This window comes from Lycorma delicatula, chromosome 9 (assembly GCF_047948215.1).
Source record: "Lycorma delicatula isolate Av1 chromosome 9, ASM4794821v1, whole genome shotgun sequence".
NCBI classification, from domain to species: domain Eukaryota; kingdom Metazoa; phylum Arthropoda; class Insecta; order Hemiptera; family Fulgoridae; genus Lycorma; species Lycorma delicatula.
Window position 1 is genome coordinate 17449376 of NC_134463.1, and position 121896 is coordinate 17571271.

General features: G+C 31.0%; 2 protein-coding genes across 2 annotated transcripts; both read left to right on the forward strand.

The window, feature by feature from the left end:
• The first annotated feature begins 35462 nt into the window (after nt 1–35462).
• LOC142330410 (aminopeptidase Q-like) lies at nt 35463–61204 on the forward strand. The gene is made up of 6 exons (XM_075375640.1): nt 35463–35651; nt 40111–40394; nt 50383–50538; nt 52941–53249; nt 57770–57953; nt 61031–61204. Exons 1-6 carry the CDS (start codon nt 35484–35486, stop codon nt 61202–61204), a joined length of 1275 nt encoding a protein of 424 aa, XP_075231755.1. The 5' UTR covers nt 35463–35483.
• LOC142330075 (aminopeptidase N-like) lies at nt 61107–105285 on the forward strand. Its single transcript, XM_075375124.1, has 9 exons — nt 61107–61233; nt 68936–69198; nt 75708–75921; nt 79924–80201; nt 83833–84041; nt 95301–95471; nt 101220–101366; nt 102647–102728; nt 104759–105285. The coding sequence occupies exons 2-9, from the start codon at nt 68953–68955 to the stop codon at nt 104942–104944; spliced, it is 1533 nt and encodes a 510-aa protein (XP_075231239.1). The 5' UTR covers nt 61107–61233; nt 68936–68952; the 3' UTR covers nt 104945–105285.
• The last annotated feature ends 16611 nt before the right edge of the window (nt 105286–121896 follow it).

Sequence of the window (121896 nt, forward strand, 5' to 3'; positions counted from 1 at the left end):
TGGAAGCGTACATGATTTGCCAAGGAGTGGAGATGTAAAACTACTGCAAGTTAAAATAACTTGACAACCATTGCCGAATCAGTTTATTCAGTGCCTAAAGAAATCTATTTGCAAAAATACTTCTGAGCTGGATTTTGTTCGCATCGTATTTTGAAAATATTAATTTAATTTGACAACAAGATGGTGCTCTAAAAATATTACAGTTTATTTACGAGAGAATGTATTGGCAGCAACTTTGACAAGTGGATTAACTTCAACGCAGCAACAGCAAATTTAACGCCTCCAAGATCATGTGATCTTACACCGCTTAGAATTTTCAGTTGGGAGATTCTGAAAAATAATGTTTTCTCTCATAAATAACGTTTTTCTAGAGATTTTCAACAGCTAAATAATGGAAGATGAATTTGAAGCGTTAGACACAAAAACAAATTGTGTAAAATGTTGGTTACAAGTATAAAAAAAACCTCTGTGAAAAATGTATTGAAGTACATGGGCAGCATTTTGAATATCTAGTAAGGTTTTAAAAAACGCATAATAAATTTTATTATGTATAAAAAAATTTATTGTTGATTTAATAGCACAAGTATTGTTTTCTGCTTTTAAAATATTGTATTTCTTGAGACACCGGCTTTATAAGCGACTTTTGGGACACCGGAATATATATATATATTTGTGTTTCATTTACAATTATTACTGCCTAGTAACATTAAATAACCGGCCTCCGTGGCACAAGTGGTAGCGTCTCGGCCTTTCATCGGGAGGTCCAGGGTTCGAATCCCTGTCAGGTTTGGAATTTTCACACGCTAAAAAATTGTCATTTCACCTTATCCTTTGAAGCAATACCTAAGGGTAGTCCCAGAAACTAAAAAATACTATTTTTAGCCGTTAAAACAATTTTATAAGAAAAATGGCTCCCTGTAAAATTGATAAAATTGAATTAAACTCCTTATTTCCTCTAAACCTTTAATAATAAATTTAAGAAAAGGCAATAAAAACTGATTAAAAAATCATTGTAAAAAATAAAAATTTTAATTTTAACTTTTATAAGTCGTCAGGGTAAAAAATAAATGCCATCAATTTACCAATTGCTAATTCTGCGTTGATTTAAAATTTAAAGTCGATTGGCCTTTTTTTTATATGAAACGCTTTACTTAAAACAATCTTTTCGAAAAAAAGGTTTTGTCGGTAATTCAATTCATAATTAGTAGTTCACCTCTTTACAAGATTCTGCCATAAACTTGTCTCTTTTTCTGTTATTTTAAGACCTCTTCATTACGATTTTTATCAACCACCCAAAATACTCAGCCTCTTTCTCCTTGTAACAATACATTTTAAAGGTCTCTATTGTTTTTCTTTACCCTTTTTTTATTATCCATCTTCACTTCATTCAACATAATGGTATTTATTGATTCACCACCTTTCATTTACAAGAAGTAGTACAAACGTTGTCCCTTTTCCTGTTATAATCGTTGTCCGTTAAATCGCTAACATTTTTGCAACGATCAAAACATTGCATATAAAACAAAAAATATTACAGCTAACAGAGTATTATGTTTATAACATGAAAAGAAAAATACCAATTGTATTTATAAATTTTAGTAATGAAATTTTATTCCATTAAATGAAAACGTATGCATGTTACGTTTTTATCCACACATTAATGTTGTTCCTCATTTAAATAAATAATCGATTTTATCATTTTTACAAAGTTGAACACATTATAAGTGCTGGGCTGTAATATATATATATATATATTACAATTATTAAAATTGTTATTAAAACTTTTAATATGAGTTTATAAAACATTATTATAAAATGCTGCAGGATGTCACTGCCAAAATTGTTATCAAAAATTAAATTTTCTACATCTGTTTGCGTGTTGATTAACTTATACATTAATTACGATTCTGATTTTTAAACAGTATTTTTTGTTTTGCATTTTCAATCTACCAAACATAATAACTAAAAAATATTACACAAATAATCATCATAAATATATTTATATTTTCATTACATGCTAATTATTATTTAATCATTACGTTTTTGTATCCTTTTCCTGACACGTAAAACAATTTGTGTTGTACCAAAAGAAAAATAAATTACATTGTCATATAGGCTAATTTAGAAAATATAAGAAAATAAAACATATTGTGGGTATTCATGTGGATAAATGTATTATTACCCACATGTACAGCCCACCGGATTGGTCTAACGGTCTACTCGTCATCGCAAATCAGCTGATTTCGAAATCGAAAGTTCTAAGATTCAAAGGCAGTTACTTTTATACGGATTTGAATACATGATAGTAACCCACCGGGTTGGTCTAGTGGTTAACGCGTCTTCCCAAATCAGCTGATATGGAAGTCGAGAATTACAGCGTTCAAGTCCTAGTAAAGCCAGTTATTTTTACACGGACTTGAATACTAGATCGTGGATACCGGTGTTCTTTGGAGGTTGGGTTTCATTCAATTAACCACACATCTCAGGAACGATCGAACTGAGAATGTACAAGACTACACTTCATTTACACTCATATATATCATCTTCATTCATCCTCTGAAGAATTATCTAAACGGTAGTTACCGGAGGCTAAACAGGAAAAAGAAAGAAAGAAAAGAAAGAATACATGATAGTGGGTACCGGTGTTATTTGACGGTTGAGTTTCAATTAATCATACATCTCAGCAATCGTCAACCTTTCTTTTTCTGTTTAGCCTCCACTGTGGTTCCGGAGTCTCAGGTCTCCATTCTACAGTCTCAAATCGACCATTCCTGAGATGTGTGATTAATTGAAACTCAACCGTCAAAGAACACCGGTATCCATCTAGTATTCAAATAGAATGGTCGACCTGAGACTGTACAAGACTACACTTTATTTACATTCATAAATATAATCTTCATTCATCCTCTGAACTAATATCTTTCGGTGGTTCCGGAAGCTAAACGGAAAAAGAAAAAAAAATTAACCACAAATACAATCAATACATTTTGTTAACGCAATCAACAATCCATTTTCGTTACAAACCATAAAATGTAAAGAGATTTTATCTAGTTAGAATTGTGTGTGCTTGTAGTATATGTTTTTTTTTGTTTTTTTTAATACAGAAGTCTTATCAATATAGAACTTTTAATAAAAAATACGAAAAAGAATATAATTCCTTTTTAAAGTAATAATCTATTTGCATCGTTACAAGACTAGTTTTTTTTTTTTTTTTTTTTGCTTGTACACTAAAACAGCGTTCATCATTCTGTAACCTATATTAGTTAAGTTGCCTTGTTTTCGGATTTTTTTTAATTATACTAACTTGTTTACTAGTGACAACGATTTTACTACAAAAAATGAAAGTAAATAATGAATAAATCCTTTACCATTTTAATGTTATTTAAATTCATAAATTTAAAAAAAAATCAAGATGATGAATTTTAAAGATAAACAAATTTTAATACAGTATATGCTATTTTATACAATAATATGCGATCAAATAAATTCGATTCCCTCCTACGTAATGTAACATCAGAGGATTGGAATAATTGACGTACAAGTAGAACGGATTAATAATTTAAATGTTAGAACTTGTTAAATCCCTTACATTTAGTTATAATTCAAAACTGGATTTTCATATCACCTGTTAGCCGATTGGTAAAACCATATTATCTGGCTGAATGGTGAACATCCCATACGTCGTTATTATATTCCATTATTTTACATTGGTATTTTTATACATTGGTGTATAATTTATTATTCTATTGTCATTACTGATATATTTTTTTAATTTAGCAACTTTTTTTAATTAAAATACTAAATAGTATCAGTCTTTTATACAGGAATACCATATAATAAGTTACTTGTTCATCTTTTAGGGTGTACATGAATCGCTTGTCTAGATCGCAAATGAATATCTCAACGTGTTACCAACTAACTCTTCCTTGGTCTTTCCATGTCTTTCGATCTATACGTCTGTATATTCATACCTTCTTGGGTAACTTTTCATCCGGCATCCTATCCAGGTGAGCTAACCTATCCTTATTTTAAAGTGTAAAAAAGTATTTAAAGTGGCCGCCAGTACCGTCACACACGCGCGAATGAAATGCGGTATACGCGCGCGCTTTAGTTAGAATCATTGAATTAAATAAACAAAATATATTATATTTAAATAAAATGTTAAATATTTTAAATCAAGTCGCGCGCGCGCGTGTGTGAGAGCCATGAATAAAAAAAGTCGCGTGGCGGGGAAGTCAGAATGTGTTGTCAGCTTTTTTTTTTTTACTTCCTTGTACGAAGTAAAGGAAGTATTGAAATCGCGAAAAATTTCGGTTTTCAGATTTTAACAGAAATATAAGATAACGGAAAAAATCCATTTTGATCATCTCTGAATCCATTTTGACTTATTTCGGCGTAATATCTATACGTACGTACTCAAAAACGATTAGCCGTATAATGTTGAAATTTTGGATTTAGGACTGTTGTAACAAATAGTTTGGCACCTCTCCTTTTGATTGCAATCGACTTAACCAACAATGTCTAAAAAAGTCCAAAATCCAAAAATAAATTTGAATTTTGGACTTTTTTTTAACTGCAGTAATAAGCCCTCATTGAGAACTTTTCAACGGTATATCATAATTGGTACTTATTTTCGTCGGTTTCAAAGTTATAGCCAAATAAAATTTTAATTAATGTAACTTACAAGGGGAAGGCACATAGGTTCGAATCCGATTTCATTTCTTTTTTTTTAATTTAAATATATTAAAAGACATGATTATTGCTTTTTTTCTATGATGAAATACTACATATTTTATTAGAAGATCCTGATTGAAAATGGGACTATTGGAAAGTGTAAAGTGAGAGATGAGAACTTAGGGTGATAATATAAATTTAAAAAAGAAATAGTAAAAATAAAACAAAAGTTAACCAAAAAGAACACAGACAGTACGAAAATTTAAAAATATATTTAAAAATTGTATCCTTTTTTAAATATATTTTTCTATCAGAATAGTGATAGGTTATTTTTGTAATAATTTTCACATTTGGTTGGCGAGCCTCAAAAGACACCCACACCTTATTTTTATACTGCGGAAGGGGAACATTCGGTGTGGGCAACTGAATGCACTGTAATCAGAGTGCAATTTGCTTGTAAACATCGGTCATCGTCCATAGAATTCTATTATAACGGTAGAAACTAGCTAGCCTGTTAAAAACGTAGAAAAACGGGGTATGGTATGGCTCATTTCTTTGTTATGACGTAATATGTTTAAACTCACTATGAACCTACGCATTTAATACCTATAGCTATCGAGTCGCTATGGACATTTATCAACTTCTACGCATTTTGTATAATTCTATGAAATAAAATAAAAAAATAATTGTCTCATCAGAATGTTCACTCTTGCTTTTTTTCACAGTTTTTTTGCTCCATGGAACTCATTCAATATACAATCATTAATATATTATTTAACAATAAACAGCTATTAAGAAAGAAAAAAAAACACTGGCCAACTTGGATTTTCCAAGATATGACATATACTTTTCTCTACTCTTTACATATACAGTGTGGGCGAAAAGTCCCTTTACATGTTAATAGCATAGTGCAGTTAGATATATAGATAAACATTGTTATGAATACAAAACAATATAAAAAACTGTATATTTTTTGTATTTTTCTGTTTTTTTATTTTTTTATTTTTCTGTTGAGCAGATTGACTCTTTACTCTTTATTTCCCTCCATAAGCTGAATCCTGCGCATGTCACTTCGGTTAATGTGTGAAGGATGTGACAGTCTCGAGTTAAACCATGGCGAATACAAGTGCCTTCACTGTTGAGGAGCGTTCATCGACTTCTGTGTGGGTTCACGAACGTCAGAACACAAAGAAGACAATGACAGACATTTTGAGGGATTTCGCTGTGCGGTTTGGAAAATCAACGCCATCATGACCAACGTTATTTGCATGGAAGAAGAAACCTTTGTTTTTGGCAACGAGAAACATTCCTGTAGTTCCTCAACCACCTTATTTACCTGACTTGAGTCCCTACGACTTTTTCCTTTTCCCGACTTTAAAAAAAAACCTCAAAGGACACCATTTTGGAACAGTAGAAAACATTTTTAAAAATTTAACTGACCATCTGAAGAATATTCCGGTTTCTGAGTTCCAACTTTGTTATGAAGAGTGGGAAAACCGTTTGAAGCGTTGCGTGGCTTCCCAAGAAAAAATTATTCTGAAGGTGATAGAGTCCATGTATAATTGGATTGTAAATAAAGAGTTTTCTGAACCAGTCTCATTATTTTATTTACAGATCTCGTATATAATCATTTAAAATAGATTTATAATTTCACGACGAAATTACGGTTAAAAAACGGGAAATTATTTATACAAAATAAATGTTTAAATTTGAACTTCATCTACAGTTGAATTTATAGCTGATTATGTCTATAACTATATATTTATTCTCTAGTTTAATTTAAAAGAATCATAACTACAAAAAATATTAATAATTTGCGTTATTACAAAGTCAAATCCTGTTTTAGACTGGCACTAAACGCTATATGATAGCAAATCCATAAATCGTTAATATGAAGCTCCTATTCTAGATATTCGAGGTCTATTCAGAAAATAACCGAAAATTTTTAATTACGCGCATACAGAGATATTTAGTGACGTTTGGTTGGCAGCATTGTGTTCCACATAACCTTCTGTGTAACAACATGTTCTTGGATTGTTGATATCTTGTTTAGTCTTCGTGTTATTGTTATTTGAGCGCAACGTGTTTAAGTGTTAGTAGCGATTTTTGTAATGTGCAATTTTCAGGAACAACGATGCAACATAAATTTTTGTGTGAAACTGGAGAAAAATTTCCCAAAAACGTTTCTGAAACAAGCTTACGGAGATAATGCTCTGGGTTGTACGCAATGTTACGAATGGTTTTCACGATTTAAAAGTGGTCGTCAGTCACTGAAGATGACCCTCGACCAGGAAGGCGTTCAACTTCCCATACAGATGACCCATACTTTCAGAAAATCAAGGATCTAGTGCGTGTAAAAAGAAAATCCCCCAAAAAAATACCAGAGTTTTGTCGAGACAACTTATGTTTCCTTCACCACGACAATGCGTTCGTACACTCAGCTTTGTCAATTCATCAGTTTTGTGCCAAAAATGAGATGACTGTCCTCTCTCAGCCTCCCTACCGCCAGATCTTGCTCCTTGAGATTTTTTCTTATTTCCGAAATTAAAATCAGAGATGAAAGAAGAACGTTTTGAGACTATTGATGACATTATAGCAAATTCATCACAGACCTTAAAGGCCATTTCAGATGAAGTTATTCAGGACTACTTCGCGAAGTGGAAATGACCGCTGGGAAAAGTGTGTGAATAGGGGAAGAGAGTTACACAAAAAAAAGGGGAGGGAGCACTTTGAAGGGAACAAGGGCCAACAATCTGTAAAATTAATAACAAAGATTTAAAAAATAAAGTTCGTTTTGTTTCTGAACAGACCTCGTAAATATCTCGATCTCACGAGTGGTTGTAATAAATTTATCAGGAGTAAGCTTTGAAGCTATTATTTTTTTTTTTTTTTGTGAAATATCTAACTAGATGGTTATATTTTTTACCACCGGACAATCAATCTTTCATATTCTTGATTCCTTTTTTATTTTCAATCTAGTCCTTTGGATGTAGATCTAACTCCGCTAGAAATCTTAAAGAATTAGAAACCTATGAAGCCAGTACATGTTTGGCATAATCTGGTTGAAACATATCTCGGAAAAATCGGAACAATCCAGTCATTACGCTTAAATTTAATGACTGGATTATGCTACGATTACGCGTATGCTGAAATTTGTGACAAATACTACACATCAGGTTTGGGCATAGGCATTGGTGGGTGTTGGTGGGTGTTAGTGGGTGTTGCATATGTGAGACAGGTTTGACCACAGTCTCTAATTGAAATAAATATAATTAGATTTTGCTTTAAAAATATATTATTGTGTAAATAAACACTAAAATCTAAAACAAAAAAAAGTCCTGTATAGCCAGTAATTATAGTAAACGTTAATTTTCACTCAGCGCCAACTGACAAGATTCAAATAGTTGTAACTATTGGGTAAAACTTAGTCTTCAGTATTCCCTCCTAAAACATGAATATTAACTTAAGAAGTTAAACATTTGTTGTCCATAAAAAAAATCATATGTAACTCGTGTGTACATACCGGGTGGCTGAAAAGTAACTTACACCCCATCTAACTTGTTTTATAAATAAGATATATGGATGCGGTTTATGACATTCTTCCTTGTACCGGCGGGCTACTTCAATGAACGTATATTTCACATTTTTTTGTCGGCGGTGGGGGGACAACTAAAATATTTCAAGTGGGGCCAATGGTCATTTGATTCAAAGAAGGAAGAGTTCAATGAAGCGAGAAATATTATACGATTAAAAATAAATTTTGATCTCCCAATCCAAAATGGCGGCCAACAACGAATTTTTTCAGATTATCTAAAACTACGGTTGTACTTCCCCTGTAAATTTTTTGTTATTTAAGGTATCCCGCTTCTCTCTTTGGAAATCTTCTCCGATAAGAGAGGCTAACTCAGTAAGGTACAATTTATACTAGTCGTCCTTCAACGGAGAGCGGGGACAAAAAACTAAGGACGGCACAAAAAACTTTAAACGAGACATATGGCCATGTGATAGATTGTTTTAAAGGTCTTTGCGAGACAAACAAAACAGAAAAAAAAAATTAAACCAAAATGACCAATTTTTAAACCGTAAATATTATTACGCTAATTAAAAATAGAAAAAAATAATTATCAAAACGTTTCAAATATTTATTTTCATAAAGCTTATATTCTTTAATTTAAAAATGATTAAATAATAATTAATTTACACATTTTTTAATACGAAAATCTTATTTCGTAAGAAAATTAAAAGAAGGTAATTTTTATTTCGTAAGTTGGCAGTGTAAATAGCTAATAAACAATTAATCACAGGTAAGTTACATTTTAAAAATTTATTTTCGTTGTTGATTTTGGATAAGTAGCTAACAGATGAAGTGTAACTTCATGGATTAGTGTTATTTTTGGATAATTTTTGTGTTTTTAATTAGTAAACTTAAACATTTTTAAATTACAGAGATCAAAAAATAAAAAAAATTGTAAAAAAGATTAAAGAAATCAAAATTAAAAAAAAATTCTATTAGATTAAAAACGTTTAAACTGCCTTAGAAGCCTGGTTTTGTTTTTTAACTTAGTTAAAAACAACGACGAAAAAACTCTTGGATAAAAAATTATGTTTTTCTTAATTTCAAAAAAGAGTAGAAATAGTATTTTTATTTGAAAAAATAAAAATATAAAAAGACACAGCTAATGCAATTAATGCATGAGCATCCTAATCATACAATTTCCAGAAACGTAGTCACAAATCTAATAGAAAAATTTCAACATACTAGTAGCGTTTTAGATGATAAATAGCCTTGCCGACCCAGTACAGATGAAGTTATTGAAGAAGGGATATTAGCAGAGAATTTGTTAATAAATAACGATCGGTAAGATCAATTGCACCAAATAATAATTTATTTAGGTGGTCAGTGCAAACGTATTAAAAACATAAATACTAGCCATACAAGATTAAATTAGTACAAGAACTTACTGAAGATGATTTTGATAGGAGAGTTTAATTCCGTGAAATTTTGACATAGAGAATAATAGCAAGAACTATTTCTTGCCTCAACTTATTGTTTACTGACGAAGCCTCAATTACTTTCCATGTAGCTGTTAACAGACATAACAGCAGATACTGGTCCTAAGAAAACTCTCACTGGTATCGTGAAAGTCATACCCAGCATCCAGAGTAAAATGTATGGACTGGAATAGTAGGTGACACACTTCTCGGACCAATTATCATTAATGGTAACTTATATGGTGATATGTACTATGGTTTGCTAACCGAGCAGATAATTCCAGCTCTCAAGAATTTCATTGAGATAGCTCGTAGATCAAACGAGAGATTGTACCTTTATTCATGAGAGATGTGTTTTTTCCAGTCAGATGGTGCTCCTCCGTACTGTGCTCGGAACGTAAGAAATGTGTTGAACCAGCAGTTTCCAAATAGTCGGATAGGTCGAAGATTTCATCAGAAAATTTTCACAATATGAGAGAAGCCTTCCATTAGCGATTGTATTACTGCATGGAGGAATTGGGAGGGCAGTTTGAACATTTAATATGAATTGTGAAGCAAAAACATTTTTTAACTGAAATAATTTTATTAGGCGATATTTTTAACTCATGAGACAGTAGGCCTTTTTTTAAAATAAATAATAAAATTAATTATACATGGAAAATAATTAAATTACAAACTGTTATTTACTTTAATTAAATAAAATTCTTCAAAATTATAAGTTTATTTAAAAAAGTATTTAAAAATTTTAGTAGTTAGTTTTTTCAATTTTTAATTAACATAATTCTATTTGTGGTCCCCATTTTGGTTTAAAGAGTCAGATTTTATATTTTTTGTTATCAATTTGCTTGTCTCGCAAAGACCTTTAAAACAATTTATCACACGAATATATCCATTTAAAATTTTTGAGCCCTCTGCTCCCCGCTCATCATTGAAGCCGAGTACTCTAGATCAAGGCTTACTGAGTTAGCCTATCTTATCGGAGAATATTTCTAAACAGAGAATCTGAATACTTCAATAACAACAAAAATTAAAGTGGTGCATACAACCGTGGTTCTACTTGAAACACATTTTTGGGCGTCATTTTGGATTTGGCAATCAGGATTTAGTTTTAATTGTACCATTTTTTCTCATTTCATCAAACTCTTTAAAATGACATAAAAAATGACCATCGGACTTATTTGAATTTTTTGAGTTGCTCTCCGCCGCCCAAAAATGAGAAATCTTGAAATATATGTTCGTTGAAGTTGCCCCTCGGTACAAGCAAGAATGCTGCAAACCGCATCCAGTTATCTCATTTATAAAACAGGATATTATTGGATATAAATGACAGTAAATAAAAAAATAATAAATAATTAGTTTTAATAATCTGTAAGGAAAGTATAATTTAACTGCTGACCAATTAAAGAAGAAAATAAAAATTTACAAACAAGTTACCACAGAGAAAAAAAGGTTAACCACCAGGCAAGAAAATAAAATGGTGTGCTTATGAACACTTCACAATTTTACACAAGTTGATGAGCTTTCTTTCTTTTTCTGTTTAGCCTCTCACTGAAAAGTATTAAATTCAGAGGATGATATGTATGGATGTAAATGAAGTGTAGTCTTGAACGGTCTCAAGTAGACCATTCTTGTGATGCGTGGTTAATTGTAACCCAACCACCAAAGAACACCGGTATCCACGATCTAGTATTCAGATCCGTATAAAAGTAACTGCCCTTAGCAATTTGAACCTTAGAACTCTCGGCTTCGAAATCAACTGATTTGCGATACGAGTTCGCCACTAGACCAACCCGGATGAGTCTAGAAAGGGTTTTAGCCCTGATGCGAATTTGAAATTATCAGCTTGAGGAAAATCATCAATACCGCTCTAGAAAATGTTTAATCCATCGTCTTTCACTAATAACTTACAGAAAATAATTGTTAAAAGAATCACGAAAAAACTTTTTTTTTATTAAATTTACATTTTCTTATTAAACATCATTCATTTCCACAAAACGTCTCCTTTCTCTTCTTATTTTCAGAAGCAATTATAATGTTAATCTTTCTTTTTTTCTGTTTAGCCTCCGGAATCACCGTTAGGTATTACTTCAGAGGATGAATGAGGATGATGTGTATGATGTAACTGAAGTGTAGCTTGCACAGTCACAGGTCGGTCATCCCTGAGATATATGGTTAATTGAAACCCAGCCACCAAACACCACCGGTATCCACGATCTACGAGTAGTAATATTCAAATCCATATAAAAACCTTTACTATGATTTGAACGGTAGAACTCTCCACTTGGAAATTAGCTAATTTGCTATGACGAGTTCACCACTAGACCAACTCGGTGGGTTCACAATGTTAATCTGCTCAAACATTTGCAATTGTTGATAAGATTATTCTCGAGCAATCACAAAACGACTTCGTACACAGAATAATCAATAGAAATTATTTCAGAGCTCCGTTATATCTGTGTAAATATTTCAGGTAAGCAATTTGCAATAGTCATGTGGGAAAGGCACAAGTAGCTGCCGGTAAAACACATCGTTCGGCAACGCGCGCAACAAGATGCAATAATTGTTTGCTACAATTATTTCCGTGTAAAAGTATTTTAACAGTAGACCGAGATTTCTATTTCAAATATTCTTTTCATAATAATATTTTATATGATGTTTGTTATTTACGATACAAATTGCTGAAATTAAATCTAGAGGGAATTTGTTTAAATATATTAAGAAAAATACTAATGAAGAATAATTAAACAAAAATAACAGCTGCTCTGAAGAATTCTTAAACTGTATAAAGTTACCCGGTTTACGTGATAATATTTATTCCTAATTTTTAAACGTTTATTGTTGAAAGATTTAAAAACAGATGAACTTAAATAATTAAGTTTCTTACAGTAATTCTGTTTCAGGCGTAATAGTTTATTACGATGTCATTATTTCAGAGATAAAAATTATTAATATAACTTTAGGCTAATGGAAAAACGACCGCACTAATGTTGCTTGTTATTCATTATTAGACAGAAACGAAAAAAGTAGAAAAAGAACAGATGTGGGTGTATTGTAATATAAACAATAAGCATCACACAATGTAGTATAGCAGCTATTTTTTCTTCCTGTTTTTTCTTTTTTTTTCCTTTTCTCCTATCTTGAAGGAAAATCTTTTCTTTCTCTCTCCCACTATCTTCTATTCTTTCTTTCTTTCTTTCTTTACAACATTTATAAAGGACATCTGGAAATGCTACAAACCAGAGCTAAGAGCCATCTGATTTCATCAAGCATTTACATTTCACAACTGATTCATTATGTTACTTGAGAGATTTTATTTAAGCAACAGTACAACTAATGTAATGAAATGCTTAACAGGAATGTATAACGAAACCATAATCGTAATAACACGAGTAAAATATATCCAATCTTTTCAGTATTTCTTTTTCTACTGAAAAGCAATCAGGATCGGTCTAAGTAAACTATTTTTATAAAAATACTCAAAAAGAGAACAATTATTAATATACTTTTCTTTACGAGCTAAACTGATGATTACATTGTCGGTACGAATTTAAACCTTTTTCTATTTTTATTGCTATCCCGATATAAACAAAGAGACGTCAAACAAACGTTTTTTGATTGACTATTCAATATTAGCGAATAAATAAAAGGATACCCAAAGTGTATAGTATATTCTTCTTCCCTGAGGATGATATGTATGACATGTAAATTAGGTGTGTTCTTGAACAAACTCAGGCCGATAAGATTAATTGAATCCCAACCGGCAAATTATACCTGTATCAAATGTCTAGTATTCCAAATCCGTATAAAAGCAACTAACGTTTACAGGGATTTGAATCTCAGAACTTTCGACTTCGAAAATCAGCTGTTAAACGACTGATTTGCGACGATAAGTTAAGCACCACTAAACCAGTCCTGTTGTCTACCGGGCTGATCTAATGGTTAACTCGTCATCATAAATCAGCTGATTTCGAAGTCGAGAATTCTAAGGTTTAAATCCTAGTGAAGGCAGTTACATTTTTACGGATTTGAATATTAGATCGTGGACACCTGTGCTCTTTGGTGGTTGGGTTTCAATTAATCACACATCTCAGTAATGGTCGACCTGAGACTGTATAAGACTACACTTCATTTAAATTCATACGTATCATCCTCTGAAGTAATACCTTACGGTTGTTCCGTAAGTTAAAAACAGAAAAAAGAAGACCAGCCCGGTGGAATAAATAATATTAAAAATTTAATTTTATTTAATAAAAATTATTTAACTTAATTAAATTATTTAAATAATTAAAACTAATTACTAATACAATATAAAATAATAATTTATTTATTCCATTAAAAATTATTTATTATAATTATAATAACAGCCGACTTAAATTATTACTATCATTACCTATTATATAATTATTTACTTAATTGCCTGTAAGTATGCCTTAGCTTAAAAAAATCTTAATCGTGGAAATGGTAATAATTAAATAAAAAATAACCGGACAGTATAGAAAATTTGGTTAATAAGCGAAAGTGTAGCAGTTGTATCCTGCAGCGTGTGAAGCCAAGTCTCAACAGGAAACTGTAGCTAGAAAAATGAATATGTTTTATACCGCGCTAGTATGACCTTGCTATTGGTGCAGTGATTCTTTATATCGCTGCAATATAGAGCACGTGAAACCACTTCCATTACTAACGTTGTGTTGTATTTTCTCGCCGTAAATCATAGCGGGTAAACCAGAAAAATACAACTAGTGAGCCTCGGCCTAATTGATACTACTGTGAGAAATTAGATTGATAAAAATTAAACTGTATGAACTTTAGATTTTTATAATGTTTATCTTGTTGTTAATGAAATATTAGGTTTTAGCGGTCATTACAACGTTTTTAGTAAATTGAACTGTATTTTCGTCTTTGTAATTTAACTGTCATTAAACAAATCTTGTCGTTTTACATGAATTACTAATATACATATTGTCATTTTTATTATTGTAATTATTTTATTATTTATATACCTCTAGAGTAATAAATTGTATTTATAAGAAATTTTTAGTTTGTAAGTCTCTCAATATTCTGGTCGAACCGCGAACACGTGACGATGTAATAAAATATAAATAATATTTATATATTTAAAAGATTTTATTTGTAAATGTTCAAGATTATATAATTTAAACTATTATCAAAGAATTCAATGAATGGTGAAATAATTTAAAGCATTAGTAGACTACATGAATGCTCTTTAGTTTTCTATAAAACAAAACCGATTTGTTCGATCCACAAAATAACATTTAGGCTTTTTTTTCACCAAGCAGCCTTTATATGATTTATGATAACTATACGTTTTGTATTGTCACAGTATTTTTAGAAGAATTGAATAAACTGTTTAAATCATTTCTTATCATTTGGTAACAGCAACAAAAGTTTTTGTTTTGATATATCATTAAATGCAGAAAAATTATATCAGATTATTTTTTTCTTATTCTCCTTTGTATAATATTTATGTAGTACACTCACTAACCTTGATGACAATTTAATTGGATTGATTATATCTTGTCATATACTTGTTTTTTAATTTTAGTCTTTTAGAGTAGAAGCATTAGATTCAAAACATGAATATTGAGGCAAAATTTTCCTGTCGATGAGACCAGGTGGAAAAGGTTCATAAGCATCCCTCAATTAACATACTAAAAGTCGAGAGCCTCACTACCATTCCGACATTTGTTTATAAACAAAATAAATTTCTAACAATGTTTTTTTTTCACAATTTTGGCTGTAGGTCGTTAAATATTGATTTTACAAAAAAAAATTATTCTTATCAGAAATGTAAAGCGGAAACTTCTACATAAGAAAGTCTATAGACATAATCCGATTAGATAAAAAAAACCGAGCTAGTGTAATAAACATTAGCGTTCTATAAATTGCCTTTGAGGAGAAATATGAGATAGCCGGTGGCACCGTTTCAACAAGCGCAAGTGATAAACAAATACCTATAACTTTTCATCTACGATAGATAATGCAAAATTTCATCGATAAATGATATCTAAATTTACTAAACTTTTAGTAAATTTATAAGAGTTTGCTACATTTAGGAAAATAACATAGTATAATGTTGTCAGGGCGAAGAATTTTCAAATCTGTTTATCAAAGGATTGTAAATAAAAACCAAATTCAAAAAATCCAAAAACAACTATGCGAATATATTCTAAGGTTATTATTTATGAATGTTTTATAGCAAAATATATTTTCGGTTTTTAAATATTAGTCATTTTAAAATCATATTTAAAAAACGTATTTTGCGACTTGCACTAAGTATAATAAACCAATCATTACTTATTAAAATTTTAAGGGATTGAATATTAAAGAATAACAATAATTAGGGGAAAATATTTAATTTTAGGTGGTAATATCACTTTTACGTAAATTTTAATTTTTTACTGAATTTTGTGAGCGTAATATTTTTTGTAAAGTGCGCACCAAACGGTGAAAATAGCAATATAAATAAATGTTTGTAAAAAGTTAAAAAAAAACAAATTTTTACGTTAAACTTGCTAAAGCTACCCAGAAATATGTACTTTGTTAATTGTTAACCTTCGATTTCATTATTTGTAAAACATTTTCAAAAAATTGTATTGTTTAAGAAAAAAACGAGTTTTTTTGTGTTTTTGATATAACAGATTATTCTCACGTTTATTTATGATTTTATGATAATGTTACTCGAGATTTTTATGTAAAGTTTTCCGTTCTACATCTTTTGTTTGAAATATTTTTTTGATAAATTCAATATTTAACTAATTACAACCGAAAAACGGACTACGACCCCCCCCCCCCACGTTTTCATCGATATAGAGTGGGCAATTTTACTAAATCCACCGGGATATCTCAAAATTATTTGGTAATTTTTTTTCTTTCGACTTTTAGTATGCTAATCAAGGCAAGGTAGGGCCTTTTCCACATGTTGTGATCGACAGGAAAATTTTGCACTTATATTCATGTTTTGAATCTGATGTTGCTGCTACTCAATTGTGAAAATCTGAATATTACATGTCTAAACAAAGTAAATTACTTTCGGATTTTCTAATGCGTATTAGTTCTATTGCAGCATCCGTTCATTTAATTGTACAATTTCTACGTTAATTGTAATTTTAATATTTCTCTGACGCCATATTGGAAAAAAATATGATTTTTTTTCGTAAGTACACAACATTTATTATTAATATTTTTTTTTATGATAGGACCACATCAGGAGGTCACAGAACTATACGCATGCATAGCTGAACACACCTGGTTCGACTGTGTCAGGTGGGAGAACGAGAGACGTCAGATTCCGGTGGCCTTAACACCAGATAAAGTCGTCAGACACTTGCTCCAGAGTGAGAATGGATGGAGGGAGGTAGAGAGGGTGGCTCTCGTCTCATACTAAAAGCGAAGAGGCAGGAGGAACCCCCTTGACGTGGACACGGCCCTCGATGTCAAAAGAGGCATCGAAATGTGTTTTGTTTTTTGTAGTTGTTAATGTACTTTGCTAGGTTAGGAATTTATGATTGTATTCATGGAGTGGGGGGATATTGTGTGCGGTGCTCTACCGCTGACGGCGAGGGAGACATGGCGCAACAAGTAATGAGGGGTCATGGGAATGCGTGGGGGATGGAGGACAGGTACAAGTCCATCTTGATGCGTGTAGGGGCCAGGGAGGCAGCCTCTATACCTAGGTTGTACGGGCCTGCTCACGCGCAAGAGTGGGTGGGTCGGAGCTCCCCGATGATGGCATGGGGGACCCTCGAGGTGTGCACGGGGGGACGCGTAACTGTGAAGGGCAAACGAAATGTGTGTCTTGATCAGGTACAATAGGGACTGGAAGGGTGCTCTCCTGCGGAGAAAAATTCTGAAGAGGTGATTAGTATGTTTTCGAGGAGGCACGAGAAACCCCGATGGGATGTCCGAGTTAGGGAGGGCAGACTGCGCTGCCATGAAACCCTGAGGCGACTGTGTTAAGCTTTTTAGCGTGGGCTGGTCGTCTTGGGGGAGTTTAAAAAAAATAAAAATAAAAAAATAAAAACTTATATTTTCTTAACAGTTTGTGTTTACTTGTATTCATTAATTCATGTTCTGCATAGCCAGGAAATCTGGATTATAGTCTGGGATTCAGGACTATATGCATGCATAGTCCAGATGAAAGGAATTTCTTTTCCAAAATTCTTTTATTCTTTCCCTTAAATTTTCTCATCTTTTTCGATTCATCTACTGGATTTTCTTTTCTCTATCTCTGAAAATTTAGATTCATTGACTACATCGTCAAAAATTACTACTTTGGAAGTATATAATAGTCTTAGATCTTTTTCAATTTCTTTAAATGAACTTTGTATTTCATTTTTTTTTTAAATTAAATATTTGTTTTGTTAATCTAAGTCATCCATTCTGTATAAGTATACAGCCTTTTTTTCTAATTGTGTGGTATATTTTTCTAAATTTTGATAAATTTCTCCTGATTTTCATAATTTATAAATGTTATCCTCAAGTTTTGAGCCGTGGATTTTTCTTAAAAATTTTCTTTCTACTTTTATTAGATTTATTCTTCAGAGATTCCATAGGTCTGTTGTACTATTTAGTGCTTCCCGTAAAACTACAGCTTCATAGTGTCAATTTTGCGGTTTTTTTATAAGGATCTTTTATTGTAAATATTTCTTGTAAGATTATGAGTCACTCCCATTTTTTTGTGTTTTGGATTATTTATGGTTTAGTTATTTATTTATTTATTTTTTTTTTGGGAAGTTTTACGGTCATTGACTGCTGAGATCATTAGCCCCTTTCTACATCAAAAAATAAAATATTTCTTTCCCTCCCTGTTAAAAACACCAGCAACAGTCAGCAGACCAGTCGTGTTATAACAAATCATTCAAAAATAGACATGTCTTGGGACGTTAAAACTCCAAAAGAAATACAATATGAAAATGTTGTAAAGGGTCCTTGTCACCTAAAATCATTTAAAACTTACACACAAAAAACACTTCAAAAAACTTGTTAAAAGACACTTAAAACACACAAAAAGTTTACAGTGAAATTTCAAAACATTAAAATGCTCAATAATATCACATGAATATTAAGAAATATTATTTTCATTATAAAATTTTTTAAATGTTATAGAAACTATCTCTTTCTTTAATGTTATCATCTAGATTTTCCTAGGTCATCCCTTTTAGATTCTTTTTTCCATCTTCCTAAAGGCCTCGATGTTGCCTCGGAGATAGATTCCTCTGATCCTCCGCAGTAAATCACGGAGGATCAATCTCCTGCTACCAGCTTCAGATGATACTGGCTCTGACAGTGTGGTCAGCAGTTCATCAGAGTCTAGACTCAATGCACTCCTCACTGATGCTTGTGGGGTAGCTGAAGTGCTTGCCTCTCATTTAAAGTTCTCCAAACATTCAGAGGTTCCACTGATGGTTGTTCAAAGTTTTCTTTCTCTAGTAACTTTATTTTAGACTTCTGAATTCCCTTTGTGAGGATTTTCTGTATTTCAGCTTCTACCGTCGGTACAGTTTCTTGAGATTTCTTTGGCGGTTTAACTTCTATATCTTTCACCTTTTCATTGGTCAAAAGCTCATTCCTAGGTTGTGTTAGTCTTTGATTTAGAGACACCTTGTTTCTTTTGAATTGGTATAGAACTACATTTTCTAGATGGTTGACTCTTAAATTTTTCATTATTGATACGTTTGACCATACTAGCCAGAACTGGTGCCAGTTGTGAAACATGTTCTGGTTTAAAAGAGCAGCAACCTGTGCACAGAACTCAGTACTTGGTTTTCTGCCAAGTACAATTTTTGAAGATTCGTTGTAGCTGATTAATTGACACAGACAGGTGAATCGCCGCTCAGGTCATCATGGTGCAACTGTAAAGCCGTGTCACATACACAGATCTGCTTTACCAACTGGAAGAAGCAGATGGATTGTACTTAATAGTACATCTTGCCACTGTGTGTCTGAATCTCTGATATCCAAAACACCACATTGGTGATGGGATGAATCAACGAACATCTACCCTATGAAATCTAGTCTTTATTTTTTCAGGACATGTAGGTATGTTAGATATCAAGACATGTGATGCGGGGGATACAACTTCTCCATTTCATCGTGTATTAAGTCATCCATATGCTGCAATCCTGTCCACAGAGTTCTACAATTCTATCTTGCAAATCTTACAATTCTATCGTGCAGTTCAGCAAATCCCTGCACACTACCACTCCTTTGGAAGTATTTAATGTACTGTGAGGTACAACCTCAAAATCAATGAGTTCTATCTTCTTGTTTGACTGTATCAAACGACGGTCTCAATAAATAATCTCATGGCAGTCTTTCTTGTTTCCTTAACAGGTCTTCCTGCAGTTTCTGTGATCCTCAAATGATCACAAAAGGACTGATCTTTGAAAAATTCCCTTGGGTTTTTAATCGCCAAATATTTTGGCAACGCTTCATTACCTTCTGGTTGAAACTTAGTTTGATCTTTTTTTTCGATGGCGCTAAACTCAATGCTCTTCCCTCTCTTCACTTGCTCTCCAGGTCGAAGGTTTTTAATGCCATTGAAGTTGTGGATGTTGAACTCTATAAGCTATATTTTCGCCAGTCAATATGTCACAAGGTGCCGGCAGAGAGATGGTTGGGCGTACCCTGGGTCATTGATCCTACCTGGGTTTCCCCAGCCACCTCCCACAAATTTAACCCGGGCCTGGGAGTCAGGTACTGTCTGACCCAGGATATCGACATCACAGAACTTGCATGCAGCAGTAAGGGCTCCAATACCTTATTCATGGGAGAATCATCACCAAGGGCCAAAGTGACTGACTCACACTGGGCGGCGCAAGACTTCGGCAGAGCAAGCTCACAGCAACCCACCCTCAACCAGGAAAGGGGATGAGCACTTCCCGTTGGCACTCGGCCCAACATTGGTAAAAACAGATCACGGATTCAAAAACAAACACAATTATTGTTGTGCTGCTTCCGTCCCTGCCACAAGCAGTGGCGGAAGCAGCACAACCGCAACCAGCTCGGGATCGCCAGTCCCATACTCCTAAACTAAACCCCATCTCAACCCTGTAAACCCATCTCATCATCACTCCTCTTTCACCGTAATGTTATTACATGTACATGGTGTTGTGTTTTATACAGGATATTACTGTTATCATCACCCTCCATCACCCATCACCCATCACCCATTATATCTCAGAATCCATCCATCCATCATCATCACAAAAGAAAGTTAGATTTATTTCAGTCATCAAAATGTTTTCTTCAAGTTCTGAAAAATTATTGCTTTCATTCTTTTGTAACTTTAAAACTTTTCATCATTCTTGATGCTCTCTGCAGGATTAATTAGTTATATTAAATTTAAAGCATTAAAATTAAATTGTACATATTTATATAGTTGCATAATTTTTTTTTATATAGTATATTTGTATATTTTCATTAGTTATTGTATACTGCATATTGTTTAAAAGTTTAAAATACATGTTTTTTCTTCAGACTCCTCACATTTTTGTTCAAACCATATTGATTACTAGGGTAATAAACAGGCTACATTTGAAAGGTTAAATTAAACAAGAAGGAATGCAAAGATCTTTGTTAGTTGTTGAAGAAAGTTAGTGACAATTTTTGTAAAAAAGAAATGGATGGTGCTATGAAAAAATTAAGACACCCCTTCCGCGAGGAACACCTGATATTTAAGCTAATTATAAATATAGTGGTAAAAGAATCAATTATACTAGTTTACCAGTTCCTGAGTTTTAAGCAAAAATGTTTACAAACTAAAAAAAATTACACGAAGACATATATAAAGATAAGTAATATTCTTTTGTTAATAATTAATTGGTATAATTAATTAATAAGATTAATTATCTCCTATCAAATCAAGAAATTTTTTCCAATATAAATGTATGTAATATACATTTTACAATAACATAGTGTAAATAATTTAATTTACATTTTAGTTTAGTGTTACACATGTAAATCATCTGTGAAACAAGAAGTACCAGCTAAAAACTTCTTTTTTGTAATATTTATTTTATTGACAGTATTTTGGTGGAAAGAAAAAGAGAAAATTGAACATTATGTCTTTTTTAATAGATTTGGTTGCTTAAGTTTAACAATTTATTCACCTCACAAAAAAAATGCAATTAGAAACCCTTTGCTGTAAATGTAATATTTACTAGTAAGGTGATAAAAGATGTTTGTTGATCTTAAGAACAGATATGCTGTTATCGGAAGTAACTTATTTCTTGTTTAAGGTCACTTACAACATTTTGGTTGTGGTAGGCACCTAAAATAGACTGACATAGCTTTACTGGTAAAGTGTTTGTAATAATATATTAAATTATATTAATATCAACAGTAATAGTTCTGAGATACATCAATTCTTACTTTGTTTAATGTAAATTATCGGTTGATGTGTATATTTTAGTTGATTCATTCATACGAAAGTTATTTGAAGTTAAAACTATTTTACATGTGTTTTACTATTATATTGTACCATTAATGCAGATGAAGTTTGATAGCTTTAAAGTTTAGTGTTGTGAATAATAGACTAATCCAATCATAACCACATACACATACAGCAGCAACTCACCTAGAATTCACCCTTCCCCTATTCAATACCACCCCTTTTGTGTTCAAAACATATACATATACACAAGCACATTTTCAGTCAGATATATATATATAAATATATACACACACAATATATAGCCAACAGGTAAAGAGATAGTGAGAGAAAGAGAGTGTGATGTTTGAGTGAGAGAAGGAATGATTAAGAGTTTAGGCAGGAGGAAAGCATTATAATTTTCTCCCACTACATTCCCTCAGTTATCCTTCCAGTCAACATTGATTACTGGTATTTATTCTAGTACTAATAATACTAACATAAGTTTATTATTATGCATAAATCAACAGTTGATTGTTTAATTATTATTTGTTTAACATTTTCTGTTTATATTTGTTATAAAACATTAATAATAATCATTTAATTTAGTGGTAATTTTTATTAATGAATAATGCAGTATTTATGAATTTAAATATAGAAAATTCTTTAATATATTTCATTTTTAACTTATGATTCATTTTAAGAGAAACTGCATACTACAATTTTTTTTTAAATTATGATGAAGTCATTTAAATAGTCATGTTAACATTTTTTTTTATTTTTGATCAAGGATTTTTACCAACTTCTTCAGAAAATAATCATTTATGTAGTATGTATGTACTTACATAAATAAATAAATTATGTTACCCATATACATCATTGTATGTATGTATGTGTGCCAATTCTTCTCCTAAACCACAGGACTGATTTCAACCAAATCTTGGAACAATTATTACTACTAACTAATGGCAAAAAATACTGTGGGTGTTAAACAACCCTATCACAACAGCTGCAGGAGGGATGAGCAGTGAGAACCTTAAAACATAAAAGCTTAAAATTCTGGAACATTTGGAAAATAATCTTAATATTTTTAAATATTTGGAAATATTGTATAATATTTTTTAATTATTTGGAAATTTTCTAGAATATTTTTAATATTTTTGCCTAGCCACTTTTATAGATATTTTCTAAAATGTTCCTACCTTTCTATAGCATCTTTCTTGATCCTTAGAGCTGGATTAATTAATTAAATAAATTTAAAAAATTAATATTTAATCTAATTAAAAATTAAATTAAATTGTACATATTTGTATAGTTTTTTTTTATTTTTTTATGTGTACATTGCAATCTGTTCAACTAGTGAACAAAAATAAACCCCCTTCGATCCAATGAGAGGAGGATGATATGAATGACTTGTAAATGAGGTGCAGTCTTTTATTCAGACTGACCATTCCCCAGTCATGTTATTACTTGAACCCCTACTACCACAGTACGCTGGTATCCACTATCTAGAATCCAAATCCGTATAAATACAACTAAATTTTGCTAGTATTTGAACCTCAGAAACTTTGACTTTGAAAATCAGCCGTTAAACTGACAAGTCAACCATTAGACCAGTCCGGTGGATTTATGTAGTTGCATAAGTTATTTGTATATAGTATATTTGCACATATTTATATAGCTACATTAATTTATTGTACTGCATATTATTTGAAAATTTTAAATATATGTTGTTTCTTCAATTTCCTCGCATTTTCGTTCAAACCATTCTAATGTCGGATAATAAACAGGTTAAATTTAACAAGATAGAAATTCAAAGGAGATTTTTGTTGTTGTAGAAAGTTAGTGACAATTTTTGTAAAAATGAAATGGATCAGCCTATAAAGAAATTATGACTCCGAGCAACGACGGTTATATAAGCTAGTATAATTATAAATAATAGAATTCAAAATTACAAACCCTACAATTTACTTAAGAAAAACAACTTTGAACATCTATTACCTTGACAGTAAAATACAGTGAACTGATTTCAATATATCAAATACTTAACTATTTCAGACTTTTATGATAAAACTTCAAATAACCAAAACAACAATTGGTTATCACTGATTGAATTCGATTTATTTAGCTTTTCAAAAAACATAACAAATGATTTTGTAAAATAACATTCCTTGTAAGTATGAGATTTTCTGGGCGTTAATTTTTGTAGAATTCTTAATAATTTAACTGGTTATAAATTCAGGAAATTTCAGTATAAAGTCTGGTAAAAAAAAAAATAAGTTAAATCCGTGCAGCAGTACTAAATTTTTAAGTGAATATTTTTGTATACAGACTTACAAAAAAAAAAACATACAGCAGATATTCAGCATTGTATTTAATTATATGTAATGATTGTTTAATCAATAAAATGGTTTTACTAACTTGTACGAAGTAAAGGAGGTATTTTGATCGCGAAAAATTTCGGTTTCCAAATTTCAATGGAAATATCCATCTGGACTATCCCTGAATCCATTTTGACTAGTTTCGGCGTGACATCTGTGGTGTATGTGTACGTAGTACACATGTGTATGTATCTCGCATAACTCAAAAATGATTAGCGGTAGGATATTGAAATTTTGGATTTAGGACTGTTGTAACATCTAATTGTGCACCTCCCCTTTTGATTGCAATCAACCAAAAGTATCCAAAAAAGTCCAAAATCCAAAAAAAATTTGGATTTTGGACTTCTTCTTAACTGTATTAATAAGCCCTCATTGGGAACTTTACAGCAATGTATAAGTGGTACTTATTTTCATTGGTTCCAGAGTTATACCCAAATAAAATTGTAATTAATGAAATATTTAGATAGGGGAAGGCACATCGGTTCGAATCAGACTTCATCTCTTCTTTTTTAACTTTTTTTTTTAATTTAAATATATTGATTTATTAATAATTAATTATTAATCTCTCGTTGTAAAAAAAATTTACGATGAATAATTGCAAAAAATTAATAATTATCAGAAGTTTTTAATGAAATAAAATTTTATCTACTTTTCATTTTAAAAAATGTGTAACTAATTTAGTAGGTGTATAAGGAAGTCATGTGTTATCAACATCAGATTTTTTTTTTAAGAATTGCCTTTTTTAAGATTATTTTGATTTTTATTTTGTTATGAATATATCTTGTCCTACTAGATTAAATTTATTTTCTGATATTTGTTTAGTTATTCCTATTTTAAGATGAAGATTTGATCAATTTTTTTTGTTATTTTTTTTTTTTTTTTTTACTTTTTACAGAGTAATAAAAGATTTAAAGGAACTTTAGAATACTTTTATGATTTTAACTCATAAAACCATATTAACATAATTTCGATTTTCGTTTGAAAACCATACGCAGGATTAAATTTGTTGGCATATATTGTATAATCATAAACTATTGTATTATAGGTAATGTTATACAATGTACTATTTTGTTTCAGCTATAAGCTGACTATTAAAACAATAGACAAATTTTGCTTTTCCAGTTTCTGATATCTCTTTTATTAGTGCGATCTTTTTTTTTAAGATTACGTGAAATTTCATTACTTAGATTTATTCTTCGAACAGACGACTTTTTTACTGTATTCTACTTTATGTCTCGGAATTATATATATTTAGACCGGGAAACGTAAATTATAAATATGTAAAACCGTAACAATTTCCAGCAAAGATAAAGTTGAAATTGAAAAAAAATTTGTAGGGATTTGTGTTTAAAAATTATTTGTAATCAAAAAGTTATTTTACAGTTGTCTTAAATATCTGGTATTTTGGTAATTGTTTACAATTTCCCCCGTGTTATTAATCTCTTTGATATTGAGATATAATATTAATTTAAACGAATATGAATAATAGAAAATCACTTGTTTATTTTTATTGGAAATTCATAAAAACATAACTAACCTAAATCGTGTTCAAAAGATTCAAAATTTTTGTCGGAGGTTGTGTGTCTGACTGTTGAACTATTGCAAAGAATCATTGCTAAGATCTATTGTAAAGCTAAGCATTTGCTTTGAACACGGCATGAATTCCAGATTTGTAGTCCGGATTGATTCTTCGGAAAGCGAATTCGTCTAGATGGTCAATTTTTTTGGTTAACGTACAAAAAGCTAATAAAAACATCGTGGTGGTGATTATCGTACACATTTTTTTTCCGTTTAGCCTCCGGAACCACCATCAGGATTACTTAAGAGGATGAATGAGGTTGATATGTGTAGGAGTGTAAATGAAGTGTTGTCTTGAACAGTCTTAGGTCGACCATTTCTTAGATGTGTGGTTAATTGAAACCTAACCACCAAAGAACACCGGTATCTAGTATTCTAATCCGTATAAAAGTAACTGCCATTACTAGGACTTGAATCTTATACCTCTCGACTTCGAAATCAACTGATTTACGAAGACGCGTTCACCACTAGACCAACCCGGTGGGTTATCGTACACATTTGCCCGAACTTCACACCACGTTCGTTCTGTCGTTTGCGTATGATCCCCGGAATCCGGATCTACAAATTTTACCTAAGGTTAACTAAGTGGTTGTTAATTTCAAATTCTAAACAATTATAAGGCTTCCAGCAGTCACTAATGATAGAGTATCAGATAAAATGTATTGTTTGATTACTGCTAATAAAGTTTCACTTCCGTAAGTTGTAATTGGAACGCATAAACACTTTTTTCAGCCACGCTCAATATTTCAGAAGACCCAATTACCACCTGTCAGCCTACTTCTGTTATACTCGTGTTTTCTATAATCATATTTAAATTTTGCTTCGTCTATTTCTACAGTTACTCCTGCACCAACAACCACTGAAAACTCCTGTAGTACAGCGTGCAGATAAACTTCACACAGGTATGAACTCTATTCCACAAATATACTAGAAGATATACCAAGATTGGTATATCCTCAAGATTTCTTGTGCAACGAGATTGTTACACTAGAAATATTCACGCGGTCGTTTTACTGAATTAAAAACGTAATAAATTTAGATGGGAAAATCAAGTATTTGAAAAAGATTGTGATTTTATTGTAACTTTTTTCGAATGAAAATTAATTTTATTAATTTTTTTTGATAAGCAAATACTTCTTTTTCTTCATTTAACGTTATTTGATCTTCGCAATCCGGCTATTTCGTAGATTTTGGTAAAACACCGTCGTTATACAAAAAAACGTACTCAATGATTCACTATCTTCGATAAAACAATAAACTGGAATATTTGTAAACTAACATATTTGTAAACTAACTAACATGGAATATTTGTAAATGGAATATTAGGTAAAGCTCGATCACATAAACAAAACGAAGCCATAACTGTACTTATTTACACTACCATCGATCGTTGGCTTTCAGATTTGCTGTCATACCGTTACATCGTATTAGATGGTTCAGCTTTATCCATTCCATCTTATGTGCCAACAGATATCAGACAGATCTGTATGCAGAGCAACCCCATTGAATCAAACAAATACTCAAAACGTATTATCTCAAAGATGTCCATATATTCTTAAGGTAGAATATAATAGATATCTTCCAAAAACCCACAGAAAACTAGCAGGAAAGAAAGCATCAAAGTTACAGGAAAGAGAAGGATGATGATGAATTATCCCCCTCACTGAAGGAATAATAAATGAGGTACAGTTCCGCCTAGAATACCTCAGGCCTTTCATTAATTTGAAGGCAAGTTGTTTATGATTTTTAGTGAGTATTTTGACATATCTGTAGACAAGGGTGAGCTGTATCACACCTACAGAAGATACTTTTGAAAACCTCAAAGGTAAAAATCACATGCACTCAGATTGAATGACCGCAGTCAAGCTTTGTAATTAGGTCCATGTTGACTGATCCAGTGGTCAAGGAAAATGACATTCACTCAATCCTGTACAGAATTATGCCATTGAGGAGGTGTACCACCTGGTTGCCCAATAAATTTTTCTGGTCTATTTTGCAGTTGAGGGAAGAGCCATATACACAACATATTCAAAAAGCAACTCCTGTGAGCTTTTCAGTAGTAAAGAATGTTGACCGCAACAATGAGCAGGCCATTCTTGGCCTACTTATTGTTGCTGAAGTCTATATCATGTAAAATCTTTACTGAGATGATAAAATAAAAAAAAAAATCTGATGGTATGAGATTGGTACTGTAAGGTGTATATGGCAATACCTCCTAAACCAACTTTTGAATAGCTTATGGTGTCTTTTAAGTGGTATGTGGGAAGTCGTTATGGAGAAGAAATATACCTTTTGAGAAAGACCAAGACATTTCTTCCTTACTGCTGTTTTCACTTAATTTTCTAGCATTCACAGTTGTACTTGTTGATTATATGTTGCTCTTCCAAATAATCAAAATAAATTGGGCTTTTATAGTCTGAAAACACTGTTAACGCCACTTTACTGGCTGACCAGTAGTAGGTTTCAAAGTTTTTCATTGTAGGCATACTCAGATGTATCCATTCCAAACTCTGATATTTGACTTTTGGCACAAAACAATGAATCCTAGTTTGATACGATGTTATTATGTAATGTAATAAAAGTATTTCTTTTGGAATTGCGGTTTTGTATTTTATTTTTAAATAATTTTTGCTGCATTTATTTTAAAAATAAGTTACAATTAATAAGGTTCAAGGTTACAATTATTTCTAACATTTGAGGTGATGATTACCTTCTGATCCAAGTAAAAAGAAAATTTATAAGTTCAGAAAATATATTTTTGTTTACTCTTTAATTTTTTTTATTATAATGTTATAATTTGTTTATTTTAGTTTTTAAATATTTCTTAAAATAAATTTTAAAAATACTTTTATAATGAAAAATCTAAATATTATTGTATATATATATATATTATTAACTTACATTTTTATTATTTAATAGCTTAAGAGATAAAAAAGACCCTATTAATTTATAATTGGTTTTTAATGATTGCTCATTTATAAGATAACATAAATAAACACTGATTATCAGTGAGAATCAAATTGACTGAATTTTTTATCATAAGATGTACTTCTGTTTAAGTTAGATTATTATCTTACTACTTAGTGGTATTTTTTTTATTTTTGGTCTTATAGAATATTTGTAATTAATTATATTATAGTAATAAGTGCATTAGTTTAAATTTAATTTACTTGATAATGTGTAATTTACCAGTTAAATAATTATCGAAGTGTTTTTGAATTTAAAATATAAAATTTATGTGCTTATGCATTTTTTATATGTTTAAAGGTAAGTATTGTTTAAAATTATAATATGAGTATTTATCAGTTATATATAGAGATATTCATTAATGTTAACATTATATTATCATTATTATTCTGTTAACATATTTATTTGTTAACTGATAAATTAGCAGTTTCATTGATTTTAGAAAATGTAATTTTGGTTTTACTTCCAATAATTATATTTATCTGATTATTCGCTCACTTATTTTTTTGGATTTTTGTTTGGTTTTGGGGTGGTATTATTTAGAAAACAATTCTGTTTCTTTTCATTTTACAGTTTTCAATAACATATTTTTGTTGATGGATTTATAAATCAAAATCGTTATTAAATTTCATGAATTAAGAATTACTTTATTCAGATCTTAATTTAATTATAAGATATACAGACTACATCAGAAGTAGAAGATGACGTATTCTATAGATTAAAAAAGGAACCTTTCTAATATTTGTCTGAGGGAATTAATGAAAACTTACAAAAAAATTTTTATTAAAGAAATATTACACAACTGCAAATTAATGAACAAAAAATTGAAGTAGTTGAATCCATCCATATTAAAGTTTTAAATATTAATAAAAAATAATTATGATGCAGCAATGTGAAACTGCAAATAAAGTTGGTGTAGGATAAATTAACAATCATGAAGGCTTTGATAAATATTTAAGTATAGTTCAGTACATGTTTAATAAATTTACAAAAAATATAGGCTTATCAAATTAGTATGGTACTCATGACCAAGGGTAGCTACTCTGTAGGGCTGATAATCCCCGTCCGTTCCTAACTCTTACATTATCCTTAATTCCATCTTCCTTGGATGAATCTTATGGGAAATGGTTCAGCTGTTGCCCTCCTTTCATCACAATGTATTGTGCTGGCATCTTTTAGTAACAGTAGAGCACGATTCTTTATTGGTGTTAAGTGAGGTTACAATCTCCTACGCCTGTGGCACTCTTAAAGGACTCTGATTCTGATCTAAAGTCGAACAAAATAAACTAATAGTTAAGATGTTACTGATTAAAACCAGGCCTCCCATTCCTTATAAAATCTAATTCAATTTGTCTGTTTCATATTAAAAATTTCTCTGTTATTCTTTTATTGTTGTTTTTTAATGTAAAACAAATTGTTAGGGATATAGGATGTAGGGGGGTATACCGAAATGAAACGGCTACCACTAGATAGGGAATCTTGGAGAGCTGCATCAAACCAGTCAAATGACTGAAGATAAAAAAAAATTCCTTTATTTACCTGGTTATTCTGTTAATACTTTTGAAACTGTACTGTAATGTTTAGTAAACTGTATAGTTTACTAAACAGACAAGCAGTATTGCTTGTCTGATTTTCATCAGATTAATATGTAAAGATAGCCTCCTCACATTTTTAAGTCCTGAATCTTTTCAAATTATCATTAATTTTGATATATTCTGACAAATTTTGGTTCTTCTATTAACTCAGAGTCTAGATTTTGACACGTGTTGTCTAGTTACATAATTTATAACTTTCATAGTATTCTAATTTTTACAGACTATGCCATGAGAAAACAGTACTAATTTTCATGAAGTAAGTCAAATAATTTATATCCCGCAGATATGGCATGGACAATATAAAAGTTGACATTTGTATCGGTTGACAGTAGATGCATTTTTCAAAACCATAATTAGTTGAAACTCATAAAGTGAGGAATCGAAAAGAAATTATTAAAAAGAATTTTGAAAGAGTATTGAATTCCATAGTAAAATTACACATGTAAATCAGACAAGGCATTTAAAAACTTTTAAAACATTTAAACATTTTTAAACATTTAAAAAGTATTTTATAATTGACTACAGTATCCTTTAAGGTATAAAAATATATTTAAAATTAAATGTTATAAAAATAATTCTTAAATTTTAGATGAAATCTAATATATAAATGCAAAAGTTTGTCTGTTTGCAACAGTATCATGCAAGAACCAACCTACTGATTGCTTTAAAATTTTCAGACTATATTCACGTTATCCCAAGGAAGCTTTTAAGACATAAATTGAGGTTCTACTCACTTGGAGTTACGGTATTAAAGATATTCATTAAAGAAACAAAAATTAATTCTTTTACTTCATTAAATTTCTGTCACCATGGCAGTAGAAATATAATGAAGTAAAATAACTAATTCTTTTTTTTTATTGGATTCTGTTCTCATAACCATGAGGATAACAAACATGTGGGAGTCCAGGGGATATAGCCCCCTGGCTAGATGGTCGGGCTAAAGAAGCGAGCCATGACCAAAGTAGTTAGTAATAATATATAACACAAATGATATGATAAAAATAGTTGTTATAATAATAATATTCCTGTAGAAGTATTCACATAATTTCATCTGCTTCCTTTTATTTATTTTTTTTAATTTTCTTTATATATTTTTACATTTTCAACCTTTATTTTAATTTATGAGAATTATGAATTAGGTTATGCTAATTATGCTAACTGTATGAAAATTAGATCTCCATATTTTATTGTATTTACATGTTTTGAATATCCCTCAAACAAGGAAAAAGGTTTCAGTTTGTGCTTTTGAAATTTTTATGTTTCATTTAAATAAGATTTAATTTACACTCATGTGCACACATGCTCATGTGTATTTTATATATATATATATATATATATATATATATACATATATATATATATATATGCTCAAAATGTCCTGATACAACTAATCAGTAAAGTTATAAAATTATTGTAAACTAATCATACTTCTACATTTCAAAGAAACAATGTCTTTTAATTGGTATTCTAAAATTTTTTCATGTACTCATTGGGAACAAATTTCATATATTGCTTCCCTCATATTAACAAGATTTTTTTAACTAATTGAGTAAATATTGATTATATTTTTTAATCAGACAAATTTAGTCTAATACTTTTGTGTATTGTATCTTTTTTAATGATTTTCCAGATTTTATTGAATTTTCATTTAGTTTTGGGCTAACATTTATCATTATAAAATTTATCACCAATTGTTTTTTAAAGCTTATTTATTCTTTTATTTTTTTAATTCATATAAGTACCATGATTTATGTTAGGTTAATTTCAGTCCTAGGCAAGACTATGTGATCATCTCAGATGCAATCCATCTATGGTTTGATTGCTCCTTTCTTCTCTTGTCTTTTTTTCTGTAATCCGCCTCACTTGGCATTCTTCCTTGAATAATTACGATAGGAAATTTGCTGATTGCCTGCTGTCCTAGCATCATGGAACTCTCTGGAGACTGTTTCCTATTAGGGATCTAAAATAATTTAATGAACTGAATAAAATTAACTCATCACAAGTCCATTCTGGAACAGGGAGACACCAAATCTGATTACCAAAGTTATATTTGGACCAGTGATTTTGCTCATTAAATATCTTCTGTTTAATGTATAAGAGTGAAATGAATAATTTTGTAATTAGAATTTTCTTTCAAATTCCACGTTCTATGATTTTTCTAAATTTTTTTGTTTGTTTTATAAATACAGGTAAGAAGAAAATGTTTTAATTATGCTTTGTAAATGCTGGGTAGTATGTATTCTTAATTAATTCCTTTATTTCTATGGCAATAATTGGCAAAGGAAATGTGCATCTAGTTATAAATCTTCATTAGTTATAAAAGGTTATGGAGCATTTCTCTTGTTACATTATTTCAGTGATCATTTATTTAGTTGATTACATGTGTGTGTAATGAGCAAATCACACTGTGTAGATTTAAAAAAATAAATTAAGACATTCTTGGTGCGGCAAATTAGTAATGCTTTTAATTTTCACTCAGGAACATTGTATGCATACTACATATATGAGACCCACAGAACTGTTTACTTAAGGATCAACAACAAAGAACCAATGAATTTGTCAACCGTTAAAACTTATTGATTACATGGCATATTTGACTGTTATTTTCCTAGCATATACAATTAGACAATCTTGATAAGATCTTTAAAGACTTTAAATGAAACATTGTTATAAGATATTAATTATTTTTTGTTTATGTTTATGAATACGCAGTATTTGCTAAAAAAAACTCATTTAAAGAAAATAAAATGCCATCCACCTGTACCCAACAAACAACAGAAGTGTTTTTGTGTAACTCAGCACAATATTTTGGCTTATGAAAGAGTGTTTTACTATGTTTCTTTTGGCATCTTTAGCAAATTATCAAACCATTTAAAGATGGAGAATTTAAAAAAGTGTACAATAAACAATAATAATTTATGTTTTTTAATGTTGAATCATATGAGGTTTTTTTTTTGGCAGACGGAATTAAGCTTTCTTTTGTTAAACCTTTGTTTTCCTTTGTTAAAACCAAAAAAAAAAAAAACCATCAACTATTTTATTTTAACTCAGAAGCCCCATCATCATATTCCGATTAATGGAAGTAGATAATTGATTAACAGTTCCATTCCTGACTCAATTACAAATTATCATATCATTGGTTATAATTCACGCTTGAACAATTCCATCAATAGCAGTAAAAATAGATACAATTCCAAGATGACTAAATCAAATCAGAGTAATAATTAAAACTCAAGATTGAAAAAAAGGGTAAATAATTATTTAAACTTGCCTAAGAAACCAACATAAGCAAAAAAAAAAAAAAAAAAAAAACAATTAATTACAAAGCGTATGGATTTAGTTAAATATTAAATCATTAAAAAAAAGGATTAAGACACTGAGCAAGTAAAAATAAAATATTACTAGATTAAATTGAAATATTATTGAAATATTGGTAGATTTAAAGTAAAAAATAAAAAGGACCAAAAAAAAACAGTAAATTAAATGTAGTTAACTAATCAAAAAAATAATGATGGTTATTTGTTTTTAAATGTCTTTTATTTTTTGTTGCTGTGTATAACTGTGCAATCTATAATATTGTAGATATATGTCTACAACATTTATTAGATATTTTTTGCAATCTATTCTATTATTTGGTGGTTGTAGATGATTTCTATCATCTATTTATAGTTTTTGTTGCTTTTTTATTTGGGTATTATTTTTTTGTTTTTTTCTGAATAATTTATTTTAAATAAATCAAAAGATTTTCTTTTACAGAAATAATATTGCTCTGTTGATGAATTTTTATTAAATAACACTAAAAAAAGTCATCTCTGTTCAACAAATATGTAAATATGTGTTTAAATTATTTTCATTAATGCTTTTAATCGTAATCTATTTTGTAATTATATTATATACTTAGTATCTAATAAATTTAATTTAATATTTTTTCATGTGTTTGTTTTAAATAATTAATCAAGACTTTAACAACAGTTTTATAATCTTAATTTTAAATTATAACTTTAACTAACTGTCCAAGTTGTGATCCTTTTCTGATCAAGGTTTTATTATGATTTTCCTTGATCTATGCAAACAAATTCTGGGGCATTCCCTTTTTACATATTATTTTATTATGTAACAGTCATAATAATAAATTTATTTTTGTAGAATAATTTTAATCTTCTTTAAATGACCAGTTGATTATATTTTCAATTCTAGGATACTATCTGTAGTTTTGGCTTACTTGTATTATTATTATTATTATTACTGTCTTTTATGACTACATAGGATCACTTTAGTCAGTCCATTATCCAAGTCTCTTTGATGGGCTTAGAAGTCCTCCCAGTACTTTTTCATATGTTCCTATCATTGTGCCCTTTCTAGTGTTGAAAATGTTCATGTTGTGAGTTTTTTCTTATGAGTGTGAAATGAGTGTTTTCGTTCTTGATTTTCTTGTTTAATTTTTTCTTATCTGTGGTGTTCTGGTCTAAGGCCAATTTCCTTCAGATCCTCTCTTATTTCTTCAATTCATTCTGTATCCTGTCTTGGTGTTTTTGAGTCAAGATTGTACTGTACTAGTTGTTTCAGAAGTCTTAAATCTTGCATTCTCATAATATGTCCAAAGAATCCTAGTCTCCACTTATGTACGGTATCAGTGATGTGTTCTAACTCTTTGTACATGACTTTTTTGGGCAAAATCCATTACTGCCCGTCTTTCTGGTACTTTTTATTGATGCAGGTTCTTCCAATTCAGCTTCTGATTTTCTGCAGTCTGTCTGTCTTTGATTATTCATTCAGGAATAGATACTGTAGTGTCTTATCTCGGCATTTTCGTTAAGTAACAATTGAAATTTACTTTTATAATAACACTTTTAAAATTGGATTTTTTTTCAGATTAGGGAAAATAACAATTTTATGTAAATAATCATGAAATTATTAAATACAGTACTAATTGTGATGGCTTGTTGTGTTAATATAACCGTACAATATAATTATCGTCTTCCTAAAGATGTTAACCCAGAACATTACGAGTTACATATTGTGACTGATCTAGATAATGGACAACCTAATTTTCATGGGAGAGTCAGAATTAAGGTTAGAAATTTCTATTTATTATGTTATTTGCTTTTGGGATGTATTTTATGTGTTTTATTTAACGTATTATTTCAGCAATGTTCTAAATTATAAACTTGAATTATTAATTAACAGGCGTAATGTGAACCTGTGTGTATTAAATAATTTTTCATTGCAGTACTTACTGAAAATTAGTAAATATAAAAAATAATATTTTGACTAATTAATAATTTTACTAAAATTTAATTTTTAATTATGATTATTTTACATTATCAAGTGTTAACTTCCTGTTTTCTTTATCAGGTAGTAGGTAAGTTTGTTTGATTTGTTTAAGATTGTTAAATCTCTTGAGTACATATTAACCAGCTTCATAGAATTGTGTATTTGTAAATGAATATTTGTTTTTATGCAAGTATACACATGTGAATCTAAATTCAGATTGTTAAATTTAAGAATACTGTACAATCTGAATGAAGAATTATATCTACTGCAATACTTCTAATTTTTATTTATTGCTTTGCACTATTAGCCCTATTCATTTAATTAGGAGGTCAATTTAATGTTTGTGGTAAACATTAAAATCTGGTGCTTCAAAAGTCACTAGTAGCAGTTTCTTTCTCTCCAAATAAGATGTTGATTATTCTTTCTTACGTTATTCTTTGTATCCTTTGTAGAGCAGACAGTTCTGTGATAAACAGAAAGAATATCTTGCTTGTTTGATAGAATCTCACGTGTATTTTGTTCTGATCGGGATAGTAATGTGCAGCAGTACACTAGTTTATTTGGCTTGGAGAAGAAAATAGCACTAGTTTATTTGGCTTGGAGAAGAAAATAGGTAGGAAATGACTTCAGTCAATAATGTCTCTCATAGCTGGGAATACTTTTATTCATCAGAATGGGTAAGTCATTTTCAGAAGTGACTGATGTCTTATATCAGATTGACTAGTTGTGGCGATTACATATAGTTAAGAACCAGTCAGTACATTTGAATCAAATTCATAATGTACCATACTGTCCTGACAATAAGACAACTTTAGTTTCAGAAAAAAATATTTATAACTTCTTTCTGTTTTATTATGTAAATTATATGCTGAGTATTTTATAAGCACACATGATATTGTTGTTGTTGTTACAGGATATCTTGTAAGCTTTTGCCTCATCTAATAGTATCTGTTAGTCAAGCCAGATTCATTAATGCAAATAAAAAATTACATGGGATCTAAGATTAAATTCTTTATATGTATGTAAATCTAATTATTCTTGAAAAATATGTTAATTTTTCTTTTTACTTCAATATATGTTTCATGTATTAAGTAATTTACTTCATTAACTCGAGACGTTCTTTATTTTTCTTTCATATCAACATTTACACAGTCAGCTATTTAAATTTTTTTCCTCATTGTGTAAACCTTTAATTATCTTTTTTTATAAGAGATACCAATGCCTTCTTAATGAATCTCCATTTCTGAAATCATGCTGTACAATATTATGAAATTATATTTTATTTAAATGAAGATAATATTATTTAAATATATGGCATAATAATCTAACACAATCTTTTTAAAAACTGTAGAAAGAACTATAGAACAGTGTGACTGGTCTATAGTTTTTGAGTTTATACTTTTTACCCTTTATATAACACAACTGTAATACTGGTTACCTATGTCCTGTATGAGAATTTACCAATGTAAATCCTCATACAGTGGTAAATACTCATACAGAACGTACATACTGATGTCCTCTCTCCCCACCCTTGATTACCCTTCTGTGCAGTAGGTATATTTTTCATCTATGATCCTCATTTGTTTTTTATATTATACTGAATAATTCTAATGATTAAATTCTGATGTTTACGAACTAAATTCGTACTGGACCTAAGTGACCGGTACCGAACCATTTGAATGTAAAATTCACAAATAGTTCTATCAATTATCACAGCTAACATTAGAAGAGGAGAAAACTTACATAATATGGGTGTCCTGTTGCAAGACCCCATTAAGAACTAATAGCAAGAAAATTGCATGCATTAAAAAAATACTACAGCCAAATTGTTAAATTGATTTGGTGAGAATCTGGTCTCTGAAGTGATCTATTAGACAGGTAATCGCATGCTACTTTCATATGGCAGAGGAAAATATTGTATTACAAAAAGGTAACCTTAGATGGTGTGTAATAATCCTAAATCTTCTCCCCGAGTACAAAATTTGTTTTGTACAAATTTGTTTTAAACAGTCCCTGAGTAAAAATTTTTTGATGAATCTAAATTTGTTAATTCCTATTATAAAACTAAATGAACTGTCACTAGTCTATTACTTTTTATGTTTTTGATAATGTAATGGGGAGGGTTTGCTGTATATTTTGATGCCGTTTTGCCTTTTGTCAATTTTTCCCCATTTACTAAAATCTTGGCTACATATAAAATGTAATTGTGCTACTTCAGAACTTATATTTATAATTTTAATTTTATCTTAATCCATAAGTACGAGGTCTGTTCAGAAAATAAACGAACATTTTTAATTACGCGCCAACAGAAATATATAGTGACGTGCGATTAGCAGCATTGTGTTACACATAACCTCCTGTGTAACCACATGTTTATGGATTGTTGATATCTCGTTTAGTTTTCGTGTTATTGTTATTTGAGTGCAACGTGTTTAAGTGTTAGTAGCGACTTTTGTAATGTGCAATTTTCGGGAGCAAAGATATAACGTAAAATTATGCGTGAAACTGGGGAAAACTTTCACAGAAACGTTTCAACTTTTGAAACAAACTTACGTAGATGATGCTTTGCGTCTTGTGCAATGTTACTAATGGTTTTCACGATTTAAAAGTAGTGGTCAGTCAGTTGAAAATGACCCTCGATCAGGAAGACCTTCGATTTCAACTGACAGAGCCAGCCCTAGCATGTATGCCACCATTGGTAAACCCAAAAAATGCCGTCCCCAAGCTTCAGACCTTTAAAATTAAAAAAAAAAAAAAAACAGATTTATAAAAGAATCATGTTTAGAAAAATTACATATAATTGAAATAAGACGATAATACTAATACAAATTTACGGAAAATTGTTTTATTGAAAAACAAGATTTACATTTTTAACGAGCAAACGACAACTAACTTATAAACTCAAACTAGTACCTACTAATTTCAGAGATAATTTAAATATACTTTTAAAACAATAAACAAAACTAGTATAATAGTAATATTATTGTACTAATAAATAGAAAATAATATTATTTTCTAGATTGAAGTAATTGAAATATATTTTTGTGGGTTGTGTTTATTTTTTTTTGCGCTCTAGTTCAGGCGGTTTTGCCGCCGGAGGGAATCGCCTACCCTCTAGGGCCGGCCCCTGCAACTAATGACACCCACATTCAGAAAATCAACGATCTGTTGCGTACAAATCCCCGATTGACCGTCAGAGAGCTTGCAGAAGAAGTTAGTATCTCGACCGGATCATGCCATGACATTTTGACTGAAAAATTGAACACGCATCGAGTTGCAGCAAAGTTTGTTCCTCGTTTGATAACCGAACAGCAGAAAAAACATCGACTGGACGTTTGTCGGCAATTTCTTGAAAAAAACCGTTAACGAAGAAACATTCACGCAAAGGGTCATAATGAGAGACGAAAGCTGGGTTTACGGCTACGTCATTGAGACAAAAGTTCAATCATCACAATGGATTGGCAAACCCCCCCCCCCCCCCCACAAACCACAAGAAAGCACGACAGTCTCGATCCAATGTCAAAGATATGCTCTCTGTTTTGTTTTTTTTTAGATTTTAATGGAGTTGTACATTTTTAATTCTTGTCTCAAAGTGATAGTATTCCGCATACTATCAAGGCGTTTTACCACTATTACGTGAAAAAATCCTTAAAAACAGATAGTTGTGGTGATTTGTCTCAATGGTTGTCACAACTCATGGTGAGTTGTGGCGAGACAACTCATGGCTCCTTCATCATGGTAATGCGCTCGCATACTCAGGTTTATCAATTCTTCAGTTTTGTGTAAAAAATCAAAAGACTGTGCTCTATCAGCTTTCCTACTCGCCAGACCTGGTTCCTTGCAATTTTTTCTTATTTACGAAATTAAAATCAGCGATAAAAGGATGTCTTTTGAGACTATTGATGACATAAAAATAAATTTGACACGGACCTTAGGTCCGTGTCAAATAATAAGGCCCATAAAGGCCATTTCAAATGAAATTACCCAGGACTGCTTCGCGCAGTAGAAATGACCAATGGGAAAAGTGTGTGAATAGGGGAAGAGAGTACTTTGAAGGTAAAATTAATAATAAAGATTAAAAAAATAAGTTCGTTTATTTTCTGAACAGACCTCGTTATATCTGAAATTTTCATTTTAAAAGTGAATTAAAAAATATGTTGCGTTGTATGAATCCATGGGTAACCTTGAACGGGCTTATACTTGAATTCGTCTAACAGTAGCGTAAAATTGCCTAAAAATATTTACAATTTTGTTTTAGGCAAGGATAATACTCTCAACTGACAGAATAATTATGAATTGTAAAAGTTTGACTATTAAAAAAGATGATGTTCATGTTACTAAAGACAACAAAAATGCTGACGAGATCTTTGTATCAGATGTAGAAATTGATTCGTATTTTAATTTTCTAATTATCAAATTCAATGAAACACTTCAGGCTGGACAGGTGTTTTTCATTCAGATACCATTTTCAGCACAGCTGACCAATGAAACTAATGGATATTTTCGAAGAAGTTATATCGATAAAAAAACGGGTCATAGTTCGTGAGTATAATTTTTTTCTTTTACTTTGAACTGAAGTTTACATTAAGACATTTAAGTATAAAAAAAAGATGAAATAATAAAATTACCTATTTTTAAATGACGGTTTGAGAATGTAAACTAAAAAAATCCCTTTCGGCACGCCGGAAGACGGAGATAGATTTCACCGGTGCCAAGTAGGAGATAAAAAAGATTTCCACCTTACAGTTAAGAAAATCTTCAAATTTACTCAATACGACAATGGTTGTATGTGAAAAAAGTTTCACATGTTTAGCATACGAAAAGCCCCATCTTGCAATTCCTGCATCATTTTGGTCATCCCTTGCCGTAAGGGTTGGTCATATCAAAAACTGAGACAAAAGTTTAAGGTGATGTTTAGAGGACTAACGACCACTTTAAACCGATTCGATACTGTGCTTATCAAGGGAGGTATGATTTTTTTTTGTCTTCGAAACCCCATTTTTTCCACCCCCTAGGTCAATGGTTGGTAATATCAAAAACCTTTACTTAGATAAGTTTTAGACCCTTATCCAAAGAATAGTAGGAACTTTAAACGAATTCGATATTTTACTTAATAAGAGAGTTATATCAATAATTTTTTTTTGAAAAAGCCCCTCCATGGTACGATTTTACCCATTAATGAACTCGACCGAGATTTTCGGTCGTTGTATTTTATGTATCAACTTGAAAGTGATTGGCGCAAAATTACGGCAGTTATCGTGTCCAAAAAAAAAATGAAATATATATATATATATATATATATATATAAACATTTGAACTGATGGTGATTTTGGGGTCTGGAGGATATGACATGCGAAGATATGTCGTAATTTTCCGGAAGTCAAATCATGGTACCATTACAATAGGTAGCTTTCATGTGAAATCTACCTAATAAAGCTAAATGACATTTTTATGATTTACATGTGTTAAAAATATTTTATTTTATCCAAGAAAGCAGAAGTGTAAGTTTTGTCAAATATGTGAAATTCATTTTCATTGCAGATTATTTTTTGCTTATCAAATTCATCCTATAAAATATATTTTTTAAAAAGATTAAAGAATCTTTTATGTCTGAACGGAAATGTTCATCCAGTACGGTGCCCTATATAAAAATTGATATTTATGAAATGGATTTGGTGAGGGTAGGCAGTACTCACAAAAATGTAGAATACATAATTCAGTAACTTATTTTGTAACGTGTTAGTTGAGTTAAAGAATTTATTATTGAAATGGTATTGAAAAATGTTCCAAATCTTTTGCTTATGTTTCATATTTGTTTACGGCCAAAACACAATATTAAATTTGTGGGATAGAAACAAGCTTCTGCGTAGAAAATAAAGCTTCCAGGTGGAATTGTCCAGTCGTATAAATTGTAATTGTACTAATAGTGTGATAATTAGTACAGCTCTCTATCACACAGCGCTTCTCTTGGTATTGTGTTTCAAAAATTCGCGATCTTGCAAGGGTGTGCGTTTAAAATCATACTAGAATTGAGAAAGTGAGATTGTATTGTTAAAAGGAATTTCTGTAAACAATTTCTTTTACTGATTAACCAGGATGAAAATTAATGGAGAATACTTATCAATGATGAAACAGATTTTGACTTGCCAGATGTGGTCAAAAAGATAACATTTCACTACTGGGCAGATGAGAATTCTAAATTAAATTAAAGTAATATTACAAAAGTCTTTCAACATTTTTAAAAACTTTCTTTATACTTTATACTTTGCCAAACCAAGTGATCATCCAAGAGCTGTCCCTCAATATACTGCCCACAAATCATCTGTATATATATATATATATATAGATGTGTGATGACGAAATATTGTTAAATTCGAAACCACAAAAACTCGTACAAAGTGTTCGTCTTTTTTTTTATTTCTAATGGTTATCGGATTTGTTATTCGACCCCAAAAACTCCGCATAGCCGTTTGGCAAATTTTGCAATTTTTTACACCCGCACCCTTAATTTACCCTCGTACGGGGGAATGTTTGCTAAAGTAATGATGGAATATTGCATTGTCACCCGACCTTAGTAACTGTGCAAAATTTCATCAAATAGACAATGTAAGGAAGTATGTTAAATTAAGGATTTGAGGACAAACATGAAAAAAAAAAAACATTGTAAGTTCACATTGAAAAGCAAGTAAAAAGATCACTACTCAGCAAGAAAGTAATGGTTGAGTATTATTTCATTTTACATAGTTGTAGGTCTATCGTTTTTTAACATCACAAGCATATTGAAAATGTAGTTAAAATTGGAAATGTAGAGCGTATATCAAAATGCCTTTTTGAAACCCGGGTTCTGTCTTCAAAAAACTGATTGTCATACATTCAGCAGACTGTGTGACTGATGGATTCATAGTTTCAGGAAGATGAGAAATATTTTAAAGGTAAATATTCTTTTACCATTTAAGGACCTTTTTTTCCTGTTTAATCTCCGGAATCACCATAAGGTATTACTGCAGAGGTTGAATGAGGATGATATGTATGAGTATAAATCAAGTGTAGTCTTGTACAGTCTCAGGTCGACGATTTCTGAAATGTGTGAATAATTGAAACCCAACTGCCAAAGAACACCGGTATCCACGATCTAGTATTCAAACCCGTATAAAAGTAACTACTGCCTTTATTAAGATTTGAACCTTAAAACTCTCGACTTCAAAATCAGCTGATTTGCGAAGACGCGTTCATCACTAAACCAACCCGGTGGTTTACCATTTAAGGACCTGGTAAAGACCTACATTACAAGCCTTTTCTTGTAATGTTGAGTTTGAACATGATCTGCTCGTTATCATTCCCCAGATTTAAGAACATGTAACTTTTTCTGAGACTAAACGAAAAGTTTCCACCACAAAGCCTAGAAACACTGATGTACTAAAACTGACGATAATATATGAGATTGCAGCTATTCGTAAAGATATGTTGTAGAAATCATAAAGACTCTTCAGACTAAAGCTGAGCAGTGTTCAGAGATGGTGGCAGATAATTTTAGGATGAGATTTTATAGAAAGAAATTCAATTATGTATTTGTCATAATATTTATACACAGATTGCAGCTATTCGTAAAGATATGTTGTAGAAATCATAAAGACTCTTCAGACTAAAGCTGAGCAGTGTTCAGAGATGGTGGCAGATAATTTTAGGATGAGATTTTATAGAAAGAAATTCAATTATGTATTTGTCATAATATTTATACACATTCAAAAAAATTAAAACAGAACTTTTATTTTTGAAAAAAAGTTGTGATTTATATTTTTTAAATTATCTTTAGATATTTATGAGACTCTAGTACACTTCAATGCTGATTCTTGACATAAAATTATGGTTCGTATAAACAATAAACGTTAGGCGGTTAAGTTGTTTTTGACATAACTTGTGTTAAATATTTGATGGAGTCGAGTACGAGTCGCAGTGAGAGCAAGACGTTTTGCGTTGGGCACTACAAAGACAGTTGCTATACTGTGTTTTTTACTGGTGTTTTGGGGTGTGATTCCTATATGGCTGTTCGTTTTAATTTAACTGAAGTTCGTTATTAGTATTATGAATATAGAGTCTTTTTATTTTTAAAACTTGTCATTTAATGTTGATTAAGAGCCAAAAACTTGTGAAAGTTTTTCTGAGCACATGGCGACACAATTTTTTATGTGTGAACGGATTTTAATAAAATTTGCGTCGTCCATTAGAGAGTATTTCTATATATTGCAGTAAAATTTCATGATTTTAGGTCTGTTTTTAAGAGTAGTTTTTTTGGAGTAATTGGTCGGACCACGTGGTGACCAAAATGATTTTATTTTTTCTTCTTAAAAATGTACGTACAGGCGATTCAAACACAGGTGAATCGTCTTAGTTTTTAGAGAATATTTTAAGACTTTTTTTAATAGTAGTTTAAAAATTAACGTTCTGAGACGATTTATTTTTCTTGTATACTGGACAGATTTTTGTATTTTGAGAGTTTTAGTAGATGTACATTGATAATGAGTAGTATTAAATATTAATATGTTTTTCCATTTTTTCTGCTACTATACAGGTTAGTGTTTAATTATATTTTTTTACGAAATAGAAAAGGTAGATATAGAAGAGGTAATTAATGAGTTGGAGGGTTAGGTCCTGAAGCAAAGGGAACTCATAAAAACCAACACGAAAAAAGAAATTAAAGAATGCGCCCGTCGGATGGAGGAATGCATGAAATCCTTGAGTCAATCGGCAGCATCTGGCTAAGCGGTGACAGCACTTTAATCAGGACGGATGTTGAAGTCGCTACGCAGACTCCTTCGCAGGTACCGACGAGATATTAAAAGCCCTTCGGGAAGGAGTAGAACTAAACCGATTGGCCGAGCTGACAATGAAGAGGTGGCCTCAGAAATGTTTCAAGCATACCAAATAATTGAGAATCGGTATCCACAGTTGAAAATGTAAGCGTGGCAGTCGTCTACGACTTAACCGAAGGACCCACCACTCTAATTAGAAAGTCGATAAAAGGTCATTATGGGTGAAGCGACTTTCCCAGGAGGGCAAGCTCAGAACAGGGCCAATTGTAGTAGAGTCCCTTAACACCCGAGTCTTGGATGGTGACTCTCTGGGCATAGAAAGATGTTCATTGTATATAATGACGATTAACTCCAGCGAAGGAGATGATCAAGTGATGTAGACCCTAATAAATGCTTTGGGAAAGATTATAAAACAGGGAATAAATTTGCGTTTGGGGCTAGTATCAATAAGATAGCTCAGTCTTCGAAGCATAATAGAGTAGTTTGGATGGAAAACTTCCCGGAACTTTGAAGCATGTATTAACAATGAGGATATTGTAAAGCAGAAGAAAAATAAGCCAGCAAAGAAGCAAACCAACGGGTGAGCCCTCTACTACAGTAGTTGTGCGCGCAGAATAGAGTTCTTATGCCAATCTCCTAAGCAAATAAATACCGAGATGAGATGTATTGATGAAGTCATGTCCTCAAGGAAAGGCACGGGAGAAAATCTTCATATTAGGATTAAGACTGGAAACAACCGGACGGAAACTATGAGACTATAAAAGAGAAATTAAAAGGAGTCGACGTCGTTGTAGAAAGAAGACAAGAAAGGCTGGTAAATCTCACAATCAAGGATTTGGGTGAGTTAACCACTCAGGAAGAAGTTCATGGTGTCTTAAACAAGGATGCAGGCAATGGAATTGTCAAGGTTATCTTCATAACATCTGTCTATGGCAATTCCAAGCAGACCATTGTGACAACGACGGCGAGGCACGCAGCCTTCCTGATCGAGAAGGGAAGATAAAAACTTGATTGGGTTTCCTGCAACGTGGCTAAGAAAATATCGCAGGATCGGTGCTATAAGTACTGGTAGACAGGACATCGTGCAACGCGTTGCATCGGGTCTAACATAAGCAATCACTGTTTCAACTGCGAAACGGCCGGGCATAAGTGGAGCCAATGTCCAACGGGCGCGAAATGTGTGACATGTTGTAAGGAGAGCCGGAGGTCAGGAAGTCATAAATGCCCTAAATGGAGATTGTCCCGATCAACCTCAACAGGAACATGGCCGCGCACGACTTACTTTGGGCGACGGTTACTCGGAAGAAGATTGATCTAATAATGAGCGAACCCAGATGTTATTAAAGATCTTCGGGTGACTGACAATAATTGTGACACCGGTATTTGTGTGTCCTGAAGAAGGCTCACAATGAAGGGTCGGGCTGCGGCCCTGAATATATGTTGATGGATGTGGCCGGCTGTTGTTGAGTTTGAGGCGAAAGTGAAGGGTATGCTTGAAATCACGCTTTAGTTTGGTGGGCCCTTCACATTCACGGGCGACTTCTACGCGATATGTGTGGAATGGGGATGTTCACAGACCAGAAAGGTGCTCTTAGCCGAGTCGGCGGCATCAACAGGACTAGCATGTGTGTATTAGGAGGGCGTACCTACCTTTGGTAGTGGCAACAATTCCTCATTGCTTGACCTCAGGTTTATTAGTAAGAGGCAGGTGGATAATATAGCATAAATTCTGAATATAGCATAAAACTGAATCTGAGGAGGGTTCATAAGAAGAAAATTGAGGAAGCAAAAAGAATCAGGTAGACTGAACTATGCGAATAGATCAGTGATGATCCTTGGAGCAATGGTTATAAAATCTTGAGAAAGAGGTATGGACGGACACCATCTGCTTCATCGCTGACGTTTGTCGATGATACCTAGAACCCTTTCTCCCGTTGGTGAAGACTTGACCAGAGACGAAATTGCGGCGTACGAGATTTTCCAATTCACTCTGGATGAATTTAGACTGGCCTGCGAGAAGTTTAGGTCAAAGAAAGGGCCGGGGCTGGATGGGATCCCGGCTGAAGTGATTAAGTTGTCGTAGATGTGACACCTCTTAATGTTCGGTGCGCCTTAACCGTGCATTGACACAAGAGTAGGTACCGCAAATATGGAAGTGCGTCAGGTTCGTCTTGTTGAAGAAACCTGAGGAGGACGACCCATCAGACTGTAGGCCTCTTTGTCTCCTCAAGGCTTATGGAAAATTGTTCGAGGCCAGGATATTAAAAGATAAATAAAAAAAAGGGTTCTGAGGAGACTGCAGGAGGAGATGTTGGTTATCAGAGCTACAGTACGGGATCCGGCCTGGGAGATCCACTGTGGATGCACTGACCAAAGTCACCACTATGGTAGAGGAGGCGGCCCGTGGCACTAGGCACACAAGGACAACACCTGTGATTGTGTTCCTGGATTCTAAGAACGCCTTCAACAGCGTAAAACGGCCAGCTATTCTGCAGGAATTGAAGTGATCCTGGCTGCCTCGTAAACTTGTGGCCAAAACCAACAGGCCGGTCGAAATTGCGAGGACATTGTGGAAGACAAGGGGTTAATGTTGGCTGTCGATAAAACGAAGGTTCTTATTCCTGCTGGCAAAAGTAGGTTCTCCCATATAACTGTTCGAGAGTGCGATACAGATATACACCCAGTGGTCACAGTTAAGTACCTAGAAGTACGGCTGGACAGTAGTATGAAATTTACGACCATGTTTTCAAAACTTTGGAGAAGGCAGAAAAGATAACAATGGCGCTCTCTAAGCTCATGCAGAACGTGGGGGTACCAAGGTCATTTAGGAGGAGGCACTTGGCAAGAGTAATTGAGTCAGTGGTTGCATACGTAGCTCCAGTTTGGCAAGGAGCACTGAACGTCTCGCGAAACAAAAGAACTTTAAATAGAACTCAAAAGAGGATGGCGTTATGAGTTGCCTCAGCCTATATAGAAGTGCCCAGTGAGATGGTCTTCATGGTTGCAGGCTATCTCTGATGGATCGAAAAATACATGAGCGAGTAGAAAGATGGGTGGGCACCCAAAGAAGCAAGGCTGGGGGATACAATGCTGGAAAGGTGGCAAAACAGAAGGGCTGAAGCTACTGTGGCCACTGGACATACGGGTTCATCCCAGATGTACGTAGTTGGATCTGTTGGGGTATGAAGATATCAATTTTAGGCTCACCCAGCTGCTGACAGGCCATGGAGTGTTCAATGCCTACCTGACAAGCAGGAAAAGAAGAGAAGATGCTGGGTGTGTATATTGTGGCTTGGAGGATACAGTCTCACACACCTTCTTCAAGTGCAACAGGTGGGTAGAGGACAGACAGCGGTCACTGAGAGGTTGGCTGCTGACAATTTGGTTAATGTACTTCTTTGCTTAGAAAACTAGAACACTGTTACAGAATTGGGTAGGCCAATATGACAGCAGACGATGATTAATGAGAGAGAGGAAGAAAAAGATGGTAGAATATAAAATGTTCGAGAATGTGCAATTTTTTATTTTCTTTATAAATCTTCTTTTTTTCCTTTATAAAATTTTTCTTTTTTTATATTATAAAAATGTCTTGTTTGTAACAGAGAGGAATTATAAGAAAAAAAACGAGAGGCCTTGTAGCTTTGACTGCTACTGAGCTGAATGGGGAGAGGGCAGCCAGGGCAAAGAGGCAGTTGGAGGCCCTTATGGGTCATCACTGCTGCTGATATGTCCAGGACTCTTCAACCCACCCAAGGAGTCCCGCAAATGTACAGCATGCTCTGAGTATTGTCAGAAGGCAGGTATCAGGGCATATTATATAAGGCATAGGAGTTTTAGTCGGCGAGAGCCTGCCACTTTTCGTCTGTACAGGCAGACTCCAATGCTAACATTATAACTTAATAGAAGACATGGTCATAATAATTATTTACAATTTAAAAATAATTTCTTGTGCAATTCTGAGAAAGAAGCCAACTTTTCAGTTCCAATGGCCTCACTATTTCGCAGTCATAAATGCACCAAATTTCAGAGTTACAATGTATTACATTCGTTCGACTAAATACATTGGATTTTGTATAATTTTTTTTCACAAGATATAAACAAAACATAAATTTAGGAAAAAACTAAGAGGTACAAATTTTTTTTAAATTTAATATTGAAATATATTTTCTGTTTATAAGAAAATGAATGCTTAATAAAAATTAAATTAATTCTAAATTAATGAATTTTTATAAGAATAATTTGATAAAATAAATAAAAAAAAGAATAGACCCAAGCATCAAATTTAAACTCGCTCACCAGTGTGACTCCTGCATAAGCACCCTTAAAAAATACATTAAAGTCAAATGTTGTCAACATAACCTCAATTTCAGGTTATGTTTGTTGTTACCCTTAAATTAAGTGTAGCTGAAGAACGACTCAATCAATCTTCTTTGTAACTGCTACTTTAATGTTCTGTACAACCTGCATAATTAAAACTGACCTGTCAGGCATATTTCTAATCTAACACCAAAATTGTGTCGCAAAATTTTTATCTAACTTCTGAGTAACACTTTACGCTGGTGCTTCCTTTCAAATTTCTCCCTGAATTTTCATCACTACACGACATTAGATTTCATCTTTTATAAATAAGCTTCCATCATGAATACATATTCTTCAACAGTTAAATCACATTTTAACAAACAACACACAATTTATGCAACCTTGTTCAAAAGTCAATTCTCGATACAGACTGGCATTACTCAAATGTGCAGGTAATAAACAGTCTTCCCCAGTCCAGCTCCAGTTGTACCAACATCTTTCACATTTACCCATCTTGCACCAATATGTGCATTTTAACAAAAATATGCATTTAGTATAAAGCTATGAGTAATGGAGTCTCTCCTTTAAGTTGTTCATTCTATTTAAGGAAATTACATTTTAAGTGAATGATATTTTTGTTCTCCTCATATCTCAGAACGTAAAGAAAGTTCAATTTCTACCCCCAATCATAATGTGTGACTGAAAGTAATGTTGTACTTTCTTTAAAAAGTCAGTAAATAAATAGTGATATTGTTGAAATCACGTGACATTTATTTTAATTTTTATGTTAAATTTACAGTATGAAACCTGAAGATACAGAGAATACGAAATATGTTCTCCCTAATTAAATATTCCTTGTCCAGGATTAGAATCCAGAAACTTATAAGTGAAGATACAAACACCCTGCTACAATTGATATTTTAATTCAATGGGTAGTTAGTTATATTATTCTACTTGATGGATATTAAAATTAAATTAAAACTAATTGAATAATTTTTATTTATCTTTCTCAGAAACTAATGTGGTATTTATTTATAATTTTTGTTATAGAACTAGGTTATTTGGACTCGTATCATGCCAAGCACATTGATTTTCGATAGTACTTTCAAAAAGTACCTTGCAATTAAAATTTATTAGTTAAATGTAACTTTTAAAAGTTATTGAATGTTGCATTCTTAATCATTCTGATGGAATTCTTTTTCATTTTTATTATTTCATCTAATATAAATAAATAATGATTACTAGGCCACAAGCAACAAGATAAGATCTTTTAAGCAAGTTAAGAGGAATATTTAGCTTAGTGATCTATACATCATGGGGCTCCAGATACTAACCATAGTTAATTATGTTTAATCTAAAATAATATTGATTTGCTAATTTAAAGTTTATGATTGTATTAATTCAAGTTCTTTTTTTTTTAGATCATTTGCTGTGACTCGGTTTCATGCGTCTTTTGCCAGAAAAGCATTTCCTTGTTTTGATGAACCTAACTTCAAATCAGTTTTTAGCATAAATCTTGGTCATAGAGAAAAATTGAAATCTTTGAGTAATATGCCATCTGTTAAGATATTACCCATGTAAGTATTCCAATATTTACATTCGATGAAATAAATGAATAATGGAATATTTAAATAAAAAGATAATAATGGAATAAGTATTTAATGAAATAACCTAAATCACATATGAAAACAATTGACAATTTTGTCTTAACAGCAATATTTTGAGAAGTGTTAATTTTATCTGATTTTATTGAGTGAATTAATAAAAAACAAATATTTATCAAATTAAATTTACTATTGTTTACTATTATAAATATTCAGTTATTTAATAATGTCAAGAGTAATTTCTTAAATGCAATATATTTGCCAATATTTGGAGGTGCTTTAATTTCATCAATAGAGCAGTAGTGACATGCGGGGCACAAGTTGGGGAATACAGAAATACAACTGGAAAAATTCCAGTATTCTGTACTGAGAATTAGATTTTAAATTATACACTGAATTATCTAGTATACCTTGAGAATGGGGTTAGCTTGAATTAACTGTATGTTTTGAAATTATATTTTGATTATGTTTAAACGTCGTTTTTTTTTTTTTTTTTTTTTTGGTTAACTGGCATTTCTCCCGCCACCACCCCATTCGGTCGCCCTAGAGCATATGACCAAATGTCTGTGCCAAAAACAGCTACTGTGCCTCAAAAACAGTTGAGCAACCAATGATCTAATAGCTCCTAGTGAGCTTACCTAATAGCATGAGCAGACTAAGTGAGGTGCCACATACCACCTGTTTACGTGTCCCAACCGCTCACTTGTCATACAATAAAACTAAACTGGGGAGGCGCACCCCTTGTTATTATATTAAAAAGACAGTAATTTCCTGTCACTGTCCTGTTATGTTAATCTTTTAACAAGATTGTGACAGAGGATGGTCTTTTTATGGAAAAATTTGAACATATGAAAATTTTTAACAAAATTCATGAAGAAAATTCAGGAACATATGATTTAACAAAACAGCTGTTAAAGAGGGTGAGTTCAAACAGTATTTGAATGTTGAAAACTGGTTTATTTTAGTTATTTATATAAGAAGTGCAATACAATATAAAAGCCTCTAATTGATAATGATTTAAATTTTTTACTTTTATTTTCATCCATGTTCAATGAGACTTGTCCCCTTCAAAGTGGGCTGCTTCTGATGTAATACACTTACCTCAGTGATGTTTCTATCTTTAGAAGCACTTTTTAAAATCATTTTTAGTGAGCATCTAAATCCTCTTGTCGCATTTCTTTTGATATCTTCTCTTATTTTCAAAGCTCTTTCTTTTTAAGCAATTAAAAGTAGGATAGATCTAGAAATCACAGGGAGTAATGTCCGGTGATTCAGAAGCCTGATCCTGTGTTTTGCCAAGAATCTGGATAAGTTGTGATGCATTGGGTAGAGTGTTGTCATGATGAAATTTCCAACTGATAATTTTCCCAAAACTGTGGTCCTTGTATTGAACAGCCTCGCTTAGCCCATGAAGAACAGTTATTTGGTATTCTCTATTGACAGTTTGTCCTTGAAGAGCATACTTGCGATCAACCAAGCTTTGATAATCAAAAAAGATTGTCAGCATGACTTTCATGCTGTCATGAAGATTGTAGTGACTGGAAATGTAGTTGTATAAAAATCAAATCATGAGACTCCAAAGTTAATTTTCTAAAATAATAATAGAATCTAAATCAAATAAGAAAGAAAATGAATCTGAAAAAATTTAATGTTGTATCTGTAGTTTATTTTACAGCCTGAGGTATGCTCTTTTTTGCCCAATTTTGTAGTAAAACTGCAGAATTTTCAACTCAACATTGTCTGCAGGATAGTGAAAATTTTTGTAATAGTATTGTGTGATTGAATAAATAGAAAAAAATATGTTAAATTAGATAACTTTGTATTAATGGAAAAACTATATTTCAATGTTGATAATGCAGAAAATGTTTAAGTAAACAGAAATAGTTGATTGAAGATCACTGTCAAGATCAGTTGTATGATCAAGATGTGTCGAGATCAAATTTTAAACTGTTAAAAATAATAGATTTCCTCACAAAAAAGATATTTATTAAGTAATCTGGCTTATTTACATAAATGCTTTTATGCTCTTCAACATATATTTTAATCAAAAGATCTTCCAAAATAAAAAAGAATTAGGATTTATAAAATTAAAACCAGTTGTTTCATAAAGATCCAAAGTGCAAACACTGGCTGCCAGGAATGTGAATATTCTGTAGAGATGTGATGCAATGTAGAAATCTAATATTCTGCAATTAGATACAGAAGTGGTTGCTTTATTTATAAACTTTAAATTTTATTATTAAAAAAACTATGTTTATATTTTAACTTTTGCACTGCTGATTTATGTTGTATTTAGTTTTAATATAAATTGTATTATAATAATAAACAATAAAATTATATGGTAGTAAGATCTAGTATTGTCTGGATTTTTGCAGGAAAAATAAAAAAGGTTGGGTGTGGAATAAATTTATGGACACTCAACAAATTCCTGTACATATTCTTAATTTCATAGTTTTTGATTTAGAATGTGTCTGTGGGAAGTTAAGGCGTAATATCTCATTTTGTTTGTGGGCAAGAAAGGATAATCTAAAAAAATTTAAAACTGCTAAAGAGCTCAGCCCAGAAATATTTGGATATGTCGAAGATTACTTTGGTGTTAATTATCCACTTACAAAATATGACATGATTGCTCTTCCAAAATTGGATTTTGATTGTGTGGAAGGTCTTGGTATTTCTATTTTGAGGTAAGTTACATCCTTTTTAATCAGATTATAAATTATTAATATTATACCAATATTACCATAAACGTCTAAACATATTCTGAACATTAACATTTTTAACACTTTTTGATGAAATTAAATTAGAAAGCAGTGAATGTAAAATGATAAAATTTTACCTTTATTTTAAAGTTACCTTCAGCCGGTATTAAAATTATTTGAAATAGTTGTTTTTAATGTAAGCTAATATTTATTTTGTATTTCTCCTAATGCCTACACCTACCTAATCAAGTAATCAAGTAATTTTACATTTTTAAAGCCACTTTTTTTTTTTTTTTAATTTAAGCTTTCTTTATATATATATATATATATTTTTTTTTTATTTCTCTTAATAAATAAATAGTCATACACTATTTTATTTACTTTTAGCCATTACTAAGAAATTTTTTTGTAGTTATTTGTCATGTAATAGTTTTATGTCATTCTCCAGCATTCTCTGAAGTAATTCCCAGACTGGTTCTGGAGGCTAAACAGAAAAAAGAAAGGCCCTTCTATTGCGTGATGATATTTTAACCTCAGCATTATTGGCTTCATCCTACATTCTCAGTTTATCTGTTTTAAAAATTTCAATATACATGTTTTTTTCTGCAGTTTTGTCTTATAACACTCTCTAAATTTTTCACTAAGTTAATTAAACATTGATTTCATACACCCCTTAACAATCTAGTTTGTTTAGCGTAATTAAACTATGTTTGGACGGCCATATTCAAACTATTATTTTGGCATCAGGATCTGGCATAAATTTCTTTCCTCATCTGTTCTTGCTCTTCGTATCGTATTTTATCACCCAACCCCATCTATTTTTCATATTCTCTTGTATGATTCATATTCATTTTACAGGCTTCTGTTGTTTTCTTTTCTGATTTTCCTATTGCCCATTATCCATTGATGCACTATACTTCATGCAAATATTTTCAAAAATTTCTTTCACAGTTGTAGATCCATACAGTTGTGACAAAAACATACTTCATTTTTGGATAAAGATTGTCCATTTGCTTGTGCCAGTCTTCTTCTGTTGTCTATCTAACTTCATTCATCCATTGTAATTTTACTAATTAACAACATTCTTTTACTTATGTCAGGTTACATTTCCCTTGTTAATATGTAATTCTTTATTGTTCACCATTTTACTTAATTTCATAACCTTTGTTTCTCTCTTTATATTCATTTTTTTCCTAGCAGTGAATCTATGGCATTCATAATTTTGTTTCTGTCAAACTACAATGTCAGTATATCTTAATATTTTTATCCTTTCTTCTCGGATAGTTACTATATTTTCAAATATATATGCTTCTTCCTTAATTAAAAGCACCAGTGAGAGACACTATCCCTTATTCAACTTTGAATCAGAGCTTACCTTTTTTCATTTCCTACTTTTATCATTCTTACAGGACTCTTGTCTTAAGTATTGGCCTAAGCCTTTTTCCCTATTCTTCAGTCTAAATTTTATAACATTAATGGACATTTTATAACAAACCTAAATGGCATTTCTCTTCACTCTGCTTGAAAGATATATCCAACCCATAACATTTCATGTGTTTAACAAAAAGTTAATTAATTTTGCAATGTTTATTTTGAGTTTAGATTTTATTAGTTAGTCGTGACATTTAATTCTCCATTTTTGTTTTATGTTGTCACTTGCAGAGTCTTTAGGCAGTTTGTACCCAAACATTTATTGTATTGTGTTGTGTGTTTTAAACCAAAAATCCACCTTACAATTCTTTTCTTCCATGTTATGAACATGTAACAATATATAGAAGAAATATATTGTTTATATCGTTAAAGTCTTACAAAAAAAAAATTAATGGAAACTTTTTAAATGCTGTTTGATTTTAAAACCATCATTACTGTTTAATGATTAAATTTTCAAGATTTGTAATACAATTATCCCATATTCTTTTTTTTATTTTAAAAAATTTATTTATAACTAGCATACCCGGTAATGATTTGCTATTTGCTATTTGCTATTTGATAAAATATTAACAAAATGAACATTACGGAACTTCAAAAATTTAACCTTTTCCTTTCCCCCTTTCCCCCTTCCCTTCTACCTTTTCCATTTTCCCCCATTTTCCGTTGGTGTTTTCATATTTATATTTTTCCCTTTCCCCACTTTCCCCTTTCATCAGGGGGTATTTCCCTCTTCATCCCCTTTTATTTTTTCCTTACTTCCCCTTTTCCCCTTTTTTTCTCCTTTACCCTTTCTGTTTCCTTTTCCCATTTTTCATTTTCACTGCTTTCCTCTTTCCTTTTCTTTTTGCCTTTTTAGATTTTCCCCTTTCTGTTTTTTCCCTCTTTCCCTTTTTCAATTTTTTCCCTTTCTCCCATTTTTCTCATGTGCAAATCGATCCAGTAGTTTTTTAGGATATACCGGACACACATACTGCAAACGTTGAAATGAAATTGTAAAATATTTAGTATAGCGTGAGTTGCTTTTACACCAAACAGATAGTGTTGTTTTTCAAAAAAGCATGTTTTACCTGTCACAAGTGTGCTATCTATATAATAGTAGGTATATAAAAATATGGGCCATATTCAAATGCAACATTGTGTCAAAATTTCAAAGTAATCAGTGAAGAATTTTCGAAGATTTAAGATTTTGAACAAACTAACATTTATATTTTTATTTATATAGATATGCTTCCAAACTTCATAATGTAATAAAGATTATATTAGATATTTTTATGATAAAGTTTAAGCACTGCTATAAAGTCTAGAGATTATATATTCTTACTATAAAGACACAGATAAAATATTTCTATCTAAAAAAAATTAAAGAAATGACAGCATTTATTTTGACTAGTTTACGACCTAAAACCTTCCTAATTTTTATTTTTTTCATATTTAATTTGTTTTATATATTTTTACATCTTTTTGTAGATCATAATAAAAAAAAACCTTTATTTGTGTTTGTAAAATATTTATTCAAGTGTTTTATAACATTAAAATATTTATATTCAACATATGCGTAGTATACAAATATTCTTCAGCTGCTGTTTAGAGTTGAACAGGTTTGAACATGTTCATGAATTACTTACTATTCATTTAATTCGGTTATTAAATTCAAATATTGTTTCCAATTAAACTCAGATATTCAAAAATAAACTAAAACCTGTTGAAAAGTTTAATAAGAATTTTCCGATTAAACATTCTTATTACTATCATTATTTCTTTTCTCTCTATTATTAATTCATTTCTAACAAAATTATTATCTCTAACTTCTACTTATGCTACATAAGCTAATATAATTTATTTATCTCTTTTTTTTATGGTTTTATGGCATATTTTTTTCCAGTTATTAAAAAGCTAGTTTTTCACCATTGTGGGGACTTGCACTTGATATACATAATTGATATACATATATTTTATGCAGTTTAGTAAACCTTACGTTATGTGTTTGAACCAACTTGATAGTTTACACCGTTATTGTATAATGATTATTACAAAATTTTAATTTTAGCAGTTATTTTGAAATGATCCTGATGGCCGATTATAGCTATTCATATACCTTTATAATCCTCTAACGTTGCTCCATCTGAATCAAAATTCAAGACAAAAAGTGTTCACACATAAACAAACATATTGAATTCAATAACAAGCTATCCATTCATTGATAATTATTTATAATGTTTACGTTAAAGAACTTGTTTGCTGTAAACCATTGTGACAATAAAGAATTATTTACTTCAAACCAGGGTTATTGTGGCTGCATGTTCTTTGTCATCATGCGCTATGCAGAGGATGTGTTCCAAAGTAAATCAAAATGTTATTGTTAGCATTGGCTCATCATTTGAACCTCCTCAGAAAATAGTAAAAATGAGTTGTGAAATTAAATGACTTTATTAAAGATATTGTTTGGTATTCTGTTCAGTTATATGACTGGGTGGAGAATCCTATGATACAAATATTAAAGTGGTTTGAGAGATAAAATATACAATATAGCATAAAGAAGATTATCGTGAGGAGATGAACAACCAAGTATTTAGGAGGGGCTTATAAATCTGCTGCACAACTTGAAAGAGGGCTGTATAATTGTCATGATTGAACCAAAGTTAACATTCTGTGCTTTTGGAGAAGGTTCCAAAGAGAAATACCAAAGAAAAATAAATTTCACCTTCTTTCAATATGATAAATATAATCAATACAAAAGGAACTATATTAGAAAATTTGTGTCAAGGTTAAGTAGTATTCATTCATTTGATTATTGCCTTCATTTTTGTTCAGTTGAAATCAGTATGATGTGCAATACTAGAGTAATAATAAAAATAAATAATTAAAAAAAAAAAAAAAAAAAAAAAACAATTTGTTGGGATAACAAAAATGTCTTGTAGACTCATTTTTAAATCATAAGAATTTTTACTCAGATTTGGAATATCTACCACATATCTTTAATAATAATTATATCAATATGTATAACATTACATTAGAATATGTGATAACATTACATTATACTGCCATTTACTTATTTGTTTCTTTTTTTTTTATAGCGAGGAACTAATATTAAAAGAGGGTGATTTAGCAATTGATGTTTCTGTTATAGTAGCACGTGAGTTTATCAGTCAGTGGTTTGGAGGTTTAATTACTTTTAAATGGTGGTCAGATTTATGGGTTCATGAAGGGTTTTTAGGTTATTTTAGTAACGTAGTTGCTGCTAATGTAAGTAAATTATATGTGTTAATTTTAAATTTAAGTAAATAAATTTTCAAAGATTTGTTTGATTATTTTCCTGTTAACTGGTAAATATAATTTTTTAAAAATTCTTAATACCATTTTTGTAACAATTTAATGTATGAGGTCTGTTCAGAAAATAACCGAAAATTTTTAATTACATGCCAACGGAGATATTTAGTGATGTGTGATTGGCAGATTGTGTTCCCCATAACCTTCTCTGTAATGACATATTCTTGGATTGCTGATATCTCATTTAGTTTTCGTGTTATTGTTATTTGAGTGCAACATATTTAAGTATTAGTAGCGATTTTTGTAATATATAATTTTCAGGAGCAATGATCACAACATAAAAGTTTGTGTGAAACTGGAGAAAACTTTCACAGAAACATTTCAACTTTTGAAACAAGCTTACAGAGATGATGCTTTGGGTCATACACAATGTTATGAATGATTTTCATGATTTAAAAGTGGTTATCGGTCAGTTGAAGATGACCCTCGACCAGGAAAGCAGACCCTCGACCAGGAAGACTTCAACTGATAACACCCACGTTCAGAAAATCAATGATCTGATGCATGCAAAAAGAAAACTCACAAAGAGACCAGGGTTGTGGCGAGACAACTTATGGTTCCTTCACCACGACAATGTGTCTGCACACTCAGCTTTGTCAATTCATCAGTTTTGTGTCAAAAATTAGATGACTGTCCTCCCTCAGTTTCCCTACTCACGAGACCTGGCTCCTTGCGATTTTTTCTTATTTCCAAAATTAAAATGTTATGAAAGGACACCATTTAGGGACTATCGCTGACATTAAAGCAAATTCATCAGACCTTAAAGGCCATTTCATTTGAAACTATCCAAGACTGCTTCACAAAGTGGAAACATCGCTGGGAAAAGTGTGTGAATAGGGAAGGGAAGTGGGAAGTACTTTGAAGGAAACAAGGACCAAAATCTGTAAAATTAATAATAAAGATTAAAAAATTACGGTTCGGTTTTTCTGAACAGACCTTGTTCGTGTAAATGAAAAGAAATTAACTTATTATACCAAGCAACAGAAAAGTGCATCAGACAAGTCATATAACTGATCACGTGTGTGCACAATGTGTGTGTGTTTTTGAACATATATATATAATATGTTATTATTTACATATAACAGGGTCTGTAAAAAATAATATGGGGTTTAAAGCTATTTAACATCTCTTCACTTTGATTTACCCAAAATGAGTCTCAAATAAGTAACTCTTACAGTTTTTCCTGTAGGTGTTCAATGTGAGCACTTTTCATCAAGCAGCACATATCTAATTGATCAGAGAGTTTGTTCCTTACTTTAACCAGTTTGAAAAAATGGAAGCAACAGCTGTTTCAATCCTTTACCTTAAATCAGGAAAAACTATGGAGAGAATAAACTGAAACTGTCTGATTTTCAAGTTGGCCCCTTGTGTTGAAAATAAAGCTATTTGACAAAAATTGTCATCATTATAAATTAATTTGATTATTTAAAACAGTCAGCACCACTTGAAACTTCTGAAACTTCTTCCACTTGAAACTGTGTGCTATGATAAGATTTTTATTTTGTGAAGGTGTAAAACCAGCTGTAGTTCACTCGCCAATTTTATAAAAAGATATAGTAAAAACTGTATTAGTCATGTAAATTTTAAAACTGGATTGGACAGTTTAAATCTGATAGAATAGGTGTCACCGATTTTCATCATTGTGGAAGACAGACATTGTGATTTTCAGACATTGTGGAAGGAAGTTTTGACTGACACTTCTCAAAATTGTGTTAATGATTTTATTTGCAAGGACAGACATACGAAAAAGTAGGAAATTCCTGAAATTTTTTATGTGAGTTGGCACTGTCAATTCTAATAACCATGATAAGCTGAGTTTGTGTGAAATACGTTCATGGTGGGTGAAATGAAGGTTTAATCCAGACAGATATATATTCCACTTTAAAGGATTGCTCCTCTTCATTTTTGGTGATAAAAAAGTGGGCTACTGAATTTAAACGTAGCTGTACTTCCAGTCAAGATTGTAAATGCTCAGGATGCCCAAAACCGTGACAAAATCATCGCTAAAATCTACAATGCCACATTAAATGGTCGCTATGTGAAGGTGCTTGAGCTTACTTAAATCGCAAACTTAACAGTTTCTGCTGACTTTTCTTTGACATTTTATAACAGTAGATGAAACATGGATTCACCATTACATACCAAAGACCAAGCAGTGGTTGAAAGGAGATGAAATTATGCCAAAGAAAGAGAAAATGGTTTCATCTGAGGAAACGTTATGGCTATGCCTTTTTTGAATTCTCATGGCGTGATGCCCATAGAGTATCTGGAAAAAGACAGGACCATTCACTGAGGAGTATTACACTTCACTACCAAACTAAGGGTGCTATTCAGGGACAATATCCATGTCTGTACAAAAAAAAGTGCTCTTTCACCACAAAATTAAATTTAGAAATCTAATAAATTATAGATTTTCATTTATCACAGATGTGTGAGACTACAAACAAGTCTCAATTTGTTGTGAAAATCTCCATAATCTACGGTTTGAAGTGCTGGTGATTTGGTTCCTAACAATTACTTCTTCTCAGACCTGAAGAAGTGGCTTGTTGAACAAAGATTCATTTCAAATAAGGAAGTCAAAGCTGAGAAAGAGCATATTTTGCAGAGTTGGACAAATTGAATCTTGAATTACACTAAAGGTAATAAAATGTTGGAAAGGCATAACTCTAAATGTATTAAATTACTAACTGACTACATTGAAAATGGAAAAAATATTTCTGGAAAATCTTGTTTCTTTGTCAGGCTGAGAACTTTCCAAATAGCTCTTATAAAATTTTAGGCATTCTTTCAAGACACATAAATCACTATGAAAATGGCATTAGCTGTTAGTGTAACTCCAGAAGAACAAATGCTCTATAATATTAAGAATGAGTCATTACTAAATCCTTGTTATTAACATTGACTATAGCTTAAACTTTGTTTAAATCAATTTATTAGTGTATTCTTTGAATCATGTTATTTATCTGTGCATTTTTTGAAGGAAATTATATTTATTTCTTGTATTGCAGGTAACTAAAAGACCATATATTCAAAAATTAACATTTTTTGAACAGCTTTCTTCTGGAATGAAACATGATAACATCATTACAATGAATCCATTAGTAGAGCTAGTTGAGTCAGATAATATTACAGATATTTCTAAAGCAAACAGTTTGGTTGAATCATCATATAATAGAGGTTAGAAAAATCACCAGTTTTAATATATTTAATGGTAATCGTTATTTATTATGATTATTTTTCTGAAGTTGTAATTTTATATTGCATTTTAAGCATTCTTCAATTTTAAGTTATAGGTAGCTGCATGTTTTTTTACTTCCTTGTACGAAGTGCAAGTAAGTATTGTAATCGCAAAAAATTTCAGTTTTCAGAATTCAACAGAAATATCCATTTTGACCATCCCTGAATTCATTTTCACTATTTCAGCATGACATCTGTACGTATGTACGAGTATCTCGCATAACTCAAAAATTATTAGCTGTAGGATGTTGAAATTTTGGATTTAGGACTGTTTTATCATCTAGTTGTGCACTTCCCCATTTGATTGCAATAGACTGGACCAAAAGTCTCCAATAAAAGCCCAAAATCCAAAACATTTTTACTTTTTCTTAACTGTAGTAATAAGCTATAAGTAATATCATTGAGAACTTTTCAATGATATATTACAAGTGGTACTTATTTTCGTTAGTTCCAGAGTTATAGCCCAATAAAATTTTAATTAATGAACTATTTGGATCTTACAAGGGAAAGGCACATCAGTTTGAGTCAGACTTCATTTCCATTTTTGTTTTTTTTTTAATTTAAATATATTAATTTATTAATAATTATTAACCTTTGATTGTAAAAAAAATTTAAAATTAATAATTCAATAACAAAAAAAAATATGAAAAGAAAATTAAAAAAATTTGTTATAAAAAATATATGTAATTTAATAGGTGTAAAAGGAAGTCATGTAGTGTTCACATCAGATTTTTTCATTAAGTGACAGTATATATGACTTTGTTACACCCTACATTCCTACATTCACAATAAAGAATGTGTTACTGCCTATTACCCAGTAACAAAGTGGTACTGAGAGAGAATTGAGAAACTGATAGCAATAAAATTATTTGTTATAATTATATCAATCTTTTCATCAATCATTCATTTTCAATCTTTTCATTATCAATCATTCTTCTTGGAATGAAGCATTAATCTACATTATTCCCACACCACTTAAGTAAATCTTCATAACTTTAAGTATGGCTAAAATTCATTATAAATATCACTATTGTGCTTATTAATTTATTCATAACCTTTGTTCAGGGGTTTGGAGAAAAGAAGGTTGGCTGTTCATCTTAACTGATTTTATTCTTTACTGAACCTGATTTTTTTTATTTGATTCTTTATTACCTAAGTAATTTTATCTTTTGTTTGTTATTTTGCAACACCTAAATAAACCACTTGAAATGTTTTGAATGACAATAAGAATGATGAATGATCTAGTGATTAAATATGAGCTAACGTCTTAAATAAGCAATAGAGGTTTGAGTGACATTTATCAACTGTCAGTGTATTGACTGCCAAAAATAATCAATGGATGATCAGAAATTGGTAAAGGGTTATGAGAACTACAAGGCAAATTCTATAAGATAATTGAGAAAACTCTTAACGAAGACCACATCAATCATTGAAGTTAGTAAAGGTGAATGAATGGTGTTGAAGCATTTAAGTATTGCCATAGAAATTTTGTAGAAATGGGCAAAGCTTATTAGTCATTAAATTGTTTGGTGGTTTCATAATCAAATAGTCTTAGCTATTCCAGTCATGTTGTTGAATCATATTCAACATACAAAATTTTGTTTGGTGTGCTGCTGTCAAAGCATAGTCAATATCTATAAAGCAAGCCTCTCACTGTTCCTAATTTCTGACAGAAAAATTTTGGATTAGTTTGACTGCCTGACACACCATCAGAATTGTACATTTGTAGTATCGTTTAAGTTAAAATTTGTTTGTTCTCAGTACAGTTGATTTCCTTTCAAGGTGATTTTTTTTTAACATTTTACAGTTCCAGTATTTCTTTTTTTATTTTAATTCAATTTTCAAATTATAATATAGTTAAATAACTTAAATTGCTTCACATATTCAAAATAGTAAATTAAAAAAAACTCAATTTGTAAAAATTCAATATAAAAAAAATCTTTTTGTATCCTTAGAAAAATATTTCCATCCTTAATATTACACAGTTATTTACATTTATTTTGCATAAGAAATTTTACATGATGTTTCATTTTATTTTTTGGTTTTCAGTAAAAAATATTCTTTATCAGTAGTTTACTTTAAAAAAAATCGCAGAAACATGACACTCTTTTTTTCTGCAAACTTACTGAAATGGTATGAAACGGACCGTGTAATTGTAGTAATAAAAGATTCATCAAGAATAAATTGCATTATACATTCAATTTTTTATTTACAGATGAAAAATAAAAGTATTATAACTGCATCTAACTACTAAGAACTGCCAGCCTATGTGGTGTGATTGGTAGCATCTCAGACTTTCATCTGGAGGTCCCGAGTTGAGTCCCTGTCAGGCGTGGAATTTTCATACGCTAAAAAAAATTGTCATTCATTTCATCCTCTAAAGCAGTACCTAACAATGGTCCCAGGGGTTAAAATAAAATTTAAAAAACTACTAAGAGATAAATCATTTTAAGAGTTACAATTTTTTTCTTCTTTATTTTTATTTCTTATATATAATGGACAGAATATATAATTTTAGTTTTATAATTTGTTATAAAATGAAATTTTAGTTTGTTTTTATTGTTTTATTTTTATCCTTATGACTTAATTCTGTTTTATAAAAATTTATTTATTATAACAATCCTAATGTCTACAAGTAAGGCAGTTAATTAATTTGTTTTTTATCAATTTGTTATATCACATTTAATTTATTTGTCACATTTCTTTAGATAATAATTAAATTTTCTTTATCTTCTTTGTTTCAATTTTTACAAGCTGTTAATAGTACCACTGATGATGATTTAAAGGAGGTTTGTTTTCTCAACCATAAGCCCCATATTTCAAAACAAATTCAACCCCAGAATTTTTGGAGAGTCTTTAGAGATAGTTGCTATGTTATATTTTAGCCTGTGTTGCAGTTAATTGATGTTTCTGGGATTTGTGATGAAAAAAATATGTATATGTTTCCTTATGCCTAGTAGTTACAGAAATTAGTGACATCCTGACCCCTGTAGGGGAAGACACTCTCCGTTCCTAGCTTTTATGGGCTTTACCGGAGGTCATCTTCGAAACCTCAGCTTTTGACATATTCCAGTCCGCCTCACCCAGGATGCCACTGATGTAACTGCCACGAATGACATTTCCAACAGTGTACTACTATTTAATGAACTCAAAACAAAGCACATCTTACTGAGTCTTAAGTAAGACTGAAAGAATTGAACTAAACAAAGGAACTGAACTACCTACTGTAAAAGGTAAAAGTGATTTCAACACACAACACAAAACATAAAATATTACACATAACTATAATAACACAGTAACATAAAACAAAACAAAGAACAAAAATATAATTAATAAAATGAAACATCAACAAAAACAGAATACAAGAGAAATCCAAGCAAAGTTCTAGATATCCTCAGCAATTCTTTCCTTTGCTAACTACACTATATAAAACTCTCCACTATCGCCTATTCGGCCAGGCTCCAGTTTACACAGAGAGATCCAACACCGACCCGATAAGATCAAGCCAACAGATGGTCTCTGTGCATATTAACTCGTACTTCGAGCACTCATAAAAAATGTGGTAGGTTTCATCCAATTGTCCACACTGAGGACACATCCCAGAATCTAACTGGCCAAATTTCTGCATTCTGTCCCTAAAAGCCCGATGCCTGGAAAGAAATTGCGTCACATATTTATTAGGGTGTATGCAAGAGGTGTCTCATAAACCAACATTTGGAAAGAGATCATGCACGTAACGCCCACCCTCTGCCTCATCCTATATAGCCTGCCACAAACTTCTCTTCAAACGCCCATACTAACAGGACTGAATCTCCAGCCCTCCCATTACCTTTAGAAAACTTCTTAATCATTAATTGATCTTTATTCTTTCCAGCCTGTGAAGAACTGGACGCACCTGCTCGTGACCCCTCATTCCCAGAAGAGGATGAACAGTCGTCGAGCCTAATTTCATTCATTCCCGTAATCTCCTCGCTAGGTTTAACCTGCTTGGACTTACCATTTTTTCCTTTATGATTTCTGAAATCATAAACACAACAAAATCAGTATCCTAAACAGTGTTAACTAATTAAAATTAAACAAAAACAATGTTTACAAACTATAAACATAAACACATAAAAACAATTGGCCAGTAACAATCACATACACTGATGACTTTTTTTTTGTTCTATTCTCCTTCATTTACCCCGCCTCCTGGAGCCAGATTAAGCAACTAAGCATAACTCAGCTCATCTCAGGGAGGGGGTCTTCGCCTCAAACTACCTCAGCAGAACACAAGGTCCCGCTCAGGTAGCCAGGACTCAGCCTTACAGTATATACCACACCTCTAATGAGAGGACTCCAGTGGGGTCCCCTCACTAGGACTCCAGTCTTAATGCACTGCCTCTAATGGGAACCCCCAAGGGGATCCCCCACCGAGACTAAGGTCTTAGATTCCCTCCTCCAGAGGCGCTGTGAAGGAGCCCTCATCCAATCATTGATGATGGATGCCAGAGCCTCCCACTCCTGGACGGGGCTGTCCCCCAGAGACACCCATCAGCACCGAGCAGGCACCCCTTCTTCACGTCGCAGATGAAGCCTTGCTCTACCTCTGGGTTCATGTCCATGCAACCGACAGGAAGGATACCAGCCTCTTGCTGGCAGTCCTTCCAAAGATGACCAGCCTCACCAGAGGTGAAACAGTGGCCACTATAGTCTGGCCCAGTACATGAATTGACCCTGTGGCCCGGCTTCCAACAGCAAAAACAAAGGTCATCAAATGAACGTCTCATAATCCTACAACCCACCTATCCAATACGGATACGTCCATCAGCCAATAATTTATCCCCAGGATAAACGTTTGCCACATTTTTTTTTAGTGACCACCTGCGTTGCACATAGGCCGGTCGCATGGACATAACTTCGATCGACACTGACTCCCCCATGATTTTCCAAAACTCTGTAATGAATTCATTCTGATTGGTGAGTACATCCACATCCTTAATAAGGATGTGGACCTTCCTACCATTCCTTCCTGTCACAGCCATAGTGGTGCCCTCGACTTTCACAGAAATATCCTTGCTTATCTGTTCAGTATCACTGCTATTGGCCTGCACCCGGATGTGGAGGTCCTCACCCGAACCCCTACGCATGGAGAAAACCCCGACTTCAAGTAGATGTGTGGTGTAAGTGAGAATGTGACGGATCCGTAATCATGCACACACTGATGACATTGACCAATAGCAAACTACATACAAATAAAGATTGTTGCTATCAACAATAGCTGTTAAAAAAAAATAACGTCTACTTAATAAAAAATAAATGTCAGAAACTGAAGTAACATAAACAATAAAAGAAACAAATATACAACAAAACACAGTAGAACGTAGAAATATTGGTTTCAACCCCGTGTGTGCCGTTCAAAGGGAATTTGAACTAATTCAAATTCCCTTTGAACTAGCCTAGATGCCCTGTCAGGCTATCTACGCAAATTAATATTAAATAAGACTAATAAAATATTTCAGAATCCCTAAAACAATTACAAAACAATAAACCAAATCATAGTGAACTACCAGGTTGTAAAACATTATTGTATTAGAACACGACATGACTTGAGAACATTTCCTTTAACACACCCATTGTTGTCAGTTCAGTGTGAGCATTACCTTATATGACAATTATTTTTATGATGATGATGCTGTTGTTTTATAAATGCCCACAAACTTTGATATAACACTCTGTAACTACAATTTTATCATGGTCTTCAAAGATATGTGGGTCTATGATTCTGTGATAAAAATTGTTGTTGAATTATTATTAGGATTATTACTGGACTATATAGAACTGATTATTTAAAATGTATTTATGACAGTGGAGTATATAATAGCATAGCCCACAAACTAAACTTTCAATTGACATAGTGTATTATAGGACATTTCATATCAGTTGTAGAAGCTTTCCTTAAAAGCGTAGGAATACCATTGATATAACTCAGCATGTCTATTCATATTTCAGCATTCATCCCCATGGATCCCACAACTAGTAGAAAAACAACATATCTGTTGATTAAATAAATATTTCTCTTAACAATTAGATCAATAGCACTCAATTTTTCATGGATTAAATTACTGATTCTGCTACAACATACTATGAACTGTCATTTTAAGATATTGCACCAAGAGAACCTGCATGTTTTCTCAGTGAACACTATGAGATGGGTTCCCTAATTGTTTCAAAATTTTCTTCAGTTCTGGTGGAGTGATTTGAACCAAAAGATTTTATTGTTAATACAGAATCATGCTGATAGAAATTTTTAAACAGCATTTCTGTTATCTTTCTACTGGTTGTGTATCCATAGGGATGAGTGCTGAAATGTGAATAAAAGACATGCTGGGTTCTATCAATAAATAGTATTGCCACATTTTTAAAGAAAGCTTCTACAACCAATGTAAAATATCCTTTAATAAAATATGTCATTTGAAATTTTACTCTCTGGGAACAGTTTACTCCCCCCCCCCCACAATTCATATGGATACTGGCTTATTCTCATAGATGTTTTTAATAATCAGTTCTAAATATATAGAACACTCATAATGGTAATCTTTCAATTTTATTTAAAATCTTAAACTGTTAGATTTTATTTAAAATCTTAAATTGTTAGATATTATTTAAAATGTAAACTTTAAGATTTTACTTAAAATCTAAAATGTTAACTTATTTAGCTATTATAGTTTCAAAAGTGCTGTTTATTAGACAATATCTGCTTCTTTTTTCTTCTTTTCATTTATTTATTTCATCTATTTACTTATCTTCTTGCATTTATATATTTTTTTCCTCAGAGTCCACTGATTATGACTGTTTAACCATCAAAGCGGCCATTTACTTTTCAGTCAGTCAACATAATTAAACTTTGTATTCCTTTCAGAATTTATAACAATAAAAATTCCACAAAATGCATGGTATATAAATATTTACTTGATATAAAATATAATTTTTTATATATTTATTTTAATATATAAAATATAATTAGATTAGTAAAACTTACGATATTAATTTCCAGTAACTAGTTTTTGCAGTATCCTACATCATCAGTTTTATTAAAATCAATATATATTACATTAAACCATAATATTTAAATTGTTTGTCAATTTATTCAAAATTGTTTTATATTTTTGAAATTTTGAATAATATTATGAACTTCATGTAAATTTTGCTGTCTAGTATTGAAAAAATATTTATTTGTATAATTTATATATACTATAGCAATAAGGTATAGAATTGTGATTTCAAAATGTGAAAGGTATATTTACTTCAACTATACCAAACGAAGTCATTTAAGTTTCATAACTTTCTCTGCTTAAAAATCTTCACTCTTTGAAAAAAATCTTTATCATTAAGGAGTGTCACATGTGAGCATGTGATTTACATTCTTACATATTATTTTGAGAGTTGACAAGTGTTTTGTTAAGTTGCTTATAACTATTACGAATATGATGTCCAACTTTCATACGATGAATGTTATGATCATATGAATGGTAATTTAAACGTAGATGATCATTATTTTTCATTTTGTCACATAAAATATTTGTTTATAAAATTTTCAGGTAGCTTAAAAAGTATAATCTCAAAATATTCATTTTAGCTTTGTGATTTGTAATTTTACTGTGTAATACATTTATGCTAAATTAATTGTTTTGCAGGTGCCTTGTTGTTTCGAATGATATCTCTTATTTTGGGTGAAAATCTATTTCAACAAGGTATAAGTAGTTTTTTTGCAACTAATAACGATGGATTCATCAATAGTGATCTTTGGAAACTACTTACAATTGCAGGACATAGATCAGGTGCTCTATCTATAAATGTACGATTTCAGGATGTTGTAGATTCATGGGTTGTACTTCCTGGATTTCCAGTTCTAGTTGTTGATTATAATAACAATGAGGAAAAAGTTGCTTTACATCAGGTATGCAGCTTATTTGACTTTATTAAATGTTTCTTGTTTTGCATAAATGTGCTTAGTCAAAAAAGTTGCTTTTCATTTTTTTGGATTTCCTAATGTTTCATCCTTTTTTTAGTAGTTATCACTGAAAATGAAAGTTATTTTAAGTAAATGAAAGTTTACTATTCTGTTGTTATTTATAAGATTTTTAACCACTAACCACATTGATACAGGTTGTATCAATAAAACTGAAATAATTTATTATAAGCTTCTTTCTCTGATGATATAAAAGGCAAAACAGATCTAACTAAAAATTTGATGAAACATATCTCTGTGTACAATATTTTCTTTTCAGGAGAAATGAAAGTAAGTAGAAATTGTTTATACATCTTTTTCATTTATCCACCTTGTGACTTTTGATGAAATATGTATTTCGATACGCATTTTGTAATATACATTTTGTTATGAGGCGTATTATGGAGGTTGTCTGAATTATTGTATCATGGAGTTCACATATTAACCTTAGATACACTAAAATAAATAAAAATATATTCCTCATTGCATATTTAAGTATTTCAGATCGTACTGGCAATATTATAATAATGTATCTTAAAAATGCTAAGAATATACTGACATGGCTATATTGTAATTTGAATTTTTTACAACTTAACCTCTATTGTTTAATAGTCTATATTATCTCATTAGTATTCTACATTATCATTAAATAATAATAGATGTTGATTGTTTTTGTCCTTACTAGTTTTTAAAGTTTCAAATTCTTCAAATGCATTGATGTAGAAGCTTTTACATATCATATCTTAATATAAATAAACTCATTGTTTGTGTATATGTGATCGTGTGGATGGGTATTTATGTACAAAGCCATCTATGAAGTAAAAGGCATTTTTGTTTTATAACAACTCTATTGTATTTAACTTTTTAAATGCATCATAATCTACATTTTTTAAGCTATTTCTCCCCACACTTAACTCATAAGTTCAAACATTACAGGAAATTTAACACCTGAACATTACATTTCATGTACTTACAGGAAATTTATCACTAAGTTCTAATGGGAAATACTGGTTCTCTTTAGAATGTCTGTCAATCTGCTTTTTCAGCTGTTTGTTAATGAGAGTACGACATTCTGAGCATTGCTCATCATGAACAGATGTCCTCCGTGTTATAAATCAACAATACCCTTAAATCAACATTTCTTTATGTTTCTTTCATTCATTACACTGTCACCATATACAGAAGTATTTTGACAATGCATTTTCACAGGATGAACAATTTATGCATTCAAAGAATATAAATATGACTGATCGTACCTCACAGTCGGCAGGATTTTCAATTTTTTTATTCATTATAAACACATACAAGGTCACTCTTTGACGCAGTACACCTACAAAATTTCATAAATTGCTAACAGAACAACTTAGACTAGCTGGCCTTGATCTATTGTTGTGACTGAAACTGCTATGTGAAAATGGTTCTTACTTTCTGAACAACTTACGTTTATTTGTTCCATATTTTCTCCTAAACCACAGGATCAATTACTGACAAACTTGGGACAATTATTATTTATTAACTGAGCAAAATACTGTGGGTGTTAGACACTCCTATCAAAACTACTGCAGGACGGATGGGGGGGTGAGAACCTTAAAACATTATAATAGGTTAAACATTATAAGAGATTATCATTCTGGAAATTTTTTAACTAGAACCTCTAGCTAGACCAGTCTGGATTCTTTTGAATGTTTGTAGAACGTTTTGGAGCATACTTCCAATAGAGAAGATCTCGAAAGTTCTTTAACAATATAAAAGGTGTGAGATATCAGTTGCTTCAGTTTGAACATAAAAGTGAATAAGTTAAGATTGAAATGCAATGTATAAAACTTAGTTTCTTGATGGTGAGGGAATTCAGATCATAGTGTTCAGTAAAATTTCAGATAATATTATCATTGACAAGTGTATAAACTTGAACATAGTGATTTGTATGTCTAAAAAAAATGTAGGTCCATGGTCAAATTTAACCAAAAACGAAGAAAACAAAGCTTTCTTAAGCAGATGAAACAGATGATCATTGACAGCAATGGCTTCAGATTATGTAAGAACATGCCAGAACACTGCAGGTGGCTGAATCTGAGGACTTACAAGAACGTCATCTTCAAGAAACGGGCACATGCTAGCACATTGAAGGTAACTGAATCTGAATCTGAGGGATCAATATGAATGTAATATTCAAGAAATTTAGGCAAACACTAGCACATTGCGGGTGGTTGAATCTGAAAACCAACATGAATGTCATCTTCAAGCAAAGCAGAAAAAGCTAGCACATTGGGGGTGGCTAATCTAAGGACCTAAGGACCAACGAGAATGTCGGTCATCATATGCAAAGGAGATTTTGCTCTGGAAAGTTGGTGACAATTTTTTAAAAAAGAAATGGATGCGCCTATGAAGAAATTATGACTTTAACAACTTGGATATAAAGGTAGTGTATAAATGTATATAATACAGACATGAATAGCTTTACATATATATGCAAAAGTATAAAATTAGTTTTGAAATTTGCATAATTACATGATATTTTTATAATTAATTGGCGGGTATAATTTGATTTTGTATCGTCTGTTATGTTTAATTATTAGAAATTTTCATATTAAATTTGAATGAATAATCCTTGAAATGTTTTATAAAGATTTATTTAGACTGGGAGAGATGAAGTATGTATCTTTTTGAAATTAAATTTGTAGGTGGGATATTTTGTAGTAACCATAGCTGATTGACAGGCACAAAAGAATGTTGATATTATCAATGAGATTCCTATTGCTCAGGCTTCATGCATAGACAGTTGAATAAGTTGACGGATAATAATGTATCGGAGTCCTTTTCTTGGTCTCTCAGTAACAGTACTGAATAATAGTGTAAAAGATTAGAATGACTTAATTGAAAATATTTACTCGTTTAAAATTGGGTAAAGAATGGGCAATTATATTTTGGGAAACATGGTTGTAATGATAATTAGAGAGGATTTGATGTTTATGAACCTGGGGTTGTTTAGTTACTGTGAATTTCCTACTGATGGCTCCAGTACATATTATTATAGTCTTTATTTATTGATCTCTAACCAACTAATAATAATGAATGTTTTAAAATATTTACAAGTAAAAATTAATTTTACTTGTTATTAACGCGTATCAGATGCAGAAATCTCATCTTACATTGTAGATGCTGAGGATTTTAGTATCAATCTGTTGAAGTTTACAGTGCTCCCGGGATATATCGTGAATAAATTAAATTTTCCTCACCATATTTTTAATGAAAAGTTATTTCTTTTATTGGAAAATTTTTTCTTATTATTAAATTTAATCTGTAAAATTGGATAGAAAATTGTAAACAAGTCGTAATTCAAAATGTTGGAGTATTGAAAAAGTTTTGCTCCCTAGACAGAAACATACAGAAACAGAAAACAAATTAAATTATCAACGTGATACAACTTGAATAAGTTTAATCAATTTTACATTCGGAAACCCGTAAGTTAAACATCTCTCTTCTGGTACTGTAAGTAGATTTAGATGAAATGTCTTGCTCATTCACATATCTACATATGATTACATATATTAATGAACCTTCAAAATATTACTTAAAACAATTATTTTTTTTGTTAATGGGCTGATGAGATTTGTTTCATATAATGCCTTATTGGGAAACATAAAATTTTTTTTCAGTTACATTTCCTTTGTTCCTCTGTGTGTGTGTGTGTGTGTGTGTGTGTGTGTGTGTGTGTGTGTGTGTGTGTGTGTGTGTGTGTGTGTGTGTGTGTGCGTGCATGCGTGCGTGCGTGCGTGTGTGTGTGTGTGTGTGTGTGTGCGTGTGTGCACACATGTGTGTAATATAAATGTGGTACATATATGTTTGAATAAATTTAAAAAAATATTCTATACCTGCAGATCTTTAATTAATTATCCTATATTAAAGAGCAGTGTTTATTAACCCCATGCCTAACACGCTCAGAATGTACTTATTTGAAAGTCAAATGTGAATTTCAAAAACCGTGCCCAGAAGTTTCCTATTTTAATTGTTTGGTGGTGAACTCTAATTTTTTTTTTGGCACTTGCATATTTTAATAAATTTAAAACTTGTTTTTTCATTACTGGTCTTAAATGCTGCTTTTTTGGCTGAGCAGAGAGTTTTTCATCCAGCTTCAGGCAATCAGTATTGAATATTTGTCCTTTGTATATTTGTTCCACTGGCTGTTAGTTATTAATTTAAGTGCCTCATAAAAAATGTAAACATGTAATAAAGTATGAAATTTGTATGTATATGAAATATGAAAGAACGCTCACATTCTGTTTAAGTATGATATTTACCTACATATAGCTTTACTTGATTATATATGTTTATTTGACTTAAGATTTTTTTTTATTTTCATTGTTAAAAAAGTTAATTTCATTCTACACAGCATGGAAATAATTATTAGTAATAAAGTTATCATTCAGTGAAGCCATTAGTTTTATTATCTCAATATAAAGGTGTAACTGATTGGTTGTTCACATATAAATGTGTAAAAAATTAATTTATTAAATTTTTAAAGATATTAATTTGTTATTTATTATCTTCACAAAGTAAAATTCCATGTCACATTATTTCTTGTACATAACTAACTACAAATTTATTGTATTACAATTTTCTTAACTTTAATATATATTTTATTATGGCTTTCTCATTGTATAAAGAGCATAAGGAAAGTTTTGCAGTATGAACATCAGAGTAAGATCATCATAATCAGTTACAAGTTAGCACATTTAGACAAGACCTACATTATAGCAGCTCTAGTTACTGTCTCACTGTCATGCTTTTTATCTGTCAGTAAAAAGAGGTAATGACGTTGACAAGGTCAAAAACTAAATAGCAATTCTATGCTACAATTTTACATGTGGGTTAAGAGTTGGTCAGTGTTTAGAGGAAATGACTCTGTGCTTGGAGAGGATTATCCTGATTGTACAACAATATTTAGGTTGTACCAAAGGTTTGAAAGAGGAAATTTTGGTTTAGACACTCTAAACTCAGGTCAACCATCTTAGCGACTGAGGGAAAAATTGTTGCAGTATGAAAAATGCTTTAGACAGACAGGTGTGTGACCTACCACCAAATAGTGATGTCCTTGGGCATTAATGCATCAGCAGTTGGTGCTATTCTGCAAAATGACCTTCAAATTAGAAAACTTTGTACTCTTTGGTCTATATAACTTGACAAGCAGATAGTATGTCATGTTTCATGGTGCAATGAAATGCTGAAAAAGTTTGAAAACGGAAAATTTTCCAGTGTGAACAGTATTGTGACAGGTGACAAAACTTGACCATACAGTTATGACGTTCCAACCAAGAATCAGAACCAAGTGTCAGTGTTTGTAGATGAGGAGACCCCTGAGGGTGTTAGAAAATCCAGATCAGTGAAGAAGAGAATAGTGGCCGTATTTTTTAGTATGAAAAAGGTTTTAGAGCAAATTGTGTTAGAAACTCAGAATACAGTTACAGAAAATTAGTATACCAAGGAATGCCTGTGTAAAGTTGTCGAAGCTCTGAAGAAGCTGCACCCAAACTCAAGGATGGACACATGATTTCTTCACCTCAATGATGCTCCAGCATACCGCTCCAAAGTTTGCTATGATTATTTGGCCAACAATGGAATAAAATTGTTAGAGCATCCTCCCTACAATCCTGACCTCACATGTGACTTTGCGCTGTTCCCTCAGGTGAACAACAGACTGAAAGGAAGGCATTTTATGAGCAATAATGACCTCTTAAGGGCTTGGGATGTTGTATTGCCCAGATTAATGACAAAACATGTCACAGTTTCTTTGACGACTGGTTGCAAAGGATGGTGAAGTGTATAATGTATATTGGAAATTATTTTGAAAAATATTAAAAAATAAAGTTGTATTTTGAAATTTTCCTATTGCCCTTTGTTTTTTCAATTAAAAGATTAATGTTTAGAAACTGCTACTCTGAATCTAATTGTAAATCTAATGTGTAAAAGCATCATATAATAGTACTTTATACAGATAGGACTATTCAACATCAGTGATTAGAAAAAAATTAAATAATGATTTTCTTCTACTGAATAATGAACCCAGTAGAAATTTAATGGTATAGAGATTTCCAGTGATTCTCATATAGTTTAAAGATATATTTTACAGACTAGATTGATTATTAGAGTTAAATTAATATTTTCAAGTAAAATTTGTTTAAGATTCTGCATAAACCACCCCAAATTCCTTCATGTCAAAGTTATATTTTTTCCTTGGGATGGAAATTTTTGGGTACCTTGAGTTAAAAGCTACTATTTTTTAAATATTACCTAAAGAAGATTGACTGGTTATTGATTATTCTTAAATTATGAACTAGTTAAATTACTATCAAAAGTTGACAAATATAGGATTATAGAGGTTTTCTTATTTTATTTCTGTTTTACATAATTCATTTATTATTACTGTTGTTATTAGTATGGATATTTTTTTCTTTTTACAGAAACATTTCAAGTATTCTTCTTCTTTAAATTGGAATAGTATATCATCATTGAACGACTCAAACTTTTTTATTCCTATTACATACACAACTAGTAAAGTAAAAAATTTTAAAGATGTACGTGTTGATAACTGGTTAACAGACAACGTAATAATTTTTAAGCTAAAGGATTTAGGGAATAAAGATGATTGGATAATATTTAATACTAATATATTAGGCAAGTTATATATATTCTTTATACTCTGTGATTATTCTGTAGTGAATCAGCATACTTTGATAATTTCCAGTAAATTATCTCCCTATATTGTTTTCTTGAAAAGTTATTTCTTCAACATGAAAGCTTTTTTATTACAAAAGGAAATTAATAATTGTTAAAAATTGTAATTGTTGTATAGTTGAAATATAAAAATTAATTTACTTATAAAAATAAATAATTTTTAACTTTCTGTTTTGTAGCAGACTGTAGATTTGTTTCAGATTTGTATAATTAGGTATAATTCATATATTTAAAGCTTACTAACGAGATGAGTCAATGTTGAAATAGTATTCACCTACCGTGAATAAAGTTAAATTTTCTATTTAAAAAAAAAATATAATAATAAATTGGAATTGTACAGTGAAATGTAAAAAAAAAAGGATGCAATTCAAAACTAAACTCTAAACAAAGACTAATATTTCAGTGCTTTAGTTTTAAATTTAAAATCATATAATTTATATTTACTAGATCTAGAGAATACATTTTTGGTCAACTTTGAATCTTTTAATTGGTAATTAATTAAAGCATATTTATTTTAAAATGCTCGTTATTCATTATATTGTATGTAATACAGAGTGAACAAAAAATTATCCACATGTATGAGGAAAAAATACATGGAAACCAATATATGATAAACTTTATTAAACTTTAAAAAAGAAATAAATATTAAATACTTTATAACCTAGAGTAATGAACAATTAATTACGTACATTGCTAATTTTAATAAAAGTTTGAAATGTCCTCCATTTGTAGCTGCACAGCCATCAACACATTTATTCATGGTTGCCCTTACTTTTTTAACAGATACAGTACTAATATTGAGTATTTCGATTTTACTGTTCTGTTTGAATCAGTCAGTTGTGCAAGGATTATTTCTGAACCCTTTTTCTTATTAAAAAATCCAGCTTTTTTATTAAAAAATCCAATATTTCCTGTAGTCTATGGCTAGCTATAGACTACAGGAAATGACATCCCTAAAGAATTCTTTTAGCAGCAAAATTTTGTTATTTTCTGGGTGGGCTGCCCATCATCTTACTGCAACCTACAGTTGTATTCATCTTTATCTAGCAGCCCTATGAAGTCGGTTTTAATCTGTTGGTAGCACAGATGTTACTGTTTCCAAGAAAAATATTGGACACACTATTATCTTCTCAGAAACTGAAAATCATCTTTTTAAATGTAAATCCATGGAAAACATAAGGTTTCTCTACAGTCTGTTATCAGTTGTATTGGGTGTTTACATAGCTATTTAGATGAATGCACACCATGTCACTAATGAAAATGTTTTCCACGAATCAAATATTGAAGCAAACAATTATAAATACATCATAAAAAATAAATAAAATATATTAAATTGTTTTTGTGAATCATCTGGATACATGTCCAGAAATTAAAATTAAAGATGAATGTATTGAAAACAATCAAACTATAAGAAAATACAGTAATATCACTGGAAAAAGCCAAGTTAAATAAATATTAGGAGTATATACAGATGTAAGCTTAAAAACGGGAAAGTAGTAAGTGTGTTTTTATTATTGATAATAATCAAGTGGTTTAATACAGAAGACAAGCTAAAGGTGGTGGTGTAATGCAGCAAAATCACAAAAGTGATAGATAAACAATGAAAACAATGTTTTTAGTAGATAAGTTTTAGATGTAAGTTTCTAGTACCAACTCACTTTCTTGTGTTTTAAGGCCTGCATACAAGACCATTTGGGCCTCTGCAGTAATTTGGATGTTTACACTGATTCTGTACTTTTCTGTATACAGCCTAAATAAATAAGAGAAATAAATAGGAAAAACAAAATGCATGATCCATTTCCAGTGACAGAATCATTTTCTGTGATCAGATTCTGGCAATTCCTACACATCATGAATGTGGTATGGACATAATTTTAATTTCTTCATGGCTCTGTGGATAACTCCTATATGACATTCCAATTCACTGAGATATTCTTCTTATTGTTTTTTTGAGATGATCATTCAAAGGATATACAATCATGTTCTAAAGATTTGTCATTTAAATCTGTTGTCAGCCAGATCATTTTCATTCATCTACACTACCAGTTTATCTAAAAAGAGTAGCTATGTGTGAAATTGACTTATTAAGTAAATTTGATTGAAGAAAATCTACAGCAAAGCGCTTTAAAAATTATTGTGATTTTAAAAAACTCTTAAAAATAATTGCATTTTGAGATTATGTTAATGCATGATAGTCTTTTTATAGAACACCTGCCATTGACAAATAAAGTAGGGAGAGATTACTTAATTGTTGTAAAGATATTATTGCTACAAGTGAAAAGTGTAACTTTTCACCTACATATAACCCTAATTTTGTTTATTACTGAACCTTTTTATTTTAAACATATTTTTATTTTATTTTAAATAAACAACAGTTTTATTTTAAACAGATTATCAGATCTCATGCTATACAATTAACATACGTCTATTATTATACTAAATTGTAATAAAATTTCACACATAAAAACATTTTGGAGTTAAGAATGGTATTTTTTGGTGTAGTAAACAGCCTATATTTATTACAAGATGAGAAACATCAATTTATATAGCAGGAAACTTTATTCCCTGTTAAATTGTAGGTATGGCTATTACATAGATCTTGCCACATCTCATTTTAGGCACTGCTTAGATGAATCTACTATAACGTTATTTGCTCATGGTTGATGTAGTTTTAGAATTTTTGATTAAGTTCACTTTAATTTTTTTAAATGTACAATAATGTGGTCATAACGGAATTGTGAATATTTTTCCCTGCGTAGACTTAGTCTACTTCAGACCTAACCTGGCAAATCCACCGGGTTGGTCTAGTGGTGAACGCGTCTTCCCAAATCGGTTGATTTGGAAGTCGAGAGTTCCAGCGTTCAAGTCCTAGTAAAGTCAGTTATTTTTTTACAGATTTGAATACTAGATCATGGATACCGGTTTTCTTTGGTGGTTAGGTTTCAATTAACCACACATCTCAGGAATGGTCGAATTGAGACTGTACAAGAATATACTTCATTTACATTCATATCTATCATCCTCTGAAGTAATATATAAATTGTAATTACCAGAGGCTAAACAGGAAAAAGAAAGAAAAGAGCCTAGCCTGGCAGAATCACCAGGTTGGTCTGGTGTTGAACTAATCGCAAATCAGCTGATTTTGAAGTCGAGAATTCTGAGGTTGAAATCCTAGTAGACAGTTACTTTTATATGGATTTGAATACTAGATTGTGGATACCGGTTTTCTTTGGTGGTTGGTTTTCAATTAACCACACATCTCAGGAACAGTCGACCTGAGACTGTACAAGACTAGACTTCATTTACATTCATACATATCATCCTCATTCATCATCTGAAGTAATACCTTACTGTGGTTTCAGAAGCTAAACAGAAAAACAAAAAAGAAAAACCTAGCCTGGCATCCAGGAACTATAATTCTGGAAGTGCATTGTTCACCCTTCTCTTTAACTTTACATGAAGTCAGTGGAGAACTATTAGCTCCCATTGTTGGTAATATCCAGTTGACTATTTTCTGTTCTTGAAAACGTTTCCATGGCTTTTACTGTGAATTAACATTCAGTGAGTGGCTTCCCATAGTGCTCTGAGTGCAAAAATAAAATTAATATATTGAAATTACAAAGTTATCCTTTAAAATCATAGTAGCACTATTATAAAATTTCTTTCTCACCTCTTTTTTCATATTCCAGTATTTCAATTTTAAAAAACTTGATAAAACAGTCTTTTTTCACTAATTTACTGGTCTAAAAGTAGATTACTTCTTTCTAATTGCCAACAGTTATTATATTCATTATCTACTAATTAAATTTATGGAAAGAAAAAAATTATATTAATTGATTATAATAATAAAATTTGTAGATAATTATAGGTTTTGTATTAACATGAATTATTTGCATTTAAAAAAATATTATATATAATAATAAAAATGTATTTCTTTTACAGGTCTATATAAAGTTCAGTATTCAAATAGTAATTGGAATAACATTATTAGAGGTTTAGATAGTGATAAACATGATGGCATACATTTATTTAATAGGTATCAATTAGTAACTGATATTATGGATTTTGCACAGTCTGGTGATGTTAGTTATGAATTAATGTTTAATTTGTTATCATATTTACGTAATGAAGAAAAATTTGAACCATGGAAGGCTTCTGCATTTGGTTTTCAACGTTTAATTAAAATTATACATAGAACTCCTTTAATGGATGTATTTAAGGTAAATTTTTAAATATTTAATTTGATTTGTACCTTTATTCCTTAAGTTCATAAACTTCTATTTAGATTTTGTGGTCAATCTTCTAGGTAGTAGACAGATCATCCTAGGTTTCTTCACCAATTCCATCAATAAAGCACCTGTTGAAGCCAGTTTTTCAGAGAAAAAAAAAATTTGTTTAACTTATGGTGATGCACGTGTATTAATATTTATTACTTATACAACTTGAAGCAAAGGAAAGAACAGCTAATTTAAGCTGTTCTAATCAGTTAAATTATATATAGATTGTAAAATGATTAACTTAATGTTAAGAATGTTTCTTAGATTTTATATGACAGCTAATAGAATGATCGATAAAGATTATTCTAAAGATTTATTCACCGATAAAGATAATGATTATTATCTAAAATAAGTTTCATGTATTTATTATAAACCTTTTTGAAAAGAACCTGTTCACCTTCAAAGCTGAATTTTAATTTTTATAGTGATGGTGTAGATTGAGAAATTAAGTTTACAATATTTTTCACTAATATTTTTATGATTGTTATTTTTCACTTGGATAATTTTTTTACCAATCCAAACAAAAACAAACAAATTTCTTCAAAGCATGTGTGATAATTTTATCAATTAATTTGAAATTAATAACAAATAAGTTTGATTTTTTAATGTTTTACGTTAATTTTGTAAGGCTGCATAATTATCTGAACTGTCATTTATTTTTGTAATATTGTTTTTATTCTTTTACATGGAACGCTCTAACTTCCATCTTCCCATCTGAATTTGTACTATATCTGAATATATTTATTTTAAATAAATATTTTTATTCAAAATTAATATATTATTATTATTATTATTTCTGATTATTTCCCTTTAGGAGAGCACATGAACTTGAGCCAATCATGGATTTACTTCCTTCTTTAATTTCTTTTCTTCCCAAAACCTCTTCATCCATTCACCATGTTTCATCTTCCTCTCCTCTGTCCATCTTCTTCGTATCGTTTCTCTTTTTTGCTCTTGTTCAGTTTTCTTTACAATATTTTTCACTAATATTTTTATGATTGTTAGATTTCATTTGAATAATTTCATTACTAATCCAAACAAAAATATTATAATATTCAATATATTATTTATTTTTTGAATAAATATAATTATTTGAATACATATTTTATTTAAATTTGACTATATTTTCAGACTATATGTATTTATTGTTTTGATTATTTCATAACTGTCAAATATGAACCAGCAACAACCCTAATAAATTTTTGCACCACATTCATGATAGCCCTAAGGTCTTAAGCAATATAGGTTTTGATAGGTTTTGTGTCTTAAGCAAGCAAAGACTGTACAGCCTGTTTTTCTTCCAGGAGGCAACCGAATATGGTATCGTTTATCTCGACTTGCTTCAAAATTTTTAATTCCTCAGTTAGACAATGATGACAAAGAAGGACACCAGTACTATCAGCAAGACAGGGCTTTGGAATTTTGTGGTGCATTATGTTCTTTCAGCATTAAGTTGGTTGCCCTGTAGGTTTGTTGGGCATTGCTCAGTAATAAACCAAGATGCCACTTGTTGAGTTATGATTGAATGGGCTTTGTTTTGTTATGTATTGTTTTGTTTATTAGACTCAATAGTTGCAAGAAACATAATGGTTCTTTCAGTAGAAGAATGCATTTTTCTTGTTGAATTCATCTATAATGAAGGTGATAGATATACTGATTTAGTGAAGCACAAGTTTACTGAAAACTTTCCAAATACTTCTGTTTCTCACTGTTTACAGTTTGAATTCTTATCTAAAAATTTCAGGCAACGGACTCTGTTGAAGTCATCAAAGTAGAATACCACCTAAACTAAACAAACAAAATGAAACTATGAAATATGCTTGATATTTTGGATGCTATGGCCGAAAGTCAATGCACAAATTAGCACAGTAACAAGACATCAGACTTCCTACCACACATAAAGTTGTAAGAAAAGAACTAAAACTTTTCCCCTACATTATGTTTTTTTACAGATGAAGCATGATTTCATCTAGGAAGCTATATTAATTCACAAAATACACTATTGTGGTCGACAACTAACCACCCATGAATTACACGAACAATCTTTACACGAATCGAAAATTTGAGTCTGAGTTGGTGTGAGTAGAACGCACATTGTGGGTCCAATCATTTTTAAAAATACAGTTGATAGTGATCATTATTGTGTTATTTTAAGAAAGCTTATTACACAATTAACAGAAGTAGAAATCAATCACTGTTGGTTCCAACAAGATGGCGCGACAGTGCACACAACTAACAGGTCAGTGACTTTTACAAAATGTCTTTGATGAACGAATCATTTCAAGAGGTTTGTGACCTGCATGATCACCCCATCTGACTTCCCCAGATTACTTTTTATGGGGTCAGTGAAATAGCAGTGTATCACAACAGACCACACACAATTGAAGAACTAAAGACCCCAATAATGGCATACATATGATACATTACAATACATCAGCTGGTTAAAGTTTTGAAAATAAATTGAAATGTGTGCAGTGTTTATTGATGTTGCAGGAGGTAATTTTCAACACCTTTTATAAACTATCCAGTTATTGTAATATCTGTTTTTATAAAATAATGAAATAAAAATACAAAGTAATAATTAAGAAAGTTTCATCATTACACTTCCATAACTCCTGTGCACAGCAACTTTCTGAATGCATTGTATTATAAACCAAAACTTTGAAATCTCATGTAATGTATTCCTATGTTAGAGATATTATTTTGCACTTGTGAGTTCATAAATAGAATTAAAATAAATTTTATACATGAAGGAAAGTATATATTTTAAAAAATTGTTTTGTACAAAACATTAATATTTTTATGTAAACCATTCATACACACATATATATTCAGTGCAGTTTTAACATAATTTATTTACATGTTGAGGAGTACACACAGCTAGTTAGTTACACACAGTTTCTTCAAATAAAAGTTATATATGCATTTACCTAATAAATGAATAACCAAGCACATGTATATAGTTTACATAAGATTAAAACAATTATTTCCACAAAAATAACTTCAACAAAAAAGTAGAAATTTTGATATTTATTTGTACATAAAATCATTATTTATTTTGTTTATGCACAAAGTAATTATTTATCTATCACTTACATGTAAAATTTAAAATAATGGATGGGATTATGAAAAAGGAAAAATATGCTGAAACAAAAAGGTTAGTACAGGGTAGAAGAAGGTGGAGAGCAGCACCCATGCAGTACCTGCCCTACGGTGGCTGAACACTACGAATGAATGATTGTAAAAGCAGATAAATACAATGAATAAACAGATATTTCACCATATGCCAAAGTATTAATCTAGAATGAAAAACTGAGCTACATTTCAAAGTGCTGTGCTATCAAACTCTGCCATGTATTACTGTTTTTTTCTACTAACAGCAATTTTATGCATTAAAAAATATTTTATTGTACTCAAAAGATATTTCTGAAAGAAATAATAAAATTAAATTTTTTTAACAGAGGCTAAAGTAGAAGATAAGCAATAAATTTTTTTAATTGTATTCACAAAACTAATTTAAAAAAAAATATTTTTCAAGTTATATGATACTGTTTCTTGATATTTTTTGTTACAGGAATATTACAGTGAACTAATTCAACCTTTGTATGCTAAACACAATTATTTTACCAAGTTTCCAGAATTCAGTCAGACACAAGATTTGTTTAAACTTACAGTGTTTGCATTGAATTGGGCATGTTCAAATGATTTAGATGATTGTATTGATGATACTAAGAAACTCTTTCAAAAATGGAGACTTGGGAAAGATCTGGATATTTCTCTGAAGTTTGTGTTTATTAAAATTAATTTAACTTTTTCTGATATACAATTACAAATAAAATGATCTTGCTCTCTTACTGTGGCTTTACATAATGAATAAATAAATAAATAAATAAAAATATATATATACACAGTGAATCATGAAGTTCTACCTGGACTTTCATACTCTATTCTGTTCATAAAAAACTGACAACACTGTTGTAGGACTTTCCTGTCATGCGGTTTCCTGATGCACGGCTTACACAAACAATTTAAATTATTTATTACTTTATTTAAATAAAATATTTTTTGTTTATTTAATTCAATGGATCTAACTAAAGGCCTCACACATACCATATCTCATTTACGCGGCTGTGGCGGTACTAGCGGCCACTTTAAATAAATTTTTATTCTTTAAATATTATTCATTTATTTAATTCTACTGCTCATCTTTGGTGTCACAACAAAGCAGACGACTACAGCAGTATAGTCCGGCTGCTAAGTGGGATGTGGGGTCTATAAGGGGGTGGCTGGGTTAAGACCCCACTTTGATGGAAAACAAATTTTTGGATCCAACAAATTGCTAATAGAAAGAACTGCCACAAAAAAGACCCACTGTTACTGACTTCTACAACATTTCAAAATTATTACTATTTTTTTTGGAGTGGGGGTGCAATTTAGCAAATACGTTTTACACAAAAGATGTTTTTTTTATAATTGTTCACAAAAATATTTTTTAAAATGGAACAAAAATCACCCCTTGTACTGCCTTCTAAATTCTTCAAAATTAAAACCTTTTTTAGGGGTAGGGGTGAAATTTAGAAAAAATTTTTTTTTACAAAAGTTTTTTATGTTATTAATATTCTCAAAATTATAAAAAAAAATATATAACCTTAATTATGCAAAATTTGGATACGATTTCGTTTTCTCCTTGTATATCCATCCCCTGACCATCTGAATTGAAAATTTAATAACATCAATGTCCCTGTACTACACTATACTATTTTTATACTTGGCTATACTATTTCTATAATATAGAAATGTAGCCAAGTTTGATGAAAATCGGTCAAGTAGTTCTGGAAATATAAGGCGATTTACGCGCCAACATACGTACATACGTATGCACAGTTTTTTGTGGAAATTTTGATGCCATTTTTTGGTTTTCTGGGGTCATTAGGGGTGAATTCGTCAAGATTCCGCGAAAACCGAGTATGCCCAATTTTGACCGATCACCATACTTTCCCTTTATAGCTGCTATAGCTGCTATGTAGACAGGAAAGTAAAAATATTCGTACTAATTCACGTAAACATATGTCCTAAAATGTTTTGCTAGTTAGGACTAGTGAAAAATTTCGCTCTGATTTCATCTGCCCTAGTGAAATGAATTCATACTGAAATTTTTAGAATGTTAATTAAGGAGCACAATTAGTGATTGGTTGTGGTTTTTGACTTAAAAAATCGAATAAAGTATGTTTCAAAACCGTACCTGCAGTAGTTTTTGAGAAATTGGGGTGAAAACCAATAAATTGGAATAAAAACCCCTGTTTTTTATGTGCAGTATCTTTGTTAAGTGGGTAATAAATACATAAAACGTCCAGATTCCAAAACAATAAACGTGAGTCTTTCGCAGTCTTCAGGAAACAGGTTCACTATCTAGTATTTGTTCTAGCTTAAAACGATCTGTCCAACTCGATGCTGTTGATGAAATTATTATCAATGCTGTTCAGCGCAGTCCAGGCAACAGTATGATGTCCTTTCTAAGCAGATCGGAGTTCGCATTCGATGGTTTGGAGGACACTTAAACAGAACAAGTTTTATCCTTATCACAAACTGCCAGATCACCATCTACACCCAGGAGACGGTCCGCTTCGCTTGGAGTTCTATAACTAGTGGAATACAAATTGACAACTCTACAAATATGTTGTGTTTTACTGACAAGAAAAATTTCACTCGAGATGGCGCCAAGAACTTACGCAGTGAGCATACATAGGCTGAAGTAAACCCTCCTGAAACGGTGGATGGCAGTTTTCAACACTGAATAGCCTCAATATAATGCGGTCTTTTTCACAATCAACTGTTTGGACCGTTCACATTACCTGGCCACTTAAATACTAAGGTCTACTTGCACTTTCTTCATGAATTGTTGTACCAGCTGCTTGAAGATGTTCCTCTAGCAATGAAACACAAAGTATATTTCAGCACAATGGCGCGCCTCCCCACTTCTCTTGTGCTGTTTCCACCCTCTTAAATCATCATTTCCCTCAGAAATGATGATTCAGACAGACTGTTCATGATGAACAGACAGTGATGTCTGTTTAACATTCCTGACCACCAAGATTGCCTGATCTAACACCTTAAGACTTTTGCGTCTGGGGATGGGTGAATATTATTGTATATAAAACGAAAATACATTCTCATGAGAAATTAAGTATCTGCAATATGGATGCACCTGAGCAACTTACGTGCAGTCCTGAAGAACTAAAAAGAGCAACAATAACAGTACAGAAGCATGCCAAGAAATGTGTTGAAAATGGCGGGTTCATTTTTGAACATTTTTATAAAGTGGTACATATGCACTTTGGTCTAGTGTACTGTTAATAAATGAAATTATAATTGTTCTAACTTTTCTTTGTTTTATTCCAATTAACTTACACCATTTTGTTCAGAATTAAATTCTGTACAAGTTTTGTTTTAAAGTTTTATTTGTTTATTACCCATTTAACAAAGTTATTGTATGTCAAACATAAAAAAATAGGGGTTTTTACCCCAATTTGTTGGTTTCATCCCAAATTTCTCAAAAACTACTGCAGATACTGTTTTGAGACCTTTTTTATTCGATTTTTCAGGTCAAAAATCATAAGGGGCAGAATTCACTAATTCTGCCCCTTAATTAATGTTCTAAAATTTTCATTACGATTTCATTTCACTGGGTAACTAAAATCCGAGCAAGATCTGTCACTAGCTGTAACTTGCAAACGGAGCATTTTAGGATATATGTTTTTGTGAATGTTTTACATTATTTTTACAAGTAGAGTAGGTTATAAAAGTCCTGGCAGAACTTCGTGTTGCGTTCTATATATATATATATATTGGAAATTAACATGGTAGTTAACTTATCTAATTACTGTGCTTTGGTGGTTTATATATTATTAAATTTTATTAAGACAGCAGTCAATATGGTAATAAATTATTTGAATTTATAAAACAAAAGTATATATATATATATATACATAAATACATACATATACCTTTTGTACATTGTTGTTGAAAATTTAAGTTCAATATAATTTTTTTACATTTTATTAGATCATGCAGGTGATAATTATTATTATGCCTTTAGATAATAAGTGTTGCGTATTTATTTTCATTTAATTCTGAGCCAATGACTTTCATGATATCCTAAAATTTTAAGAGTATTAACAATTTGATTAGTCCCCAAAAATATAAGTTTGCTGCATTAACCATGATTAGGAAGCGATAACAGTAATAATATATATTAGGATGTAGACATAATGCTTTATAATATAGCAATTATAATTTTACTTCTTTTGACTTTTTTGTAGGTTTGGTCACAAATACATAAGCCTTTGTGCAGTTGATTCCCCACTTACCTCTTCATTTTGTTTTTCAATTTCCACACACTTGCTCAAATTTCTAATTTTTGGCTTTGAGGTTCTGAAATTCATTATTCTCACAATTGAAAGCCACCGATTTTGTCTTATCATTAATTTTCAGCCCAACGACCCATGTTTCTCTAATCAGTACTTTTGTTATTTCCTCTACACTCTGTGAGTATCACTACATCATTTACAAAAGCAAGTACAACTGTTTTGGAACTATTTTTATTCCAAAATTTGTCTTTTGGACTTCGTTAAGAGTTCTCTCCAGTGCAGTGATAAAAAGCAATAGTGAGAGGCCATTTCCCTGCTTTTACTCTCGCATTTACTTTAAAGGTCTGTGAATATTGATTTTCCACTTTTATTTATACTTGGCATTACTCACACTTAAAGCTGCTAGCCTGATTAGCTTTCTTGATATTACAAAACCACCATTTTTCCCATAAACTATCTTTCTGGTGGCTAACATAAGCTGTATGAAAATCAACAAACAGGCCATATAATCCTTTGTTAAATTTTCAATACTTATAGAATGAATATTTGGTCTGTTGTATATCTGCCTTTCTGAAATCCAGCTTGATGATTTTCTATAATGTTTCCTGTGTAGATTTCAAGTCTTCTTTGAAATATTCTTGATAAAAATTTGTGTTTAGAAGTGATAGCCACTGAAAGTTGTTAGGGTCCTGCTTGTCCTCTTTTTTGAGCAGAACTACAATTATAGTCTCTCTCCATTCCTTGGGTGTCTCCTCCTTTTCCCAAACCTGAAGTATCAACAGTTGTATTTGTGTTGATTATTCTTTTTTCTTTCAGCCTTTAAAATTCTGCACTGATGCCATTTTCTCCTGGAATCTTATTTTTTATGTATCTGATTGCTTCTTCTACTTCTTCCAAACTTGGTTCTTCTACTTTTGGGTGGTCAGACAGCTGTCTTCTGCTTTGCAGAAACAGAAGCAGATTGTATGGAAAACCCAAAAGAGTTCTACAGAAGTGTAAGATTTTTTTAGAAAGGGATTTTCACCTAGCAAGTTTTGTGTTAAAGAAAGTGGGCAGATTGTCACACAAAAATTTCACATTCTGGAAGTATGGAGAAATTACTTTTAGCAACTGTTGAATGGAGAATCTAATGCTGTAGCAGGACAAGATGCTCAATTATACCAGAATGTCCACCCAAATGTAGAAGAACCAAGTTCTTATCTGCCTGATTTTCTCTACCACAAAGTGGTGGTAGAGAAAATCAGGCAGAGGATAGCTGTAATGAAGAGAAAAGACATGAAACTCCAAGAAAAATATGGAGTTGAGAAGTTGGAAACTGGAGTGGTTGCAGACCAATTTAGGTTGAACTGAAAAAAAACGTTTTTAGATGCTAAATATTAGTAAGATAAACCAAGCAAAACTTACCATAAATGAGAAATTATGCCTGTTAAAGATAGTAGTGCTGCAGTCAACATGGAAGGTTTATCACAAAGATAAAAAGATGCAGGGGAAATCATGGTTGGATGAAAATTGTGAAGAAAAACTAAAAGAAAGAAGACTGTCAAAAGAAAGATATTTGAATTAGAATTCTGAAGACAGTGGAGGAAAATATAACTGGCTGTCGACTCCAGCACTATTATCTTTAACAGGTTCAATCTCTTATTTATGGTAAATTTTGCTTGGTTTATCTTATTATATTTAGCATTTGAAAATGTTTTTTCAGTTCCAGCCTAAACTGATCTGCAACCACTCCAGTTTCAACTTCTCCACTCCATATTTTTCTTGGGGTTTCCGGTCTTTTCTCTTCATTATGGCTATCCTCTCCCTGATTTTCTCTACCATTAACTAGTGGACTGATCCATATTCTGCTTCTCCATTCTGGTGTATTACACCCAGCATGCTGTTTTGTGTCTATTGTCCACCAACATGTGGTCGATTTGGTTCACTTGCAATCTTGCAGACTCTCAAAAACTGAGCATCTTATTCCATTGTTCTTTGCTATAACATGTAGGGATTCTTTACCAACTACCATCCTTCATATCTCTTCTTTTCCTACTTTTTTATTTGCATATCTTATGATAACTCTTAAATCATACTTTGATAACTTATCAACTAATTTTTTCCAAAAATCCATAGAACTGATCTTTCAGTTTCTCTGTGTCATGTCATGTAGAGTATTGAGAAGATCCTTTTTCCTGTGGAATGTAATAGGATACATTTGGTTGATCATCTTTGATTGGTCATATCAACTCTTTACAATCAGATACAACTAATACGTCACACTTCCCAAACATAATTCAGTGATATTTTTTTCTATCTTTGACTTGGTTATTTTTACATTTGCAATCAGGCTTGTGTATTCTTCCTGGAACAAAGTGAAATTATTATTGTGGCATTTTGCATTGATGAGATCATGAAGTTTATCTTCGAACCTCTGCTTCACATCTGTTTTATTTTTGAATTCCATTGTTTACTAATTAACAAAAAAAATGTATCCAAATATAAATCAATTGTTTTCATAACACAGTTATTAAAATATAAAAATGAGTATTGTATAACAATAAGTAATAATAAGCATAAAGATGAATATAACATTTTTTATAGTAATATATTAGAATAAATATTATGAAACAGGAATCAAAATTGTACTATGAAAAGTGATATATGAATTGAATCAAAATTTATAAATTGCTAACTTGATAAGAAATTCTGGAATATTATCACAAAATCTTTTGCCAATCTGTAGTTGAAGAAGGTTTTCAGAGTGAACTGTAGAAAACTAAACTATTGCCAACATGTATTGCTTCTGCTATTTTATGCTATGTTATCTGTTGCTATTGGTCACTTCATGGTGGGGATGAATGAATGTTGTGTCATACACAGTAGTATCGTATAGTATGTGAGCTATCTCTGCGCATGATGCACAAAACTCATTTGTCCCCACTATGAAGGAAGAAGACCTTTTAATTATAGTCCTCACTAACCAGGCCTTAACTGTATACATGTATTTGGCAATCAAAGGCTATTTATATTTTTAATTTTTATATTATTAATCTCTTTTGCGTTATTATTGTTGAATTTTTTTTAATTATTAGGTAATCACATGTATTCAACATTATTAGTACAAATATGAAAAAATAACAAGGGGAAAAATTTAGCACATTCATGTTATTCATTTTAATAATTGTAATATTTAACACTTGTTACATTAGTTGGTTCCATTGTACATGTATGCCCATATGTGACATTAAATAATTTACATTCATGAGAACAATGTATGACTGTCTAGACAGCTGAAATCAGAATTTTACTTTGACTTTTTCCTCAGTGTAGTCATTGCCTGAATACCATTAGGTATTGTCGATATTGCCTAGGCAAAGGCTGAATGTTATGTGTGACTATGGACATTGGCTAAATTTTCTTGGTATTGTCGACGTTGACGAGGCAATGATGACATTGCCTAAATCCATAAGGCAATGTTGACATTGTCTTGGCCATGTCAACAATGCCTACAATTCGGTCACTGCTGGTTACATACATAAATGGTAGGAAATTTAGTTTAGGGAAATTAGTTGGAGGGGGAATAGATTAGTCGAATTTTTCCGAATGAAGAAATTGTTTATAACCAACACTTGGTTCAAAAATCATAAAATGAGAAGATCCCACGGGAACAAAGTTAGGTATCAAATAGACCATATCTTAGTAAATGAAAGATGTAGAAATTCTGTTAAGAAGTCAATGGATTACCAGGTGTACACACCAGTAGTGATCATATAGTACTTATGATGAAACAAAAATATCTTTAAAGAAAGTACAGAAAGCAAAGGTAGTTAAGAAATGGAACTTAAAAAAGTTGAATGAGGAAACTGTAGGAGAAAAACTAGAAAAACAATTAAAGAAAAAAAGGGAAAATGAGAACAATGATCAGACCTTAATGAGAATAAAAAAATCGAGTAGTAAAAACAGCAGAGGAAGAAGTAGGCTATTATGAACGAAATAGAAGAAAAAAAAACCATGAATAACAACAGAAATGCTAAGAAATTAGAAGAATGAAGACTGTAAAAGAATAAGACAGGAGAAAGTGAAAGTGTAAAACCTAGGAAAAGTGGTTGAAGGAAGAATGCAATGATATTGAGGATCTAGGAAAGAAAGGGCAGTACGATATGATGTTTAGCAGATGAAGAGCATTACAGGGGATAAATGGAAAGGGAATAATAAAATGAGAGAAATGAGGATAAGGATGGTAGAATTCTACATGAGGAGAAAGAAGTTAGAAAAAGTTGGAAAGGATATATGGGAGACCTGTATATGCAAGAACTTAGTTCTTCAAACCTATGAAACTAAACATAGAAAAGGAATGAGAAGTAGCTGAAGAGAATAAAGAACCATTGGTATTAAAATCTGAAGTGCAGAAAGCAATTACAGAAATAAAGAATAGAAAATCAGTTGGAGTAGATAAACTTTACATAAAACTTAAAATGCATAAATTAGGAGGGAGTGGAAGAAATAGTTGAACTTTGTAATAGGATTTACTTTTTGGGTTATGCCAGTATTATGTTATATTAAAGAATTGTACATGAAACAAACAGCAGCAATGAAAATATATGAGAGTATAACTGATGGTGTGGGGAGGGGGTCTAGGTCAAGATATTAGACAAGGATTCTGCCTCATACTAAAGAGGTGATAAAGTATATATTAGAAGAAATAAAGAAGAAGGATCTTCTTCATTTAAATAGAGAAGGATGAAAAATAAAGTGCTTAAGATTAGCTGATATAATGGTAATTCTAGCTAATGGCCTATATATGTTATAATGCACTGAGGTTTGTTAACAGCCTTGGAGGAATGAATAACAGAGTATGAATGAAAATATATATATATATATATATATATATATATATATAAAAACTTTATATTTAATGATTAAACTTTAGTGATAAGGACTTAGTGGAAGAAATGTGTTATATCTGTACCTATAAAGCAACTTGCCCTGACTGACTGACTGATTCATCAATGTTCAGAAAAAACTACTGAAGTTAAAAATTAAATTTATGAAAATTTATTTTAATTTATCAGAAACAAATGATGATACAACTTGATTTTTGTGTGTAAAATCCTCATGTAAATATCTAAAAATCATTTTCTAGTTTTTTCTAAATTCGACCTTGAAAGGGATGAAGAAATGTAAAAAAATTTGAATAATAATTGCAAATTTTCCCAATTTTCAACTATACTAAACAAAATACTAGATTTACTAGATTGGAGATTGTAAATACTCTTCAGATAAATATCTAAAAACCATTTTCGGGTTTTTTTTAATTTTGATTTTTTTAAGGGATGCGATGGTGTATAGCACAGCGGCTCAACCAATAGAGCCATTGCCACAGTTACTGTTTGTGCAAGGCAACTGGCTGCATCTGCCTCCAGTTACTTGATTCTTTTTTTTGTCTTCAGTCATTTTACTGGTTTGATGCAGCTCTCCAAGATTCCCTATCTAGTGCCATCGTTTCATTTCAGTGTACCCCCTACATCCTACATCCCTAACAACTTGTTTTACATATTCCAAATGTTGCCTGCCTGCTCAATTTTTCCCTTCTACCTGTCCATCCAATATCAAAGCAACTATTCCAGAATGCCTTAATATGTGGCCTATAAGTCTGTCTTTTCTTTTAACTTTATTTTCCCAAATGCTTCTTTCTTCATTATTTTACCACAACACCTCTTCATTTGTCAATTTATCCACCCATCCGATTTTTAACATTATCCCATAGCACCACATTAATTTGGACACTTTTGGTCCAGTCGATTGCAAGCAAAATGGGAGGTGCCCAACTAGATGTTACAACAGTCCTAAATCCAAAATTTCAACATTCTACGGCTAATTGTTTTTGAGTAATGCGAGATACATATGTATGTACGTACAGACATCACACCGGAACTAGTCAAAATGGATTCAGGGATGATCAAAATGGATATTTCCGTTGAAATCTGAAAACCAAAATTTTTCGTGATTACAATACTACCTTGTACCATACAAGGAAGTAAAAAAAAGTTTAAAAAATATATGCAAATGAAGTTGGATTCGAATCTATGTGTGCATGGTTACAGATGCGACATGACATGTTCTCACTTACACCACATAACTGCTTGAGTGACATGAAAGAAAATTAATATATAAACCAATATAAAATGCTAATTTGGGCACTACAAAAAAATGTGATACAATATGCTGTCCACCACAATGCAATTGTGTAACTGTCCACTTTATTAAACAATTGGAGGATCTTATCATACTTTCAAATGAAATAAGTTTAAATGAAGTGCAGCAAAAAATGTATATATGTAATTTAATAGGCGTACAAAGAAGTCATATGATGTCCATATCAGATTTTTTTTATGGGATGAATTTTTGTGATGCAGTTTATTTCTGAAAGTTGTTTTTTACTATCACCCAAAGAATTTAATTGAGTTTAAGTGTGGGGAGTTGCCTGGCCACGGAAGCACTTTAATGTTTCACTCTTTAAAAACTTTTCCACTTTTTTGGCAGTGTAGCATAATGCCATATGTTGGAACACTCGTTGCCTTGTGGGAATTAGTTTTGAAGTTGTGTCACTACCCTTTCCTTCAGAATTCTGATATATGCATTACTTTTCAACATACAATCTACTGGAAGTAAAGAACAAAGTCCTTCAAATATGAAACAACCTGAAAACATTTTTTTCTAAGGATGTTTAACTGATTGTTGGGTATGAGCCAGTGTTATATTTTCATCTGACGCTTTTCTACTATATGAAACCCTTTGCCCCTGAACAGAAAAATGTGACTTATTAGAAAAAATTAAGTTTTTCCAGTATTCTTTGGTCCAGTTAGCATGTTCTTTGGCCCATAAGAGCCTTTTTTTATACGTTGCTGGTAATTAAAGTTGCATTTTAGCTGGCTGAGCTGGCTGACAACCTTTCCATCCAACTACAAGAAGTTGGCAATTAACAGTTATTATGTTTAAATCTGTTCCACTGGCTACTAATTCTCAATTTAAGTCCACAGCAGATAATTTTGGACCAAGTTTACTTTTTGTCACTAATAACCAATCCTATGTTGGAGTGGTTTTTCTTTTATGTCCACATTTGCCTTTCCTTTGAGGTGAAAAGGAACCAGTTTCTTTAAATTACTTTAAAATAGCATTTGCTCTCCCTAGTCCAACATCACATTCAGAAACTATTTGTCATTGTGTCACACTGGTATGCTCAGAAAAAGTGACTATTTTTAAAAGCTCTTTTGTAGTTATGTCCATTATTATATTCAAGACACACAGAACAGAAAATACAAAAATATGATTTTGTAATAAAAAATTAAATAAACTTTCACAAAACACTATTTATAACCTGAAAATTGCCAAATAACCAAAGAACAATAACCTCACATTATATAGACAGCTAAAATAATGTCAAGCAATTTAACCAGAAATAAATAACAGATTCCCTATGTTTGGATTAATTTGCACACAACTGTGTGAACAACCGATTTTTATTTTAACTTAATTTAAACTGTTTTCATGGAAGTAATGTTGTATTTGCTCTCTCTCTCTCTCTCTGAACTTATCTTATATAATCTGATACTTCAGATTTTATCATGTTTATTTTATTTGTGATATTTATTTTTATTTATATTATTGCTCAGTAATGTTTCTTATTTTCTAGGTTTACTCCAGAAGTTACATATATATTCCTTTGTAATGCCATAAGACATGGAAATATGGGAGATTGGAATTATTTGATCACAGAGGGAAACAATTTCACATTTAGTAAGATAGCTCCAGAAATTATATTTAATGCTCTCTCTTGTTCTAGGGATACTCTTATCCTCTCAAGGTATTCTGTCTTTATTTTTATTTTTGTAAGATTGTCTAGATTTTATTGTTTTATAAGATTTTGAAAATTAAATATGGATATTTAAAATCATTGTAATTTTTTAGGGTGATCCTGGGTATTGGGTAATACAAGGGTTAATCAAATATAAGCCAGCCTTTTGTTTTTAACATTATTATCATAGAATAAAAATATAAAACATATTTATTGCTTTTCTACATAGACTTTATGAAGTTTTACTCATTTTTTCCAATTAATGGAAAGCCTTGCATAAAAAGTATGAGTACGTGTCCTAAGCCAATTGTTTATGAACTCATCTACTTCATTGTCTCTCTAAAATCCATGTTCTCCCAATGCCTCCATCAGTGGGCCAAACAAAAAAACAATTAGAGGTGAATGAATCTGGTCTGTACAGAGGATGTTTTAAGGTTTCACAGGTTTACAGTTTCACTGTAAATTTAGTCCAGTTTATTCTAAATGCTAATGGCTTTGTGAGATCTGGTGTGAAGAAGAATTACATGTCTGATCAGCTGACAACACCCTTTTTTCCTGTATATAGCTTTAATTTTATTTAAGAGCTGCAACTGGCAGTAATACACAGCATTTGAAGAGCAACATTCTTGGAGAAAATTGATGAATAATATGTTTTTCCAGTTTCAAAAAACAATTATGAGGCCTTTTCCAGCTGACATGTTCTTACCTTTACAGGGTTAGGCTGTTCACTCTTACATCACTCAAAATTTGCCAAGTTTGACTTGGAAGTGTAGTGATAGACCCATGACTCATTTGAAGTAACTATTTGATGCAAAAAATTATTGATATCTAGTCGAAATTGATACAGGAGCTTTTGGCAAATTTCCTGTTGTGCCTGTTTCTTATTTCGGGTCAAAAGTCTTGGAACCCGACTCACAGATTTTGTAGAACCAAAGGTGCTTTGTGATAGTAGAATGGGCATTTCCATGCCTGATAACTGCTTTTGAAGCGATTTCTTTGGCTGTAATGTGCTGATGGTTTTCAGTGAGGTCACCAATTGATCAAAAACATTTAATCGATTTGCTGATCCTGATCTTTTTGAATTTTACTCATATAACCCTGTAATAAGTGCATATAATCATCTTTTGTAGAATATTTTATTGTGATGGAAAAGATATTTGCTTGCACTTAACACAGTTGATGCTTTATTCATAAAGTTAAATATTCGACTTGGAATGGGGACAGTATCATATTCCCAAACTGCACACACAATCTAGTCAACAGTTCAGAAGGTTTGATATTATTAAATCATGAAAACCTTCCAATAATACATTGCACAATCGACAATGGAACCACTTGCTCTGACATGATGCTACTGACATAGAGATGTAAATGATATGTCTCCTCCAGGCAATGAATGGTTCATCTTCTTTAGAATCATGGAAATTGTGCCCTGGGTCCTGCTGTATCTTCTAGTTTGATGGTGGGTGACCAATGTTAAAGCTGAGGGGCTGAACGAAGAAATGTGTATTTTCATATTTTTAATCATCATGGTCACCATAAGGACAGACACAACCACCTTGTGAATATCCTTGTCACCACACCACCCTGATGGGCTTTACCAGAGGTAGTCTTTTAGACCTTCTAAACTGATAACACAACATAGTCATCAGTTTGGCCTCTGTCAGGATGCCACCAATGCAAATGCTTCTGAAGACATTTCCATCAGCGTATTTACACAACTTACTATGCTTCTGTATGGCCTCTTCCAAACATGACCATCAACCATAATTTACAACCCTCAACTATCAAATTAACTATTCGTGGAAGTGCAATCCCCGTACCTTCCTCTAACACCAATGGTTTCACACATAAACCCTTCCTATATCTAACTTCAATTAAAATGTACTTAGATGAAACACCAAAATTACTATCATCATACCAACAAAACAAAGTGTTGAGTCACAACAATGAAAATTTTGTCCTACAGTTTACTCAAAGTCCACTTGATATTCTTAAAAATCAAGAAACAGATTCACAAATTTAATAAGCCTATAATAAAAGCATACCCTATCTCTCTCTACTCTGATCTTCTTTCAGGAGTGAGGTCAATGTCTGGAACCTCCCATACCGCAGCTCCATCGCAGAGTTTTCCATACATCTATTCTCATCCTAACAACGAATACTTAATCTAACCAGGACTCAATACCAAATACCTATCTTGGCAAAGTAAGTACTCAGGCAGGTCCCTAGCCATCTGAGTTTCTATTCTACCTATACATCTATAAGCATCAGACCCCATCCTTCATAGGTCTAAGAATCTAATGAAGCCATTAATTATGTTCCATTTCCTTTTGGTTTTCCAGTTAACTTGTAGATCAAAACTACATGATCTTCACAAGCTCTCTAGCTATTTTGTTACATTCAGCTTCATACCTTGGCCAGACATATAAGACATGGTGCACATCATCAGTGACCCTACAGTCTGAACACAAGGCTGAATTAATGAAATGAAATCTGGCTAACCTATCTCAAAAAGCACCATGTCCAGAAAGAAACTGTGCAATATGCCAATTAGGGGAAATCCATCTAACTACCTGTATACTTCTTACATCAGGAAAAATTCCACATGTGTAATGGCCATCAGGTGAATCAGTCCACCTGATCTGCCATAAATAGAAACCATGGTCGTCTATTTCTTTTATGTACCCAGAAGTAAGTTTGCCTACTTTCTTAGCATTATAATGTAATTGGTGCTCAGGCTCAAAGATATCAGTGGGCTTAATTCCAGAAATAACAAGGGTCGTCTCTCGAGAGACAGTTCTATAGGCACTAAGATAACAGGAGATGCTGGGCTCTCAGCAAAATATTCCTATAACAATCATCGAATGTACCTCATTCGATGAGCCCAGACAGGTGTAGCATACAGCATTATAGCTTCGCATACACCCTTATATAGAAAATACATGGTTCTGAAATTAAGCCTCCAATTGGGGTGAACTTCTCTTCAAACATCAAAGAAAGCAGACCAAGTCTTTTTGGCAGCATATTGAACAAGCTCCTTGAATCGAAGACTCTTATCAAGGATAACACCTAGATACTTCTGCAGCAGGACATACTTAATTCAATGACCTGATACACAAGGTCTTCATGTAACAGTTAATTGAGCAACATCATTGCTGTTTACTCTGAGCTAAACATCATCTTGTGTTGCAAACCCCAAAACTGGGAGTATTTTGCACGCTTGGGCTGCCCCATTGAGAGCATCTTCCATGCCACAGCCTGGGCAAAAACCATACTGATCATCCGTTAACAACTTTCTAGAATTCAGTCTATCAGTAGTACAAAGATACAGTACCTTCTCAAAATCCTTTCCAATAACTGGCAGAAGTGTTAAAGACCTATAAAAGCTGTTCACAATAAGGTCCTTGTCACCATCTTTAAACAATAATTTCTTCCAGGAAACAGGAAAATAGCAGCAAAGAGCATCTTATTAAAAATTCTAGTCAATCTCCTAACGCAAATTCTACAGAATGGACAAGGAGCTCCACTGTGATTCCATCAAAACCCAGAGCTGGGTTATTATTATTCCTACCAGAACTGCAAATTACCTACAACCAATATTTCACCTGACAACCAATAAGTTTTTGCCAACCAATTAAACCTGTTAGATCACCCTGTAACATGTATGGTTGTTGCAGAAGAATTATATTGAGGGACCGCCTTTCAACAATTTCACCTCACTTGACACGACCAGTGTAAGCACCTTGAGAATCTATCTGCTCAAACCTATGCAACAAATTAAAATACATCTCAACAGTTCTTAAAACTACAAAATAACAAACCTCAAAATAACAACCACAGTCATTACTATCCGAGTGCTTGCAATCCTTGGGCAACCTTCTGTAATTTACACAAGTAATGCTTGTGACCCTTGTCACCACAATGCACACAGAGTGAAGCATGTTGTCAGAATTTAGCCCTTTGACCAAATAAACAACACTTAAAACATCTCTGAACATCAATGTACTCCTTGATTGTACAAAAAGAGAAATTCACAAACAACCTATGCTCAGCAACAAACTTGTTAAACAGACTAGGCCCAACTTTGAATACACCATGATACCTTTGGACATTATGTCTACCAGTTTTGAACAAAAACCTACACTCAAACTTGAAGGTCACTCATTCAAGTCTCTGTTTTGCTTCCATATGAGAAACATAACCTCCTCCTCGGACAAGTGACAATCTACATCATAGACAATGACTCGAGTCCTCCTTCTGTTTCTGATCCACCTCGACCCCCAACATTTTATTAACAACAGATTGTGAAATGACTCTAACTGTCTCTTTGTCATCTGCTATGACAACCAGACCTTTCCAGCTGGCCTTAATGTTCCTAATTTTCAAATTTGACCTCTTTCCCTAAAGGCCAGCCTGAAATTCTTCTCTAATTTCTTTAATTGTTTTTGTGGAGCCCACCTTCCTGTTTAAGAATATGACTTCTGGCTGCTTGCAGGCTAAGCTGGCCTTCCACTTGCCTTTAAGCATCTCAGCGTAGGATTTCTGCTTTTGATACAGATGCAGTTAAAGCCTTAGTCAGTAAAAATTCAACACTGGCATAACATACACACTTGACCACCAGTTTAAATAAACTCCAAAGCAGACTCAAGTCACAGCAAAAAATTTGATTAGATGTATCAGAAGGACCAAAGTCATATTTTTAACTGTATTTTCTGTTGACACCCATCATGGAATGGTAATATTTCTGTTCTTTAGATTATTAGACTTATAAATTTTCACATGTCATCTTCAAACCATATTTGATTTTTTTGAATCTTTAAGAGAATGAACGTTGGGAGCTTATGTAGAAGAATGGATTAAGTAGAGGCATCAGGAAGGAGGCTCCATGTGAGATATTCTCTATGTGATCTTCATGATAGATCTCCATGTGTGTTATTTTTTTTAAGAGAGAGTGGAACATTATGTAGAGTAAAGGGTTGAAGAATGGAAGGGGATCATGTAACATTACCTCCAAATCATATTATTTTCAGTGTAATATCAACTGAATTTTATTTCATAAATTTTTTTGGTCAATATAATCATATTCTTTTAACTTTTTTAATAAATAAATTTGATCCTAATAATATGAATAAAATATTTATAATATTATACATTACAGTAAACCTTCGATATACTTTAAATGTTTACAAATTTAACACCCCTTACCCTTCTCATGGAACTCATACAATAATAGATAAGTGAACAGAACATCTTATTACTTCACTCGAGGCTACCCGATCAAGGATTAACCTATTATTTGGTTAGGATCTCTGTAATTTTTTATCAGCACAGCATGAGAAGCATTTTACAACATTTTACATTGTAAAATGTAATTTGACATGCTAACTGCAACTTGGACATCGATTCATGAATAGGTAAATTTGTAAACTCATCATTTGTAAATTTCATTTGTTGAAACAACAAATTTATATATTTTATAGATTTCATATTAAATCCATTTACTGAATTTCAGTAGTTTATTATTTGTTCGTTATAAATTCCTGTTTAAAATCATAACGAATCTGTAATGGACAAAAACTGGACCATTTTGTATGCATCATTTTTAAAAGCTTTCTTCTCATCTTAATATTTATAATCTTGTCCTGAAGTTATTCTATTTATTTGTTTTACAAATAAGTAGAATAACTTGTAGTATCAGTGTGTATAGAAATCTTGTCATAACTTTCTTTTATAAAGTTAAGTTTTTCTTTTCAGGTATTTATCTCTAATACTTCCACTTCGTTCTGAGGAATACCTACCTGATATTGCATTTCCCTTTTTAAGACTTATTATGGAAAACCCTGTTGGATTTGATATTGGAAAGACATTTCTTTTAAATAACTTTGATGCTTTCCAAAATTCGTAAGTTAGTTAATATTATTTTGTATGTATGTTTAATTTATGTATATTTTTAAGAAGTTCATTGATTCATTATTATGTTTATGATTCCTCCCTTTACGTCATCATCTGGGTTATCATTTCTAATCTGCTCAATGAAACAGATTATATGCTAAAAAAATCTACGTAATATAATCACTTGTATATATAGAGTTGATTGCTTTCTTATCATTTAAAGAACGATTCGGTAATTTGATCTTTGTATGGTGTGGTCTTTTTCATTTTACAGAATTTTTACTTTTCATATTTCACTGAAAAGAGGTAGTTAGTAGATAGAAAAATAAATTTTTAAGTATGTTAATACTTTCACTCCTTTGTAGCATTGGTATACATCTTATTAAATTTTTTCATTGCATTTTAGTCATATAACAAGTGTATATATTAATTTTTGTAAAATATTTTATTGTGATGGAAAAGATACTTGCCTGCACTTAACACAGTTGAGGCTACATGTATAAAGTTAAATATTCAAGTATATTTTGCAATTATTACACTTTTTACACTTATGTGAATGTTCTGCTATTGCAGAGTTTACTTTTTCTTTGTAAATTTGCAATAAAACACAAACATATATGTAACTGTACTATTACCTCTCTTCTTCCATAAAAAATATTCATCTTTGTATACTTAGTATAGTAAAAGTATAAGTTCCAAAATGTAATTACTTGTACATTTTGTTTGAATGTAATATTTTAACATTTAAAATTATGTATCATATTTAAAATATGTACTGTACGACTACAGTAGTACATGAAGAATGTTAGATGTTAAATGCCCACAAAAGGTGAAGATGTCCAAAAAGAGAAGTAGGAAATAATAAATAATTGTAGAATAGAGCTGAAAAAAATCAACCTAGTAATCCTAGGAAAAATTATTATTATTATTATAAATAACACTTTTCAACCAAATTTCAGGAACAACTTAGAAATGACAGTTTATTCCAGGAGCCATAAACCAAGAAGTAATAATAATAATGCTATAATTAAGTTTTATTTATTATTTTCTTTTTAAAAAAGATTAAAGGGGTGACTTACTAATCAAATTGTATCTCTTAATCAGTATTAAACTTTACTCTCAATCAGTTTTATTTTATTGCTTTGTAAGTAGTTAATTTATTAGTACATATGTATTTATTTAAGCAGAGTTACAAAATTAATATAAGTTTTTGTTATTTGAACTCATCAAATTTAACTATTACTTGAATTGAATGTTGCATATAATTAAATTTTACTTTTGTATTTCAGGCCGAATATAAAAAAATTAGAAATTGGAAGATTCTTTATGCATTTGGCTTCTATATTAATTTCAGAGAGTGAAGTAAACGAAGTAAGTTGGAAATTTTTTTTTAACAGTGTAGTTTGGTTGGAGAAAATCTGAGCATTGAGTAAACTTAAAAAATATATATATATTGACTGATATGCTTTCTGTGGGCTCTATTCTGTTAGACTTTATACCTCTGAAATTTGTTTGTTTAATTTAAAAATCCCTCGTACATTAACAGTTATTTATCTTTCTGAAAGAAATGTTGTTAACAGAAAAAACCTCTGGTTATAATAATGTTTATCAGTACTAAGAATTTACAAAATACTATAAAATTAACTAATTATAAATCACATGACCCAAAAACAATCTGCCTGGTTGATTAATCCCTATGTTCATTGTCAAAATGTTTAATATGTTATTTATGTTATATAAATTCATAATTTGACACCTGAACAAGTCAACACTGCATTTTGTTGACATATTTTAACATGTGCTGTTATAATTTAATAGAATTTCTGATTTTTTGATTGATCATTTAATCTATTGTTCTTATGTACTAAAAAATAAAAACATAGTAACAAGTTTGTTTATATGTTTTTTGAAGGGAAATTGGTTTATAAGAAATTATGGTCATATTTTCATCAGACAAATAAATAGATGTTCCTTGTTTCTTTGAATATTCTCAGGATTGGTCAGATTTTTTCTGCCATTATTATGATTAAAAATTTATAACTGTATAATCGAAAAAAAGATGGTAAAATATTCTAATTTTTAGATTTGCCAAATAGTATTTAAGGAATATTGTAAAAAAACAATATCAGAAACAATAAGTATCAAAAAATGTTTTATATTATTCATTACAACCAACATACAATTGTAGTGCACTTATTATCAAATCAAACACATAGTGAATAGTGATAAAAAACTTCAGGTAGATTAGATTAAAATGATTTGTACAACAGTGATGGTCAAGAAAATTGGTGTATAAGGAAATTTTTTTTTTCTTTTTTCTATTTAGCCTTTGGAACCACTGTAAGGTATTATTACTTCAGAGGATGAATGAAGATGATATGTATGAATATAGATGAAATGTAGTCTTGTACAGTCTCAGGTTGATAAATCCTGAGATATGTGGTTAATTGTAATCCAACCACCAAAGAACACCGGTATACATGATCTAGTATTTGAATCCGTATAAAAGTAACTGCCTTTACTAGGATTTGAACCTTAGAACTCTCAACTTCAAAATCAGCTAATTTGCGATGACAAGTTAACCACTAGACCAGCTAGGAAACTGCCAATAAATAAACATCTGCTCATGACACCAACATAAAGGGCACCAATGTATGGTAGTACTACAGGGCAGAAAGGAAATTATGCTTCGTAGTTTCTAAACAAAAAAAAGAAAATTGAAAGCATATAATCTCAAAAAATTATATCTTGGCAAACTAAGATTAAGCTCTTACCTTTTGAATATACATAAATTAAAAATATTGAATTGTCATTTTAACGCATATTGTTATTATAATAATAATTAGATTGATCTTGGACTATTGCACGGGTTTAAAAAAATAAACTATCGAGTTTGGAATTATAAGATGGTGTGTGCTAACACTAAAATTGGTTGGTAAAAAGTTTTTTTTTACAATCTGCAAGAAAGAGGCTTTGACAGGCATAACATTAGTTGTCAGGAGCTGTTTATGTGTTGAGGTTTACCCTCACTAAAAAGCAGAATGCCATATTTGTTTATAAGGGCCTTAATGCCAAGTTAGGTGTTAATTTTTTGAAAGTTGGGTTTAGAGTGCCAAGATTAACACGTCTTTCGCTGTTGGCTAGAGGTATTAATATTATTCATGGATTAAGCGGGATTAAATACTAATATTTTTTATGTTAGCTTGTTAAGAAGGTCAAAGATCAAATACACGTAATAGAATTTGTTTAAAAATCTTTAATATTATAATTTAATTGATATTAATTTAATTAATATAATTTGTATGATTTTCTTTATTGTCAATTTACCAAGGTTTTGCTCTTCTATTGTACAAAAAAAAAATTATTATCATTTAGTTTAATTTTCTTGTTTTGTTTTTTAGTTAAGAGGATTTCTTAAAGCAAGAGGACATTTTTTTAAAGATTATATGCCAGATATTGAAAATAGTTTTAAAGAATCTCAAGCTAACATTCAGTGGTATAAAAGAGAACATGATAAACTTAAAAGTGTTCTTAAAGAAAGTATTAAAAATCTACAAAAGAAGAAAGATGCTGAAACAAGACGTTAGTCTACAACAACCGTAGTATTTATTACATTTGTTAATTAAATGGAATAAAACTAAGTAGAGCTGATAATGGCCAGAAAAGATTATCATAATATTAAATTATTTTTATTATTATGGAATTTCTAGTAGGTTAATACATTCCATTTATACAACATTTGGAAACATTTTATTTCTTATGAATCTTTTGAAGGCATAATGTAGATTACCATTACTTGTAGCATTAAACACTATGGAGTATGAATGTAATGAGAATGTATATGGGTAAATTTTTAATATATAAATTGTATTAAACAAACATTATATCTCTATTTCAAATAAAGGATAATTGAAACCTAGAGTTTAAATTTTCTGTTCATTAAAGATATACTGCTTTAGGGAAATTCATTATGTAAAAACGTAACACATTACACATGTTTATTTAAACTTCTCCATTATCAAAATTACATCGCAATACTTTCCTTATTTTTACAAAGTTGTAATTCATATATTTTCCACTCATGTTCTAGATCAATCAACTTACATATTCTGTATTGATGTGGTACTTTATTATTATCAGTTTCTTAATTTTTCACTTTCTGGCCTAAAATAATTCCATTCAAAATAGATGATGTAAAATTATTTTTCATCTAAAGATGAAATGTTTTAGTTTGAATCCCAATTCCTAGCTGATGTTATTCATTCATAAAAAACCTGCTTTTCTTATCAAACTTTGGTTATCCAAATCATTAAGCTTATTTGTTGAATTAAATCCATATTTAAAAAAAAATAAAAAATTGTCTTCGTAATGAACTTATTATGGATCATTATATTGTACTTTCACTACATTGTAAAAAATAAATAAATTTAATGACAAAGATTTATTTTAAGATTTAACTTCCTTTTTATAAATATAAAATGTGATTTATTAAACTCATTTTGTAATATATTATTATGTGAATTTTTTATCATCCTATTTCACTAAAAATTACTCTAAGAGATACGTTCAAAAGCTCTTTTTTATTTTTATGCTATTTTTTGACAACCTAGTGAGGCTCATATCATTAGTTCTCCCTTCCTGAGACGATGTACTGCTTCCAGGTCGGGTACCATTTTTAGTAACAGTGCTGATATCTCTGTCAGGATTGCACACAGATTCTTAAATCTGCAGAATTTCTTTAAAAGCTTCAAATCACTCTTCCAAAAAGGATTTCATTTTGAGAAAGAAGAGAAAGTCTGATGGTGTGTGGTCAGGTAAGTAGGATAGTTGACATAACAGAGTTGCCTTAGTTTTGGTCAAAAGGTTGTGAGATCTGTGACATTGCTGTAGAGGATCCAAAAGTTGTTTCTCCATTACACAGGTCTTCTCCTGAAATTTTATTGAGTATTTTAAAATTTTATGATAATATTTATGATTACATATTTGATTTATGATTCCACATAAAAAAACTGTCAATGTGCACCCAATTTTTCGTCTGGGAAATTTTTTTTTGATTTGTGTAAATTGCTGCAGTATTGTTTCCATATAGAATCATAATTAGCATTTCATCATCTGTTGTAAGTGCGTTTTTAAAGTAGTACTTCTCCTTCTGCAAGGAATTAATTCATACTTTTCATATATCTTAGTATTAATCATTATTAGATTTAACCTGAAATAACAATATTTTCTGCAAGACTTAACAGTTTAGTTTTTGTTCGCTGAGCTGTTGCCCAGCTCTCAGATATGTTTTAATTTTCTTTATTGATTCTATAAATATTGATTGTCTGCAAACAGGAGACTAGGAATTCCCCAGTTACTACCATAATCATCTGACTACATTATTACACTCCACTCTTTCAGAAAGTTATTTTTATAGAATTCAACAAAAACAGTAATGAGCAACAAACCTGGCTGACTCTCTTTGATGCAGAAAATGGAGCAGAAAATTTTTCCCACTTTTAGTACTGATTTTTCTAACCATATACAGAATCCTTAAGGCTCTAAGATTACATTACTTTCTTCTAATAGTTCAAACAGTTTCTATACAGGTAGTGCATCACTTTCTTTTTCCTGTTTAGCCTCCAGTAACTACCGTTTAGATAATACTTCAGAGTATGAATGAGGATGATATGTATGAGTGTGAATGAAGTGTAGTCTTGTACATTCTCAGTTCGACCATACCTGAGATGTGTGGTTAATTGAAACCCAACCACCAAAGAACACTGGTATCCACGATCTAGTATTCAAGTCCGTGTAAAAATAGCTGGCTTTACTAGGACTTGAACGCTGGCACTCTCGACTTCCAAATCAGCTGATTTGGGAAGATGCATTCACCACTAGACCAACCCGGTGGGTAGGTACTGCATCACTGGCTTTCTCTAAGTTCACTTTTATTAGCTCACCGAGTTGGTCTAGTGTGTAATCGTCTTTGCAAACTAGCTGATTTCAAAGTCGAGAGTTCTAAGATTCAAATTCTAGTAAAGGCAGTTTATAAGTCAATATTGGTGAATCATATATTAAAACATTGAATTTCAGTAAATTTTGTTGATTTGATTACTAGATCATGGATACCAGTGGTTGGTTCTTTGGTGGTTGAGTTTCAATTAACTACACATCTCAGGAGTGGTCGACCAGAAACTGTACAAGAGTACACTTTTTTATATTCATACATATTATCCTGATTCATCCTCTAAAGTAATAACTTACAGTGATTCCGGAAGCTAAACAGAAAAAGAAAAGTTCACTTTTATTAAATGTGTTTCTGTATTTGTCCCAAAACCCATTCTTTTTAACAGTTGCCTAAGCAAAAATTTATTATTAGTATACAATGTTAAATGAATTTAGGTAGTAAAATTATGAAGGATGGTGAAATAAACAAGACACCAAAAGCAGCTTGGAAAAAACCAAGAAAACATTTTTGCAGAAGACAAATGTGCTCAAATTAAACAAAAATTTTAGAATTAGAAAGAAGTTATTAGAAATATTTATAGGGAATATAAGACTTTGTGGCAATAAAATATGAACTATTGAAAAACCATAAAAATAAAGAATAAAGATTTTTAAAATGAAGTGCCAGGAAAATTTTAAGGTTATGTGATAAAGTTTGAAATGAGTTTTATGACAAATAATAGAAAAGAGAAGTTTGTGGAAGGATATCATAAAATAAAAGGATGTCATAAAACTAAAGTCAAGATTGGTGAATCATATTAAAACATTGAATTTCAATAAATTTTGTTTTGGAAGGAAATATAGAAAGTAAAAAGGATATATAAAGATAAGAGTGTACAAAAAAACGAAAGTTAGATGAAGTAATAGGTAAACTAAGGTAGAGTGGTATAAAATATGAATGGAAATATGAACCTAGTAAAAAAAATGATATTAAAAAAAATTCTTATTTTTACATTTTAAGGTGGTTTATGAGAGTAAAACATGTATGATTTTACTTAAATGGTATAAAACCTGATTTTGGTCTCTCCATTAAATATTTCTTTCATTCTTTGGAAAAATGCTAAAAATGATATATGTTCATCATATTAAAATTAAATAAGTTTTCATACTCTTTCTCAAAAAACAGAAGGAAAACATTGTTGCAGTTAGAAGTGGATCTTAATATGAAAGTGTTGCGTTAAACTACAAAAAGGATCACCTACAAATATAGATGCAGATGTATTGAGCATAACACTCGAAAATATATAATCTGAAACTATCTAAATTTTAGGGCACAAATAATTTGTGAACAGTACAGTACATAAGCGTACATTTAAATATACAATTAATTTTATATTATATAATATCACCACTAATAGATTAAAATTAACAATAACAATTAAAAAATAGTTTATTACTTCAATTTTTTCTGATAAACTTTAAAAATGCATCTGCATCTAAAATGCAATAATTTTGTGCTCTTCTTATTTCATCTGCATGTACTTCTTTTATAATTTATTTAAAACAACATTTGTGTATATTATCAATACAATTAAATATCTTTATGATTAAAATATAATATTTATTTATAGATAATTATTAATTAAATTACACTTTTTAAAATTTCTATTAAAATAATCATAGTATTAAAATATGTTTTTTAAATAATCATATATATATATGTATATAATTTATTCTACGCATCATGTAATGAATAGACATTAAATAGTGATAGTTAAAGTTTTCTGACATACATTTTTTACTACCTTATTAACATAATATAAAAGAAAAATGACAACTTTTAAAATTAAAATTATTTACTTCTTAAGAATAGACAAACTGTTAATCTACATTAACAGAGAATAAATTTCATTACCAACATGTTATTCTCTCAATTAAATTAAAAAAATCAAAATAATTATATTTTTATAAAATACATCTAAAATACTTTTTTACAATACTCAACTTTTTTAAAACAATAGTAAGATCTCTCTCAACCATTCATCTGGAAGTTTGTGGGTTTGAATCCTAGTTAGACTTAGCATATTTGCAAAACAGAATATTGTAACTATAATATTCACCCTCATATTGTAACTATAGGATATAAGTTCTTATTTTATTTTTTTTATACATAAATATAAAAGTAGTTTCTTTGTAACACATTAATTTAACTGTATTCCAGTAATAAATTGTCAACCAATTGTAAATATACCTACTTTTTGAAACAAGATTCAACAACTGGTAAGAATCTAGAATTATTTAATCAATCCCTTACCTATTTAATTTATATAAGTCATCATAAAAATATACATATATAAATAATAATAAAAAAAAAAAAACAAAAAACTCCCTCCTAATGTCAAAGAAACTTAAACAAAACATGTCAAACAAGAAACGAAAAAAGTATTATTAAAAGTACACGAGAAAATTTACTTAATTGGTTTATTTTTTAACGATTTAATTTTTGAGAGAGAGAGAGAGAGATGCTCCCGCCAACTGTGAGCTGTAATATGTTTTCTGCAAGTAGAAGGATGTAGCACTGCAGAATGAGCCTAGTGTATGGTGAAAACACTTGGAGTAATGGTAGTGTATGGGAAGGTGTAGGGAATTTAAAGAAGGGCGAATGGACATCCATGATGATGGTGGGCAAGGATCCAAGTCTGTTGCTACTGTTTGCCTGGTTGAGTGTGTTGATGATTTTGTCCGTGACAAACGGAGGTTTACGATAAGTGAACTTTCTGCGAAATTCCCAGAGATTCCAAGGTCTTCTCTGTACACAATTGTGACTAAAGACCTAAGGCACCAGAAACTGTGTGCATGTTGGGTCCCAAAAATTTGAGTGATGATCACAGTGAATGTCATCAGCCTTAAAGTTTCTCATGTTACAATAATGAGGAGGAGGGTGTTTTTAAAGTCTATCACTACCAGCAATAAAACTTGGATCCTGTGTCACAATCCACAAAACCCTTTGGTTTTGTGGATTGTGACACAGGATCAACAGTCTAAGCAATGGATGCAAACTTCTCTAAACAAGCCAAAAAAGTTCGAACAGACACTGAGCAACAGGAAAACAATGGCTGTAGTTTTTTGGAACAATAAATGTGTCTTGTTGGTGAACTTTATAGAGCAGAGGACAACATAACAAAGGAAGTTTATTGTGAATCTTTATCTCACCTTTGCAGATCGATCCAGAACAAACGAGGAGGCATGCTCTTGTCCGGCATGGTTTTGATCCATGAGAATTCATGATCTTACTGTGCCAACATGATACAACATCTTCTCAAACAATTCAAGTGGGATGTTTTCAACCATCCAACGTATAATCTAGACCTAGCACCTAGTGATTTTCACCTCTTTTGAGAATTGAAGGCATGGGTAGGTGGACAACACTTCACCAACGAACTACTTCAGGAGGCTGTCAAGAAGTACCTTACCTTACTGATGGCAAACTTCTTTGAAGAGGGCATCGGAAAGCTGGTGTCATGATATGACAAATGCCTCAACTGTTTTGGTGTTTATTGTTGTGTACAATTAGTTTTTGTACATGGTTTCTGTTGTTCAGCAGCTATTGTGTATTTGTGTAGTAGGTGTTTACATTTTTATTTTATACATGACTTGTCTTGCCAAGGCAAAACAATTTGTAAGATTAAACAGGGTTTTGGAAATGAAGCTGTACAAAGATTAAAGAGTGGTATTACAGTTTTCAAAATACCAAAAATTCAGCTGAGAGTAACTAGCACTAGTAGATAGTCAACAAGCCAAAATCCAAACCTCATTAATAACATGCCGAATTTGATAATGGAAAATAGTTAGCTTACTGTCCAAGAAATTGCAAATGACATTGAATTAGTAATGATTCAACACAAAAATTTAACAGATGATTTAGATATGCACAGAGTGGTTGCAAAATCTGTCACAAAAGTGCTTTCATTTGAATAGGAAGATATACATTTTTATACTGCACAGGACGTTGTAAAGTCCAACAGTAATACTAACTTTCTTATGACCATAATTGGTGATGAATATTGGGTGTATGGGCACAACCCAGAAATAAAAGTTCAGTTGTCACAGTGGAAGACACCATCATCTCCCAAGACTGAAGAAATTAAGTTAGGTGAGGAATAAAATGAAAACAATGCTGTTTTTTTTTTTTTACTATTGTACAGCTGTGTATCATGTATACGCATCCACACTGTCAACAAACAGTACTGTCTGGAGATTCTGTCATCATTGTGTTGCAAATCAGGAAAAAAGGCCAGACCTGTGGGAATACAATGCAATGTGGGATAGCTGCACCTTGATAACAAACTCACATTTGTCACGTCTGTCAGGACGTCATCACGTTTGTCATTTGTCAGGATTTCTTGTCAGAGACAGAATTCCTCAGGTTTACCTGTCTCCCTATTCAACAGAAATAACTGCTTATGATAGTTTGTTGTTTCCTTAGGCTGAAAAAGCTTCTGAATGTTTCCTGATTTAACAACTGGAAGTACATAATGACAGATATGAGAGCACAGCTGGTAGCCGTTCTAAAAGAGCACTGCAAAAATGTTTCAAGCAAGGGAAGGATTGTGGGAATAGGTTATGGAGTCATAAGAGGTCTACTTCATTCAGACATGGCATTTTCACACACACTACAAATCATTTTGTGTATTAACTTCACTGAAACAGCCACATGAAAACTGCAAAATCAATGTTTTTTGTACCACTAATGGCGCGAGTGGTAGCACCTTGGCCTTTCATCCAGAGGTCCTGGGTTCAAATCCCGGTCAGGCATGGCATTTTCACACACCTACAAATAATTCATCTCATTCTCTGAAGCAATACCGAATGATGGTCCTGGAGGTTAAACAAAGAAAAAAAGGTCTACTTCAAAGAAAACTAGGATTGGGAGCTACTAGATAAACTATTTTTCTCAGACTTTATGCATGAAAATTATATTTCATAGAGAAATGAATGGTTAAGGATTTTAGCACAAACAAGAGTTAAATTTTGGACAAAAGTAACATATTTTAATAATTTAAAAACTTTGTTAATTTCAACTACCCATCACTTAAAATACTACCAATTCTGTGTATTAACTTCACTGAAACAGCCACATGAAAACTGCAAAATCAAAGTCTCTTGTACAGTAAAGGAAATCTGAATGGTTAAGAAGACTGTCAGATTATCTAATAGAAAAACAATAGATAAATGTGCAAGTATAGATAGTTCATCCAACAAAGATCATCCTAACATATTAGCTGAAGCAATACAACCAGGTAAATACTCAACTCATTTGATATTCAGTGTCAATTAAACAGGTCTTTATATCAACATATGCCAATGTATACAATAAACATAAATGCACGGATGTACACTGTCAAAGAAAAAAATATGCTTGGTTTCAATACAAAGAAAAATTGTCTAAAATAATTTTAACATAATTCAGAATTCAATTGTCTAATTAAAACAATATAATGTAATTTCACATTAAAATTTTACTGAAAAAGGATCGTGTTGAAATTGCCCTTGCAAAAAAAATGACTGCTTGATGTTACTTTTAACTAAGAAAAATTCCTTAGAAAAACATTTTTAAAAAAAATCAAATGATTACAAGCATAATTAACATTAAAAACCTCAAATCAGGAAAAAGTACAGTAAATAGTATTTACTGTGAAATCTCAGTTTCAATAAATTATATAAACATCATAAATATTAAATTAACTACAATCCAAATTATGAAATTTTTCTTGTGTGTGTAGACAAGTTGACTTTGGTACTATACATTTCAAATTGAATGCATAGAACACACTATAAAAAAAATTATCCTAAAAGTTAAATGAACGCATTTTCTAAGTTTAGATATTTTAAACAAATGTTTGAAAATTATATAAATGTATGAAATTATATTAAGAATGAAATAAAATATTTGCCAATTTAAGCTGAAAAAAAAGTTATACAACTGATGAAAAATTCTACAAAGTAATAATACCTGGGTTCTGAATTTTTATATCAACTGATTGTGACATATTGGTTGGTTTTTTAAATGCTTGCACAGTATCAGGTTTTGAAGAAAATGATTTTGATCCTGAAAAAAAAATTGATTCTGAAAAATTAAAAATTAACACGTAAAAAATTGGTGACCATTATAAAATGCATTAGAAATGTGATTCTAACAAGAAAAATAATTAATTAGTATTTATTTAGGAAACAGAAAAAGGGATGCAAAATGAAAGGTATACAGCTAATCCATAAAAAAGGGAATTCAAACTGAAAAATAAAATGATAAATTTGAACTGAGAAATAAAGAGTATGTTCAAAAGAAGATTCATAAAAATGAAAATGCATATAACATAACATTCAGAGTATAACATAAACTCTGTTTAGAAAAATTTGTTACTACTTTCAATCAGGAATTATAAGTATTGTTGCAGTCATGTTAGGAAAAAACATGAGATAATCAAAAGACTATAACAAATGCATGAAGAGCTTTAAAAAATTAACATAATCATCCATTTTTATTTATTTATTAAATTTAAGTGGTCTAGAGGCAACTTTAGGCAACTATATATTTTTATATATATATATATATATATATATATATATATATATATATATATATATATATATATATATATATATATATATATATATATATATATATATATATATATATATACATTAATGTACATTGTTTAATATACACAAACGAGTACATTACAGTAATTTTTTTTTTGTCTTCAGTCATTTGACTGGTTTGATGCAGCTCTCCAAGATTCCCTATCTAGTGCTAGTCGTTTCATTTCAGTATACCCTCTACATCCTACATCCCTAACAATTTGTTTTACATATTCCAAACGTGGCCTGCCTACACAATTTTTTCCTTCTACCTGTCCTTCCAATATTAAAGCGACTATTCCAGGATGCCTTAGTATGTGGCCTATAAGTCTGTCTCTTCTTTTAACTATATTTTTCCAAATGCTTCTTTCTTCATCTATTTGCCGCAATACCTCTTCATTTGTCACTTTATCCACCCATCTGATTTTTAACATTCTCCTACAGAACCGCATTTCAAAAGCTTCTAATCTTTTCTTCTCAGATACTCCGATTGTCCAAGTTTCACTTCCATATAAAGCGACACTCCAAACATACACTTTCAAAAATCTTTTCCTGACATTTAAATTAATTTTTGATGTAAACAAATTATATCTCTTACTGAAGGCTCGTTTAGCTTGTGCTATTCGGCATTTTATATCGCTCCTGCTTCGTCCATCTTTAGTAATTCTACTTCCCAAATAACAAAATTCTTCTACCTCCATAATCTTTTCTCCTCCTATTTCACATTCAGTGTCCATCTTTGTTATTTCTACTACATTTCATTACTTTTGTTTTATTCTTGTTTATTTTCATGCGATAGTTCTTGTGTAGGACTTCATCTATGCCGTTCATTGTTTCTTCTAAATCCTTTTTACTCTCGGCTAGAATTACTATATCATCAGCAAATCGTAGCATCTTTATCTTTTCACCATTACAGTAAATATAACATAAATAAATTATTATTACAGTATTCATTTTGTTTTAGTCATGTGAAGGTAGATTGTGTCTTCTGTTTATACTTATACTAAGTTTATCCAGTTAATACTTTAAGTGAGTTACTAAAAATGAGTTGTAAAATTTTGCATTCATTTATGGTCAACAAAAAATTTAAAGTTATTTGTTTAGCTGAAGAAATCTGTAATTGTGCAGCAGCCGTAAATATGATATTCCAGAACTGTATATAAGAGATTGGGAAAAGAAAAAAGCTTACAAATAGCAATAAAAGTAGAAGCGTATTTCATGACAGGATTCAAAAGTTTCAAGTAGAAGAGCAGTTGTTTTCTTATATTCAAGATATACAAGATATATGTTAGCAATGATTTGCTGTTTCAACAGAATGGGACAATTAAAAGCCACATAAATCATGAAGGAGCTACAATACCAAATTTTAAAGCAAGTCAAAGATGATTGAATCTTTTTACGAATAGGTATGAATTATCAATAAGAAAACATATATCTATTTGTCAACGTTTGCTGCATGCCTTTGAAGAAAAATTATTGGCCTTCAAGAGACATGTAATTCAGTTACAACAAGAAAATAACTTTTTAATAGGGCAGATAGGAAATGCCAATCAAACACCAGTTTACTTTTATGTACCAGCAGATTAAACAATTATGCTGTCAGTGTTTGATTGTGGCTATGAAAATTAGATTTGTACAGTATTATAATACCATGTGCTAGTACTTTCAAAATGACAGTATTAGCATATGGTGAAAGACTTCCACCATTTATTTTATTTAATAGTAAAACCTTTCCAAAGGCTGAAAATTACCTGCTGTTGTCATTAGGTGCCAAGAACAAGGATAGATGAATAATCTGGTGCTCTTTTAAAACTGAAAATTATGTTAGTGATGGATAGTTTCCGTGAACATGTAACAGACAATGTGAAAAAATGTTTCAAGAAAGTAAAACAAAGCAAGTTTGTATTCCTTCTAGAATGATGTCATTACTCCAGCCACTCAATGTTAATTGGCCTTTCGAAGAAAACATTTGAAACATTTTTATTCGAGTGGATGGCAACTGCAGTACATGAAACAACTCCTACAGGAAGACTGAAAAAGCTGAGTTTCACATTAATATGTGAGTGGATCTTGGCTGCATGGAATCTTAACTAAAATGATTTGATAGTAAAGAGCTTAAAGAAGTGCTGTATCTCTAACAGCCTGGATAGAAATGATGACACTGCCGTATGGGACAATAGTCACACCCCTTCTGAAGTTGGAGATTCAAACAGCAATGAAGATTAAAAAACATGTAAGAATCCTTCTTCAGAATTACCGTATTAGTGTTTTAACTTGCTTGTCTTTTAAAATCACCATACGACATTTCTACAATAGGCTCTTTCTTCTTTTTTTATTTTAGATGTGCCTGCAAGTCTTTGTATATTTCCTTATTTGTTATTGTGTTTATCAATGCACCATATTTTTTGTATATAATAATATTTAATTAATGACAATTTAATTTTAAAGTATATATTTTATTATTTAATTTTTACTACACAAAAAATAAATAGAAATCAACTGAAAATTTTACATGTACTTTTTCCTAAAACCTACACCATTATTTTTTGGGTGTGTGTCTTGCACAATTTTATGCGCACCTGAAAATGTTTCATGTATATATCTGAGTTTCTTACATATGTAAGTAAATATGATATTTGGATACAAAAAAATTGTAGTAATCGATAACATCTACTGAAATGAGTTATATATACTATAATCAAGAACAAAAAAAACTACATTTATCTTCTTTTTTTAAAAATTATTACTTGACTAATTAAAGGTGTATGACATAATTTAATGAATATAGAAACAAGAGACTTCCAAGTATCACTAAATAAATAACAAGCTAAGGAAAAATATAGCAATTCATCCCTTGCCATTAGTGTCTCTAATGGTAATTAAGAGAAACAAATTGTATAATTATTTACTTTATTCAATAATTCCATGATGTCAGAACAGAAATGTTATTATTTGTGATTCTTGATAAAAAAATAAAAATATTTTCTAACTTTTAAAGATCACACCACCTAGTTCAGAAACAACAAATTAAAGAAAATGTTACCTTGCCACATACCTGATGGTTTCAATTAATATCTACTTAACTATTTTAAGAAAATTTAATTAAAAGAAAATAATGACCAATTTACAATAAACAAGAAAAATTAAATCAACTACTTAGGTGTTGCATCATTAATAACAAGTGAATTTATTGAAAATGCCACGCCCAAAATAATCAGCAACCAAAGAAAAACCATCTTCTGCCCGTTCAAGCTGACTATGGAATGTTTCATGTAAATCACTATTCTGCACCTGAAAAAATAAAACACTTCATACTAATAATTATAGTTTCAACAAAGATTATATGGTTAAAAGATCCACGAACACATACTTGTATAGAAAAAATATAATTCAAGTTCAATGAAAACTTGAATGAGAAGAGCTGAAACTAACAGATGTTGCTGCTATTTGATTCAGTCTAAATTAATGGGAGTCCAGCTGCTAGTCTGACCCTTCTTCTCAGTCTAGTAGCCTCTATCTCACTAGGAAAATATAAAAAATGAAAAAATTCACTTTTACTTGCATCGAGAAGACTTTCTTATTATAGATCATGTTTTTATGTGCTTTTAGGGAAAAAAATATAATTTTTACTGAAACGGTTCAGAAAGATCTTCTGCCCAAATAGATGAAATGCTACTATATAAACATGGAATTAAGGACGAGGCAAGCTTTAAAAACATAATCTGTGATGGAGAAGGGGGATTTTAAAATGAATCTTATACATGACGCTTGAGTTGGGAGAGATTTTTATCAATTTTGATTTGGCCAATTTTTGACAACTGCATGCAAGAAAGTAAACTAAGTAGTTACGTTATTATCAAATATATAAAATAGACAAATAACACAGATAGCTAATACATAATTATGTTACAAATGAAGGTGATGTAGCAATTCATCCTTACAGAAGACTTTTTAAAAAATCTGTTGTTAACAAAGATACTTTTTATTCTAAGTTTGAATATCTTGTGAATTTAGTAATTTTTTATTTTAACAAAATAATTTTTTTAAACTTTTTTTTTTAAAAGACATTAAAATTATGTCAAGGATCTGCAATATCTAAAAGAGTTAACTAATGTTAAGTAATCTTTAGACAGTAGTATTATGGCTTATTTTAAACCTTCCATTTCTTAATATTACCAGGTAACCAGCAACTGGTGATGGTCATACGCTGTCATTTAAATCCATCATCATTTTAAATCCATCATCATGGATTTATCAACTGATCTGTCTTTTAAATGTATTCATAACTGAAATTCAAATTTATCTATCAAAAGGTAAGGTTTCATCACACTTATATGCTACATTTTACTCTATTAAGAAAAGCTTATTCTCACTTGAGGGGTTTCTACCTTAAATGATTAAATGAGAAATTAATTTAAAAAAAGACTCACTTGAGCAGTTTCTACAAAAACAGTAAAATTCCATTCAAACTATCCTATCTCCAGATATTATTTTAAAGTAACATGTGTGAAGAGTGGGATAAGTCATACTGACTGAAGTTATACAATCTATAGCATTAATATTAACATTGTCAATGTGAATGTTATATCATACAATATTTAACAATATTCTATCATAAGAAATAATTAAAAGGTTAAAATACTCAGTTTTCTTGATGCAGTATTCAAAAAATTAGATCGATAATCTGTTGTCTGTATCTTACATTACATGTTATGTTGTCATGACACAAGGTTATTTTAATAAATGCAATACAGTGTTAAGAAAACAGTACTGTAAAATGTTTGCTAGTCACAGTACCAAAAATTGTAGTTATTATTGTAAATGTGTTTGTAATAGTGAAGTATGTATTACGTGGATATATTGTATGGATGTAATACATGTACTACATATACTGTATGGATATATTTGAGCCTCAACTTCATTGCCTTACTCTTCAAATGACTGAAGAAAAAAAAGGCTTTATGTAATTACATTTATAAATTATTTTTTATTATATATTGCAATTGCTATACATATATATATATATATATATATATATATACACATAAAACATTATTAATCTTGTATGTTATTGTATATGTAAATTCCTTGTATTGTAATTTATATATAACATTATTAAACTTGTAAGCCTATATGTAACATCATGTAATTAGTAATTGAGTCCTTGGAGACTGATCTAGATTGGTCTGACGACAGAGACGTAGTACAGAGCCATGAATCTGTCAGGAGCTGTGTGAACTATATGGAGTCGAGTGCAGCCAAATAGAGCCACTGAATCGTCAGGAGCCAAGTGCAGCTGAACAGAGCCATGTATTCATTAAGAGCTGTGTTAATCTGATTGTAGCCAAGTACAACTGAATGGAGCTATCCGAAATATTTCTAAATAACATGAATGTAATGAGTCTGTACATACCCCCCCCCCCCAAAAATCATATGATATACGGATTCAATTATTATAAACAATTAAATAAATCAATTTTTTTTTTAAATATATGATTTTTGCAATTACAAGTAAGTTACATAAAAGGTACAATTTATAATCAGTATTTGAATAAATAACAAGTTTAGTTGTATAAATGTACAATAATATAATTAACATATTGTTACTGTCACAATTGAGTAATTTGCTCTTTACATAATCATAATTAAACTAATACAAATATTTAGTCAGGTTACAAATATTAAAACAATATTTATAGGTGTGTTCACAGACATTTTATAAAAATACAATCAAATGAAATTAAAGAAAACAAGTGTATAAAATAGTTAAATTGACAAAAAAATATTACAAAAAAGAAAATATATTATTTGAATTAATCATCTGGGATTGGTAACGGGCATCATTTATAAATAGGTCTTAATGGATCGTTAGCCGTTTGCAAATCAGCAACTCTTACAAGATTCTCAGAGCCCGGATATGATTCTCAGGTTTTCAATATGTGGGTAGAGAATTTTTGTTGGTAACTAATACCCCGATACAAAGATTACATAAAAGATTTCTAAGTCTCCAACACATAGATTACATGATGGAAAATGCCATTTATTGCGTTGCTGCAAATAGTCCTAAGACCATTGTCTCAAAATAGATTGAAAAAATTTTTGGAATAATTGCCAGCAGCCTAATTGATTAATTTTAAGTTCTTGGTAATCGGGATCAGGTAAGATGATATGCTACCTTCATATCAGCAAAGTTGTCTAAACCCATTATGAGATCATCAATATAAAAATAATTTCAAATGGACTTACATGCAAGTGGAAATACATTTTCAATTTGAATTAAATACAATGTGGCCAAATATGGTACACAAACGGTCCCATATGTAATGTGTAGTTTTATCTCCTGATCTGGAGAATCACTCCAAAGTATACGTTGTAAACTGGAATTACTAGAACCTAATACTTGATACATTTTAGCTATGTCAGACGATGGATTATGAATCTAAGTAAAATGGAAATTAATCTTGTTGAACTAAATTTCCAATTAATAGAATAACATATAACATAGAGTAACATATAAATCTGTGTTTGAAGCATATAAGGTAGAAAAAACCTCTCCACCTTTAGTTGTAACATACAAAAACAAGAAAAATGTAATGTTAAGTTATAAACATTAAATAAATTTTATTTATTTAATGTTTATAAAGAATGAAAGAGGGGACCGACTTATAGAGTTTTGCACAAAGTATAATTTAGTAATTGCCAACACCCAATTTAAAAATCATAATAGAAGAATATACACTTGGAAAAAGCCAGGCGATACTGCAAGGTATCAGATAGATTATATCATGGTTAAGCAAAGATTTAGAAATCAACTCATTGACTGCAAAACTTACCCTGGAGCAGACATTGATAGCGACCATAATTTGGTGATAATGAAATGTAGATTGGGGTTTAAAAACCTGAAGAAAAGGTGTCAGATGAGTCAGTGGAATTTAGAGAAGCTTGAGGAAGAGGAGGTAAAGAAGATTTTTGAGGAGGACATCGCAAGAGGTCTGAGTCTGAAAAAAGATAAGGTAGAAAATGTAGAAGAAGAATGGGAGAATGTTAAAAAGGAAATTCTTAAATCAGCAGAAGCAAACTTAGGCGGAATAAAGAGAACTGGTAGAAAACCTTGGGTTTCAGACGATATGTTGCAGCGGATGGATGAACGTAGAAAATATAAGAATGCTAGTGATGAAGAAAGTAAAAGGAACTATCGGCAATTAAGAAATGCTATAAACAGGAAGTGCAAACTGGCGAAAGAAGAGTGGATTAAAGAAAAGTGTTCAGAAGTGGAAAGAGAAATGAACATTGGTAAAATAGACGGAGCATACAGGAAAGTTAAGGAAAATTTTGGGGTACATAAATTAAAATCTAATAATGTGTTAAACAAAGATGGTACACCAATATATAATACGAAAGTTAAAGTCGATAGATGGGTGGATTATATTGAAGAGTTATATGGAGGAAATGAATTAGAAAATGGTGTTATAGAGGAAGAAGAGGAAGTTGAGGAGGATGAAATGGGAGAAACAATACTGAGATCTGAATTTAAGAGAGCATTAAAAGATTTAAATGGCAGAAAGGCCTGGAATAGACGGAATACCTGTAGAATTACTGCGCAGTGCAGGTGAGGAAGCGATTGATAGATTATACAAACTAGTGTGTAATATTTATGAAAAAGGGGAATTTCCGTCAGACTTCAAAAAAAATGTTATAGTTATGATACCAAAGAAAGCAGGGGCAGATAAATGTGAAGAATACAGAACAATTAGTTTAACTAGTCATGCATCAAAAATCTTAACTAGAATTCTATACAGAAGAATGGAGAGGAGAGTGGAGGAAGTGTTAGGAGAAGACCAATTTGGTTTCAGGAAAAGTATAGGTGCAAGGGAAGCAATTTTAGGCCTCAGATTAATAGTAGAAGGAAGATTAAAGAAAAACAAACCGACATACTTGGTGTTTATAGACCTAGAAAAGGCATTCGATAACG

What these genes read in the sequence shown, in the direction of transcription:
- LOC142330075 (XM_075375124.1), top strand. Translation starts at nt 68,953, where the DNA reads ATGATATCTCTTATTTTGGGTGAAAATCTATTTCAACAAGGTATAAGT. An exon ending in CTTTAATGGATGTATTTAAG is followed by an intron (nt 80,202 to 83,832) that starts GTAAATTTTTAA and finishes TTTTTGTTACAG; the next exon opens with GAATATTACAGTGAACTAAT. An exon ending in TTTGATGCTTTCCAAAATTC is followed by an intron (nt 101,367 to 102,646) that starts GTAAGTTAGTTA and finishes TTTGTATTTCAG; the next exon opens with GCCGAATATAAAAAAATTAG.
- LOC142330410 (XM_075375640.1), top strand. Translation starts at nt 35,484, where the DNA reads ATGAAATTATTAAATACAGTACTAATTGTGATGGCTTGTTGTGTTAAT. An exon ending in TCTGTTAAGATATTACCCAT is followed by an intron (nt 50,539 to 52,940) that starts GTAAGTATTCCA and finishes GGATTTTTGCAG; the next exon opens with GAAAAATAAAAAAGGTTGGG. An exon ending in CTTGGTATTTCTATTTTGAG is followed by an intron (nt 53,250 to 57,769) that starts GTAAGTTACATC and finishes TTTTTTTTATAG; the next exon opens with CGAGGAACTAATATTAAAAG.